Source organism: Anser anser, assembly GCF_964211835.1.
Source record: "Anser anser genome assembly, chromosome: 1".
In the NCBI taxonomy this organism is placed as follows: Eukaryota; Metazoa; Chordata; class Aves; order Anseriformes; family Anatidae; genus Anser; species Anser anser.
The window spans coordinates 175,914,226-176,052,698 of NC_139720.1; the positions used below are offsets into that span (position 1 = coordinate 175,914,226).

The 138,473-nt window shown below is 38.9% G+C and overlaps 1 long non-coding RNA gene across 6 annotated transcripts; it reads right to left on the reverse strand.

Annotated features, from left to right (window-relative positions):
- Window positions 1-62,342: 62,342 nt before the first annotated feature.
- LOC310894175 lies at window positions 62,343-120,050 on the reverse strand. 6 transcript variants are annotated; one of them, XR_014579644.1, is made up of 8 exons: window positions 118,987-120,050; window positions 101,545-101,686; window positions 97,420-97,542; window positions 93,717-93,825; window positions 91,291-91,357; window positions 76,720-76,782; window positions 72,059-72,189; window positions 62,343-65,161 (listed from the first exon to the last, which is right to left on the reverse strand). It is a non-coding gene; the product is annotated as an uncharacterized lncRNA (long non-coding RNA). The 6 variants fall into 6 exon arrangements; XR_014579645.1 differs by having other exon boundaries at window positions 62,343-63,430; window positions 65,094-65,161; window positions 91,291-93,825; XR_014579641.1 differs by lacking the exon at window positions 97,420-97,542.
- Between the last annotated feature and the right edge of the window lie 18,423 nt (window positions 120,051-138,473).

Genomic DNA, 138,473 nt, shown 5'->3' on the forward strand with positions numbered 1-138,473 from the left:
AAACACTAATGACTGTTCAAAAAGCAGTCTTGTTGAGTTCTTGGTTAGGCACTCATTATTGGTAACATTACAGTAACAACACAGTGCTTCATTGCTTTCTAGTAGTATATTTAATGTCAGTTTATGAATCCTATGTCATCATAGCATTACTTACATTTAAACAGAATTTAACAATGCAATAGATTGCATTGGAAAGCTTGAAAAAGGTTATGCACACAACACTGAGTTAAGACTTGCATATTAATTAGATAGCTTTTTTTTAGAGCTATCTTTTTTTAACATTTCTCAACTTCCTGTTCTCCTTTTAGAACTTTTAATTACTTTTTTTTTCTTTTTGTGAAGGCAGAAGCTACCACAGAGATTCAAATACTTTATAATTTTAGACACTCTCATGTCTTTTCCAGGCAATCTCAAGCCATTTGCATTTTATTCCCATGACTCACACAGAGGTTTCTGCAGCATAAAATATAAAAACTGTAAAAGCTATTGGTGAAATAGTAGCCTTTTCCAGTATTATACTGCATAAATGTGGGCGTTTCTCCCAAATCACTAAGATCATCCCTCATTACTGTTTTCAGCTATCCAAGACTGATGTCCACATATTCAGATGGGTCTCTTTTTAAGACCACTTAATTTCCCCAAAAATTCTTTTGAAGCAGATTTCCAGTCAGGACATCGATTTACTCACTTAGATCCTTTAACTATTGAATGTAGCAAAACAAGTATTTGGGTTTAGAACACTCACCCAGAATCAAGCTGAAATTGCTAAAGCTACATTTCCTGCCATAAGGAGGCAATTCCTGCCATTTGCTCTCTTAAAATGTGTGACGGATTGACCTTGGCTGGACACCAGGTGCCCACCAAGCCACTCTCTCACTCCCCCTTCCCAAGCAAGTTTCCAAATTCTTTTAGATCTTTTGGCTTCTCTATCAAGTGTGATCCCTTCAATACAGAGAAAAAAGTACAATCTCAGATGGCAATAGATTTTATCCCCTACACTCAAGACTTGGATTCTAAGGGATAATCTAAAAATACACCACTGATTCACCGAGTTCAGTCTCCATTCTACAACTGTTAGCCAATATTGGCAAGAATGAATTTTAGTAATATCAGGCTCCACAAAACTTTAGGCAGCCAGAAATTTAGAATACTTGAGTACTTTAAGTGTGGTAGAATCAGATACTTCATCCCTCTGAAATGATTAAACAAAATTATTTTGGTTATCATCAGAGTATTCATTTATCAGTATATATCATCATTTCAAAACTACTGATTTCAAAAATATCATACAATAGTGGTATATTACTTATATTATTTTCTATTAACTCACATTGATGGTACCTGAATATTTTGCCAACACAGTACAATTTATCCTGGCAAAAGAACAACTTCTATCGCAACAAATATCCTAAGTCTACAATATAAGCACAATCCAAATATATATATATATAAATACATCTATATATATGAACTGAACTTAGGGAAGTATATGGAATTAACACTGGCTTAAGATCATGAATTGTGGATCTCATTCTACAGAAAGTGGATGCCTATTTGTATCTTCCTGATTTTCTTTGCAATGCACTTATAACATTTTGCTATCTCATCAGAAATAAGCAACTTGTATCTAAAAATATTCTGACACCTCCCTACCTCATGCCAATAGACAATAATGGGAAATTGAATCTCAGTTCAGCTTATTTAGTGTCTTAAATACATTTGTTGTCTTTTCATGCTTTTTCAGCCCCTAGACACAGGTAACCACAGTTACTCCTGCACTGTGGGTTTCCCCATTCCTGGGTAGAAATTTCCATCCTGGCTATATCACTGTGTTCTGACTCTGGCATGGGAAGACTGGAAGTCAGAGTGATCTCTAGCAGTTTTCCTGATCTGGAAGAATAAGTATACTATGGAATACACTGAACAGTCTAATTCCAGCCATTGGTACAAGTCAAGTGTCAATTATATGCAGAACACACAGTGCTACTACATCTGATTACTATAATCATAACATTAGAGTGCTAGGAGAGGGTTCCCTCTTGAATGAAACAGTTGGATGAAGATTCAGCTGTGATTGAAGTTGAGTCTAATCAGGTCAGCAATATTTCTACCATCTATATTCAGGTTGGCAGCATCTCTGCTGCTACCTGACAAAAGGCTCTGACCTATCTTGATGGAAAATGATCTGGGCTCATTTATTTATCATCACTCATCCAGGGAGTGCCAATGGCATTTAAGAAACACTGACACCTTCAGTGATTCGGTATTTTCAACTGAGACGGAGTACTTCAGCCCACCTGACCTGACCTGCAGTAACTACTGCATTCTCATATAATTAATAATCAACTTTGGTGCTTCCAAATGGTTCATGTAAGTAGGCTAGGAATTTCAGCAAGAAAAAAAAAAACAAAAGAAGAAAAAAAAAAAGAAAAGAAAAAATGAAGGCCATATAATAGGAGTCAATAAAGCCATGAGTGGTGCAGAGAGGATAAATAGGGATTCATTGTTCATTCTTACTTTGGATTAAATGACTGCAGTTATCAAACAAAGCTAGATGTGACACTCAAGAAAAAGTGGTTTTCACGCAATATGTAAGTAAGCTGTGGAACATCCTGCCACAAGACTCTGCAAAAGCTAAATGGGTTTGTAAATTCAAGTGGAGACTACGTAAATCCGTGTATGATTTTTTTTTTTTCCCAGCAGTTATTAACTGCATACACATCAATATTTCTTGTTCAGAGATTCATTGTCCTGCAAGTTTCTAAAGACTGGAAGAGTGTGATGAGAAATTTTAAGCACATTTGTTACTTTCCCATAAACTTTCCCAGATGCGCACTTCTGGTTAATATTATTAAGGCAATGTGGAATCTTAAGGTGTGACCTTCTACAATTATTCTTATACCTTCATTATATCTTCTTCATCTTGAAAGCACTCCATGTCCATGACAAGAAATATTTGGGTTCTGCATTAATGTAAGAGAGCTAGTGGATGAATCTGAGCAGTAACTATACCCTGTTATCTGTCCTTTTCTAATGTCACTCCCTGGATTTGGGCTCGTTTCCTTTGTAACTAATCTCTGGGCAAGGGCAATATGAAGGAGTCAGAGTTAGGGAATGAAATTTGTTAACTGTCTACAAGATAAATATGCTGCAGCCCTGAGCAGTGTAGACAAAAGCCAGCTGGACTCTTCAGCTTTAGGGCCACGGATTTGATTTCTAGCCCTTACTATGTAGAAATATATTCAGAGTCTCTTGTGACTAATGCCCTCAAGACCAGATTTCTATACCTTTTCTGTAGTAAACACACAGAAACACCATGAAAGCTCATAATCTCTAATATGTACAACCCTTCATATCAAAGCATGCTTAAAATGTCTGAACCTCCCATGAAAACTTCTGTAAACAGCCTGCAGGCTAACTACAGAACACACTATGCTATGTTTTCTCCAGAAACTGCTCCTCTGTGTTGGTATCTAAAAGCAACAGCAGATTACTTCAGTGTTCTGGCAGATCTGAACTCTCCTACAAGAAAATGCTTTTCAAATAGGCCAGCTCAAGACTGGGAAATGACTTTGGTAAAGAACTGACAGTTATGAATGTTGGCACCGTCTACTTTTGGAGAAGAAGTCACTTTTTTTTTTCTGCCTTTCATACCCATTTCTCTATTCCTCACATCTGCCAGGTTGAAGTACTGCACTACGCACATTTCTTCCTTAAAGGGATAGACAAGAATAAACACAGAACTAACATTACTCACAATGCTTATTCCAGCACTGAGAGGCTGGAGGGTATGACTACAGTATAAGAATCCATACATCATGGAGCAGAATTTTACAAAAAAAAAAAAAAAAGGAGGGAGGTGTAAACAGAATAAGTGGCCTTCAAAGGTCCTAGTGAAAGTTTCTATAAGAACAAGAAATAAAACCTAAATCTTCCAGTTCGGTGCCTTTATCATAAGATCCTCTTTTCTCTATTACAAAAAGAATGTCATCTCTGGTTAGCACTGCATGCTATATTCCCAGCTGTACCATATTCTCAGGACAGTAGCTATCAACTTTCTCAAAGCAACTTAAGACCCCTTTATTACAGCAATAAGCCAGTCTTTCATAGACATAAAGCTGAATCAAGATCTTGATCCTCTATTTAATAGCTCCATAGAGCAAATTTACGAATGTTACCATTTCAAGACCCTCTTTTGTTTGTATCATTTTTATTATAGCCCTGTCCCTAAGATTTAAAGTGTTCTGCACCACTGGCAAAAACTGATGCTACATTTACTCCACATGCATATGTTTAACCTTGTACATGAAGATTTTTTAAGTGGAATTTTCCAAATATCAGAAGTGCATGTGCAAGTACAATCTAGCTGTTAAAGCCAAAGTTTGAAATAAAGAGTTCTGTGTTCCAGCTCTGCCCTTAATCTCCAGTTTTTCAAGTAGGAATAATTCTTTGCCACCTCTAGAGTTACAAAGACAAATACAATTTGTAAAGTAGATGGAGATCTGCACAGGGAAGTCACTAAGTAGGTTGAAAATGTTATCTCCTCCATGCCTCCAAAATAGGCATCTCCTATTAGTTCAAGCTAGGATTTCTTCACACAAGGAACTTATTTTATGCTGAGCTTTGGTACTCTAGCCAAAATGGAGTAAATGTTCCACACTCATTTCTATGTATAAATTACTCCAGTGAAACATATTGCTACATAAGGCTTCTCTCCCCACAATATTCTGGACAGGTATTTTGAGGTCCTCATATTGAGGTTCAGATATCAAGTCTAGATGACTACATCTAAGCTAGACACCCTAGTTTTTGCTTTCTAGTCAATGGAAATGAATGGGCACTTTCAGGACACAATGCATATGATCCTTTTAATCACATTAAGTCAGGGTGAGATCAGTCAGTCATAATGACTGCTTTCCTATGAAAGAAATATAGATAAACTATTCAGATAGTGACATTTGCATTGGCAATGTCCATATATTTCTCAGATTAATTCTACCTACCACTGTATATATTTAATGGACCACAGTCCTCCAGTAGTATGTTGAATGCTCTGGTTTCCATTATTCTTCACTTCCTGTGCCATTGTACATCCTCTTCTGTTCTTTCTGATTTAGATATTCATTTTTATTTTCCAGTAGAGAGGTTGATGCTTGTGACAAAATATTTCCCATCTTACCGTGGGTTAGTGTGTCAGTTTGGACAAGAATCTTTGGTGGTAATACCAATAGTTACCTGATAACAATTGGAACTTGAGAAGTGATATAGGTCAACCGCTTGTGAAGTTGTGTCCATGGATCAGGCTGTAAGTCAGCCACAGCAGTAAATGAAGCTTTAGCACTCCTAGTACTGGATGAAACATTCCACCACTACAGTCATTGATTTGATGTCACCTCTTTCTCTTCAAAGCCCTTGAACCCAGAACTACGGCCTCATTTCAAAACTTTTTATAACTTCATTGCTACGAGAAAAAGACTGATGGACATAGAACATCAAGAAGACAAATACCATTTTTCTGGAGATCTATGCAGATCTCATTTCAGAACTGCAGGCCAGCATGAAACTTCCTCTGTCCATTTATAAAACTGGCCATCATTCACCACTATGAACTTCACTGTAACCATCATATCCAAACTATCAAATCTCCCATGCAATAACTAACATCCTATCCAGTCCTGACTGCCTGTCTAGATTTTAAAGTCTGCAGTTTCTCAGAGGCTGTGGAAAATTTTGCATGTATTTTTGATTCCCAAATTGCACAGGACAATAGACAGAAACAGATGCATATTTCTAATGCATATCTTCTAATTTCATTCAAGAGTTGGCTCACATTGTTAATTTCACCAGTGTTATTCAAAGTTTATCATGAAAGGATGCAGGATGTCAACTGACACCTCTTTAATTTTAAAAGTATGTTTGTTTCCAGACATTACTGGTTTTAGTCCTGTTGAAATTCCCTTGTAATTTTGGATAATCCAGTTTATCCTCTGCTCACTTGACCTACAAAGCTTTTAATTAGACACTTGGTTATGACTAATTTCCTCCAACATCAGGTCTGTATACCATTAATTACCTAACTTTCCTCTACAGGCAATAAGGAATGACATCCCACAGTAAAATATATATATAGATGGGATAAATTGCCCTCTGCAATATTAATTTTAGTTAAACTTCATGAATTTCCACTTGGATTACAGAAGGAAAATTTTTATCTCTTGCCTAAACTAACATCAAATGATAGGAAAAGGTGCATTTGGGAGACGGAGGGGAAGCTGCTGCTGTCTCATGCTGAATTTTATTTTCTTTCTGCAATGGCTGTACACAACATACTCCAAAATACCCCGGGTCAGAGAGAAAGATCTTCCTTGAAAACTTGGGGAGGCACAGCAGAAGAAATTCTTTAAATGCAATGAGGAATCAAGAAAACCTCTCTCCATTCAAATGGCAGATGCCAAAGGCACTGACTCAGGGATGCCCAGTGTTCCTATCCTGAGGAACAGTTATTTTAATGATTTTAAACTTACCTTTTTTGCAACTGACTGTGAGATTTCCTTGCACATTATTGTATTGTATATTTCATTAAAATTCCACATGATAGCTCATGAACAATTTCATGGATATTCATAAGAAATGTCACAAATAGTTATACGTCAACAAACTGCTTTCATGTTTAAGAACCAAGATAACTTGCATGACTGGAATGTTGCAATGAAGAGATAAAACGTTTTCAGTAATGACAGACCAGGAAAATAAGGAGGTGGAGTAACCTGGGGTTATTGGTGGACATGAGCCTGCAATGTGCTCTTTCTGCAAAGAGGGCTAACAGTATCCTGGGGTTCTTCCCCTCTGCTCAGCGTTGGTGAGGCCACACCTGAACTACTGTGTCCAGCTCTGAGCTCTGCAGTACAAGCCAGACATGGACTTAATGGAAACATTAAAACAAAGGGCCACCAGGGTTATGAGACTGGAGCATCTCTCCTATGAGGAATGGCTGAGAGATTTGGACTGTTCAGCCTGGAGAAAAGAAGGCTCAAGAGGATCTTATCAAAGTTTTTAAATATCTGGAGGGAGGGTGCAAAGAGGATCCAGGCTCTTTTCAGTGGTGTCCAGTTCCAGGACAAGAGGCAATGGGCACACACTGGGACACAAGAGGTTCCTTCTGAATATCAGGAAGCACTTCCGTACTGTGTGGGTGACTGAGCACTTGCACAGGTGGTGCAAAGAGGCACAACCATTCTTGGTTCTCCATCATTGGAGATATTCAAAAGGTGTCTGGACATGGTCCAGGGCAAGTGGCTCTAGGTGGTCCTGCTTGAGAAGGGGAATTGGAGCAGGTGACCTCCAGTGGTCCCTTCCAACCTCAACCATTCTGTCATTCTATAATTCTGTGAACAGTTCTTATGGTATGTTCTATGAATTAATATTTTCCTTCATGTGATATTTTACCACAGTTGCAGCTCAGTGTGTTGTTTTCTTTATACATTGCTACATTTATGCATTTATACATCTCATTAAAATACTGTAAACCTCACATGGCAATTTCAGAGAGATTTCTCCTGAGTTTTTCATGAAATATATCATGAGCACTGCTATGATATTTCATGAACTTTATTATGCTAGAGGACAAAATATATCATAAAAGATTTCATAAATGTTTCCAGAAAACTAACTGAGTATTTAAGGAAATTATTATGATATTTCAAAGATAGTTATATTAACTACTTATAGACTATTTTACAACAAGCTTTTTAATTATTATTATGCAACTTTAAAAATAAAATTAAAATTAAAATTAAGCTCCAAAGCACAAATATTGGAATGTCATCAAGTATTTCAGGTGGCAGTTTGATACAGAAAGGGTTAATTCATCCAGAACATTCAGAGCCACACACATTGTCAGGAGATGAAAATGTGTATCTGTTTGGAAATTCAACTTCTATCAAGGCATGGAATTACCTAGAGAGGATTCTTAGAAGAATTTTTGCTTTGCTTGCTTCCCTTTCCAGCTCCATTACTGCTTGGTGCAACATGTGAATCCTTTGCCTTCTGGCATGTTAGTAAGCTGATGGCTACTCATTTCTGCCCATGTCTTCCATGACCATATCATAACTATATGCTACCAGATTCACTGCTATGTGCTTTTCAGGCCACTTTCTAGTAACACCTTAGAAAGAATGCGTATCTTGACTGTGAAGTTACTTTTCACTGTCTCATGTAAGGTATGTCTGTGTGACATTGTGACATGTCTGTGGAATGCAACATATAAAATTTACCAGGTTGGCTGAGTTAATATTCAGCGGTAGATAAGAAGAAGACTGCTACTATTACTTTCAGGTGAAGTAGTCTCCAACAGATGTTTCCACTACTCCTCAGCACTTTTATAATGTTTTAAGCTCTATTGAATTAGCTTTTTTTTTGTCTTTTGAACCTACAGGAACTACATTCCAGAGCTACTCACTCAGGTCCTTTATCTTTGAGTAGCACACAGGTTAAGATTAGGGTCCTATAGGAGATGACAAAAGTAACATTTATCTCGGTAAAATATGTCACACTAAGTTTGGGTATATTGTTTTCAGCTTCTCCCAGTATTAGAATACTGTATAAACTGTAAGATATTTTCTATCTTACTTATGCCACATTTTAGAACCATGATGGAGTGAGGTGTTTTTTTTTTTGTTGTTGTTGTTCTTTTTTTTTTCTTTTTTTTTTTTGTACTATTCAGTAATGTTTGAAAAATGAATGCAAGTTCTGTGTCCTGCTGTTTGAGAGAACCTGGAGGAATACAGCTGATTGGCAGATGAGAAGTGTTTTTTTGACTGCCAAGAGGAAAATGGGGTCACTTCCAAGCTACCAAAGGAACATGGCTGAGATGATGGTTTTGGCAACTGTGGTGGTGGTGTGGAGATCAGGTTAGAAATCATGTGTGCACCTCTGCAGAAACTTCTTGTGCTGGAAGACATCGCTTATGCAAGTTCACACACAAATACACACACAGAGACTGAAATGAGCCCACTCAGACCAGAAGGATACTCAGTGATGCTGTTTACCCACAGAACACCTCAGAAGGTGTGATAAATTAGCGGGTGTTTGTTCATCGTCTTTAAAAGGAATACAGAGAATCTGCTGAGAAGATAAGGTTTTGCAATTTACGACCTTGTTAAGGGGGAAGACTAAGCAAGTAGATAGTGGGGAGGGGGTGTTGGATATACATCCTAGGTAAAACAAAGACTCTGTGAAATACTGTTTGCCGCTTCACTACCCTCCCCCTTGAACACGAGCACAACGCATGATCATTGAAAGAAAAACAACGACCCCCAACAACGAACTGCGCAGCTTCAGAAGGTCCAACAAGTCCTGACAAGCCGAAACTTGGATGCTATAAAACGGCGACACTGAAAAGGGAAAGTTGCGTGCTGTGGTGGAGCGGAGACTCCCCAGCCGCCCAGCGCTGTTTTGCTTGTACCTGCTTACTTAATTAATAAATTATCTTCGACCAGAAAATTGCGTGGTCTCGCTTATAACAGAAGGGACCTAGTTCAAATGCCTGCTCCATGCAGGATCAGATATATGATCAGGCCTGGTTTCTAAGCTCCTTATCTAGTCAGACCTTGATAAAACATCTAAGGATAAAGTGTGAACAATCTGTCAGGTATTCTCTGTCCCCACGGTGAAAAATGTTTTCCTTATATCCAGCCTAAACCTTCCACTTTATGCCCACTGTCTCTCAACTTCCCAACATTCACCACTATGAAGAGCCTTGATCCATCTTCTTGATACACTCCTTGTAGGCACTGGGGGACAGCTATTAGGACCCTCCCAAAACCTTTTTTCCAGGCTGAAAAAGACCAGTTTCTTCAGTCAATTCTCACAGGGCACATGATCCAACATGTACAGAAACTTTAACTACATATTTGGAATCGGGTTAAAAAAAAATAAAAATCTAGAAAAAAAAAAAGAGTACAGCCAAAACAGTGCACTAGTTCTGCTTCATGTCTATTTACATAGAAGAGGAGGCTCAGAGGCAACCGTATCGCTCTCTATAGGTACCTTAAAGGAGGCTGTAGAGAGGTGGGGATTGGTCTATTCTCCCATGTGCCCGGTGATAGGACGAGGGGGAATGGGCTAAAGTTGCACCAAGGGAGGTTTAGGTTGGATATTAGGAAGAACGTCTTACTGAAAGGGTTGTTAGGCATTGGAATGGACTGCCAATGGAAGTGGTTCAGTCACCGTCCCTGGATGTCTTTAAAAGACATTTACATTTAGAGCTTAGTGATATGGTTTAGTGGAGGACTTGTTAGTGTTAGGTCAGAGGTTGGACTACGTGATCTTGGAGGTCTCTTCCAACCTAGATGATTCTGTGATTCTGTGATTCTGTGATATCCTGCAGAATATGCAAAGTAAAATAAATAGATTTTTGCAATCAGTATTCAGAACATGAGGGGTTAAAATGTTCTTCACCATTTACTTCTCTGCCTTATTATCTTTGTGAATCTTCATGTATATGCAAGTTTAAGCTGGAAATACTCTCAAATGAGTTTATCTACTGCTGAAATGCTATGCTTTGTACCAGATAAAAATGCCAGATAAAATGTTAGGCAATAAATGCTACGGTAAAATATTGTTGAATACATATTTTATACACCTTTGATACACAGCTATGAAATGTCTTAGAAATTCTATGAAGTCTAAAATTTCAGTCATAGCACTAACTAAACTGGAGAAAATTAATTTGGATGGTGTTTGTTTTTACAGTAATAAATCCAATTATGTTAATACTTCATTGCAACTTGGACATATCGTAAGAGAGAAGGTGTTGCAAAGATAGCAAGAAGGGAAGGTATGAGAAATGATAATGAGAAAGAAATGTTATGGAAGGAGTTAAAGCTTGCTAGAGGAAGGGACCATAAAATTCCCGGAACAAATATGTGTTCGAATCGATCCCTTTGCTCTCATCATTGTTTCAAGCATACAGTTCGAGGGAAAAAAAAAAAAAAAAAAAACAACCTCCTAATACTGCACAAAATGGCAACATCCAACCATCATTTCTCCTAAAATAAGCAATGATTGTTTCTTCTAACACTGACCACATTTTCTGAAAAATATTTCTGAATACCATTGCAATTGACCATAATATGTCATTGTAAGATGTACATCTGCTAAGGCAAACCTGCTTCAGTGCTGCAAACTGAATGGCTGTATCACTACCTTCTAAATTGCTTTAGATTCCTGTCAGATTGTTCAGCTCACAAATAAGATTTCTTGTCAGAATTTCCCTCGGGGTACAAGAAAGAACTAAACTGTTGCACCTCTAGCAGCAAATAAACCAGAAATTTCTTGTGATGGCAGCTATCCTGGTGTGCTATGCATTCATACACCTAAAACCCTTTTACCTCCCCAAAACACATATTTGTGTCCCAGTTCAACAGCTGGGAACATTCCTTGGCCATTGCTTTCCCCCAGACCATTCCTGGTCATTATCTTCCAGGGTGATCTTTGCATTGAAATTTTCACTCAGAACATACACAGTAACCATATGGTCCATTGTATGTCTGTACTCATATCAGTGGCAGGCATAAGTTCACTTGCACAGACATAGCTAATGCCTTCCTGAGGTCCCCTATGACTTTGTTTTCTCCTACTTTTAAGAGAGCCTTAGTTAGGTCTGAGGTTTATGTTCATTCTTATTTTCCATAGTAAAAGAGGATCTCTTTGTCCACAATAAAAGAGGACCTTGAAAGAAGTCTCCCAAGGAAAAAAGAAAAAAAAAAAAAAACTTTACTAGTCCTCTTTAATATGGACAGGCAACACAAATGGCAGAAGTTTGGATATCATACTTTATTTTTTTGCCACTTCTAGATCTTTAAGGTTTTTCTTCTTTTTCTCAAGTGATGTCCTCCTCATTTCATTCATAATAAAACTTCTTACCCCAATGAGCAAAGCATTCCAGTGGGCTATAAACAATTCTCACAGAAGTTTATACAGAGGCACAAGAACGTGTAGCATATTTTAATATTGTTAGGGTGCAAAGTGATGCCATTAACACCAAGAACATACAAACACATGCTCCAAATCTGGCTGTCATACAGTATTTAAAAAAATAAAGTAGTACACAGTCTATATGAACCTGAAAAATAAAGAATACACATGGAAATGAGCCATTGACTCCTGCAAGATGCAAACAAGCAGGTGATAGTTGGAGGGTTGCCAAGCCTGGGCATGATAGGAGAACATCTGCACAAGTATTAGTCAATCCTAACACTCTACGGAGTAAATTTGATATTGAAGAGTTCAGGCTACACATTATCTTGCTCTAACAATTGCATGATATGTACACAGATTTTTTTCAAAGTGAATGAATTAGGCTCACTAAGAATTGAACCACTCTGGAAGCATGATTAGACAAGCATTTATTAAATGGTGTGGCAGTATAATTCAGTCAGCTGTACCTGTTTATCATCACCTATCTGAACAAACCATTAAGTAACATGCAGGAGAGTGAACTACAGTTTGGTGTCATTTACACTGAAATCATCTGACATGTTTCCTGGAAAAAGAGACTGATAATACAAAATTATTACAGCTGTGAGCTGACTGAAGAAGCTTAAAATGAACCAACACTACAGTAATGCAGGAGCAACTTTTGTTAGCTCTTATTCCTAGTCATTGCACTTGACGCCAAATCCCCTGCTTTTGCAGTTCTTCACAGCTGTTACCTGCTAGCAATTTAAAGGTTTATCACAACACCACAGTGCTGGAGACCCATGCTCTGTGGACTCTTTAACCTGCTGTATTAAGTTGTCAACAATAACTTTATGACGTTGAGGTTTGTCAAGTGGACTAGTGTTGTTTTATATCAAGAATTTAAATTTAATAGTATTATTTGTTACCTTTCTTCTTGCCAAAAAAAAATAAAAAAGATTTGTGTGACTGCAGTGATAACATGAAAAATAGCACTATTATGAAAAACTGTTTTCCCAGTTCATGATTTTGCACTCCTAAAACTCCAGCTTAATTTTTTTTCTTTTTTTGCAAATCCTCTCCTTTTCAAGTTCATTTTTTCCTACCTCCAACCCCAATTGATGACCTCTCCATTACCAAAATAATGATAAATATGGAAATAAATATGGAAAATCAAACTTTCAACATTTTACACTTTATATTTTAATGGTCTTCCGTATTGATTCAATCAGGCGATTATAGTCCCTACATATGACTGTAAAGTCTAGGAAAACAATCTACTTTCTCAAATCCTCCCTTTTATTAATTGTTCAAAATGTCATGAATGTTGAAGTTAATCAGGCAGAACAAAAACTCTAGGCACTGTGCAGGGGTAAGAAAGAAGGCAAGAGCAAAGCTTTTCCTGATAGAGAATATGATACTTCCAGCGTAACTTGACCTTTCCCATATTACCAGTGCCTGTGAAGATGAGCAAAGCATGAAGTTCACTAGTAGTATACATTGCATGTTAATGCAGTGGAGGGTTTCATGGACAGAGACACTGCTGCTGAGATATGGCAGACAGATTAAACTTAGAAACTGGGAAGACATTTAATTAAGATTTACAAAGACAGATACTGTAAGCTGAATATAAGATCATTGTCAGAAACATTGTAAAATGTCTGTAATAATTTGAATTGCATAATAACTTGCCTTACCATTATTTAAAGCATTGAGAATTTCACAGATTTGGTCACAGAACATAAACTAGCAATATTTTCTGCTGCTCTCAGCTAGGAATGTTTACAAGTTCCAGAAACACCGGATCCAAAGACCTGTAGGAGACTTGACACTACTTTAGTTAGGCTTTTGATTCAAGATATTAAGGACCAACTATTAGAGCACTGAGATACAAATGACATCAGTGCACTTTACGTGCCAAAAAGTTTTATATTACACTTGTTCATGAAAATCAAAAGCTATAATCTGAAGCAAGGCTCAGCAAAACTCTTTTCATCATCTCCACGTTATTAGCCTAAGAAAGGAAATTTTTCTATGTCAGTCAATTTTAAATAAACTTTTCAGTCGCTTATAAATAAACTCATTTCACACACATGAACCCAATATTAATTGTTGAACACATGATCTCCGAGAATTTTTATATCCATTCATAGTAATCAGATGCAAAATTAGAAGTATATTGATGCACCAAGTTTCTTTCACTTACTTTTTTTTTCCTAATTTATACCAATTCTGTTTGAATCATGCTCCAGTTTCTCCTACTTCACAATCATAAATCATTTCCTACATGTCAACATGGCACTGTGATAGCCATATAGTTATTGTTATATACCACAGTCTCTCCTTGGGTGGAGGCAATTACGTCTGTCAAGACTGAACAAAATCCAATAAACTGAAGAAAGGCAATGGTAAGTTATGTGACATCATACCTTTATAGCCTGCTATAAGAGAGAGATCTTGGGAATAATTCTTTTATGCACACACAAGAAAAATCACATTTATAACCAGAAGGCTTTCATTAACATAGCCACAAGTATCACGTCACAGTTCCTCTATCACAGGATAAGTAAAAAGAGTGTCCAGCATTTTTCCCTATAGCCCTACTACTTCTCTGAAGCTCCAGTTCTTCTCCAGTTCTAATGCTCTCTTAAAGAGAATAATTCTAATGACAAGCAAAGGTTGATCACCACGTGGTGCAAGACAGCAGTTCCCTTCTAGAATTATATTGAATTTCTTGTCATCTTGTGGATTTTGTGGCACATTAACCAGAGATCATGTTTTTGATAAATTGAGGTTATGCTTTATTGACCGGTGCACTGGACTAGTGCCAACACTGTGCACTGACCTGTTGACATATTCACTCCTTTGTAACTGAGTTTGCAGAAATGAGAAGCTGAAATGTCCTTGTTCTGCTGTGACTGACTTACATGTGACTGCCAAGACATGAAAAGCCTGCTGGCAGAATTTCTTCCTTGCATATGTTTTGCCACTTTATTTCAACTTAAAAACATTAATATATGTTGTCCTAACACTAAAATGCCCACTTTTCAACATTAAAATGTGCATTAAAGAGTAAGTTTTGACCTAATTAACATACAAATATAGATATTTAAAAAAAAAAAATAGAACAGATATTGCTATATCAGCATTTCTTGAAGTTTTCCCTGATAAATGGTAAATAAAAATAGTGGTGATTTGTTTTGTTTTGTTGGTTTTTTTTGTTTTGTTTTGTTTATAATTATGTGTATTCTCTTTTCTGTTTCCAGTGTTCATTACAGAACTAGAATTAGAGATGTTTTCGGTTGGTTTCCCTAATTCCTTCTGTTGCCCAGTGATATGTATCAATCCAACAGTTTTCTGCTTCTGAAAATCAAGTAAATTGCTTACGTCTAAGTAGCCAAAAATGAAAAATTTAAGTGAGAAATAGGTAACGCTAAAAACTGAACAGAGCTGTGTGGAATGTGTCCTCAAAATCTTACATGCAGCTTTCATACTGCTAGTCTCAAAATAATTACACTTCCCAGAAAAAATATTTCTCTGGTTTAGAAGTACCAATTCAAATTTAAAGAGGCTTAGTCTATTTTTTTTTTCCCTCTGCTTTCAGTGCTGGGTGCTCTGAACTCTGTTACTATTCTCTGAGTTTGCACTTCTGGAGCAGTCTGGTGTTTCTTTCAGAAGGGGTGATATATAGCTTGTAGTAATGTCACTAGCTGATGCAATAGTCCTGAACATCAGTCTCTGTCAAGAAAATCCAGAGTATCTCAGAGCACTGTGTTCCCAATACCAAAGCAATTTTAATTAAAGGAATAAAAAAATAAATATATATTTTTAAAAAAGCTTAAAAGATTATCAGTCATTTATACCAAGAGTCTTACCTATTCAAGCAAAACCTTTTGGAGATGCCTTTTGTAGCTTTAAGTACTTCTGAAATATTTATCACCTCACGATTTTATGACTTCCTGTAGTAAGCAAACTGGGCACAAATAAGAAGCCCTGAATCAAGATGATTATGTTTTCTGATCCTATATAATTCTTCTTGTATATTATATAGCCTAGTAATTTTCAAGAAATGTTTATATTGAAACGTCAGCAAGAATAACCACAAATTCATGAACCGTGAAGCTGATGTATTGAAATAAATCACATTAATTTGGCACTAGATTTGAAAACTGCCAAATAAATCTTCAAAGTGTGATAATAAAAACACAGGAAAAACATGACAACTTACACTATGAATGAGCCTTTTAAACAGAAATAAATGACTCAATCGAAAATAGTAAAAATTTTACAGATGATATTCTTTCTGTGCTGTCAGAAAGATTGAGTTCCAACAGTTATTCTTTTGCTGAAGGAAGAAAAGGAGATGATTCCTACTTGGTCCAGCTAGCTACTAATTTAATGCAAATTTGTTTAAGAGAAAACTTAGTCAAGCCAGTCAGCAGCATACAGTCAGAAGCTAAGTTTTTACTGCTTAATTAGAAAGGTCAAGGCTAAAGGGCACTGGCTTTCTTTACATTATTTAGGACTAGCCCTTTCTAAAGCTGTTTGTTCTTAGAAAACGCTGGTGAGAGAAATCCAGGAACTACACTAAGAGTTAGGCTGTACAAACCATCTTTATTTTTACTTTGCACAGATTTAGCCTTAGTTGTATTATCACAGCTACCCTCAATCAACCTACTTAATTTGAAATTATGCTTTTACTAAAACAAGTATAGGATCTAATTTCCTAGGATTTAGAGCTGCAACTAAATTGTGAATATTTACTAAATTATCCTGTCAGATGGGTATCATTAAATTACTGGTAATCTGTGTGAACATTTTAAACTCCCTGAAAAACAAGGTAATAAGGATCTTTTTAAATTTCAGCTAAAAAGGCACACACCACAAATCAATAGGCAGCATCTGATAACCAGCAGTCAGTTGTATACCCATATATACAGATTTGTTTGAAGTAGGTATCACTAGAACAAAGAATTCATTTTTAAGCAAGGGCTAAAATAATTTTAAATGCCCACATTTAAAGCTATTTGAGTTAAGCTTTTAAAACTTTTCTAATTCAGGCAAAACCGAGACTACATCTGGACCCTGTATACACCTTGTTGTGTTTTTTTCAGAGGTTGAGCTCTTTGCCCATGTGGTTTCTGTGCATTGGGTAAATGAATTCTTTTCATTTTTGCCCAACTGTTCTGTGAGAATGAAGAATGTCTAATCAAATTCAACAAATATTCTGACACCGACTCTAGTATCTAATTCCAAGCCTCTACTTCCAGTTGTCACATATTACTATTTAGGTATCAGTCAGCAACTGGACTGTTAATTTTTTAATTTTTAATTTAATTAATTTGTTATTTCTTTTTAATTTTTTCGCCTCTTGCCCAGGTGATCGGCTCCGGGGCGTACGCGTTCTGCAGCGGAGCGGGGGAGGCTGATGAGGTGTAGGCAGAGCCAGCAGCGCCCCCGCCCCGGCCGTTCAAAAGCAGCCCCTGGGGAGCGCGAGAGACCAGGAGCGCGGCGACCAGGGCGGGCAAACAGGGCGTGGCGCGTCAGAAGGGCGGGGCGCGGCAGTTTGCGAGGCAGTTCACATGGTAGGTCACGCAGGCAGGGCGAGGGAGGGTCCCTCACCGCTCTTTTTCAGCGGTCTTTCCCTTCGGTACTTGTAACCTGCCTGCGAGGAACCTGACCATGGTATCAACCAGGCAGAAAACCATGGCCTCCGCATCTCTTGCGGCCTCTCCAGCCACAGTCACCGATGTGGCTCCTCAGACGGAGGGCTCAGGGAAACACACCGCCGTCCAGGTCTTGGGCTGCAGGGTGTGCCCGAGTCTTCTGTCGGTATCCGACAGCAACAGCGAGGGGTATGCCTGTGGGAGGTGTGCCGAGGTTGAAGAGATGCTCTGCCAGGTAGCGGAGCTTCGGGAAGAGGTGAGCAGGCTCAAGAGCATCAGGGAGTCAGAGAGGGAAATTGACTGGTGGAGGTGTACTCTGCCCTCTCTGAGACAGACTAACGAGCCTGCCACAGCACAAGTGTCTCCTGCTATGCAGAAGACAAAAGTTCCCTCATCCCACCAGGCAGTAGGAGGAGACCCAGGCCAAGGGGGGGGAATGGAGGCAGGTTCCTGTTCAGGGTGGTAGGCGAGCCCTGTCCCTGCCCACCTCACCTTCCCATCTACCCTTATGTAACAGATATGAAGGTCTAGAACACATCAGTCAGAACAACGAAATAGACGAAAGCCCATCCCAGTTGGAGAGGATGGCTAAGGCAAGGCAACCTACCCCCCGCATTGCTATATCAACTGTCAAAAAAGAAAGAAGGGTTATTGTCATGGGGGACTCCCTTTTGAAAGGGACAGAGGGTCCAATATGCCGACCAGACCCAACCCACAGGGGAGTCTGTCGCCTCCCTGGGGCTTGGGTGAGAGACTTCGCTAAGAAAGTCAAGCGCCTGGTACAGCCCACCGACTACTACCCACTACTGGTCTTTCAGGCTGGTAATGACGAGGTAGCAACGAGAAGTCCGAGAGCGATCAAAAGGGACTTTAGGGCTTTGGGGCAACTACTTAAAGGATCAGGGGCACAGGTTGTGTTTGCCTCTGTCCTTCCAATAGGGGGGATCGCTGCTGACAAACAGACTCATCACATTAACACGTGGCTTCGGGACTGGTGCAACCGGCAGAATTTCGGGTTTTTCAATCACGGGAAGGTCTACATGACACCGGGCCTGCTGGCACCAGATGGGATGCGCCTCTCTCAGAGAGGGGTAAGGATTTTTGCTCAGGAGTTGGCAGGGCTGATACATAGGGCTTTAAACTAGAGTTGAAGCGGGAAGGGGATAAAACCAGGCACGCCGGTGATGAGCTAAGGGATGGCGTGCTAGAATCAGAGGGACTGTGTGTTAGTGAGGTCCTTCAGTCAGCTCCACAAGGTGCTGTGTGTAGGGAAGCGCATTTGAAGCGCTTCTACACAAACGCACGCAGTATGAGGAATAAAGTGGACGAACTAGAAGTCTTGGCCCAGTCCCACAGCTACGACATCATCGGCATAAGTGAAACCTGGTGGGATGAGTCCTGTGGCTGGTGTGTTGCAATAGATGGTTACAGGCTCTTCAGGAGGGACAGGCAGGGTAGGCAAGGAGGCGGGGTGGCAATGTATGTGAAGGATGGGCTGGACTGCGTGGAACTTCAATTTTGGGATGGCAAATTTGAGAGCCTCTGGGTAAGGATTAAGGGACGAACAAATAAAGGGGATGTCGTTGTGGGAGTCTATTACAGACCACCTGGCCAGGACGACAACACCGTTGAATTACTCTTTGCAGAACTAAGAGATGCCTCAAGATCAACTCCCCTAGTCCTAATGGGGGATTTCAACTTACCAGACGTCAACTGGGATCACCACATGGCTGACACGAGCAAGTCCAGGCAGTTCATAAAGCACCTAGATGATAACTTCTTGGTGCAGGTGCTAAGGGAGCCAACTAGGAAAGGTGCCCTCCTTGATCTGTTGCTGGAGAACAGAGAGGGTCTTGTGGGAGACGTGGCAATTGGCGGCCGTCTCGGTCATAGTGACCATTAAGTGGTTGAGTTTAGAATTTATGGTGACAGGAGGAAAACTGTCACCAAAACTCCAGCCCTGGTTATGGGGAAAGCAGACTTCAGGCTGCTCAGGGAACTAGTCAGCAAGGTCCCCTGGGAAACTGCTTTTGAAGGCATAGGCATCCATCAGTGCTGGTCAATCTTTAAGCACTGCCTCCTATAAGCACAAGATCAGGCGATTCCAAAATATCGGAAGGCAGGCAGGTGGGGCAGAAGGCCAGCCTGGCTGACCAGAGAACTTCCACTGGAGCTTAGGCGAAAAAAGAAAGTGTACGGCTACTGGAAGGAGGGTCAGGCGATGAGGAAGGAATACAGGGATGCTGTTCGTGTTTATAGGGAGAAAATTTGCGGGGCCAAAGCCCAGCTAGAGTTGAAGCTGGCCATGTCTGTGGGAGACAATAAAAAAGTTTTTTTAGATATGTGAACAGAAAAAGGAGAACCAAAGAAAACATAGGTCTGCTACTAGATGGGGAGGGTCTCCTCACAGACAATGACATAGGCAAAGAAGAGACGTTTAATGCCTTCTTCACCTCTGCCTTCAATGCTGATGATGGGCTTCGGGACCCAGGGTACCCTGAGCTGGAGGACCATGACAGTGGGAATGACAAACTCCCTACCGACCCTGAACGTGTGCGGGATTTGCTGCTCCAATTGGATCCATACAAGTCCATGGGTCCTGATGGGATCCATCCCAGGGTGCTTAAAGAGCTGGCTGATGTCATCTAGGGACCTCTCTCCATTATTTTTCAACAGTCTCGGGAATCTGGAGAGGTCCCATTGGCCTGGAAGCTGGCAAATGTTGTGCCAATTTTCAAGAAGGGTAAGAAAGAAGACCCTAGCAATTACAGGCCTGTCAGTCTCATGTCAGTGCCTGGTAAATTATGGACAGGATCATCCTTGAAGTTATTGAGGCGCACCTGGAGGACAATGCAGTCATTGGTCCCAGCCAACATGAGTTCATGAGGGGTAGGTCCTGCCTAACAAATTTGATTTCCTTTTATGATAAGATCACCCATCTAGTCGATCAAGGGAAACCAGCTGATGTGATCTTTTTGGACTTCAGCAAGGCTTTTGACACGGTTTCCCATAGGATCCTACTGGACAAAATGTCCATACAACTTAACAAAACCATCATACGATGGGTGAGCAATTGGCTGACGGGCAGGGCTCAAAGGGTTGTGGTAAATGGGGCCACATCTGGCTGGCGGACGGTCACTAGTGGGGTCCCTCAAGGCTCCATTTTAGGGCCAGTCCTCTTCAATGTTTTTATAAATGATTTGGATGTAGGACTAGAAGGTGTTCTGAGCAAATTTGCTGACGACACCAAACTTGGAGGAGTTGTGGACTCAGATGAGGGTGGAAAGGCCTTGCAGAGAGATCTGGACAGACTGGAGAACTGGGCGATCACCAACCACATGAAGTTCAACAAAGACAAGTGCCGGGTCCTGCACCTGGGAAGGGGCAACCCTGGCTATACGTACAGACTGGGCGATGAGATGTTGGAGAGCAGCCCCGCAGAGAGGGATCTGGGGGTTGTGGTTGACAGCAAGTTGAATATGAGCCAGAAGTGTGCCCTGGTAGCCAGGAGGGCCAGCCGTATCCTGGGATGCATCAAGCACGGCATTGCTAGTCGGTCAAGGGAAGTGATTGTCCCGCTCTACTCTGCACTGGTGCGGCCTCGCCTCGAGTACTGTGTGCAGTTCTGGGCACCACAGTACAAAAAAGACATTAAACTATTGGACAGTGTCCAGAGGAGGGCGACGAAGATGGTGAAGGGCCTAGAGGGGAAGACGTATGAGGAGCGGCTGAGGTCACTTGGCCTGTTCAGCCTGGAGAAGAGGAAGCTGAGGGGGGACCTCATCGCAGTCTACAACTTCCTCACGAAGGGGAGTGGAGAGGCAGGTGACCTATTCTCTGTTATCACCAGTGACAGGACCCGCGGGAACGGTGTGAAGCTGAGGCGGGGGAAGTTTAGGCTGGACATCAGGAAGAGGTTCTTTACCGAAAGGGTGGTTGCACACAGGAACAGTCTCCCCAGTGAAGTAGTCACTGCACCAAGCCTGTCTGAATTTAAGAAGAGATTGGACTGTGTACTTAGTCACATGGTCTAAACTTTTGGGCAGACCTGTGCAGTGCCAGGAGTTGGACTTGATGATCCTTATGGGTACCTTCCAGCTCGGGATATTCTATGATTCTATGATTCTATGATTTACGTGATCCAAAAAGACACTTTTTAAATACCAAGAGTGGTATTTATCCTACCAAGTGAATATCATTATCTAAACCTGTCAGCTGGGATCCTTTCACAGGAAATGAAGACAAATGAGCACCTTTATGGTATAGTTTATCTAACTTAAGGCATCTGTATTAGGATAAGATTCTATATCACTTCAGCTTTTGCTTAGGAATCCAAAGTTCTACGCAAGTCCAATATGCTACCAACTTGGATAAGCTGATCATCACAGCAACTATCTTACAAATAAGAAAATTTGAGGTTCAGAAGACAGACCTCCCTATATCAACATTTCCTGAACCCAACTTTTTTGGGCAGTCATACCCACCAGTAGACAGCAAGTCACTGAATTCGGCACAAACCACTTCCACCCGTGCCATTGTTATTCAAAAATGCAAAAGGATGGGGTAACAATTCTCATCTTTTATATGAGAGATTTGCAATTGCAACATTATCCTGATCATGTGAGAAAATTAGGTGCTATGTTAGCTTCAACTAAAGAAGCTACTTTACGTATCCAGTGTAACAATAGCTGAAAGTAAAACTCAATCAGCCATTCTCTCAGTGTCTTCTGTTATGATGCAGGCACTGGGGCCAACTATTTATGAAAGGTTTGTGATGCAGGCTCAAGAAAGGCCAAATTTCTGCATTTGAGCACCCTCCATGACAGTGAACTTTTCACCTCCACTACTACGGCCACTTGTCCATTTTAAAGTAGAGCCACAGCATAAAATATGCAGAGTGAGAAAGTGAGGGACATCTTCCAGTCTCCTACTGCCCAGGCAAACATATTGACTACTGTTTTAATGATGAATATTTTCAGCCCACATGATTAAAATGTAAAAGGGGTTTTAACTAACTCTTTATTCTCAAAAGGATGACCAAAAAAAATTATCTGGTTAATCCTAATATCAGATGTGTATTTATATCAGCATTGCAGGAAAAACTTCAATTTTCAAAGAACATGAGTATCACAGACACATACCACTGTCCAGCATTTCAGCTTGTCCAGGCAAATATACCTCATTTCTTGCCTTGTGCTCAGAGTCTGGCCATGACTGATATATGGCAGGATTTAGGCAAGGAAATAGGCTTCTGGAGAAGTATGTCTCCATTGAGAAAATGAGTAATCCAAGTGAATAGTAATAACCATTACTAATGTATTATACTACAGCTTCCAAAATACCTTGGTCAGGGTTAAGGCCTGGTGGGTTACACCCAAAGCACAAAGGCAGAGTCTCTGCTCCAAGGAGAATGAGAATAGTGTTCAAAATAAAACTGAGCTGACACGCTAATAATGCTAAGTATAGAGTGAAAAATGTTTACTGGCTAAGAAATATATGGAACTTGTTATCAAATGAAATCTAATGAAAATATAATTGATCGGTAAGAATCTGCAGGAGAGTCTGTCTCTTCTGAGAGCCACCAGATCAGATATCTCAAAGACAGTTATTAATTCCATATCTTTACCTCTTACAAGGTGATTGCATAGGCTGGCGATTAATGTGAAAATTGGAGGAAGGCTGATTTACTGCTTAACCAATCCTCTTTTACCCCTCAGTTTGGTTGCACACCAGACCAGGAATCGTTATCATAAAATTGATTGTGGAAAAGAGAATAATATGTGTTAGCAGCTCTCTGTGGTTGACGACTAGGTCAAGACAAAGAAGAGAAATGGGAAGGGCTGGGAAAAAATACAGAAAAAAATTATCTGTCCCTGAAGTGCTCTGCAGCCTACTTATATCTGTATTCCTGGAGTACAGAGGCTCTTTAATTTCAGAAATATTCAAAATGAATATTCTTAAAGTGTACTTTGCAAGGAGCATGTAAAATACAAGCCAAACAGTTTGTTTTGTTCATTGCTTTTGTTAACACTGACTCTCACAGGATTCCAGAGGTTAATAAATGCATTATTATGCAAGGATTAAAAGCTAATGGTAAATAAAGTCTTGGTAAAATAGGTTTAGGAAGTAATAGCATTAAAAATCAACGATTCCTTGGAAAGAGACTAATGAAACAACTAAAATTATTCTACTATTACAAGATTTCTTATTTTAAACAATTAGGATGGAATAAGCAAATTAGGTTATTAACACAGAGGCCCACCAATCTCTGTATGTATAAGATTTTTCTATAGATACAGTGGTAGGCAATAGAATCACTTTGATATGGAGTAATACAATTGAATAAATTATTAAAATCTTCATATGGCATCCTACAACTCTCACTCTCATGTTCAAATAAGGACAGATGAAGCTAATTTTTAGAGCCTGTTGATGTGAAAACTGTAAATTGTGGATCTAAATACAGTAATAAATTTAGTTTAAAAAAAAAAAAAAGATTTCATATAGCAAAACTATATAAATGTTGACTCCTGTATTGTTTCATATCCTTGCCAGAAGAACTTCAAGTACTGTAAAAGGGTACCTCTTTGCTCTCTTCAGTGGACGAAGAGCTTTATTACCTTTATGAGACTTTTGACTATACTACAACAGAAGAGATTCTGACCAATTACTGATTTGTGAATTTTTTGTTATTATCATTGCTACAAGAAACTGGAGTGACAGCAAGTGAAATAAACTTGTCAGCTGAATGTGGATGACTTCAGTAATGAATTCAGGAATCTGAGAATAATGGAATAGAACAGGTGCAAAACAGGAGAAAAAGTAAAATAAATAAATAAATAAAATATATTCATTGTTGCAGAAATTGACAAAGAGCCAATAAAGGAAAAACAGTATTGGATTTACTTAAAATGGTTGAGGATAGAAAATCAGGGCCTTCAATGACAATCCACAGACTTGAGTTGATAACAGACACTGTGAAAGAAAAAGATATAGGGAAACTAAGAATACAGAGCTGATAAATGCAACTGGTAAAGCTTAAAAAAGATTTGTATCATGATATCATGGAATGAAGTTTTTACAGTGTTTTTGCAAGATGTTTCATTTTTTAGAGTCAGGAAAATAAAGTCACTATCTCTTGTTTTTTTCCCCTTGAAAGAAAGATCAATGATATGTCTTCTCAAAGAGAATGGGTAATTCTCCATTTTCAGTCTCTAGATATGTTTGCCAAGATAGAAATGGAAATATGACTGTTACATACCTTATATAATGTCTTTTTTCTTTTTCTCATTTTTAATACATTTTATGATGTATTAAAACATATAAAGACCAGTACTTCATTTAGGAAAAAATAAAAAAATAAAAATCAATGTGATTCCAAGTCTTTCACTATGTAATTGAAAAGCTTGGACAGAAAAAGCAGAATCTCAATGATGGAATATGGCTCACTTGTGTAACCAATCCAACCATGCTCCACAACTACTTTCTTTTTTGTGCATGTCTAGAAGACATATCTTGAAGCCATAACTTTACTTTCATTCACCAAAATTCAAGACAGAAAATTATATTTAATAAACATGAAGATTGAAATTTTTCTAAGTAAGCTGAAATGTACAAAGTTCATCAGATTAAGCAATCTCTCAAGTCTTTACAGTGTTCCTAACTACGGAAATATCAAAAACCTTTTAAATGTTATTTATTTTCTTTACTCCCAGACACCTTCATTCTCTTGCTGTAAACAGTGACCCCCTCAAAAATTAAAAAATAAAAAATAAATTAACTTTTTTTTTTGTCTCATATAGAGGCTGAGGTTTCAAAGTTAGGAGCTCAAGTAGCTTGACTTTTTTTTACAAATGGAAAAACAGACAATTACAAGAAATTTTTACAAGAAATTTTTCATTACACTGAGATCTTGAGGTGCGAGCAGGTGGATGACCTGGTCCGCCTGGTGGCAGAACTCAAAGAGGAGGTGGACAGGTTGAGGGCTATTAGGGAGTGTGAGTGGGAGATAGACTGGTGGAGTGACTCCCTGCAGGGCCTGAAGGAGAGGTACCGGGGTGAGACACCCCAAATGGGGATGGACCCCTGCCCTGTCGGGCAGAGGGAGGCGACCTAGGAGTTGAGGAGGGATGGAGACAGGTCCCTGCTCGACCTTGCAGGCAACGCCCCCCCCCCCCACCAGCCCCACCTTCCCAAGTGCCCTTACACAACAGATTTGAGGCCCTGGAGTTTGAGAGACCGGTGGGTGAGGACGAGGTAGAAAGTCTACCCAGGAGGATGCCTAGGGCGAGGAAGCCGACTCCACGCCTCAAGACTGCCTCCACCAAGAAAGACAGAAGGGTGATCGTAGTAGGTGACTCCCTTCTCAGGGGAACAGAGGGCCCTATTTGTCGACCTGACCCTACCCATAGGGAAGTCTGCTGCCTCCCTGGGGCCAGGGTCAGGGATGTTGCCAGGAAGCTTCCCAACCTGGTTCGCCCCTCTGACTACTGCCCTCTTTTGATAGTCCAGGCTGGCAGTGATGATACTGAAGAGAGAAGCCTGAAGGCTATCAAACGGGACTTTAGGGGAATGGGACGGTTAGTGGATGGAGCGGGAGTACAGGTGGTGTTTTCGTCTATCCCTGCAGTGGCAGGGAGAGGTACCGAGAGGACATGGAAAGCCCACCTGATTAACACGTGGCTCAGAAGATGGTGCCAACACAGAAATTTTGTTTCTTTTGACCATGGGGTGCTTTACTCGGCACCCGGCCTGGTGACCGCAGATGGGTCCCTATCTCTAAGGGGAAAACGGATCCTAGCCCAGGAGCTGGCAGGGCTCGTTGAGAGGGCTTCAGACTAGGAAAGAAGGGGGATGGGGCTGAAATTAGGCTTGTTGGAGCTGTAACAGGGAACAATGGCAAAGCCGGGGAAGAAGGCAATGGCCCAACTGAAGTGCATCTACACTAATGCACGCAGCATGGGTAACAAACAAGAGGAACTGGAAGCCATCGTGCAGCAGGCAGGCTATGACTTGGTTGCCATCACGGAAACATGGTGGGACCACTCTCATGACTGGAGTGCTGCAATGTCTGGCTATAGGCTCTTCAGAAGGGACAGGCAGCACAGAAGGGGTGGTGATGTGGCTCTCTATATTAGAGAGTGTTTTGATGTTGAGGAACTTGAGGCTGGGAATGATAAGGTTGAGTCCCTATGGGTTAGGATCAGAGGGAAGGCCAACAAGGCAAGCATCCTGGTGGGGGTCTGTTATAGACCACCGAACCAGGATGAGGGAACTGATGAGGAGTTCTACAGGCAGCTGGCAGAAGCCGCAAAATCGTCACCCCTTGTTCTCATGGGGGACTTCAACTTCCCAGACATATCCTGGAAGCACAACACAGCCCAGAGAAAGCAGTCGAAGAGGTTTCTGGGGAGCGTGGAAGATAGCTTCCTGACGCAGCTGGTTAGAGAGCCTACCAGGGGAGGTGCCCTGCTAGACCTTCTGTTCACAAACAGTGACGGACTGGTGGGAGATGTGGTGGTCGAGAGCTGTCTTGGGCAGAGTGACCACAAAATGGTTCAGTTCTCTATTCTTGGCAAAGTCAGGAAGGGGACCAGTAAAACCACTGTCTTGGACTTCCGGAGGGCTGACTTTGAGCTGTTCAGGACACTGGTTGACAGAGTCCTTTGGGAGGAGGTTCTGAAGGGCAAAGGAGTCCAGGAAGGCTGGGCACTCTTCAAGAAGGAAATCTTAATGGCTCAGGAGCAGTCTGTCCCCACGTGCCCAAAGACGAGCCGACGCGGAACTAGACCGGCCTGGCTGAGCAGAGAGTTGTGGCTCGAGCTTAGGAGAAAAAGGAGGGTTTATAATCTTTGTAAAAGAGGGCGGGCTACTCAAGAGGTCTTTAAGGATGTTGCGAGGCTGTGCAGGGACAAAATGAGAAAGGCCAAAGCTCATCTGGAGCTCAATCTGGCTGCTGCCGTTAAAGATAACAAAAAACGTTTTTACAAATACATGAACACAAAAAGGAGGACTAAGGAGAATCTCCATCCTTTACTGGATGCATGGGGAAACTTAGTTACAAAAGATGAGGAAAAGGCTGAGGTGCTCAATGCCTTCTTTGCCTCAGTCTTTAGCAGCAAGACCGGTTGTTCTCTGGATACCCAGTACCCTGAGCTGGTGGAAGGGGATGGGGAACTGGATGTAGCCCTCGCTATCCATGAGGAAATGGTTGGCGACCTGCTACAGCACTTGGATGTACACAAGTCGATGGGGCCAGATGGGATCCACCCGAGGGTACTGAGCGAACTGGCGGAGGAGCTGGCCAAGCCGCTTTCCATCATTTATCGGCAGTCAGCTATCAGGGGAGGTCCCAGTTGACTGGAGGCTAGCAAACGTGACGCCCATCTACAAGAAGGGGTAGGAGGGTAGACCCGGGGAACTATAGGCCTGTTAGTTTGACCTCAGTGCCAGGGAAGCTCATGGAGCAGATTATCTTGAATATCATCACGCGGCACTTGCAGGGCAACCAGGCGATCAGGCCCAGTCAGCATGGGTTTATGAAAGGTAGGTCCTGCTTGATGAACCTGATCTCCTTCTGTGAGCAAGTGACGCGCTCGGTGGATGAGGGAAAGGCTGTGGATGTGGTCTACCTTGACTTCAGTAAGGCTTTTGACACCATTTCCCACAGCATTCTCCTCAAGAAACTGGCTGCTCGTGGCTTGGACTGGCGTACACTTTGTTGGGTTAAAAACTGGCTGGATGGCCGGGCCCAGAGAGTAGTGGTGAATGGAGCCAAATCCAGTTGGAGGCCAGTCACTAGTGGAGTCCCCCAGGGCTCAGTGCTGAGGCCAGTCCTCTTTAGTATCTTTATCGATGACCTGGATGAGGGGATCGAGTGCACCCTCAGTAAGTTTGCAGATGACACCAAGTTAGGTGCATGTGTCGATCTGCTTGAGGGAAGGAAGGCTCTGCAGGAGAATCTGGATAGGCTGGACCGATGGGCTGAGGTCAACTGCATGAAGTTCAACAAGGCCAAGTGCCGGGTCCTGCATCTGGGGCACAACAACCCCAAGCAGAGCTACAGGCTGGGAGATGAGTGGTTGGAAAGCTGCCTGGCCGAGAAGGACCTGGGAATACTGGTTGATAGGCAGCTGAATATGAGCCAGCAGTGTGCTCAGGTGGCCAAGAAGGCCAACAGCATCCTGGCCTGTATAAGAAGCAGTCTGGCCAGCAGGTCTAGGGAAGTGATTGTCCCCCTGTACTTGGCTCTGGTGAGGCCACACCTCGAGTACTGTGTTCAGTTTTGGGCCCCTCGCTACAAGAAGGACATCGAGGTGCTCGAGAGAGTCCAGAGAAGGGCAACAAAGCTGGTGAGGGGTCTGGAGAACAAGTCTTATGAGGAGCGGCTGAGGGAGCTGGGCTTGTTTAGCCTGGAGAAGAGGAGGCTCAGAGGAGACCTCATCGCTCTCTATAGGTACCTTAAAGGAGGCTGTAGAGAGGTGGGGGTTGGTCTGTTCTCCCACGTGCCTGGTGACAGGACGAGGGGGAATGGGCTAAAGTTGCGCCAGGGGAGGTTTAGGTTGGATGTTTGGAAGAACTTCTTTACTGAAAGGGTTGTTAGGCATTGGAATGGGCTGCCCAGGGACGTGGTTGAGTCGCCATCCCTGGAGGTCTTTAAAAGACGTTTAGATGTAGCCCTTAGTGATATGGTTTAGTGTAGGTCTTGTTAGTGTTAGGACAGAGGTTGGACTAGATGATCTTGGAGGTCTCTTCCAACCTAGATGATTCTGTGATTCTGTGATTCTGTGAGATCTGACTCCTCATTCTTCTATGCTTGTTTTTGAGATACAGGAAGACAATGTTTAATTATATGCAGCATACCACAAATAAGTGTCTAAAATTGGATAGAATGAATCCGGACATGGGCAATCTCAATAGGACATAAAATTAGATCTTACAAAAAATATTGTTTTAGAAAAGCTATCATCTAATTAAAAATGAAGGACTTTGTTGTAGATATATTGTACACGTGTATGTATTGAATAATTAAAATGACAGAAATTCATAATCAGAGAGAACTTATCACTTGAAAATTAGTATCTACAGACTAAGCATTTTATATTTTAATATAAAATATCAACACGAATTTGACTTTTTAAAAACAAAACAAACAAAAAGAAAAATTACCCATTTCAGGTAAAAAAAAATGGTTTGACAATTTTCTGAGTTACAATATTTTCCTGTTTTTATTCCAGGTAGTGTACAAATCTGGGCAGACTGACTATTCGGTAAGAATGGCTCTAATACATTCTTCATTGTCTCTGCTGAACTATTTTTTATTTATTTTCAGAGATAAAGCAATTTCCTGTGCTGTAAAACATAAATAATGTTATTAAAATGAATGTTATACCTTAATGTATGCAATGGCTTAACATGCACTTTGTTTAGTATTTGACATGTTACAGAAGACCGATTGTCTGAGAACAATTGGTGTGAAGGGTCTGGAACACAAGTCTTATGAGAAGCAGCTGAGGGAACTGGGGTTGTTTAGTCTGAAGAAGAGGAGGCTTAGGGAAGACCTTATTGCTCTCTACAACTACCTGAAAGAAAGTTGTGGGGAGCTGTGGGTTGACCTCTTCTCGCAGTTAACCAGTGATATGACTAGAGGGAATGGCCTCAAGTTGTGCCAGGGGAGATTTAGGTTGGAAATTAGGAGACCTTTCTTCTCAGAAAGAGTAGTCAGACATTGGAACAGGATGCCCAGGATGGTGGTAGAGTCACTATCCCTGGGGGTATTTAAGGAAAGGTTGGATGTGGTGTTTAGGGACATGGTTTAGTGGGTGATATTGGTGGTAGGGGGATGGTTGGACCAGATGATCTTGAAGGTCTTTTCCAACCTTAATGATTATATGATTCTATGAAAAGTAGAAAAACTTTGAATATCTTGGGGGAAAAACAAACAAACAAAACAAAACAAAACACAGAGCAAAGTACATTCCTGGTTTCTTTTCTCTGTGGCTCTATCCTATCTATTTCTCCTTTGTAAAAATATAACTGTTGTAACAGTAGCAGATGTGAAAGCCATAAGGATATTGTTGTTTTAGGAAGAGACTGAAAAGCAGGAACCAAGTGGTTATCTGACACACTGATAAATGTGGAGGGAGCTGGGAGGCCCAGAACTACCTTGCTAGCCAGGAAGTGAAGTAAAGAGCTTGTAAATAGCTTGTCATCAGTCAAGCAGCTAAGTACTATATGAACGGCGTGGTTTGCTACCTGAAGGAGGTAAATAAGAGCATATAAAATTGAAACAACATTAAAAAAATGAAAACAAACATAGACATAACTGTGTTCAGAGTTTGTTGCCATTTTGCCAACTGGACTAAACCAAAAATTCGCCTGAAAATAACTCCTTCAAAAGCAACTGTATAATACTATGTCAGTTGCTTTCCATTATTGACTCAGATCACTAGGGATAGGTTATGCTAGGATGAACATAATGTGGGAGTCAAAATGTTCCACCACTGAACACCTAGTAGCAATGCAGAATCCCACAAATGTTCCTGATCGATGTTAGATTCACAGTCTCAAGATGTAATAGAAGACTGTGTCTAGACTGCAAAGGATACTAATTTGGACATCTGTTTCTGCACTATGAAAAATAGCGATCATATGTTTGGGTTTCTGGAATCTTCTATAGATCTGGTGCAACATCACTAAACTGCAATAGCTACAGAAACTGGCTCTGCAGACTTTTCTTCGCTATACAACTGCTGATGACCCAAAAACAGTGTATTTGAAATTGTGCGTGCTCAGTATCATCATACTTAGGACCATGGAGAAATAGAAAGGAAAGTGTATCTTAACTATCTAGTACTGAATTATTGATGCTTTATTATGTCAAACAGACTGAAAAATCACGCATCAGCTTTCTTTAAATGCAAAAGATACAAATCACACTAAACCATCAAGTAAGCAAAAATCTTTGCAATACAGGAATGGATTGTTATATGCATGAATAACAAACATTCTAGCCTATCAGAAGTCTTATTGTACATATTGTTTTTATTCAAATTTATGCACAAAAAGTGCATGTAAGACATTTACACCCCGAGGATGGCATTTTAAAATACCATTTTTAGTAAAACTGAAACATATAATCTCTGAGTCTGTCTTTTTAAGTTTATTTTAAGGAAACCAATTTTCATATTTTATGCTTAAAATTAGAATTCTGCATTTAGACATGATTATTTGGGTACTTATGTGTACACTTAGGCCCACTGGTTTGACAGCTAAGAGCTAGTTTATTCCAAGCACAGCCAAATCATGCTACTTGAATCAGAACCACGAAAAGGTGATTTCTAGTTTAAAACTGACAAAGAGCACAGCAGAAGAATATAAAGGAATGTAATGCATTTTTCTTTAAAAATACACATCATTTTATCATATTTTGTAATATAGTATACTGTCCCACGATTTTTACTAAAGTGCATTTTTTCATTTACCTTGTTTGTTTTGATTTCAGAGTGCTCTTAGGCAACTTTGTAGGTTATCCTACTGGGAAATTTATTTGGGAAAAGAATTTTAAAAGATTTAAGAGAATTAATCTAAAACCTCAGTTATACTAGTAGCATAAGCACTCATTTTTTTCTCTTATGCCTCAGACAATCATACAAATTATAGTAGTTTTCTTTTGTTTAAAAAAAAAAAGGAAAAGAAAAAGGAAAAGGAAAAGAAAAAGAAAAAGAGAAAAAGAGAAAAAGAAAAGAAAAAGAAGAAAAAGAAAAAGAAAAAGAAAAAGAAAAAGAAAAAGAAAAAGAAAAAGAAAAAGAAAAAGAAAAAGAAAAAGAAAAAGAAAAAGAAAAAGAAAAAGAAAAAGAAAAAGAAAAAGAAAAAGAAAAAGAAAAAGAAAAAGAAAAAGAAAAAGAAAAAGAAAAAGAAAAAGAAAAAGAAAAAGAAAGAAAAAGAAAAAGAAAAAGAAAAAGAAAAAGAAAAAGAAAAAGAAAAAGAAAAAGAAAAAGAAAAAGAAAAAGAAAAAGAAAAAGAAAAAGAAAAAGAAAAAGAAAAAGAAAAAGAAAAAGAAAAAGAAAAAGAAAAAGAAAAAGAAAAAGAAAAAGAAAAAAAGAAAAAGAAAAAGAAAAAGAAAAAGAAAAAGAAAAAGAAAAAGAAAAAGAAAAAGAAAAAGAAAAAGAAAAAGAAAAAGAAAAAGAAAAAGAAAAAAAAGAGAAAAAAAGAAAAAAAGGAAAGTGTGCACTATTGAAAAATATATTCCCTTTTCAACAAGGTACAAGGTTCTCAGGCATATAAGCAGATATAGAGAAAGAAAGTTCAAATACCTGTACTGCAATCTAAAGAAAAATGATTTGGATTACTTTTATCTTATATAAGTTTATCCATTTATAAGTGGATTTTATTTTTTTCTGTAAATTATTACTTAGACTATTCACAATCAATGTAGTGAAAGGTTACCTCAAGAATGATTTATTCCATCATAGCTCTGATGTCTAGAATACACCACTAAAACGCTTTTCAGATGTTTATCCCCCTCTACCAGCTCTAGAGAGTGCCTAGGTGACTAATTTAGTCTTTTAATTTTTAGATAAAGTTATATTAAATAACATATTTTGCCTTGCACTAAAATGAATCACCGAGAGAAAAACAATCGTAAGAGAACTAAAAATGAATTAATTAAAATTAATAACTTAAAAGGCTGTAACTATAACTATATAACTATATAACTATATAACTATAACTATATGAAGTGAAACATTATTACAGGTAACTGTCCAGATACACATGTTAGCTGAAGTAAGATAGATGAAAATAGATGTTAAGGGAAAAAAAAAAAAGGAAAAAAGGCCGGGGGAGGGGGAGAGAGATGAATAAAAGGAAAAACAAACAAACAAAAAAACCATCTTCAGCTTTCTACAGAAAGTTCTGAGACAAATAATTTTTGAGTCTTATATTAATAAAATCAATGGCAGTACTCTTTGCCAGAGTTTGATAAAGTCTTACTTCCCAAAAGAGACTATGTAATGTCTGGCGTGAAATCTCATAAATGCAAATTTCAGGATAGCTTTAGATTTCATTATCTGATATCCTACCAGATCAGATCTCATCTTTCTACCAGCAAACCTCATTCTTTACTCATGCAGATTCCAGTAGTGGAAGCTAAGCCTGAAATGGGAATCCTGAAACGTGAATATAGCTCCTGAGAGACATGCTGTCCTTGAAACAAGAACTCATGATTTATCAGCTGTAGGGACCTGAGGACACTCACAGGCCTTACCTTCTCTTCCCAGCCTCCCCTGTGTCCACGCTTCCACACTGCCCATGGCTAAGAATTACATTTCAGCCCAGCCCATTGCCATCAGTCTCTGCCCCAGCAACCCTGTAGGATTGCCAGTCCCCAGATTTTTCTCTGGCTCTCCCAGACAGACTCCGTGACCTATACTGTAGGCTTTTCTCTTGCCCACTCTCCCTTTTTTCCTAGCTGGAGCACCTGGATGGACCCTGGATGAGGTGCACCACTCACGATGATAAGGACTGTTGTTGCAGCCTCCTATCACCACCTACACTCTGCCTACCACGTTCAGTCCCTGCTGCTTGATTCCCCTTTTGGTGAGGGCACTGCCTGCACTGGGATCACCCTTGGCTCCCAATTCATCTCAACTCATGGAGAAATCCCACTACTGTGGATCCCAGGAAATCAGCAAGAAAGGCAGTAGGACAGGTGAGGTTCTTAAAAAACAAATCCTGTTCCTTTGAGGGACAGAGTTCTACAAATGTAGAAAAAGTTCTACAAATACAATGTGAGAGGCTTATCATAGTTGAAAGAAGTAAACATTTAATCTTCTTCCTTCTTGTGAGAGGAATATTACAGAGAAATCTGGTGTAAAATTCAGTTTTGCAAGCAAAAGCATTTAGAGGCAAGATGCAAAAGTTACATCATTAACTTTGGTGGGATTCCTATGTTGACATAGCCAAAACCATGATGAGTGTACATACTGTGATTTGTCTCATAAAGATCAGTCTGTGCCCAAGACATAGACAAAAGAAAGTAAATTTTGCAGAAATGCAAAGGTATTTCATAAAGACACGCTGAACCACTATTCATTTTACCAATTTATCTGATTTTTATCAATTTTATGATGTCTGATCTTCTGTTTATTGGTGAACATTACCAAAAATAAAAAAGTACTGTCATAATACTGTGACAAAAGCCTTATCATTGAATCCTTTATAGGAACAGAATAACAAAAAGATAAGAAGTAGCCAATATCACAGCATCACAGAACCACACACTATATCCCTTACTTACCAAGAACAGAACATGGCTTGCAGATCATGGACTACAAGGAAAAAGCTATGAAAATAAACACACAAGCACATAATACTCATGTCAGAGGGCTAGAGTAGCCCATACATGACATATATCATGTATTATACTAACCAAAAACAAATAAATGGAAAATATGGAAAGCAAACTAATATACTCAGTGTTAGAAAATGTGAATAAATAAATACTATTACCTGTTCAGTCTCTTCTGTTATTGAAATAGACATACTCCAACTGAAATACTCAGTTCTAACAAAGCTTCAGATTCCACTAAAAATATCTGTTTCATTAAAAAATTTTCAATCACCTTTTGATAGTATAACTGCAGTACTGCCTGCACCTATTCAAAGGTGGAGGAATTGCTTGTATCTTCGGTAATACCATATGGTCATCCAATCTTTCTCACAACCCCAATTTAGTCCTGCATCTTTGCTCTGAGTTCTGATCAAAACAAATACCTTAATCAACACCCTAACTCCTCAGTTCTTTCACTGACCTTTCATTCACCTGAAGCTTGAAGAGGTGACATTTAGAAGTGAAATGTTCCTGTTTCTTGTTTAGATGTTTAAATATCAATACTTAAAAAGAAAATAAGAGATTATTCCTTTTATCTGAACAATATTCCATGTGGCCTGTCTGAGACCTTTAGCATCTGTTTTTACAAGGCATTATCATGTATTTTAAAATTCTGTGCACTGTCCATAGAGAGTGAAGAACTGCTTTGTTGAAATAATAAATTACTTACACTTAATCAATATATCTGATAGCAAGTTAAGGTGAAATCACGGTTTAAATGTTGCATAAAAGTAGGGTTCTGAGAGTAATATGTTATTGTATTCTGTTAAGTATATGCTTTGTCAGGTCTAAATAAATAATTGTAATAACAAATATTCCTGTGTACTGTATTTATTGCTGTATATAGATCTGGTAAGATTTTTTATTTGGTTGTCAGTCTACTACAGTTGGGCATTGGGCTCTTCTTATGTCTTACTTCTTGCTTCAGCTCTTAATAGCTAAATAGAAATTTTGTTACAAATTTTTGTAATATGTTATATAGTGATTTGCCAGCTGATCTTGCTTATACAATTTAACAGACTCCAAGTCCCAGATTTTCCTACAAAATGAACTCTTAAATATTTTTTCATGTAGGCAGCAGTAATTTTACCTCTATAAATTTCTATACCCCATGCTTCCCCTGGTTTGATACTGGGGAGTGTCCTCAGATTTCTTTTCCTGTTTTATTTAAAACAGGAGAGAAGAGGAGATGAAGAAGAGAAGAGGAAGAGAATAATAATAAATAAAAAAAAAAAAAAAGGAAAGAGACAAGAGGGGCAGGGCAGGGCAGGGCAGGGCAGGGCAGGGCAGGGCAGGGCAGGGCAGGGCAGGGCAGGGCAGGGCAGGGCAGGGCAGGGCAGGGCAGGGCAGGGAAGGGAAGGGAAGGGAAGGGAAGGGAAGGGAAGGGAAGGGAAGGGAAGGGAAGGGAAGGGAAGGGAAGGGAAGGGAAGGGAAGGGAAGGGAAGGGAAGGGAAGGGAAGGGAAGGGAAGGGAAGGGAAGGGAAGGGAAGGGAAGGGAAGGGAAGGGAAGGGAAGGGAAGGGAAGGGAAGGGAAGGGAAGGGAAGGGAAGGGAAGGGAAGGGAAGGGAAGGGAAGGGAAGGGAAGGGAAGGGAAGGGAAGGGAAGGGAAGGGACCTTCAAAGATCATTTAGTCCAACTGCTTGACCTCTTCAAGGCTAACCTAAAGTTTAATCATATTAAACCATATTAATGACTAATTAGAGGGCATTATCCAAATGCCTCTTACACACTGACAAGCATGGGGCATCAACCACCTCTCTAGGAAGCCTGTTCCAGTGTCTGACCACCCTCACAGTAAATTTTTTGTTCCTAATGTCAAGTCTGAACTTCCCCTGGCACAGCTTTGTGCTATTCCCCTGTGTCTTTCGGTTACCAGGAAGAAGACTCCTCCCTCTCCAGTTCCCCTCCTCAGGAAGTTGTAGAGAGCAACTCTGTTGCCTCTTAGCCTTCTTTTTTCCAAATGAGACAACCCAAGTGTCTTCAGACTCTTCTTATAAGACCTGCCCTCCAGCCCTTTTAACAACGTTGTTATCCTCCTCTGGACATTTTCATATACCTTAACATCCTTTTTATATTGTGGAGATTGGAACTGCATGCAATATTCAAGGTGAAGCCACACCAATGCTAAATATACTTGGAGAATCACCTCTTTTGAACGGTTAGCTGGGCTGTGTTTAATGCATCCCAAATGCAGTTTGCACTCTTAGCTGCCAGGGCACACGGAAGACTCACATTTTGCCTACTGTTGACCCAGCAGATCCCTTTCTGCTGAGCTGCTCTCTAGCCACTCATCTCCTAGTCTGCACCTGTCTGGCATTATTCAGTCCCAAGAGCAGTACCTGGCATTTTCTCCCTTTGTTGAACTGTATGTCATGGATGATCTTCCATTGCTCCAATCTATCTAGATCCCTCTGCAAAGTATGAGTAAATATGGAGAAATCCCAATGACCTGAGTTCATGCTATTTGTTTCCCATGATCGGTTAAAAATAGTTTTGAAATTAAAAGGTCACTCTAATACTAATAGATTCAAAGTACTTTCACAGGAAAAAAAAAAAAAAAAGGATAAGATGGTCTGCACACATTATGATAGAGAAGTCAATGGGGTAATACTGTTCCTACATTATTGATTGTATTTTCTTAGTGCACCAGGGGTACAATGGAATATTCTTTGCAAATATATAGTGACAGTTAAAAAGATGGCATTGAAAATGGCATAAATATAGCCCCATCTGTTATCACCACAGAATTAAATGTTTCCCCTCTGATAAAACAAGCATCAAAGAGGATTTATTTGTATTAATCTTACACAAAATCTTCTTACATCCAGCTTTAATGGCAGCATATTGTATAGATAGAAAAAAACTAGGTAAACCTCAGAGGAATCACACATCACAACGATCAATAAACGGAATGTGAGAATTTTCTTGTTTTTACATTATGACTCTATATCCTTATCCATAATTATCTGAATGCTTTCCAGACTCTGCCACTGAACTTCATTAAACCCAAACCTACAGTGAGCAGCCCAGCCCTCGTTTTAGCACAATAAAGATGTAAAACTTATTATGTATGCATAAGGCAATCTAAATAAAACATGACTTAAATGTCTGCAATCTCCAAGTTAAATAACCTAATTTACTTGGAAACAATGTGTACTACTGAAATATAAATTATATAAATCCAGAATCAGGAACATAAAAAAAATCATTTGAGTTTATTTGAGAAAATAGTCTCACCCTTAAATCAAAGGAAATTAGACTAAGCTTCACCCTTTGGCTTTTTATATCCAAAATGACTTCGTATTTCTCTCACTCCTTTCCTAACTAAAACTTAGTTCACCATTTATTTTCCTCTATTAAAACTCATCACAAATCAAGTGCATTTTCTGATAACTTTCATATTGCTTCTCATATGTCTTTTATCACCCTACCAGTAGTTCTGTGATTCCGTAATGTATATGGCTTCGTATTTGCTAGCCATCTGAAACCAAGGCTAAGCAGTCCAGGGCAAGTGCTTAATTGGATTCTATATTTTCTTCTGAAAGACCCAATTAAATAACATTCATTAACTGAAAAACATCTTGCAGCAGATCCTCAGTTGACAGGAGGCACACAAATTTGATTTCCCTTTTTCACACCTGATCTTTTAATCTGTTCATTCAGCTAACTTTCAGCGTTACCTTCTTATGTTTTGTAACCTCTTTCCCAGATGATACACTTGATGTTTTCACTGTCATCTATCTCCGACATTTCTTTGCAATACGTTCTTCCTGCCTGTGCCCCGAACTATTTTGACATACCATAACTTGCAACTTGTCCTCCTGATACTACCACTGTCCTCAGGTCCCCTCTGAAATCTGCCATCCTTCTTAGAACACAACAAACAGCAGATGCAGCATCCAAAAAGAGCTGCAGACATAGCAGCCATGCAAAAGGAATAGGAGCTGACAGCATTTGAGTGTAGTCATAACCAAATTATGGACTGAGATGCAGCCATATCCGAAGGTACATCCAGCTTTCCACCCAAGGCATTCATGATCCATGCTATGGCATTGTGCATTCACATCCAAAAGTATGTTAACTCCTGGAGCTAAGGTCAAAAAGTCAAAACTGGTACTTAAGAACTTAAGATTTGCTAGTGATATAAATCATGATAACAGCTATCCTGAATACCAAAATATCTTGCAAAGTTTTATATATATATATATATATATACACAGATATCATAGGATCATAGGTTACTATTTTTAGTATGAAACCTAAATGTTTCATACTAGCACTAAGTGTTTTTTCTTTCTCAGTAGAAAAACAAAAATACTATACAGATTCAATTCAGCATATGCTTCAGTAAAATTTCACAGTAATTTTACACGTTTCAATTATACACAAGGCATGAAATCCCCATTGTGAAAATAAAAAGTTAAAAACATTACATTATGTAAGGACTGACACTGCATATTTAAGCAATAAAATAAAAATGGAATCAGAGCAAAGTATTGTGTTTCTGCCTTCAGAAGTGAAAAGAGGGATTTATCATTGAATTTTGTCACTTTTCATTTGTGTATTAAAAAGTTTTCTTTCCTTTACTGCTTTCTGTCACTAATATATCTCAAGCCCACTGAAGGGGGAAGGGGAAGGGACAAGGGGAGAGAGATTTGTTGGCTTATAGCAAAACCATGCCACCCACACTGACCCTATCATGAGCTTGGTCTAGTGCCGTGAAAGTTGTATCAGCTATGGAAATGATGAACACCAGATATACATGTATATATATAATATATATGTATATATGATATATGTATATATATATACATACATATATCATCCATATATATATACCTTGCCAGGGGATTCTGTCCATAAAACTGGCATAATCTGCTGTAGGGTGATTATCTCAGGGTAGAAACATTCTTTGGTTGCATAGCATGTTGATTGCATGGCAAAGGAGGCATTGTTAGACCATCTCTGAGATATTCACAATATCTATTGATGGTGACCACCTCTGTCATAGTCATTCTATTTTCATTAAATTATATATTTTTTCATAAAAATATGAAATATAAACTGTACATTAGATTAATATTAGCACCAACTTCAAGCCTGGTTGTACCTTAATATAACTGGATAGCTCTGCAGACCATAGACAGGGATGCATCCAGAATACAGAGTCATGCAGAAATAAATAAATAAATGTCTTGGAACAGAGAGAAGAAATTGAAAATCATCAGATTAATGTGTAATAATTTAGAGATACCCTAAATGTTGGGGCATAGAAGATACATAGCTGTTTCTGGAACTGCTACTTTTCAGTTTAGCACTCTAAGGTCCCTCTATAGTCAATGACACTTCCCTACATCTAAGGTGAAGGGAGAGTGCAGTTACTGGGACATGCTGGAGCTCACCTTACCTACATGCCTGATTTTCTTCAATGAGCTGACTGAAAGAGAATATTGCCAGGTCTTGTCCCAAGGTACAGGCAGGGTATGACTGTATTACACATCTCAAGATGACAGCTGGGAAGGGCTTCTCTATCACATCGTTTAGATTCTCTGAAACCTACAGAGGACAACTCAGGCCAAATGCATTAATCATAGAATCATAGAATCATAGAATATACCGAGTTGGAAGGGACCAATAAGGATCATCAAGTCCAACTCTTGCCTCCACACGTCTACCCAAAAATTCAGACCATATGACTAAGAGCACAGTCCAAACGCTTCTTAAACTCCGACAGGCTTGGTGCCATGACTACATCCCTGGGGAGCCTGTTCCAGTGGTAAGTATTAAGTATTCTTTTACAGGAAACTAAGCACTTCCACAGGTAATCCTGATGGCTTTAGGTGACTACCCCTCTTTTTCACGATTAAAATGTGGAGTATGAATAGGGATTTATAAGGAATTTATATGTATGCCTATCTGTCCATGCAGTCATACTTTTTGAAAACATGGTCAAACGGCATCCTCTACATTTTGCATGATAGCCTAGGTTACTGGCTCAAGAACAGTCAAACCTTGGTTCAGGCTCCAAAATTCCATGCTCAAGAGTAGGGCCAAAACCACAAAATCTAGGGAAAAGAAGGCACTCTGTCTTAAAACTGGGCCACTGTGTAACTAATGAAGAAAGCAGTCAAGAAGGAACCCCAGGTGGTGCTGACCTTCATGGGTTAGAGCTGATACCTACTTTTGGTTCTTAATATAAAATCTATACACAAGTTGTGACTTGTTCACACAGTATTTGCTGTTCAGAACTGCAATATTTTTTATATTCAGTTCCTTTTATGAGATAAGCCCTAGGTAGATAGATTTAGGATAAGAAACTAAGTTTTCTACTTGCAAACATTGCTCACTTTTACTTAGAAAAAAATGAAAATGTTTATTTTTAATGCAAAAAGTATTAATTTCTCTTCTCAACCTTTGGAGAGACACATCTTTTTGTTAGCTAAACCATTTTACATTGCTATTTAGTTATATCGCAATTTAAATACAGAGTCTCAACTAAGTGTTTTTTTATCATTTTAGAAAACATCAATGCTATCAGGTGGTTTTACTTTTAAATTAAATGTCGAACTATTTATAGAAACTGTCTGTTAAATTAAAAATATTGAAAACAAACATTCCCTAGAAGCTCTTTTAGCTCTAAATATTTATAACAAAAACATTTCAAAAAAAGCATTTTCCTGAAAATTCCATAACCACTGGGAAGTTTGTAAAAAAAGATTTTTATTTTTTTTTTACAATAAGAACATTCTTAAAATTTTCCATGTCAAACCAAAACAGAAGTTTTCTTTGGGAACAAAGAAGGGTACACAAAAAGAAAAAGGGGAAAGAAGTTTCTTAGAATCATAGAATATCCTGAGCTGGAAGAGGCCTACAAGGGCCATCGAGTCCAACTCCTGGCTCCACAGGACCACCTTATGTCTGGGAGCACTGTCCAAATGCTTCTTGAACTCTGGCAGCTAGGTGCCGTGACCACTGCCCTGGGGAGCCTGTCCCAGTGCCAGACCACCCTCTGGGTGCAGAACCTTTCCCTCACACCCAGCCTGACCCTCCCCTGTCCCAGCTCCATGCCGTTCCCTCGGGTCCTGTCGCTGTCCCCAGAGAGCAGAGCTCAGCGCCTGCCCCTCCGCTCCCCTCGTGAGGGAGCTGCAGGCCGCCATGAGGCCTCCCCTCAGCCTGCTCTGCTCTGGGCTGAACAAACCAAGGGACCTCAGCTGTTCCTCATACTCCTTGTCCTCTAGACCCTTCACCACCTTTTTAGCCCTCCTTTGGACACTCTCTAATAGTTTTATGCCCTTATATTGTTGTGTCGATAACTGCACACAGCACTTGAGGTGAGGCTACACCAACTCAGAGTAGAGCAGGACAATCCCTTCCCTCGGTTGACTAACCAGGCCGTGCCTGATGCACCCCAGTATACCACTGGCCCTCGTATCTGTTTTCTGTAGTTTTAGAAAACTGTGCAATATATATTGCTCCTCTCTGAGAACCTGTTAAAATAATGTCATTGTCTGGCCCTATAGTAATAAAATCCTCATTAAAATTTTCTTCTTAAGTGAATAGCTTGAAAGGCAGCAGTTAACAGTTGCTTCACTATAACTCAGACTTAAAAGTTCTTCTCGGATACTGAGCTCAAAATTAGTATGTATTCAAATATTTAATTCTACTACCCAGTGAAATAAATTGCACAGACTTTTTCAACAAAAGAGCAGATGCAGAAACATATTCTAGAAACTGCAATTGGATCTACAGGTGGCAAGTGTAGATTTATTGTCAAGGAGGGTATATTCTTCCTAAAAATCTGCATGCTGTTCCGTTAGCTAAGATTGCATGGGAATTGCTTTTAATTAGGCACAATACTTCTACCAAAACAAACAGCTATAAATAAATTTAGCACTATTCTACAAACAACCTGCATATAACTAGTTCTTTTTGTTTGTTTGTTTTTACTTTGAATAAAGATGGTAAATAATCTAGGTGTAACGGGTGAAACTAGGCATGATAATTAAAATAAATTTTCTCTTGATCACATCCATCCATCCAGGGGAGAATGCATGCTGCATTTCAGTAATGCAAGCATTTAAATACACTCTTTATGGCAAATCTGTATTTTAAGGCCTGTAATCAAGGCACGGACGACAGCCATTTGATACCACCACTAAAGAGAAAAGACCCCAGCAGCTGTGAGACTTGCTGAAAATCTCTATATGAGTGTGTCAGAAAAGACTTAGGCACAGGCTGGGCACATGCCTGTAGCCTGTAGGCATCCATGCGGCTTAACTCGTCGCTCTTGTACTCTTACAGTTTTGATCCCCACCACCTAGCTCTTTCCCAGACAATATCAGGCAGAGTTCCAGGACAGTAAAAGACAAAGACAGCTATATTAGAAGTTTTAGGTGTAGCCACCTTGCTTTGGTGTGGCTTTTGATGTGCAGATGCCATGCTTTGCCATGCTATTTGCATTTGGCTGCAGAGCTAGCAAAAGAGACTGGCCTCATTTATTTGCTAGTACAGGCATAGCGGAGTCTATGTTTCTCTCTTCCCCCAGCCTTCCAGCAAACTTAGGAATCTGCTTTTCTGCTGCAGACTATTTTGCTTGTCTAAGAAGATTTGCCTGGTATCTTTTTCTACCACATCATCCATGGGTGAGTGGTTTTCAATCACTGTTAGGCAGAAATTTTATTTCTGAACACAGATATGCTATGTACAGCCACCTAACCACAAGTTTCAGCAACATTAAAGTATTAGTAGCCTAGGACCTGCAAAAAAAAGTCTGCATCCTTCTGCTGAGATGACCATCAGAGCATGCTTGCCACCAGGGAGATTAAGCTGTTACAACGTGATTCATGGCTTCTGCTCTCCCCTCTGCCTCCTTATTTACTCCTAGTTCTTTATGTCAATTCTCCCTCTTTTTCACCTCTTCTTCCCACTGCAGCATCTCATCCTGAAGCAGATTCAACTTTCAGGGTTGCTTCAGGCAAGCACTCACAAGAAGAAATGGAATTGCTAGATTTCTCCCATATCTGCATCAGAAGAGAAGAGGCAGAAGGACTTCATCTGGACATCTTATACCTCCCAGGTGAGTATTTTGAATATATCAGAAAACTTTAATGAGGAACAGAAATGTCATTTTTTGTCCATATAATTTTGTTCATCCTCAAAGTGAAAAAACAAACAAACAAACAAAAACATGCACAGCTGAATATTAATTATACACCCTTATTTTTTTAAGAATAATACCTCAGATGGTGCTTGCACTTGGAAGCTCCCCAGAGCTTATTGTACTACCTATTTGCAAAACTTAAACTAATTTGGGTCTGCAATGAGAAATATGATAACAGCAGAAAGCAGCATTAAGTCTTCTTAACAGCTGTCTTCAGAACGAATATATGAGGTGCAGGAGATGAGTTATTTAAAAGTGCCTGCAAACCATAAATATAATTCTTTATGAATCATGTTTAGAATTCTTCAGATTTCATTAGTTGCAAGTATTATTCTTAGGCACCCATTTTCTTTTTGTGTATAAGGCATTGTGGCTAAAAACAGAGCTAATATCTGTAAACATATAAATTTTAACTTTAAGAATTCTTTCTCTCTCTAAACTTAGTGATAGCTATAACAAGAGCTGACAAGAACCTGATTAAGAACCTATGCTTTTCTTTATCCTCAGTAGTTATATTCCCCTGTGTCGAGTAAAGGATGGAGGTTCTCCTTGGCCCTCCTCTTACCGTTAAATTTGTAAAAATATTTAAAAACCTTTGTAAAAAAGTTAAATATTTGTAAAAACATTTTTTATTATCCTTACCCATAGTGGCCAGGTTGAGCTCATGCTGGGCTTTAGCCTTCCTGATTTTTTCTCAGCATATGCTGGAAAGTTCCTTGTGCTCTCCCCAAGCTGCCTGTCCCTTCTTCCATAGATATAAACTCTCTTTTTCTCCTGGACACTCAGCAAAAGTTCCCTGTTCAGCCATGCTTGTCTTCTTCCCTGCTAGTTCATCTTATGGCACATGGAGACAGCCTGCTCCTGCGCCTTTAAGACTTCCTTCTTTAGGAGTGTCCAGCCTTCCTGGACCCCTCTGCCTTTCAGGACTGACTCCCAAGGGACCCTCCCTACCAATGTCCTGAACAATTCAAAGTCTGCTCTCCAGAAATCCAAGGCAGCAGTTTTACTGATGCCCCTCCTGACTTCACCAAGAATAGAAAACTCTACCATGTCGTGGTCACTCTGCCAAAGACAACTCCCTGCTACCACATCTTCCACCAGTCCTTCTCTGCTTGTGAACAGCAGGTCTAGTGGGGCACCCTCTCTGGTAGGCTCACTAACCAGCTGAGTCAGGAAGCTGTCTTCCATGCACTCCAGGAACCTCCTAGACTGCTTCCTCAGGACTGTATTGTATTTCCAGCATATGTCCGGGAAGTTAAAGTCCCCCATGAAAACAAGCACTGATGATTGCGCGACTTCTGCCAGCTGCTTGTAGGATGCCTCATCTGCCTCTGCATCCTAGTTTGGAGGTCTATAACAGACCCCCACCAGGATGCCTGCCTTGTTGTCCAACCCCCTGATCCTTATCCACAGGGACTCTACCTTATCACTCCCAACCCCGAGCTCAACAACATCAAAACACTCTCTCATATGGAGAGCCATGCCACCACCCCTCCTTTGTTGTCTGTCCCTTCCGAAGAGCTTGTAGCCATCCATTGCAGCACTCCAGTCGTGGGAGTGGTCCCACCACATTTCAGTGATGGCAACTAGGTCATAGTTTGCCTGACACACAATGGTTTCCAGCTCCTCCTGTTTGTTGCGCATGCTGTATGCTTTGGTGTAGATGCACTTCAGTTGTGTCATTGCCCTCACCCCCAACCCTGACATTGCTGCCCCAGGCTCATCTCCATAGAGTCTCATTTCAGCTCCATCTCCCTTCGTACCTAGTTTAAAGCCCTCTCGATGAGCCCTGCCAGCTCCTGGGCTAGGATCCATTTCCCCCTTTGAGACAGATGGGACTCATCTGCAGCCATCAGGCCAGGTGCCAAGTAAACCTCCCCATGGTCAAAAAAAAGCAAAATTCCTGTGACAACACTAGCCTCTCGGGCATGTATTGATCAGTTGGGCCTTCCAGGTCCGCTCAGTATCACTCCCTGCCACTGAAGTGATAGAGGAAAACACCACCTGTGCTCCCACTCCATCCAGTAACAACCCCAAGCCCATGAAGACCGTTTTGATAGCCTTCAGGCTTCTCTCTGCAATTTCATCACTGCCAGCCTGAATTATCACTAACGGATAACAATCACACAGGTGAACCAGGCCAGGAAGTTCCCTTGTAATGTCCCTGACCCAGGCCCCAGGTAGGCAGCAGACTTCCCTCCAGGTAGGGTCTGGCCAGCATATGGGGACCTCTGTTCCCCTCAGAAGGGAGTTGCCTATGACTATTACCCTTCTTTCCTTCTTGGTGGAGGAAGTATTGAGGCATGGAGTCGACTTCCTTGCCCTAGACAACCTCCTGGGTGGACCATCTCCCACACCCTCATCACCCTGTCCCTCAAGCTCCAGAGCCTCAAATCTATTGTGTAAGGGCACCTGGGGAGGCAAGACAGATAGGCAGGGGGCTCACCTGCAATGCCGAGCAGGGACCTGTTTCCATTCTTCTCCAACTCTCAGGTCCCATCCCTCAGCCGACAGCAAAAGGGCAAGGGGTCCATCACTATTTGGGGTGTATCACCCCAGTGCCTTTCTCTCAGGCATGGTAGCGAGTTACTCCACCGGTCTAACTCCTGCTCACACTCCCCGATAGTCCTTAATCTCTCCACCTCCTCCTTGAGATCTGCCACCAGGCTGATCAGATCCTCCACCTGCTCGCACCTCATGGAGGTGGTATCTCTGCCACCTTCCATTGACATCAACAGGATCAGGCACTCCCTGCAGCCGGAGACCTGTAGAGCCGCATTTTGGGACAGGCAGTTGGTCTGGGTTGCCACAGTCTTTTTGGCAAGAGCTTTCTGCCTGGTGAAGACCATAGCTGGATTTGCTGTCTGGGAGGCAGAAGATAGGTGAGCTGGTCTCCTGGGCAGGGAGGGATACTCCGTCCTCCCTGCACGCACTGCTGTGCAAACTGCCACGCCACACCTGGCTGATGCCCCACATCCTGGTTGCCACACCACGCCCTGGTCACTCAGGCTCCCCAGGGGCTGCCTTTGTGCAGCAAGGGGGCTTCTGGCCCCGCCCAAGCCTTGTGAGCTCCCCTCGTGAGGGCTGCTGGGTCCTGGCAGCTCCCTCCGCTGCCTCGAGTGGCCTCAGTGAAGGGAAACCCCTGCACTACTCCGCTGCAGAACACATGTGCCCCATCACCATTTCAATGGACCACAGTCAGTCAATTTCTGACTGTAAATGCAAGTCAGAGAACTATATCGACAGACAAATGGACAGAAATCAGCAAGGCATGGGTGTGGAATTGGTAGGAGCATTGGACTAAATTGGACTTGCTGAGGCGATCGGCTCTGGGGCAGACGCGTTCTGCAGCGGAGCGGGGGATCGAGACAGGCAGGGTTTTTTTTTCCGGCATCGAGGCCACTCGAAGCAGCCGAGGGAGCCGCAAGGACCCGGCAGCCCTCGCGAGGGAGGCTGATGAGGCGTACGCAGAACCAGCAGCGCCCCCTCCCCGGCTGTTCAAAAGCAGCCCCTGGGGAGCGCGAGAGACCAGGAGCGCGGCGAACAGGGCGGGCAAACAGGGCGTGGCGGATCAGAAGGGAGTGGTGCGGCAGTTAGCGCGGCAGTTCACATGGTAGGTCACGCAGGCAGGGCGAGGGAGGGTCCCTCACCGCTCTTTTTCAGCGGTCTTTCCCTTCGGTACTTGTAACCTGCCTGCGAGGAACCTGACCATGGTATCAACCAGGCAGAAAACCATGGCCTTCGCATCTCTTCGCATCTCTTGTGGCCTCTCCAGCCACAGTCACCGATGTGGCTACTCAGACGGAGGGCTCAGGGAAACACACAGCCATCCAGGTCTTGGGCTGCAGGGTGTGCCCGAGTCTTCTGTCGGTATCCAACAGCAGCAGCGAGGGGTATGCCTGTGGGAGGTGTGCCGAGGTTGAAGAGATGCTCAAACAGGTAGCAGAGCTTCAGGAGGAGGTGAGCAGGCTCAAGAGCATCAGGGAGTCAGAGAGGGAAATTGACTGGTGGAGGTGTACTCTGCCCTCTCTGAGACAGACTCAGGAGCCTGCCGCAGCACAGGTGCCTTCTGCTACACAGAAGACAAAAGTCCCCTCATCCCACCAGGCAGTAAGAGGGGACCTAGGCCACAGGGGGGAATGGAGGCAGGTTCCTGTTCAGGGTGGTAGGTGAGCCCCGTCCCTGCCCACCTCACCTTCCCATCTACCCTTATGTAACAGGTACGAGGCTCTAGAACACCATAGTCAGAACAACGAAGTAGACGAAAGCCCATCCCAGTTGGAGAGGGTGCCTAAGGCAAGGCAACCTACCCCCCACATTGCTACATCATCTGTCAAGAAAGACAGAAGGGTGATTGTCATGGGGGACTCCCTTTTGAAAGGGAGACTTTGTGCTAGTGAGGGACTGTGTGCTAGTGAGGTCCTTCAGTCGGCTCCACAAGGTGCTGTGTGTAGGGAAGCGCATTTGAAGCGCTTCTACACAAACGCACACAGTATGAGGAATAAAGTGGACGAACTAGAAGTCTTGGCCCAGTCCCACAGCTACGACATCATCGGCATAAGCGAAACCTGGTGGGATGAGTCCTGTGGCTGGTGTGTGGCAATAGATGGTTACAGGTTCTTCAGGAGGGACAGGCAGGGTAGGTAAGGTGGCGGGGTGGCAGTATATGAAGCATGGGCTGGACTGCATGGAACTTCAAGTTGGGGATGGCAAATTTGAGAGCCTCTGGGTAAGGATTAAGGGACGAACAAATAAAGGGGATGTCGTTGTGGTAGTCTATTACAGACCACCTGGCCAGGACGACAACACCGTTGAATTACTCTGTGCGGAACTAAGAGATGCCTCAAGATCAACTCCCCTAGTCCTAATGGGGGATTTCAACTTGCCAGACGTCAACTGGGATCACCACACGGCTGACACGAGCAAGTCCAGGCAGTTCATAAAGCACCTAGATGATAACTTCTTGGTGCAGGTGCTAAGGGAGCCAAGTAGGAACGATGCCCTCCTTGATCTGTTGCTGGAGAACAGAGAGGGTCTTGTGGGAGACGTGGCAATTGGCGGCCGTCTCGGTCATGGTGACCATTAAGTGGTTGAGTTTAGAATTTATGGTGACAGGAGGAAAACTGTCACCAAAACTCCAGCCCTGGTTATGGGGAAAGCAGACTTCAGGCTGCTCAGGGAACTGGTCAGCAAGGTCCCCTGGGAAGCTGCTTTTGAAGGCATAGGCATCCATCAGTGCTGGTCAATCTTTAAGCACTGCCTCCTATAAGCACAAGATCAGGCGATTCCAAAATATCGGAAGGCAGGCAGGTGGGGCAGAAGGCCGGCCTGGCTGACCAGGGATCTTCTACTGGAGCTTAGGCAGAAAAAGAAAGTGTACGGCTACTGGAAGGAGGGTCAGGCGATGAGGAAGGAATACAGGGATGTTGTTCGTGTTTGTAGGGAGAAAATTTGTGTGGCCAATGCCCAACTAGAGTTGAAGCTGGCCATGTCTGTGAGAGACAATAAAAAAGTTTTTTTAGATATGTGAACAGAAAAAGGAGAACCAAAGAAAACATAGGTCTGCTACTAGATGGGGAGGGTCTCCTCACAGACAATGACATAGGCAAAGCAGAGACGTTTAACACCTTCTTCACCTCTGTCTTCAATGCTGATGATGGGCTTCGGGACCCAGGGTACCCTGAGCTGGAGGACCATGATGGTGGGAATGACAAACTCCCTACCGACCCTGAATGTGTGCGGGATTTGCTGCTCCACCTGGATCCATACAAGTCCATGGGTCCTGATGGGATCCATCCCAGGGTGCTTAAAGAGCTGGCTGATATCATCTAGGGACCTCTCTCAATTATTTTTCAACGATCTTGGGAATCTGGAGAGGTCCCATTGGCCTGGAAGCTGGCAAATGTTGTGCCAATTTTCAAGAAGGGTAAGAAAGAAGACCCTAGCAATTACAGGCCTGTCAGTCTCATGTCAGTGCCTGGTAAAATTATGGACAGGATCATCCTTGAAGTTATTGAGGCGCACCTGGAGGACAATGCAGTCATTGGTCCCAGCCAACATGGGTTCATGAAGGGTAGGTCCTGCCTAACAAATTTGATTTCCTTTTATGATAAGATCACCCATCTAGTTGATCAAGGGAAACCAGCCGATGTGATCTTTTTGGATTTCAGCAAGGCTTTTGACACGGTTTCCCATAGGATCCTACTGGACAAAATGTCCAGCATACAACTTAACAAAACCATCATACGATGGGTGAGCAATTGGCTGACGGGCAGGGCTCAAAGGGTTGTGGTTAATGGAGCCACATCTGGCTGGCGGACGGTCACTAGTGGGGTCCCTCAAGGCTCCATTTTAGGGCCAGTACTCTTCAATGTTTTTATAAATGATTTGGATGTAGGACTAGAAGGTGTTCTAAGCAAATTTGCTGACGACACCAAACTTGGAGGATCTGTGGACTCGGATGAGGGTGGAAAGGCCTTGCAGAGAGATCTGGACAGATTGGAGAGCTGGGCGATCACCAACCACATGAAGTTTAACAAAGGCAAGTGCCGGGTCCTGCACCTGGGAAGGGGCAACCCTGGCTATACGTACAGACTGGGCGATGAGATGTTGGAGAGCAGCCCCGCAGAGAGGGATCTGGGGGTTGTGGTTGACAGGAAGTTGAATATGAGCCAGCAGTGTGCCCTGGCAGCCAGGAGGGCCAACTGCATCCTGAGATGCATCAAGCACGGCATTGCTAGTCGGTCAAGGGAAGTGATTGTCCCCCTCTACTTTGCGTTGGTGCGGCCTCAGCTCGAGTACTGTGTGCAATTCTGGGCACCACAGTACAAAAAAGACATTAAACTATTGGACAGTGTCCAGAGGAGGGCGACGAAGATGGTGAAGGGCCTAGAGGGGAAGACGTATGAGGAGCGGCTGAGGTCACTTGGCCTGTTCAGCCTGGAGAAGAGGAGGCTGAGGGGGGACCTCATCGCAGTCTACAACTTCCTCACGAAGGGGAGTGGAGAGGCAGGTGACCTATTCTCTGTTATCACCAGTGACAGGACCCGCGGGAACGGTGTTAAGCTGAGGCGGGGGAAGTTTAGGCTGGACATCAGGAAGAGGTTCTTCACCGAGAGGGTGGTTGCACACTGGAACAGTCTCCCCAGTGAAGTAGTCACTGCACCAAGCCTGTTTGAATTTAAGAAGCGATTGGACTGTGCACTTAGTCACATGGTCTAAACTTTTGGGCAGACCTGTGCGGTGCCAGGAGTTGGACTTGATGATCCTTATGGGTCCCTTCCAACTCAGGATATTCTATGATTCTATGAAATGTTGACCAAATTAAAAACAGGCAAGTAGCATAGACAGTGAAAGGGTTCTAAGTGGATTTCTGTATATTGTCTCCAAAAGCACACAAGAAGGAAAGATAATGGCCTATTGGTGTCTCCATCAATTTCAAATTAATTATACAAACGCTGCATTCAGCATTATTATACTCATCAGGAGTATATGCACCTTTGAGGGTGCATAAAAGACTACTCAGGGCTAATTATTATCACATACCTTGATTGACTTAATATATATATAAAATTTCCTTCTTCTTCAGATGTTAAGCTACTTCTCATGAAAATTAAACATAAGTTCAAGAGTTTAATGTCAAAAATCTTCAAAAGTGTTCCATTGTCATGATGATTATATCTCCTCCAAGTAAGCTGAAAATACAAGCAGTACTCCATCCCCGCTCTACCTCCTCCTCCCCCCCTCCCCCCAAAAAAGTTTTGTTTTGTTTTGTTTTTTTTTTATCTTGGGTATAACAAGGATCAATATAACTGAAGAAGGAAGCCAAGATTTTCAGTGGAAATGATATGAGGTGAACTCAGAAAGAAAACTGTCAAGGCTCAACTAAATACAAATCAGGTTCCTTATAACATGCTACTGCCTCCTAAGACTGTCCAGTAAAGAGGTCTTTCTTATGATCATCCTTTAGCATTTTATTTTGTTAACAAGCCCTTACATTTTTTCAAATGATGAAAACATCAAACCAACATTTCTCTGGCTACTTCCTGCTTGGCTATTGCAAAATTCACAGAATATATTTTTTCTCACATAATACTATTATTCTGCTGACATATATGATATTCGAAAGCTATATACTCAGACAAGTTCTTCCTAGAAGCCTGACGAAACTTTCAAAAAAAAATAATTTCTTCCTATAAAACTACATGTATATCACAGGCTTTCTGCAATTTTCTTTTTCTAAACATTTTTGTTACTAGAGATATTTGCATGATAACAGGAGCTTTGTTTCAGAGATTTCATGTGTTCATTCCTCACTTTAAGCCATAATCTTCTAGGTATAACAGCATAATCTTCTCTGCTGAAATGAGGAGTGATATCATAAACATTGTTTCATGAAGGAATAAACTTCAAACATAGATAGTCTTAAAAGCCATTTTGATGTCCATAAAAAATGGAAGCTCATAAAATACAAAATTCACTATTAAAAATCCATTGAAATTTTTCCTTTCTTTTTTAAAATATTTATATGAAGTCAAAACAATATTGTTCATATTGAACTCTGGTTACAGCCAGAGAATTAAGGTGTGTAATACCTTATAGGCTCTGGTTTCTAATTGTTCAACACAAAATAATATTGTTCATAGGCCTAATCTTTTTTATCACCCATTCATTTGTGAATAATATGTTTTCTACATCAAAAGTATATATGAGTACCTCTACATTTTATCATCTTTCAAAATGCCACTTAAAAGAAATTCTTAATCAAGCTATGAAATCTGTATCTCAGACTGTTTTTCTTGTTTGTTATGGTCACAGTATCATAACATATATGTTGTGCCTAGTCCAAACTAGCTTGGTTTCCATAGAAGATTAAATTCCTCCCTGGTTCAAAAATGTTTCCAGAACAAAATTTTAAAGATTAGCATCAACCATCTATAAACATAAGAATTTAGCCATTTCACATTATGAATCATGTTAAAATTTGCCCAAATTAAGGAAGAGTGCTTGGCAGCAGACATGTGAGGGAATAGAAGAGGTGCAATATAATTTCTCTATTTCTCTGCAGGTAGTCTTGCAAAAGTAGTTTTGACTACCGCATTTGTTCAGGCAGATGTCAGAACATTCAACAGAAGCTTAAACAAATTGATAATGTTAAATGCAAGCACAATCACTGGCTCCATATAGAGAAATCAGGACCTTGGGATTTTGCTTATGAAGTTAATTGAATTGGGGATTAAATAATATTTACGTCCTTGTGGAAAGGTGATCTGCAAGTGCAAATCCTATTATTTGAGAAAAGAAGTGTTTACAGCTCAACTCCCCAAATTTATACACTTGCTCAAAACAGGGGCCTTTTACCTCCAACCACATTGACTGCTGTGAAGTATGACCAACTTCTTTTTGAACTGATAGCCAGAAGTGGGAAGCTGCCACTGATACAACCCATGGTGATGTTTTAGAGAAAGGCTTTGGAAAATTAAATAAATAGAACATTATCACAACCGCTTCAGATTGTCTGACACCATCTCTTCAAGTTTCTCTTTCTTCCTTCCTTTTCTACATAGGTTTGTCAAATGTTTTCTACACACTAACCTCTTTTCATTCTGCCCATTAATTTAGAAAATATCTTATGTAATGATACCTTGATTTTAGATTTGCACTTTTATTATCATGCGGAATTTACATCAATATTTCTAAGGCATTAAAATCTACAGGTTATGGTTATAGGTACTGACCTTCTCATCATCTATAACACACACAGCACTTCAGTAACTAAACTGAACTCTTGCAAAGTCTCTGAAGACTAATACACATTTTCTCTTTCTCAGGATTTATTTGTTTACACTATTTTAAATTGCTAGAGATCATAAAGATAAGCTTTCATCCTCCATACCATCATGACCTTTCTGAATGAGGACTGCCATAAAAGAAAACACTGCAGCATTTCAAATCTTTATGATAGTGTCTGGCTGACTGTTCTTTCAACAGCTTGCTGGTTTTCTAATGTTCCCTCTTTCTGTTTTATTTCTTAAAACCCTTTTATTTTCACATCCGTATCATCTGCCAAGAACATATACTCTCTCTTAGTACAATATGACTCCTTACAAAGACCGAATAAAATTAAATAGATTAAATGGTAGGATTTATCAAAATTATGTCTTGAAATAAATATATGGATATGTATATAGTCACTTCCTTTTGTAACAGGCAGGGGAACACCAAATGTCTTGCCAAATGTTACCGTCCAAGGGATGGACATGTTCAACCACTTGAGAACAGGATATGAAATATTTTCTTTACAGCAAAGAAGTTCAAGATGGACTACGATCCTTATCTGATATTCTCATCTGATAGTTTCAGTCAATGATGGGACACTTGTTACCAGGCTTGTTAAACTGAATCCACAGTTTGCAAAAGAAATGTAGCTATGATTTTGAGATTTGGTACTACACCTACACAAACTCTTTGGGAGATGAGTGGTTGGAAAGCTGCCTGGTGGAGAAGGACCTGGGAGTACTGGTTGATAGGCAGCTGAATATGAGCCAGCAGTGTGCTCAGGTGGCCAAGAAGGCCAACAGCATCCTGGCCTGTATAAGAAGCAGTCTGGCCAGCAGGTCTAGGGAAGTGATTGTCCCCCTGTACTTGGCTCTGGTGAGGCCACACCTCGAGTACTGTGTTCAGTTTTGGGCCCCTCGCTACAAGAAGGACATGGAGGTGCTCGAGAGAGTAAAGAGAAGGGCAACAAAGCTGGTGAGGGGTCTGGAGAACAAGTCTTACGAGGAGCGGCTGAGGGAGCTGGGGTTGTTTAGCCTGGAGAAGAGGAGGCTCAGGGGAGACCTCATTGCTCTCTATAGGTACCTTAAAGGAGGCTGTAGAGAGGTGGGGGTTGGTGCCTCCAACGTGCCTCCCATGTGCCTGGTGACAGGACGAGGGGGAATGGGCTAAAGTTGTGCCAGGGGAGGTTTAGGTTGGATGTTTGGAAGAACTTCTTTACTGAAAGGGTTGTTAGGCATTGGAATGGACTGCCCAGGGAGGTGGTTGAGTCACCATCCCTGGAGGTCTTTAAAAGATGTTTAGATGTAGTCCTTAGTGATATGGTTTAGTGTAGGACTTGTTAGTGTTAGGACAGAGGTTGGACTAGATGATCTTGGAGGTCTCTTCCAACCTAGACGATTCTGTGATTCTGTGAAACCTAGGCTATTTGAAGAAAATTATTACCATGATAATAAACAATCCAATAAGAAACAATCCATCTTAACAATGTTTAAGGATATAAGTAAAGCCAGGTTTGTAGGAAGAAATAACCTCTTCTATGAGACCAACAAACACAATTAGAGAAAACAGATACACAAGCTCTTCCTCAGGTCCTGAAAATTTACATGCTTGAAAGCATGCCTGGTTTTTCCACTTACATCAGCTGCTCTATTAAAGGATATTATATTTCCCAAAACAAAATGAAACACTGGGTAAAGATTGATCACATCTCAAAGCAGGTCATTATTTAGTTATGGAAGTGTTGTATGCATTTATAATTTTTTTATATATAAGCACATTTTTCAACCAGCTTTCTGAACTGTAATCGTGCAATGACTTATGCCTCTGTTCAATATTCAACTCAGAAGTAATGTCAACAATAGCAAGAGTAAGGCAAATAAATGTTTTTACATTGGAAATGCTATGACTGCCTTTATGTAAGAATCTTCTGATTCTTTTCCTCTCAGATCTGTGAGAAGGTTCCTTATCAGAATTGCATTATGATTTTAAACTATATACTAAAAAGACACCCTGATTTCCTTTGGAGTTATTAAGCGTTACTTTAAAAAATAATTAAATAAATAAATCAATATAAAGAGAAAGATAATATTTTCAAACAAACAAACAAAAAAAAAAAAGAGAGAAAAGAAGAGAGAGAGAGACAAAGAGAGAGAAAGTGAGAGAGAGAGTATAATGATCCCTCAACCAGGTAGGAGGTACAATTGTATTGGGTGAAAGAAATAGGTATGCAAATTGCATATGCATAATTAGATGCCATTTACTCTGAATGTCTGACCTCCAAATTTCAAACACAGTCTATTTAATTAAGGGATGATATTATTGTATCCCTCATTAGTTGTTCACTCTTAAAAGGACTGTGTAGTGCCTCATCATAATACAGATCATTAAACCTTTGCCTTCATTATGTTTCTGTGTCCTACATTCCTTCCTTTCATATTTTTTATCCTACTTTTCTCTTCTGAGGAAATTCAGTTATGTCTGAGAGACATTTTGACTTTTTTGTTGGTGGTGGTGGTGGTGGTGCTTTTTTTTATCCATACTAAAAAATTTTGAAATTTCTTATGCATATCCTGAACAATTTGATGAAATGTGGAAGAGATACATTATTGACATTTTTGGTAAAAATAAGTCTCATCCCTGAATGAAAATGTTTCTTCTTTACTTCTTTTCTAGACAACTCGACAAAAAAATGTTGTTTAGACATTCTGGTCTGAGAGCTACAGAACAAGAAAATAATTTCTCCATACTATTCTAAAAGACAAGTAACAGGACTATGGGTTTCAAAATGTACCGATAGCTTTGTGGATTTCATGACCTCCCTGCCAGTGACAGGAAAGTATGCTTTTATTATGGAGGCATACTCTTTTTCAGGGGCTCCAGTGTCTCAAACAGATTTTGTGACCAAACTACAATCTGATTGAGATAAATAGTGACAGAGAAAATGCAGGTTGATGTTTTGATTAAGTGATTTGAAACAAAACGTTTTGCATCACTTCACAAGTCATATTTTTCAGGCTGACATCAAATTGACTGAAACTTTTTTGTAGCAACTTTCTCAGTGGAAAGTAGCAATTTTCTTACCACTTGTGTATGTTTATAAGCAGAAAGTTTTCCATCAAAACAAATTCCTGACTACCTACAGCAATGAAATTATTAATTAGATAATGAAACAACATGCTGGCAACAGCAACGAGTTCACAAAAAAATCATTTCTGTTATTGGTGAAGAATCCTTGGATGCCTAACATTTCCACCACATTTTCCTTCCCACTGCTGAATCATAACCTAAGAAAGGAATTGACTCAACGAGAGCCAGAGCAAGCAAAAAGGGCTCATATTTACAACAACACACATCACATTTAGTTGGTCCAAGTAAGTCTTACATAAGATAAAGAAAATGATCCTGGCACTGTAAAATATTAATAATGAAAACATTTAATTTCATTCAAGTTACTCATTAAGTGACAAGTACTCAAAGTAGTATTTTAGAGGCTTTTGCTTTTGTTGTTATTGTTGTATTCTGTTTGATGAGCGGGTTAATACAAGTCATTACCTCTTTAATATATAAAAATGCAAGAAAACCCACTTGGAAATTTAATAAGCAAAAGACACAATTTTGGGAAAAAAATCATTTTGGTTTACATATTACTTTATCCATTTTCAATGTAGTACAAAATTACCTTTCCATCCTTATGAACTCCAATTTTGGCCAAACTTAAAAACTCTTGAAAACTATTTCTTTGTAGTCACTTTTGGGAAATCCCAAATTCTTACACCTATACGTGCTCATACATAAGTAAAATGATATCATGAAAGTACACCACCTGTTTTATTTAGAGGATTGTGGGTTTGCTATTTTTTAAACTTTATGTGGAACAGATACTAAACTACAAGGCAAAATTCTACTTTCCACATACCCAGACAACACCAACATTGTCAGTGTACATAAGCTCACAAGAAAAGTCCATACTTCTTTAATTTATTAGAAAATCTGTAGTGTGCTTGATCTATAGGACTAAGATCAGCGTGCCTTGATTTCCTATTTATAGGAAGACATATCAGAGAGAATTCATTATAGAAACATTGTGAAGAAGTCAAGAGCCAGTATTAGAGTTTTCATTAAGCAAGGGAAGCATAGTAGGACACAGTTTCAATAATTCCACAGTTGAATGAGTAGCTGAAGAGCTTGTCCTAATAATAATAATAATAATTATTATTATTATTAATTAATAATAAAATAGCAAACATCCAGACATCAAAAAGTGTTCATGAATTGTGAAGTATAGGCTGAATAATGTTATACCTTTCCTTTGAAAAGTGTATTGTCATGGGTCTAATTAAACATCTGTAGTTCATGTTGGATTACTCTAAGCTATTTTTATTCTATGATTTCCAGTGGAGATTCACATTAGCAAAAATAACAATTCATTACTTAAAGTGGAAAGCTGAACTATAGGACAGTAGGACTATAGTGTTCTACTATTCTGTATGCACCCACCTAAATATTTTGAACTTTTATTTAACAGTACATGTTTGTGCTCCTCAGTGTCCATAACATCAACAGCTGAAGAAAGCCTGATCAAAGAATCATAGAATGTCTTGGGTTAGAAGGGACATTAAAGATAGTCTAACTCCACCCCCCATGCCGTGCAACCCACTAGATCACGTTGGCCAAGGATCCATCCAGCCTGGCCTTGAACACCTCCAGGGGTGGGGCATCCACAAATTCTCTGGGCAACCTGTTGCAGTGCCTCACTACCCTTACATTGAAGATTTTCCTCTTAATGTCTAATCTAAATCTATCCTCTTTTAGTTTAAGACCATTCTCCCTTGTCCTATTATTATCTACCCAAGTAAAGAGACCTTCTCCATCCTTTTTGTAAGTATTGAAAGGCTGCAATGAGGTCTCCCCAAAGCCTTCTCTTCTCCAGGCTGAACATCCCCAGTTCTCTTAGCCTTTCTTCACAGGAGAATGATGGACCTACAAAATGATGGATCTACAAATTATCCTATTATGAAAGCTACAGAAGAAGGCAGACACTATCCATCATGCCCCAGAGCTTTGAAGAGCTGACATTATTTGACACTGAGATTATGACACTACAAGGGGATATTATCAAACATTTGGAGGAATGCGATTTACTGCAGCCCTAACAGTATTCCCACCCACAACTCATTTACACTTCTTAACTCCATCTGATGACATCTCTGATCATAAGTCATGAGTGAGGCAAATAGAAGCTCTGGAGACATTGAACTTGTTGAGATTAGAGAGACTATAAACATCTGTGATGTACAAATACTGAGTAATATTGCATTTTTGACTGATTGTGAAAATTTGTTCATTTACAGCCAAGTTTCTTATACATTTCTTTCTGCTCAAGATTTATGTCCTTATTTGCATGTTGATATGCTTTGAATCAGAGCAGTACACACTAAGCAGATCTGGAATTATAGTCCCTTTAAAATGAAACTATGAACTGCATTGTACACCTGCTTCTATAATCTATAAAGACAATGCTGCTGACTATGCTCAGAATAATATTGAAAGTATTTGTACATTAAATATTCTTTGAACATGACAATGTGATTAATATGACGGGTTTCTTTCTAATCTCATTCTTCCCTTCTCAGTAAGAATCATAAATTGTAGACTTGACCCTTCAATGGGTTACGTACATGTCATGATTTTGGCTAGGATAGAGTTAATTTTCCTCCTAGCAGCTGGTATGGTGCTGTGTTTTGGATTTAGGATGAGAATTACGTTGATAACACCCTGATGTTTTAGTTGTTGCAGAGCAGTGCTTATACAGAGCCAAGGACTCTTCAGCTCCTCATGCTGCCCTGCCAGCAAGGAGGGTGTGGATGCACCAGAAGCTGGAAGGGGACACAACCAGAACAGCTGACCCAAACTGGATAAAGAGATATTCCATACCATGTGGCATCATGATCAACAATTACTGTGGGGTGGCTGGCTGTGTGGGGGAGACCGCTGTGTCAGCGGGTAGTGAGCAATTGCATTGTGCATCACTTGTTTTGTACATTCTTCTTCTTCTTCTTTTATTTATTATTATTATTATTATTATTATTATTGTTATTATTATTTCTCTTCCAATTAAACGATCTTTATCTCAATGCAAGAGCTTTTTTTTTTTTTTCTCCTAATTTTCACCCCCATCCCACTTGGGGGGGGGGGGGGGAGGATGAAGGAGCAAACAATTGTGTGGTGCTGAGAGCTGCCTGCCTGCCCAATTAAACCACAATAGTACACCTTATTTGAATACTGAAAACACTCTGCCAAAGCCAGATTTAAGAGGCCAGATATCACTTCATGAAGAGAAATGACATAAATTCAGCTGAATAAGAAAGGTCTTGACAAGTATATGTGTCTTGTGGGAGAATACTAGATACATGGCAAGGACAAGAAAATGGGATGTTAGGAAAGCGTTTTTGGTTTTCCTTTGTAGAATAAATTCTGAAGGAATATCAAGAGTGTTTGATTTCTGCTTTTGAAAAGCAAGAAGCATGGTGTGGAGGGGAGGGTGTATTATCTCTTGGCTAACTGTAAAAATGCCTTCCAAAATAAATTGATTGTTTCAAATTCCTATCTGATAAATATACTCAAATTACTTTCTAGCTTAAACTTTTCAATGCTAATTTATTCCCCTCTCTCCTTTCACAGATCAATTGCATGTCTCATTTTTCTCTTATTTAATTAGATTTGGGCTTCTCAGCCTGCACAGAAGAAAAAGCAAGATAGCTAAACTGGTCTGCCAGAACAGAAGGGGCATTCAGTACAGCTGTGTCAGAGTCTGGAGTTTCACTCCTTGTCAGATGTTCTTTCTGTGTACTTGTACAGACTGAGAGATTGTTTTCTAAATGTTAAATTATCTCTAGTTGAAGACAAAGCTGACTGGCAAAGGTCAGTAGGCTGAGGGTAGGCAAGAGGTTGGGAGGGGACATAGCCAGTACAGGGGAGCCCAAAATGACCAAAGGGATGTTCCATACCATATAACATCATGCTCAGCAATAAAAGCTGAAGGAAAAGAGGAAGGAGCACGGGAGGGGATGCAAATTCATGGCTAAGGTATTTGTCTTCCAAATAAACCACTATGCACACTAAGGACCTGGTTCCCAGGAAGTGGCTGGACACCTGCTGATGGGAAGTAGAGAATAAAAAGGCTGCCTGCTGATGGGAAGTAGAGAATATTTTTTTTCCTTTGCTTAGCTTCCATGCATGGCCTTTGCTTTTCTTTTTATTCCAACCTACAAGCTTGTCCATCTTACTTACTCCCTCTGTCCAGTTGAGGAGGAAAAGTAGAGACTGACTGGGTGAGGGGTCTGGAAGCCAGCCGAGGTCATCTTACCACAATACCATAGGAACAAGATTTATCCAATGGATAAATCTTTCCAGACAGTGAAAGATATTCTACACAAAGATTAGACAAAATCTGTGTAATACTTAATCTTTAGTCACTTTTGACCATATATATATATACATATATATATTGTTTATATATCTTGTTTATATATATATATCTTGTTTATATATATAAACAAGATAGTTTCTTTGACACTGTAATGGAAAAGAAGCCTGTTTCAGAAGATAGAAAGAGAATGAGAATTGACAGGTCTTTTACAAAGAAACTGTCGTGGTTTTACTTGGGTGGGCGGCCAAGCTCCACCACAACCGCTCTCTCACTCCCCCTCCTCAAAGAGGAACGGGGAGAAAATATGATGAAAAGGGCTCAAGGGTTGAGATAAGGATGAGGAGATTGCACAGTAATTATCATGACGGGCAAAACACATTCAGCATAGGGAGACAGTAAGATTTATTACTTATTACTAACAAACTAGAGAAGTGAGAAACAGAGGAAAGAAACCAAAAGCACCTTCCCCCCCATCCACCCTCTTCCACCTCCTCCCCCCGAGCGGCACAGGGGAACGGGGGAACGGGGGTTATGGTCAGTCTATAGCGCTTCTTCTCTGCCGCTCCTTCTCGGTCACTCTCATCTCCTGTGCTGTGGGGTCCTTCCCATGGGATGCAGTCCTTGCTGAACTGATCCGGCGTGGGCTGCCCACAGGCAGCAGCTCTTCAAGAACTGCTCCAGATATGGGTCCGTACCACGGGGTCCATCCCTCAGGAGCAAACTGCTCCAACCTGGATCCCCCACGGGCAGCAGCTCCTGCCAGGTCACCTGCTCCTGCGTGGTCTCCTCTCCACGGGCTACAGGTCTGGCCCGGAATCTGCTCCGGCAGGGGTCTTCCACAGGCCGCAGTCTCCGTCACTGCAGATCCACCTGCTCCACCGGGGTCTCCTCCACGGGCTGCAGCGTGGAACCCTGCTCTACCGTGGTACTCCATGGGCCGCAGGGGGACAGCCTGCTTCACCATGGTCCTCACCACAGGCCGCAGGGGACTTCTGCTCCGGCGCCTGGAGCACCTCTCCGCCTCCTTCTTCACTGACCTTGGCGCCTGCAAGGCTGTTCCTCACTCCTCTCACTCTCCCAGCTGCTGTGTGTTGCAGCGTGTTTTTTTTTCTTTTTTTTTTTCCCTGTCTTAAATCTGCTCTCACAGAGGTACAAAACAACATCGCCTATTGTCTCAGCTCTGGTCAGCAGTGGGGCCCTTACCAAACATGGGGCAGCTTCTAGATTCTTCTCACAGAAGCCACCCCTATGGCCCCCTGCTACCAAAACCTTGCCACGTAAACCCACTACACTCCACCCCTCGCCTCTGTGAAAAGCATATTTAAGAATAATCACAATATTCTCTCACTTTACTGTCATCACAATCTTCATAAACTTGACCTACATCAAAAAAAGAAAAAGAATTCCCTGGACTTATCTTCAGAGAGATTAAACATTTCTGAGCTTCTGGGATATGAAAAGTCACCCAGAAAGCAGAGTCTCAAGAGGCATTTACTATTCACTTTGAAACAACACACCCACTAAAACAGAGCCAATAGCAGCTTAGATAAATCAACAGGTAAGCACTCTTTCCCATACTGCTAGGAAAACGATTCTACCACTGGATATGAAAGGTCCGTAAGAGTTCTCAGATTTTGGTTTTCGTTTCTGCCAACGAGATCTGCAATGGCATAAACTTGGTCCATAAGCCTAGGAAATAACTGCCTCTAAGTTTTCTGATGAATGCTTTCATCATGTTACATGTACACAAAGCTTCAATTTCAGCCTCAGAAAGAGAAGTGCTGCTCTTTTAGGTGCTTGGAGCCATCAAGAAGGTAGATTAGGTACACCACACAAAAATAATTTTTGAAGGCATCACCAGCTAAGGACAGATGTTAATCACTAGAAAAGCCTATAGCCTAGTTGAAGGCTAAACAAGATAGCCTAAAGAAGAAGCAATGCCAATAAGTCAAAAATTATCTGATGGCCTTACAAAAGGCCTTACCTTTCATGCTTCCATCCTTAATACATCTTTCCAAGTATGATAGTAGTGGCAAGACTTCTGTAAACTGCAAGAGAGTAAGCCCAACAGTCACTGTGTTTAATTTTCTTTATCTGCAGGGCTAAGATGCTCTTGTCCTGCCTTAGCACTATTGGAACAGTTGGACAGAAATCAGTACCACTAGGCACATAAACCTTGGATTGCTTCTGGAGATGTTTCCATTAAGTTTTCCATCCGGTATGCTAGAAGGGTCACCCCTATAAATATATTGACATATTGAGCCATATAATTAATTCACTGCAGAACACTGTTATTTGTCAAAGACCCTATTGAGAAAGCTGCTTCAGGCTGTACAACTTTCAAAACAATGACTTTCGTACATTTTCTGCAAATATATGTATTTTTTGCTGCTAGTGATTCATACATACATCAAATAAAATGTCTAAAAGGCTTTTCTGTTGACATTGCCAACTTGATTAATCAAGTCTTGCTGATTTTTAGTCCTTCAAGTTTTGCCTTGAAAATATTCATCAAGTTTAATCTTTCAGTTATGGATGCTTGCTTTCGAAATGTCACAGCAACAGCAACTTCACACTCTCAACAGCCAGCACTTTAGAACACACTACAACTTTTATTTTGAAACCAGCAAAAATCATAAACTTTATGTATGTCATATTTCTTCTTCACTTTTCTGCTTTTTGAAAGTTCCATTAGGAACTTTATCCCATGATCCAGAAGGAAATAGAGTTAGTAAAGCATTGCCATATCTAGCAACAGTTTCACAGGCTTTATACTGAGGTTGCGGTTTCTTAGGACTGAGGCTTGTCTAACTTGTTTTGATCTATCTGCTGCTTTGTTTTAGTTTGTTTAGCTGTGGCAGACTTTTTCCTAATGAACAGGTGGCTAAACTTAATTTGTTTTGCTTTTGTCAATGTATCTATGGTACAGCCATCATTTTATATAGACAGTAAGAACAACTAGTTATTCTGTACAAAATGACATATTTGTGATACTAGCATAATGATGCAGTGCAAAGGAATATGGGCCTGATATGGCAGCAAGGGTCTTGAACTGGGGACACAAGATAGGCAGTAGAGGGATTACAGGCATGGGGTGACAAGAAAATGAGCACAAACTGGCACCAGAAGACTAGAAACAATTCAGCAATGGTCATTTGAAGAAGCACAGGCATGGAGCTAAGCAAAAACAGTTTTAGGAGTAACAAAAAGAAGAAAAACAGATATCTAACTTAAGCAAATCAAATAAACAAACAAACAATAACAAAAAAAATATGTAGAAATTTCAGATATAATGTGACCTTGCACACCAAGGAAGAAAAAGCAAAGTGTAGTGATTGTTAGGAAATAGATAAAAATATCCCGAATGGATCCTAGAGTAGGGAAGAAGAAATCGTTGTCATGATCATACTCCCAACAAAGGTTTTGGGATGCTGACAGCACATCAGAATAAAATCATTCATCTTAGGATCCAGAAGAACATTGGTAAGGTAACCATAACACCATTTTTGTGGGTTTATTGCACTCACAAAACCACCTGTGAATTGCTGGCTCCATGTCTGAGCACTCAGTATGAGACAGACATGGACCAAAAGACAGGACAGTCCAGCAAAGGGACTGGAAAATCTCATATGAGGAAAGGTTGAGAGAGCTGGGACTGTTCTATCTGGGGATAAGAAGACTCAAGGTGGTATTTTTGATATGTATAATTACCTGACAGTGGGATAGCCAGGCCCTTCTCAGTGGTGTCCACTTACATGACAGGAGGCAATAGGCACAAACTGAAATATAGAAAATTGTACTTAAGCATGAGAAAAATGAGGGAGGGGAAACACCATAACAGAGAAGCACCAATCCTGAAGATATTCAAAACTTAACTGAACATGGCCCTCAGCAACCTGCTGTAGTTCACACCTCCTTTGAGCAGGGTGATTGGACTAGATGATCTTCAGAGACGTTTCCTATAATTCAGTGTGGATCTATGATGCAGTATGTATAAAAGTGTTAACTTTATTGTTATAGTTTTTCCTTCAATATTACTCTCTTTTCTTTTTACTTTTTTTTTTTTAAGAATTACATCTGAACTTATAATAATTTATTGTTGAAACTGTTAAGATTTCAAATACACTAACAATAAATTGACGGCTTTGCATATGATTTGTGTTTCTTTTCTCTCTGTAGAGAGAAAAAAAATACTCAAAAAGTACTGCAAATTGATACCAAACTGCATACATAGTGTGGTAATCAGTGTCAAGGCAACGTATTCATACACAATTTCCATTGGATAGTTCATTTTGTCAGGTACGGTATGTATCACTGCTTCACTTCAATAGAATGATTAAATCTTCTTTAAAAAGTGTTACATTTTATTTTGTTGAAGGTCAGCCCAGTCACATGGACAGTTACAGCTCTAACACAATTTGACAAGCTGGTAAAGATGTTTCAGGAAGCTGGATGCCCTTACTCAAAACCAAGAGCAATCATGGTGATTCTCAGGTTACAGCAATAACTGAAGCATGCTTTGTAAGGTTTCTGTTGTACATGCGTAAGCTTCCAGAGTGCTTGTGGGTTTTTTTTGGTTTTGGGGGATTTGTTTTGTTCGGTTTTATTTTTTGGTTGGCTGGTTGTTTTGTTTTGTTTTGTTTTGTTTTGTTGGTGGTGGTGGTTGGTTGGTTTGTTGTTGTTGTTGTTGTTGTTGATTTTGTTTAATGGTTATGAAACATGTTATTTTCCGATTTATATTTCACTGGTTTTGTTTTGTTGCTGACTTTCTCTACTAGCAGTAATACTACCCTAGTTTGGAAAAAAAGGAAAAAAAAAGAAAACAGAAAAAAAAAAGTAAAAAAAAAAAAAGTAGATTATTATGAAGTACTTCTGAGTTGCTCTGATTATGGCCTTTGGCCAAAAGGGTGGATGACACTGAAAGATCCCATAAAATCCTGAGTAAAAGAGTAAACACAGGAGAAAATGAGAATTTGTTAGTCCTACAGAAAGAACTGAGAGACCTCACTGAATGAAAAAAAAATAAAGCAAACATTTCTGAAGCTTCAGAAAGAGAAGCAATTTTGATTTAAACTTTTGCATTCTATGGAATATAAGTCAAAAGTGTCCATCAGATTTCTTACTCAGATTTATTGAGAAAACTAGTGGGTTTTGTAGCACCACAGATATCAGTGGATGGCAATTACAGCTGAAAATCTCATGATAATCTTAAATATGAAGAGCTCTCAAAGATAAGTTCTGGTCAATGGGTGATCTAGCATCAGCCTCAAAGTGATCATCACATAAATAAGAGAGAACATCAATGAGGACAAAGGAAGAGCTGAAAATACTTATATATACTAGAAATAAGCAGTTTGGAATTGTTCCACTACTAAGCTCAACTGAACTGATCGTAATTGGCAGTTTATAATTCAAAGAGTAATGCCACCATTTAGTCAGCCTTTGATTGTGTTGATGACTCCACAAATAGATACGTCTGTAAACAAGGAACATAAAAGTCAGGGAATTACTGATTAGTCTCAGAGCTTTTTCTAATACTTCATGCATGTATTTTGATTACAGTTCACTGTTTCTATTCAGCAGCAAAACTGATATGTTGTTTTTTTATTCTCTGTGTACATAGAAATGAACAAAACACATACAAAGAAAGGCATGTAGAGGAAATGTAGTGCTGTGTAATCTAAACTATGACGCTGAACCTAAACTATGGTGCATCAGTCAGCAATAAAATATCAAAAATCTGTCTGCCAAAGGAGGAATTGCAACATTTTGCTGGGTTAAGTGGGCCAAGACCCATCTCTTTTTAAATGCAATGACACAAATATAAAATGTGCTGCTTATACTATCATTGAAATAATATCAGCTGCAGTGGAAAATACAGGTATAACATTTGAGACAGAGAAACTAATCTGGTTGTACAATGTTGGAGTGTTGTCGATAAAACTTCTGCAAATAAAATCAACAGTAATGCAGAAGCAATTTCTGACTCTGTCAGTCAGTTTCACCCTGGGTAAAGCCAACCAATGTTCAGAATACTTGTTGTGGTTTCTGTCAAAGAAAAGCATTGGGACTCTGAATTAATTCTTGTGTTTAATGAAATATTACATGACTACTGCTACTAGCAGTAACAGGCAAAGACATCAGCTTTGGTTTCTTTCACCATATCCTTTTTGTCAAATTTCATCAAAAGAAGCACAATGTCATTGTTCCCCTTTCCTTCTGTTACAGCTATCATGCTGGTTCTCCATGATGAGGGTCATACTAAGATCAATCAATATCTGTAACTGCTGCTCCTAAGCAGAAATGGTATATCACATCACCTGTCTTTCTGGTAATTTAAGTGCATCCTTCTTGTGACATTTATACAAGAGATTAAAATATAAGGTAAGAAGAAAAGACTCTTATTAACCTGCAACTTCTACTGGCTTCTCACCATGGGAATTATCCCTAATTCAACTGTCTCACATACAATATAGCAAGTGTAATTAAGCTGTAAGGAAACCAAGAGTCAACAAATATGACAAATGGTGGATCACTTACTGAACAGGGAGTATCCTTAGAGCTGGCCAACTGGGAAGAAATCCAGAGCAGTATCTCTATTCCCCAATTTCTCTGATTTAAACACCTGAATTAAACAACTCCATCCATTTAGAATAACTACTGTTTACATATGCAAATGTCCAGGACTATTCTCTGGCATCTAACTTACTTACACAGAACAGCTCAAATAAAACTATTAAATTTCTACACACTCCAAAATAATGTGGCCTCTGTAAACCACCTATTTCAAATGACTCCTAGTTGTTTGAATGGTGATAACTGGCACATTCAACAGTATAAGCAATAGAGATTGAAACGTACAGGAACATTACCTGGCATTTCTTCACTGATACAGTTAATTATAGTAAGTACTATTGAACTACTTCCGGGAGATAGATACCTAACTGTGTTCATTGACCGTAACACAACAGCCCAAGGCTTAGAGCAGGAGTGTTGGGTCCTAGACTGCATAAAGTTTTGTTGCTATTTCAGAAGAGATAGTTTTCCCTCTTTCTATTGTTTGTAGTTTATAATGCCAGAAAGTTTAAAAATTCTGAGGCTGGGAGAACTTAGCACTAGCCTGCACATTTCACATTCATAAAAAGTCATGAACCCATATATTCCAGGTGTCTAGCTCATATAAATAACACATAAACCCATCAGTTTTGACCCTCTTAAGAGATGTGCAGGGAATAACATCAATTATAAGAAAGATTCCTTGTTTTGCACTTTTATTTGAAGAATCTCAGATCTGTTTAAAGCCAGTGAAAATTGGTTATTGAAACTGAAAAGTTGGTTTCAAATTTCTATTATGATGTAATGACACTGCACTGTAATGCTTGGTGTGTTACAGCTTCTAGGTGTGCACAGTGTGAACCAGAGACTTTCAGATATCTGGGGTGAGTAAATTTGAAATGGATATTTGTACCAGTTCATCTTAAATGCTTGCTCCCCAAGTGCTTTCTGAACGTAAGAACCATTAGGAGACTAATTGCTTTTTCCTCCCTCTCCTAATACCTCCTGTAGATTTATTGAACTCAGTATGTCAAAAAATAGTCCAACTAAAAGACAGTGAAAATGTGAATCTACTAAGAAGAGATTTATACTACCTGATAACAACAAAAATAACAAAACATAGATCCAGGAACTGCCCAGAACTTACACCTATAGAAGTTCTTCCATGGCTAATGTGCCTGATACTTTTCATGTAATGCACTAACTCTTTTTCATCTTGCACCAGAGGTGTCAGCGTTCTCAAAAAGTTGGTAGATCCTTAAAGCCCTGTTTTACCAGCCTACGCTGAAAGCTCATGCCATTGTATTTCCTCAGATGATTAAATGCTGGGTTTGGGGTGTCTGAGAACTGTTTATAACTTTAGAGGTATTAAACTAAATTCTTCCCCATGTCAAGTGAGTACAGCAATCACCGAACTCATGAATAAAAGGAGGAGGGACACCTCTCCGACAGACATTGTTTGAACGTGCCTTTGTACAAGCTTTAAAAGGGGTTCAGAGTGGTAAGTCCTATCAGGAGACCAGCTCCTCTGGCAGTCTCAGAAAATGTGCTTAGTTTCTTGGAAATGTGTCAAATGACTTCAATCACAACCATTTCCTCTCTGCTTTCTAGTGGCTAGTTATGATGAGTGAACTTGGGTGAAGCAAGTTTCAAATACTTGCGCATCTAATTCCTGAGAACTTTTCAGGCAAGGGTGCAGCATAGGTAAAAATTAGGCTTTGCTGTCGTAAATTCTTCTGGGGATCTTAACTTTCATGTCCTAATCCTGCCTGCAGCTACCACTTTCATTACATCATTCAACGGACTCTCTGGATGTCAGCAGAACTTGCCCTCAGACAGCCTGGCAAATCATGACTTCGGAGAGAAGTTCCATCCTATGCCTCTTCTCAGGTTTGCAGTAACAAGTTCATAAAAAGTGTTCTCAGAAAAGAAAAAAAAAAAAAAGGAAAAAAAAAAAAGATTCTTATTTGATTCTTATTAAGTGATGCTTATTACAGACTACAAACAAAAATGAAAATACTGAATCATTTTTAAAAGACCAGAGACATGATCTCTTTCAGTTTGGGAGCACACTTGAACTAAGCATTTTCAATGAGCAAATTGCAAATTTCTGATTCAGTATTGACTGACATAGGCAGATTTTGTCGCACTTTCCAATATTTCAGTCACAACTGAGCTTTACTGAATTTTCTTCTGTATTCAAAATGTTACTGAAAGCCTGTATGAATACAAAAAAAGCACAGCCATTCTCTATCAGATGGCTACTAACACTGTGACAGATATGTTAAACACAGATAATTTCTTCTAACCCAAGAGATAGAATGGTTTTTTTGTATATATATTTGTAGCTACAACGATTACCATGTATAAGAAAGAGGATACAAGGGAATCACAGATTTCTTCCCTTTGGGAACATTTATGATTCATATTACAATAAAAAGGAGTTCCTTTTGCACATGTACAGAAAAAGGCCACTTAGTATGCAAATTCAGTCTGTCCAGCATTAACTTATCTCTGCTACTCAAAAACACTTCAGCTGAAGCCCCCCAGGTACATACTGTGGGAGTGTAGATGTATGACTTTCCTATCACTCATATAAAAATAAGTAATTAATTAAAATGGGAGTGATCATGAACAAGAAACATCAAGTCTATGAACAAATTATTATCCATGTAAACGGCCTTAATATAGCCTTATTTATGCAGAAAGACTTCCTAATTACCATAGCAAATTGAGATTTCTGAGCTGGCACAAACATTCAAAATAAAACAGGATGAATATCAAATTAACATTTAATTGCAGCTGCCAGTTACCGTCCATCATTCCCAAGTCTCTGGACACATAAGCATCCCTTTTTTCTTGCCCAAGCATAAAAGTTCCAAACTTTTACAAAAGACATTTTTTAAGAATGCAAAGGAAGTCATGCTTAGGTTGAAAGGAAAACTTTCTTTGTTCTGCTAATTCACAATTCAGGGACTTCCCTGCTATTTGGTCTTGTCTTGTCTTTGGAGTTTTAAGATTTTTAAGTCCTTTTCCACAGGATTGTTATGTTCTTTCACTAAGAATTTCAAACTAGATTTTAACCTTTTGTATTTATTTGTATAATATGATGTATTTGTCAACACTAATTCAAACAACTTTATATTATAATATTTCATTTTGCTGAAATGAAATGTTATTTTTTTTATGTTATGTTATTTTGTAGTCATTCTATTTCAGAATTCAGAACTCAGAAATAAAAAAAATCAAACTCAATCATTTAAAAATTACCACTTCAAAAGCCCAGAATTCAGGTCTCCAAGGAGAAAGACTTAAAGCCCCAAGACTTAAAAAGTCAAAAATTTGCTTTCTTTATAATTATCCTTAAGATATCAGTATGGTTATACTTTAGAATTTTCTCTGCAACTATAAGGAATACCAAAAATTCCACAAATTCAGTTTAAACTGAAATCATTTAAACTCCAAAAATTAGGACTTGGTAATAAACCAAACATTATGAAACAATACCTGAAGCAACTCGGGCCATTTCAAAAAATATTAAATTTCATTTCCTTTATTAATCAGCAATTCGTTATTTTAACTCATAGCAAATATTTTATAAATTATTCTTCTAAATTAGTTTTGATTTAATGCATATAAAATATAACAATATGTAAATTGTTTTGATTTAATTAATTATTTGTTATAATTAATAGCATCAGTGGCTGAGATAAAATTCTTGAGTCTAGCAGTTAAAAGGAACTCATGAGACAAAAGCAGAATTTACATATTTATTCCTGGCAGTATCTTGTATGGTTAATATTAATGTTTCCCACGTGAACAAAGTCTTATTTCTTATAGATATCTAGATACAGCTGAGCTGCTGAACATTTATCACAGGCCTGTACTTTAGAAGGATTCAAAAACTGCATTTTTCCTCCAGCCTGGTAATGCAGATCAGGTACCCCTGCACCCTCTGGACACAGTGGCCATCACTTCATTTAAAGAAGTGCTAGGAATATGTATGCTGCCTAGAGGACCTTCAACCCCGCTCTCTTTGAGAAGATCTAAATCCATAGCTCTGTTCCACCGAAAGGAAAGCTCAGGCTGTTCTAAGTTAGGGTATCTTCAAAACTTCCTACCTTTTTTCCACGCATAGCTGTTGGTTGATTCCTAGGGGTTCTGCCCAAAATGACCTCATGTTCCCCATATGGTAGATAAAAGCCCATCTATCTCAGGTGTCTGCTTTCCATAGTAGCTACAAACTGATACCCTGGAAAAAGTAACAACATGAAACATGAAAACATGAAATAATACCTTCAAATTCTTTCCCAGCACCAACTTTTTTTTTTTTACATTACAAAAGAAATGGATCTAGACCTCTTAAAAAAAAAAAAAAAAAAAGAACAGTGAGCCCCTCTTTCCTATTCCAATATGTACATTTCCATGCTGCAATGCAATGCAAAATGATTGAATAATGGAAGCAAGCAGCAATTATTCCTCTCATTAAGTGAGTAGTTTCAAGTACATTAATAATTACTCATCCATTTCATATTGTACCTACAGAAGGTAAATTATGAGAAAGGTAAATTACTAGAATGCTTCCTCTATAATCAAGATTAATATTACTTGTTGACAGTGCTTATTACTATCAAAACTACCTTCATTGAACAACTACAACACTAGTGACAAATTATATTTATACTGCTATTGATCACATTTATTATTAACCATGAAAACAGTAATTTTATTACTCTTAATCACAACTATTGCTATGCATTTACATGGTGCTTTGCAAACACATGCTTAAATATATTGGACAAGATTTTTGCTTCCCATAAATCCAGTAATATTCAACATAATCTGTCCACTGTCTACTGCAAAGAACTCACTTTCAGATTAAGCTAGACAAAGAATAAACACAGAATGATAATTCGGGAAAAAACTGATCAGAGGATTTAGTTGAGAAAACTGAAATGTCAGGAGAAGTCCTGAAAAAAATGTGAGATTTAGTAGTATTCAAAAAAAAAAAAAGGGGGGGTTTAGGTATGCTTAAGGGTATGTTTAATTATCTTTTTTTTTTTTTTTAGCACTGTATGTAGAAATGAAGAATCAAAAATAATAAATGATAGTATTAGATCACTTTACACTGCCAGGAGAAAGACCATCATTGCCAAGATTTTTTTTATCTGTATAAATATAATTCAAGAAAAACAATAGCTTTAAGTGTCTCCAGAACAGTAAAGTGTCTCAAACAGTAAAAAAAAAAAAAAGAGTAGGTCAGAGGAAAAAAAAAAAAAAACTGTAATTGACATCTATATAGCATATTAACGCTGGAGAAAAAAAAAAAAAGGCCTAGAAAGTATGAGCTTGATCCAATCAACGTCTGTGGCACAGATGAAAGCATGGTTGTATCCACAGCTAAATCATGTATGTCAACAACCATTTAATATGTGCTGAATAGCATGAACTAGATTATGGGCCTTGGAAACAAATGGTTAAGCATTTATGCTTTGTGTAAGGAGATACTTGAATGAAGGAAACGGCACATAGAGACACACAAAATCCTGCAAGCGCAATAACCAACTACACACAGTAGAATATTTCAAAAAATATGAACACAAACTTAGAAATTTTAGAAGCCAAACGCTCATTTCAGAAGGTACTCTGAAGGCTCCTTAAGCTATAAGCTTTTATCTATTTCTAAGGTCACACAGCCCTGACACTGTAAAGATCAATAAATTTTGACTGGGTTATAAATTCACAAAGGTTGTGTACTTATGAGCCATAAGTAGTTTTTCTATGAGGAGTCAGCATGAGCCACTGCAACTTCTGAACCAGAAGCTTAATGGAAATAAAAATAAATGTGCTACCAGCCCAAGTTTTTGTGCATTTTTTTTTCCTCTCATTGATATGTATTTATTGTAAAAAACTCTTGAAGGTCTCCAGCTAAGAACTAATTCCATTCCCCCTCTGTCCCTTGTCATAATCACTAGCCTATATCTACACTACTCAACTTTTTCAACTCACTCAGTGATTTTGCCTAAAATGTGATGGTGTCATTTGAATTCATAGAATCATAGAATCATTGAGGTTGGAAAAGACGTCTAAGATCATCTGGTCCAACCTTTATCTTAGCACTGCCAAGTCCACAGGTAACCATGTCACTAAGCACAACATCTACATATTTTTGGAAGACCTCCAGGGATACTGACTCAACTACATCCCAATGACTCAACTACAGTAAGTCGTCATTTACCAAACTAACAACAGATAAACATATATATCTACATCCTCAGGAACAAAAACATAAAAGACACAATCATTCATCCACCTACTAGGATTAAATCACTATAAACAATAAAATATCCCTGTTATCTTTGGAACCACCACCACAATTTTGCTCTAGGTGTTCAGACACTTAAATCTGTATGTATCGCATGCATCTACTTCTAAGGTGTCTAGGCTTCCGTTATAGATGGTGCAGCTTTAGTCAAAAGAGTCAACAGAGCCTAGAGAGATCTCAGACCTCATGCACATCTGTTCAGCTAAGAGCTGCCTCAGCTCCAACTAACTGTATTAATTAGATCTCTCTTGACTATATGGGATCTTATATATACAGCTTACATATAGGTATCTGAACTGCAGAGACTTTATATTAAGGAGTCTGAACCATGAACTGAAACCCACCTTTTGCCTTCTCTATCCAGTTTTTTAAACAAGATCAAACTCTGGTTTGTTGGTGCTCTCTGATGTAAAAATGCTATAGTAGGGAAGCCAATCTACATTGAAGCAACAAAGTAGAATAGGATTCGCCCCATAAATTTAAACATAAACAATTTAGATATTAACAAATGAGCTATTCACCCTAAGCTCTCTTGGTAGCGTTACAGCACCATTCAGTTGATCTGTTTTAGACATCCACTTTACGACAAGAAGAACTGTGTCCTGGAAGTATTTATTTCTCTACATTAACAGTAAGAGAGTTTAGGATACCTAGCTCAAATCTGGACACCTATAACAGCAGTCTGTCAATTACAAACATGAAATGGCAGAGCTGTGCTGTAAACATTTGCTCTGTTCTCTGAGAAGCAATGAAGTTTTAAAAGCAAGGCTACCTGTGTCTTCTTTTTCAAAACCTACAGATGAGTTAATTGTAGCTTCATTGTCTGATTCACAGTGGAAATTAGCTAATGTGCAGCCCTCTGAGAATTTAAAATGAGATCAAGTCTTTATTTTCCTACTACTGCTTAAGCACAGACCAAACGGAACAGAACTATGAAATATCAAGTATGGCATGGTTAGACATGCTTTGTGTCTTCGGTGATGGCTTTCAGCCATAACCCTTTAGTTCAGTAGCCAAACACTTTGAAGCTAAAACCTATTTTTTAAAGTACTGCAACACAAATATAACTATGGAAAGACAATACTCTCCTGGACAAAAAGTTAGAAAAAAGAGTAAGAAAGATACACCAAACTCCCAGTCAACAAGCCTTACAAAGGCAATTCAACGCCATGAAGTTGCTGAGGAGCCTTACAGAAGCTTACTATAAAGTGCCCTTTTGTGAGAGTTGTTACCTTGACTGCTGTCAGCTCTGGGCATTATATAACTACATGTGCTAGTCCTGGGGAAAAAAAAAAAAAAATCACAAGCAAAGCAATATTGCTTCCAAATCTCATAACTACTTTATTTCAGGCAATTGTAGAGAAAAAAGAAAAATGTCTCCTTGAACACTACAGTGCAGATTAAAACACAAGTGTCAGGTAAGCACAGTTTCATCAGGGAAAGACCAGAAAGATATCTTCTGGAAGTCTGGTCATGTACTTGCCTAGAAGAGGGAAAACTGTTGGACACTGACTTCTGCTGTGCCAATCTTACATCAAAGGAAAACTTCACAGCATCCTGACTCTGTTCCTGGGCCAATCCCCAGAAGTGGATCATAGTGAAGCCTGGAGGCAATTCTTGCAACAAGTTGAAAATTATCCCAACAGGCTGCCACCAGCCGAGTACTGCCAGCATGTACAGCATTCTTGTTACTTTTTCTTCTCCATCTTCAGTATGCACCTAATACTGAGTACTGTAGAAAGGAATAGGTTTGTTTAGCAGTGTCTGGGTTGCAGACAGAGCTTTTGTGGTCATGGAAAATGGAGAAAGCATGACAGAAAAACTGCCAAAATTCAAGACATATGGTGGACAGTTATTGCATTAAATAAACATTTAATGTTCTTATTCAAAAGATGCAACAAAATATCTCCCGGTATGCATGTGAATAAATTTTACTTTTATTTCTTTGATATGTCTTTGTCTTTTATGTCTCTGATTCTTGTCACAGGAAAAGCATGTCTGACATATTGTTTTAAAAGACTTAGTGCCTTGTGCAATGTAGTCAAAGAAATCAGCAGGCTAGGAATCTATGGGAATAAAATGTGAAGATCCATGAATAAGTCTTATTTTTTGACCCACAGTTTGAGCCTCCACTTTAACTGTTGAGGAGAGTTATGTGCTGTTTAACATGACAACTAGATTCCAAGGACCTGAAACAATATAAATGGCTATAGACTAAAAAAAAAAATAATGTATGAAAATTTGAAGGAAAAAGAATCCTTTATATGTCACTCTAGGTTCTCAAATAAAGACATACTCCATACATATTATCTCCTCTACCAGTGCTCATTGATTGACCTTTTTCTTTTCTTAACAAAAAATAAAAAAAAATGAAAAAAAAAAAAAAGAAATCTGAAAGACTATTAGGTTACCATTTTACAGATACATGTTCTTCTCAGCAAATGCCATCATACTTACCAAGTTACAGTCTTGTTCTTGATTAATTCACTCTTTTACTGTGACCAAATTATTTGCTTCATTCTGGAATAAAAATAAATAACTGTTTTTGCAAGAACAGCAAAACAATCACAAATGGTTAATAAACCATTTTTACCAAATAAAAAAAAAATTAAAAAAGTAAATATATTTTGACTTAAAATTGGAAATATTTTTACATAATTATCATATCATATGCATTAATAGCAGAATGTTTCTAGGTCTGATATTTTAATAATAAATTTCCCAATTACTTCAAAGAGAAATTCATCTTCTTTCTATTTTACGTAAGCTAACGAATCAGATACATGATCCCTTTTATATCTCCATTTTAATCTGTATTTAGGTATGCCATTAGTGTCAGAAAAATATAGCTCAAAGTGAGCGTAGCTCTCAAGCCAAAAGCATGTAACATTTCATATAAATGTCACAGGGCTGTCCACTCATTTTCAGATGATTAAAGTAGAAAGAGGATTGGCTAATAAAGAGCTTCTTTTTTAATATCTCGAGATAATAGTCATGGTTTGAAGTCACAAAGTGGAACATCAACTGCTTTTGTCTGTACAAATCACTTTGACTCATATAAGGTTTTGTTTGAGTCAAATTATGCACAAAAAAATTCTTGTCATAGCTGGAAAAATCTTGTTCAACCTCCTGGAGCACTTTTTCTCTTTAGTATTTATCACCTTGGTTGGTATGGAGTAGTAATTCTCAAGAGTACCTTAAAGTTACCATTTGCTCCACTGACACTTTAGAGAATATAGAAGTATACCGTAAATAGCAGACGAAATTCTATGTTGATAAATGCAAAATGTTGCCCATGGGGAAAAAAACAATCTTAAAATGCATGTAGACTGATGGATTCTGAAATAGTTATTACCACTGAGGAAAAAATCTTTGAGCTATAATGGACAATCTAAGAAAATGATCAGCAGCTGTCAAACAGGCAAGCAAAATGCTAAAAATATATTGGAAAAGGAACAGATAACAAAACAGGGAACATAATTATTTCAGTGTTTAATTCTATGGTGCATCTGGATCTTGCATACCATGTGTAGGTCTAGTTCTCACATCTCAGAACAGACTACAATAACCCTAGAAAATGTATGAAGAAAGGCAGTAAACTTCTTCAGAGATGTGTGGTGGGTTGACCCCAGCCAGCACATAAGCACCCACCCCATCACTCCTTATGCTCCCCACAGTGGGATGAGGGAGAGAATCAGAAGGGTGAAAGTTCCACACATAGGTTGAGATAGAGATAATTTAAGCAAAGCTACATGCACACAAAAAGCAAAATAGGGAATTCATTCACTGCTTCCCGTCAGCAGGCAGACGTTTAGCCACTTCCTGGAAAGTAAGACCTCATCACATGTAACAGTTACTTCAGAAGACAAATGTTATCCCCACTTCCTCCTCCTTTCTCCCAGTTTTTATTGCTGAGCATGACATCATATGGTATGGACTATTTCTTTTGTCAGTTGGGGTAAGCTGTCCAGGCTGCACCCCCCACAACTTCTTGTCTACCCCCAGCCTACTTGCTGCAGGGGCCGAGAAGGAAAAAAAAAAAAAAAAAAAAAAAAAAGAACTAATTGCTATGCAAACTCTGCTCAAAAATAGCCGAAATACTGGTGTGTTATCAACACTGGTTTAGACACAGATCCAGAACATAGTACTGTATATATAGTACTATATAGTACTGCTCTGAAGACAAATAACTCCATTCCAGCCAGATCCAATCAAGTAAAAAAAGGCTTCTGTATAAGAAACGACTAAATAAACCAGACATTTTCAACCTGGAAGATCGAATACTAAGAGGGATAGAGTGAAGGCCTGTGAATTTATGAGAAGTAAGAGAAAAGGTGAATGAAGTGTCATTGTCTACTGTCACAACACAAGCTTTAGGAGCATCAAGTTTAATGATCAAGTAGATGACTCAAAACAAGTAAAGGAGGAATTGTTTCACACAATACTGGAATTTGTAGCTACCAGTTGTGAATCCCAGAGTTTGCATTTATTCACAGAAGAATTATAAAGAATCATGAACGATAAAAAAATCCAACAGTAGTTAGTAAATGTAAAGGTATTTTGGTCAGATACTTATTTCCCTATACTTGCAGATCTGTGAAGGTAAAGGAAATATACCTGGGAAGAAGAATTCCCACATACTCTCCAAATTTATGTATTGTCACCTAGGTATCTACTTTTGATATTTTTGTATACAGGACTCTCCTCACTTTTGAAGATCAGATACCTTAGTTTTCTTTAGAAACAGTAAAGAAGGATAGTTTTAAAAGTAGTGAGGTATTCATTTTAATGACCTTTTAAAACATGACACTGTTTTCTTTCTCACCTATTTAGCCCATTACTCTTTAAGCTGAGTCACAAACAACAGCAAACACATTCATGCCATTCTCATGTCTCAATCCGTTTCCTCTCCTTTCCTTTCTCTATGGAAATATCAGCTTGCTATCATTTTTATTTTCACATAGTTACATAGTTACCTAGAGCTAATAGGAATAACACTTTTGCAAAGCCTAGATGAGAATGGGCACATGAGCTCCCTTTATAGCAGTATGACATCGATGCAGTGGACTGCAAATAACATTGAAAAGTTCAAAGTGAATGACCTGAAAAACATCTTAAATTTATTTCCGATCTGGTGGCTTCAGTACTTACGTGTAACAGGGGTAAGCCAAACAATAAAGGTCTTTGTCCCACAGAAGTCAGTCCTAATTAATTCATGAGAGTCCCATGACCTGTGGTATCCAGGATTTCTGTGATTTCTGACCTTAAAATATATGAAGCTCATGGTCTTCTTTTCTTTTTTTAATTAAATTGATGTGATTGTTTTGTCCCACATTCTGTTTCACCATAATAGCTACATTCCCTAAATACAGCTAACTGATTTTAAAACTGCCTGAAGTCAATCTGTACTGACCTTGTTATTGATGGTAATGACTGAACCCTGGTTACTAGAACAAGTTTGGGTATTGGCTTATATCAGTTTCATATAATGCAATCTCTTCAATAAAATACTCTTTCTTCCATACAGTTTCCTACTACTACTGAGTTCTCTGCTTGGAATCCATGACTGAATTAACAAGTGCACTGTGCAGATAATTGGCAGAGCTCTATTTCTGAAGTAGAACAAGAAGAAAACCAATTTGACGATATATTTGCACCTAGTCCAACCCTCTTTCTGCCCAAGCTAAGAATGTTGCTATTGATTTTAATAAAACAAGTAGACCATCTGACTGCTAGTGATGGTTTGACAGATCTTAAAATGACTACTGACTAGAATTCTAGTTCATTGGTCCAAACATAGTCTTGAGAAATAATGACCAAAAAAGATTGCATGTATGTTATTTAAAATAATAATAATAATAAAACTAAAAAAAAAAAAATACAATAGCCAAAACCAAACTAGATTGGGGCTACCAATCCAGTTCCATGCAAAGGAACATTTATATCCCATAAAACAATCTTCCAAAGCGTTCGTCTTCTACTAGTCTCATCAGACAGACAAGAACTAAGCAATTAATTCATCTGTCTCCCATCTCTAGATCAGGAATAGAATACACGCTAAATGAAACCTGGACAATCATAGCTGTTGCTTTACCCTTGGTGTAGGAAAATGTTTGTTTCATATTGATGTCAAGGCACAGTTTTCCAAAACCATTAAGCATATTTTTGAGAAAGTCCACACCTAATGTTTTAAGGAGAAACAGTCACAATACAAATAAAATGTTGTTTAATTTACAATTCTTTTTCTAGACCTTTGTGTATATAAATGTTTCATTTGCAGTAATGTGTTACCTAGACCAATACAAATAAGATCTCACAGAACTTATTCACTTCAGCTAATAATTTCTGATTAATATTACTGTTTTGGCATATAGATCCATAAAATTAAAGACCAAAAAGGATCTGTTAGGTTATCTAAACTGTCTGCATATGACTGGTGATTAAATTGCAGACAGTCCTTTCCATAAATGAACAAAAAGCTCACATGTGACTACTGAATGTCTTCTTAAGAAGTCTTAATCTGAAGCTACAAAAAGGTGAAAAATCCACTAGTTGCTTTGGTAGAATATCAATCCACTCCTTCGTTCATCAACTTATGATTAATAATTTATATCTTACTTACAATCTGAGTTTGTTTGGCTTCATCTCCTATAAAAGGTCTTTTTGCTTGTATCTTTTTCACTTGTTTACAAAGTCTTTCATATCACTCTACTTCCCTCTCTGGGTATTTATGCATTATAATCACACCGTTTTCTCACCCTCTGTTTTAAAAAGCTAAATAGGCTAATTTTCTGAAGTGTTCCACTAATTGTATTATTTTTGGCTCTCCAACTACTTCACACTTTTTTTGTACTCTCCAGAATTACTCTGTATCTTTTTGAAAATCTGTGCATTAAAATGATCTCACTATTCTAATTAAGGTCTCAGTAGGTGCACTTATATACTGCATTATACAAAAGAGGGCCAAGGAATGAGCTTGAACACCAGTCATCTACCCTGACTGTTAATTCCTTCCCTGGATATGCTTTGGAATGCTCCAACCTGCCCCTTCAGGACAAAGCTGCTGTAGAGAAGGCCTTAAATAGCATGGATGTGAATTAGTCAGTCCACCTTGACCCCAGGGCACTGATATCATCACTAGCTCTCTTTTATTTATCTGCTCAGACAGAGGAATTAAAGCCACAGACAGAAGTAAAAATCTCTAATTCATAGCATTTCAGGATTATTGGCTTTTCTCTCCACAGCTTCATAATGGGAGCTCAAACTCAGTTTTTTATTTATTATGATCACTAGAAGACCTTTTCAAAAGGTTACATTAGAAACCTTTTCAAAGTGCAGTCCACAGATTTTAGCTAAACTCTTCATTTGTCATTTTGAAAGGGCTACATTTGTATCTGGCTGCACAGAGATACATGTTGTTGGAGAGGCCACAGATAAGAGCTCAAACTACCTGTCAAATTTCTGTGTTCCGTGCATTATTTTCTACTCCAGCAGTTTGCATGATTCTGCAAAATTTATCAGCAGGGCTTTTATATTTCCTTTCAAATTATTGACGGACATCTTGAAAACACTAGTCCTACCATTAACATCAATGAAATGTAATTAAAACTGTTCTTTTCAACGATCTTTTCCTCACTGATAAGAGCTTTCCTAAAACACAGAATCAACATAGAGTGTATTTTGGTCATTCTGGATAATGATGCTCATTTAATCAGCATGTCAATAATATGAAGTTAATAGTTTTGCACAACTCTAACTACATTCTGTCTACGTAGCTACAAATTTCAATCAAATATATATATCTGTTGGAGCATGAAATTAAAGGACCTAATTTCTCACATGGGCTAGCATTAACAGCTATTTCCCTTCTTTAATGTCTTAGCAATTGTTTCAGCAATTACATATTTTATCTAGTAACTGTCTTGTGAAGGTATTTAAGATGAAAATAGAGCTCATACTCTTTCTCCTTCCTTTGTACATGACAATCCTGACCATTGAATGATTGCTATGCTCTCTATTGTAGGGCCATTATCCTTCGTATCAAGGCATAGCTTCAATATGATGGGTGGAGAGCATGTATAGACTTTATCCTGACAGGTGAAAGGGGTTGACTTTATCCCCTCAGGTGCTACAGAGAAATGAATCAGTTTCTCATTCCTGGTATGTATGCTCACTATAGCTATTTCTTAGAGCAGTAAAATATTACTGTTCTTGCCACCAAAATGGTTGGTTTTATTTTTAAGAGATTTTTTTAAGAGCTTTGTACCATCATTATCAACCTGTTGCTATGCAGAGGACAGTTACTTTCCTGCATTGTTATCAAGATGTGCAGCAAGTGGCATATGGGGCTTGTACCTGGGCTTGGCATTTAGTGGCTATCAGGATAGCTCTCCCAAAAGGATGATTTCAGGCTACCCACTGTTCAGAGTGCTGGCTATGTGGATTTCCTTCTCAAGTGCCCCAAAGTTTGTGCACATGGATCCATATTGTTATGGGATGTGGGGCTCTGTAGGATCATGTCAATAAAACTTAGGCATGCCAGAGGTACACTTGAAAGTTTACAGCCTTGTATTGGCTCTTCCATGGTGAGCCTTAGCAGTTCTGCCCTATTAAAACTGGATGTGCAGAACTAAAGCTATATTTGGATTAGGAGCAATTTAGTCCCAGTGTTATCATCCTAACAACCATTTCTTAAGCAGTGTCTCCACTAACATCATATCTTCCAGCTCTTTCAAGTAAAATTAGCTAATTCAGCAAAAGCTCATTTTTGGCAGTACTACTGTTCATGTAATGGAAGCTTCTGCTATCAATCAAAAATTGTGTTCTTGATGACAATCACTATATTGGCAGAAGCTTTTGTAGCAGACATGGAATAAATTGCTTACACTGTGAAGTGCTTTGACAACCACAAACAGTTTGGGCCTAAATGTCTATAACACTATTGAAATGAGACTTGGACTTGAAAGGCATTTAAACATTTTTGAAGTTCTTACCTGGCACTTCATGTCAGGATAAACAAAGAAAAACTGAGGACATTACATTTTAATTTTAATAGTGAGCTGGAATACTCCAATTGATTTTTCTTGATTGATTTTCAGCCTCAGTTCAACAGGCAGTCCTATGTGGATGAAAGAGCCAGGGTTTCATTTATCTACTGCCTGCAGCGCTTGATGCTGATTAAGCTGATGATTTACAACTTTGCAAAGTGTAAGTAAAATACTCAAAACATTTAATGTGTATACCTGCCTTAACCATCATAAATAACAGCACCAAGTGGTGAGCAATAAAGAATCAGACCCCAAGTGTCACACGCTTTCTTTCTGAACAACAGAATTAGCATGCTGACCCTTGAATGTTCTCCCAAATTTAGGAAATATTCTGTTCATTCTTATCACTCCAAAGCTCTCTGGAGTTAAGCGTTGTCAGTCCCACAGAAGTTTATGATTTTACATAACACAGAAATTACTGACTGCTTTTGCCTCAAGGATGTTCTTCTAACCTCTATTTTTATTACCATTTGTTCCTAGTTATTTAATGGACCTAGCATGTGTTACACAGAGAGGAATAGACCTTGAAGACAACACTTGCTTTACTGATTCTGCAAAAGTAAAGGAGGAAAGAACATGATGTATCACATAGGCCCAACAGACCATATAAATAGAAGATCACATCAAACCAGCATGTTCTCTCTACTATTGGAAAAAGCTATATGCAAGCAGCTGGGAGACATTAAAGAATAAACACTTTATTAGTGTATAGTGCTAAGTGTACATTCCATGGCCTTAACACTTTATGATGTGATCAAACAAAATGTCACAAGCAAAGCAGAGATGAGCTACTTTGGTATTTGGCCAAAAGACCTCCAAAGAACCCATCGCTACTGCGGGAAGCGCTATTAGCAATTTATGGGATGCCATTTTTCTCTGAGCAAGCATTGAAGTGTTATAAAAGGGGTGACTGCTTGCAAATTGTTGTCAGTATGTGAAGCAAAATTTGGTTACTGAGAACTTGTTCAGTGCAAGAGTCTTATCTTAGCACCAACTTTGTGAATTATTTTTACTTATGTAAATTTGCATGACTTTTCAGGCAAGCTTCAGTTCACATCAGTTTCATATCAATTCTCATCAAACTTGATGTGCAACAGGACAGAATGAATCAAAATCAGGCAAAACTAAGAATGGCAATGCAGTGGAATCACTTTTAACAAGTAATAGAATAAAGAAGATTACAATCCGAAAATAAAAATAATTTTAAAAAAAGATTATATAAGGGGAAAAATGAGTCAATAGGTAGATTATACTGATTTTGTATTGTAATATTTCTGATTAATATGAGCTATTTTCATAATAACATTTTGATCACCCAAAAATTGCTGGGGGGGGGGGGTAGAGAATTGAAAAATTTTAAAATGACAGTCTATTGTGGTTTTTTTTCCAAATTATATTTTTAAACATATTAATTTGATGGTTCCAGTCTCTTGCACAGTTACCCAATAAACAAAGTGTCCCTCCAGTATGTGCAAGATCAAGGTTCAGAATTTTCCATTTGGCCCACTGTTCAGACCAATACTTTTATTCCTGCCTTTTGGAACATTCTGCAAAGGGTCATGTTCAGTTTCTCCCATGTACAAAAAGAAATTGTATCAATAGCAACTACATGTAGCATGGATCATGAAAATTAATATAATGCTCAACCTATTAGGTAAATGTCTACTTTACAGGGTCACTTGGTGTGAGATTTCATGTAGCAGCTTGCCACAGAAGTAAATAGGGAGCTTCTAGAAAGCAATTCACCTCATCATAAAGTAGGAAAAATATGCAGGTTATCCTTATAGATTTAACTGTATGATGAAAATACAGAATACAGTTCACCAACATTTCATTGTGTAAATATATATGTCAACGTATGTATCTTAAGTCTCATAGTATCTTAAGATACCAGTTATGTCAAAGGAGACTATAGCCAATACAGAAAATGGAACCTATAGAGCGGTTCAGAGATAATTAAAGTAGACAAATTGTTTTATTTTGCCATGTTTTAAAATAACATCCCCAGAATAATAAAATAGGTATAAAAGAGACCATCTTATTCTACCTGGAATCTGTTAAGATCTACATTTTCTTTAAAAGAAAAAAAAAAAGAGGAAAAAAAAAAAAACTTTTGCTTCCAATCAGATTAATTCTTTGATTTGAAAACTAAAAATAAACTACTCATCAATCACTGTGCTTGACAGTCTTTCATCTAAATACAAGATTATCATGTTCTTTGTACCAATTCACTTAAAAGATTGTTGTATTTTGGTTTCAAGATCTACAGCTTTGTACCTATTTGCAAAGGTAGTTTGGATGAAATTCTTATTCTGTACTTCATTACTAATTACTATGGATCCACTTTTCGTACTAAAATCAAAAGAATACAGATGTATATAAACCTGATTTTGTAATGAGGTGGTTTTTTTTGCTTAAACTTTCTTCTACAGATTGTAAGCAATGAAACTAATTTGATGAAGGGCTTTATATGCTTTGTGAAAGTAAGTGACAGCTTGCTAAGGCACTTTGTTGGAAGCTACACTTGAATTACGATTATTTTTTACATTCATTGACATATTAACAAAAAAGATGATAAAGTGCTGAGATGAAAGACTAACATAATTCCATGTCATCTATCCAACTACCTGGGGGATAAATCATGGTTTCTCATTATATGGTATATTTCTTTATGACTATTAAATGAAATAAACAGTCAGTTTAAAAGCAACTTTATAGAAAAAACTCAGAGATGATGAGCAGCAAGTTGATCTTGGTGAGCACATTTCACCTTATGTTACTCATGGTTCTGGTAAAGACACAAATAGCTGAGTCTGATGATATGTTTTGATGTCAGTGCTATCAAAAAGAATCCTTTAACACACTTTGATTATATGGTAGCCAAGCAGTCTATTGACAGTCTTATGTAACCACCTCATTTGTTCAGAACATATTCGCAAACCAAAGCAATTCATATAAAGACCTTTCCTCCTTGTTCCATCTTGTTTACTCTCATTTAGTCACAGTTTTCTTCTGCACAAATTGCATTTTTCCTGTCTTTAGGATGCCTGACTCTTTTTATTAACACTCAGTAAACATCTCAGTTCTTTTATTCAGTTTCTTCTTACAGATATCACTTTTGACATCATGTCACTGAGTCCACTCAGTGTTCTGTTCCCTGCACCTTTTAATTAAAATCCTTTCTACTGGTACGCCACAAAATTCAGTTCTCTTCCATACCATTTTTTTTGTTTTTTTTTTTTTTTTTGTTTGTTTGTTTTTGTTATCTCAGCGTAAGCTGTTATACTAGGGCATAGCTTTTTGTATCATATGATGACACAATAATTTGGTCTTCTTTCTATGACTTGTTGACAAATCTTATTTCCATTTTATCATAGATAAAAGCAAATAAGTTGGCCCTACTGATATGAAAACAAAATCATTACAGGCTAGCAATTAATTTGCCCTGAAGAATTATTTGGTTTCGAACTTCTGTTTTTTCTTAAAGAAAAAAAAAAAAGAGAGGGAAAGGGAAAGGGAAAGGGAAAGGGAAAGGGAAAGGGAAAGGGAAAGGGAAAGGGAAAGGGAAAGGGAAAGGGAAAGGGAAAGGGAAAGGGAAAGGGAAAGGGAAAGGGAAAGGGAAAGGGAAAGGGAAAGGGAAAGGGAAAATAACATTTCAATTTCAAATGCTCATTTAAAACTGAAAGATTCATTTCCTCTTGTTTCTTAATCAGAATACTGGGCACATGTGTGTGGTTTTATTTGCTTCATTGCCACTGTTTATCTCAGATGTTTGATTCTTTGTTGCAACAGGATGCTGCATTGGCTTGGCTGATTCTTTTGTCTTCCATATTGATTAATAAGTGCTTTTGAGTTTGTCTTTCTAATTCAATCACTCAAAAACAGCAGCTTTTGCAAAGGCAAGCAAATGAGTTGACTAGGAAATTTTAATACTATGGTACAAAACCCCTGTTACAAAAATACCTAACTACCAACGTGTAAAGTTTCTCTTCTGAACTTAGAGATTCAAAATTACAAGTCCCTGATCAAGATACATTCAGAGAACATGCTTGTGGTCTCACTGAGAACAATACTTGACTAGGAATCCCAGGATTTGAGAACTGCTTCCATTTTGGGTGCCACTTGGTGGCTACTACTTTGATTCAAAGTAGAACTCCTCTTGGAAATGGACCCAGCCCAGGGCAGAGATGCAGCAATCTACTTGCATACTTCCAATAATATTAATTAAAGGGCAAAAATGAGCAAATAATTTCATACTATATACTATTGCTCTGCATGGGGAATCTCATAGCAGGTGAGATGGTATAGGTGCACCCCACCCCACGCATCAAACTCTCAGATGCTGTCTTCTGTTCTTGGGGTCAGCTATCACCTTCTTTTCTCTCTGATTACCCTATTTCAGGATCTTCTGTTCTATTCTAGAACAATGTCCTCTATTCACAACCATAAAGAAATACTGTTATAAGCTTTGTTTTTTATATGTACACCACCCTACCACATCTGCACCTTACACACTTTGTAAAACCATTCAATTTCTGTTGCTTAAAACAAGTATTATGCCTGTATTAGTATGATATTTCAATGACTTAGTAAAAATCATTTATTTTTTTTTTTTTTTTACAAAAAAAGGAAGAGTGCTGGGCCAGAATATGTGACCCACCAGCGGGCTGGCAGCTCTCCTTACAACACTCACCAGGCTCTGCGAGCATTGGCCTGAATTTGTGCTTAGGATCCCATAGGAAGCAGAAGAATGAAAATTTATGCCCAGAGATTCAGCCTCTCTTTTTCCTCTAGACTGTGGGACCAAAGCACAATGACCTGTGCTGTTGCCTCCTGTTGCTGTGTCTCTTGATTCTACTATAGGACCAACCCCTTCCCCTAGAGGGAAGCTGCAGAGATGGTCTTGAATGCCCCTGTGCCACTTCCCATGGACACAGAATCACCAGATGTGGGAGGTAGAAAGGCCATTTCCAAATCATAGTGAGAAGGAATATTGAAGTTAAGCCTTTTGTCAGCACAACAAGTCTGGGAGCAAGGTACACATTACACCCTCTTCATTTCATAGCAAGACCATGACAGCTTGCTGTTACCTCATACCATGCTTCTGCACTCACTGCACCAACAGACTTCCTGTATGAAAATCAGCACTGCCTTGATATCATGTGTCAATCTGCAAGCCACTGAACTGAGGGTACTTTATTCCAGTGTGATTCAAGTAAAATGAGGCAGGACATACAGTAAATGGAGAACAGTGCCTACACTGCCATGGCATTAAGAAAACATCCCCATAAAATAATTGTTATGTCAAAAAAAGTCTTTTCATCCATGTCCTTTTGAGGACAGCAACCCTGTGACAATAATGTTTGGCATTAATCAACATAGAATGATGACTAGTTTCCCCCAGAATGGATGTATACTGATGTAGTTGCTGGAGCTGAGAGCAGTCTTTGAAAAGCTTTAGAATACCATAATGCATTCAGTTTTTCAAATACTTCTGCACCATGTATTTTCCCTTTCATAACTAGTTACCCTCAAGAACTGCCACATGATAATTCTGCATCTAGAAAATTCAGAGCTTTCTTGGGTTTAAATGAAATCTCAGTGATGACATTTCATTTGACAATTTACAGAGAACTATCCAGCCGAATTCAGTTTATTATTTATTGTCTATACCAGTGATTTTAATAGTGGTTTGGAAAATGTGTTACAAAGAAGGAGGAAGCAAAAAATATGCTTATTTGTATAGGAATTATGTATCAACCTCACAGGCATCACCATTGCATCATTAACTAACTCCTTGTGAAAATAGCTGGGTTTTTTAACCATTTAGAAAACATGAGACGAATCACACTCTGGCAGTTTATCCTCTTCCTTTGGAGGCAGAGGATCAAAGAATAATGATCCTCCTATCTAGCTTCTAAGCAGACAAAAGTGGCTGGAGTGAGCACACCCTTAGCAAACTTTCTCTAGATTCAAAAAATCAAAACTAGTGTAATTACTTCGTATTGTATTTTGTTCACTTCTCTCTAAAAAACATTGGCTACATGTCTTTAATATTACAAGTGTTATTACAATATTACAGAAGAATTCATTATCTGTTAACTATTTTCTAAAACTGCTTGTGGGAGAATTTATCTCACATGACATTTGCAGTCTAAGCCAAAGAGTCTAGTATAAGTGATCATTTAGACAATGGGGAAAAAAATGAGAGATCTTCATCTTTGAAATGGACACTTACTTGCCCATATACTATACGAAGAACCTTATGTAGATGAGTCTTACCTTGTGTAGATAAGACTTATAAATGAATCTAAACCTCAGTGATCATATCATGGCTGTACCTTTGTCATCTGTATCTACAGGACATAGGTACTCACCAAGTATATTTATTTTCTGTTCATTTAAGTGAACTATTTCTGACAAATATATATTCCATTGCTGGAAAGTTGCAAAGAGATTTGTTTTTTCTCTCTGATGAGTTTTTTAAACTTTTCATACCATTAAATTCATTTAAAATGAAAACGTTTAAAAAAAATAAAGCCACCTGTACTAAAATTTGCTGTCAGTTGCTGCCTGTTTTTCAAAGTATTGGTTTAGATTTTGCATGGGAGAGAGAGCTAAGTATTTCTTCTGCTGAATATAATTGAATAGAAATCATAGCTATAACTACACGTCTGCTCCAAAGTCTCTTTAACACAAAGGAGACAATCTCATTTAGGATTCATTTTTAAGCATTTCTCAAAAGTCTGCCTTTAAGTAATGATGGACTCCTTCAGTGATAATTGAGGCTAAATTTGCAAATATGACTTCTGTATCTTTATACAAATGTGCTTAAGTACATCTTACTTTCAAATAACTTTAATTTGCAAGTGTCAGTTTCCACTTGAAATTTGGTATCTGGCCATTTGTATGTAGTTGTTCATGCAGCTGAGAGCTTCCAGCAAGAGATGGTTATTTCTGCAGCTTTCTGTGTGTAACAATGTGATATCACAGTAGTGACCCTTACAATTTCTCTGATATTTTAAAAGATTCTTACACAGAGTGTTGCAGAACTACAGCCTTAACCAAGATCCCTCATGCCTCTAGAGACCTCTGTGGTATGATAAATCACATCATTTCTGTTAGTATGCTGCTACTTTGTTTTGTTGCTTCTGTGTTGGGACAACCAATTAAAACCTACTGATAGGTTTAACACCCCATGCAAAAAGACATACAGAAAAAAAGCAGAACTACCATCTCCACATATCAGCTGCTGTAAAGCACTATTTGCCTGTTTATCACACCCTTTTTGACATAAACCAAAAAAAAAAAAAAAAACTTTGCAGAAGCTTTACTTTTTTTCATTCAGTGATTTTTCCCCTATCCCATCACATTCATGACCCATCAGTCAAGACTTCCAGCAGTTTCAGAAGGCATATAGTAATGTAGATGAAAAAGCTGCTGCAATGACAGATAAAATTAATGTCAAGAAACTTGCACGCATTAAAAAAAAAAAAAGCATTCATTCATCTTTCTATTTTTTTATTCATTCCATATAGACAGCTATCTTCCATTTTTGATCTTGAAGTTTAGAAGATTAAAAATAACGAGGGAAAATGCCGTTATCTTTCTGCCTCTGAACTTCATTATTTAAGATAATGGAACTATGTCTTCCACAGAGGTTACTATCTGTAGTTCTGTTCTTGTTATCTGCACTTGCTGCATTGTAATGCATGAGGTTTTCCAGAAAACATTTAATTGCCTTATTTAATGTGCACTAGCCTGCCAGTCCAAAAAGCCAAGGAAAATATTTGATGATTACTGAAGTTATTTACATCAATTATTCTGATCTTTACATCACCAAAATATTTATATCCTAAAACCAGCATATCCTGCTTAACTCAAAGTCTCACTGCAGTCAGACTGTCACACCTCAAGAGCCAGCATAGGTTTCCACAGAAGTGTAATAAAGAATCGGAACGGAAGGAAAAGGTTTACTCACCTGAAACACTGTGCCATGCTATGCGGCACCGAATCACCCAGTGACAACTTTTAAAACATGGAACAGTCTTGAGGAATAGTTCAAAATATTAGTTAGTTGAAAGTAGTTGATAAAATAGTTCCTGGATGGCTAAGTTTGATAATAAAACTAAGTTCATAGCACCCTTAAAACAAAAATTTCTGTAAGAACTAAAATAACGAAGCTTGGTTACTGTGTATGACTGCAGAAGATATCAAAAGAAACAAATATTTTAGGATTGAAATTTTAAAAGTGTATTATTTTAAGATACCTATGTCAAACTGTAATGAATCAATCAGCAGATTCACACAATAGGCATGCATGCCTACCACACAACTGAAGTATAAGCTTTATTTCTTAGAAAATTTAGACAAAACAAACAAACAAACAAACAAAACAGTAGCATCTTCCAGTGAAATTATTGTAATCTCTTTATGCAACACATTGTTCCTGATTAAATGGGTGGTATATAATGCAGAGAGGAGAATGAAAGAGAAATGTGGAACTTTGCTGGTGACTGGCAATTCAAAAGATTCAAGAAAATTCAATGGAGAAAGGAAAAAAAAATCTAAAAGGGGAATGACTACAGACTGGTTACCTGTGGATGTTATCAGCACAAATGGTGCTTATCCATAACAAAAAACTTGCATTGCTCACACTGCACATATACAGTTTTGGCAAAGTGCTTTATATATCAATTATTCTTTGAAGAGAATAATTTTGAAATATTACTATTCAATAATATAGCAGCCAATATGGCTAAAAATATAGAAAACAGATTTAATAAACCATCAGTTGAACAAATATATATATGACAGAGCTCAACTACTTCCAACAAATGTATCTATTTAAAAAAAGAAAATAAAATTTTCTTTCATTCTTCTTTTCCTAGAAACATTGATTAGATTTTGTAACAGTATTTTAATATCAAGTGAACACTCCTGGGATATGTGAGCAATAGTCAAAGGAATCCCATAATGGAGGGCATTTATTTTACCGCGTCACAGTGAATTGCAATTTGGCCATCAACATATTAAATTTGAACATTCATGTACATACTGAGAATTACATACTTGCAATAAAAGAATTTTTCACCTACTACCTGGAAACTAATTTATATTTCAAAAGACAGGTGGCTCACTCAAAAAAAGAAAATATTATTGCCCCCTAGATCAGAAAAATGCATATGCTGATATATCTTTTCTTTATTTTTTTTTCACAAATTGAATATATCTTAGAAATGTAACTTTTCTGCCAGGCACTTACTGACAGAACACAGTTTTTCCATTTTTTTTTAAAGCTAAAAAAATAAAGATAAGTGAATAAAAATATTTACATAAATATATTTTATAATTAGGGGAAAAAAATCAACAGTATAACATCTTGGAAAATGCACATATTCTCTGAAAAGCAAAATACCTTTCAGGATATCCATCTAGTTTATACACAGGGAATATAATAAGCTCTTTTTCTTTAGCTGTATGTAACTGCTCAAGTAGTGAGCTGTTACTGAAACTTAAGCTCAGCAGAGCCCAAGTGGCAGACAGTGTGTTAATGATTTTTAATACAACTTACTCTGACTTCATGCTATTGGGTTAAGAGGTCCCAGTAGGGTCTGCCCAATTTGATCATGTGTTTTCACTCCCTGTTCTTCATGCTGACCAGGTTGATTAACTCATCCCACATTCTTACTATATCAGATGTGACTTGGACTAGCCATGAAGTTCCTCACTATCTCGGCTTGCTGTGAGATCCTGCTCACTGTGTTCTGTGCTAGTCCTTCCCACTGTCAGTTTCCCCACTAGCTGTGTGCATTGCTCAGGCATGCTAAACCAAATGACATGCACATCTTCACATCATTTTGTTTCTTAGGAGTGGTATAGCTGTGAAGGGGGAGCACAACCAGCCTAAGTAAATCTTTCAAAAAAACTCACTGAACTTCTTGCATTCTCACATATGTACTACAAAGCTGTGCCATCGGATTAAGGTATCTGTTTCTCTCATTTTACACGGAGAACAGTAGGCTTCTCTGCATTTCACCATCTTCATAGAATCACAGAATGCTTTGGGTTGGAAGGGACCTTAAAGATCATCTAGTTCCAACCCCCCTGCCATGGGCAGGGACACCTCCCACTGGACCAGGTTGTTCAAATCCCCATCCAACCTGGCCTTGAACACTTCCAGGGATGGGACATCCACAACTTTTCTGGGCAGCCTGTGCCAGTGCCTCACCACCCTTTAAGTAAAGAATTTCTTCTTAATATCTGCCCTTTTTTGGGTAGATCTTAATCTCACATTTTCTCCAACTTTTTAATTGGCTTTAACAGAATCACCTTCAGATGTTTCAAAGCCCATAAATCAACCTGTTCCAGTGTGCCTGTTGGACTATTCTGGATGAGTTTCCTTACCAGAGTTTGAAAACCCTTACAAGCTTCCATGTCAGTGAAACTCATGCAGAAACCAATCTTCTTCCTCAGACTTCAAGCTGCCAGGTTTACCCAGGCTCATTCTTGAACTCTGTGGGGAAAAAAATGCAGATAGTCTTTTTAAAACTGGTACTTTCTATGGAAATTAACAGGTATCAGAAGGTCTTCGGGTGATTTCAGTTTTATCAGTTAGCTGGAGACATGTGAGTACAGTCCAGATTCACAGCTAGAGATGAATTTCACTATGGAAATGCATATGGAAACATAGTTATGATGAAAGTTACTCCGAATTTTGATTTATATCAACTGAAACAAGGAATATGTTCACAAGTTGTGTACCGAATGATAAACTTCTGTCAGGTAGCTGTTTTTATCTCACTGCCATCTTAAGAATAATCATGTGAATTAAAAGGCAAGGCAATTTAGTTTTAGAAAAAAAAATGAAAGATATATAAATCAATATACAAAATGCACAAAAATGTGAATCAATTTCTTGCATGAAAGACATGTCACCAGACGAGTAACCAAGCAATGAAACCATGAAACCACTGTTGCAAAATGATGGCTAGAGCAGGAAAATGAACTTCTTCACAGTGTCATGCCACCTGGACGGCACAGCAGAAAATACTCTTTTCATCTTACACTGAGTCCAGACACTCCATAAACACACTTGATGTTATTTTTCTTTTGGTTTATGCTCATTTTTCCTCATGACTATTTTTTTTTATTATTATTATTTTTCTCATCTCCTCCCTCTCAGAACAGCTGTAAAAAAAATTAAAAAAAAATACTGCTGATACCTTCATGAATGAGGATATCATCGAATATTCTTGCTGCACAGGAATTTGTACTGAGGGGATAAAATCAATAACAGGAAAAAAAAAAAAAAGTGGACTCATGGTGTGAAGCGTGCATTTAGGGCATAGTAATAGAAGCTAAATGGGTACCCTGCAGCATCCACTTTGATTCCCAGAACAAACTTAGGCATTTTTGCCTGTTTCAGTAGAAATGATTATCAATAAGGCAAGTCCTCTAAGCTGAAGAAACAGCTACATGCTCTGCTGCTGTGTTTTGAGGATGCCTGCAAAATGGTGGGAAAACATTCTCTGAACTCTCTTGTGAGCTCACAGTATTTCACAGAGACCTTGCCTCTAAATGTTGTCTGCTTTGAAAAGCATGCCATGCCTTCAATGTCTAGCATACTTGCTCTCATTTTGGGTTGTGCTCTATGCTATTTTTCTGGGCAAAGGAAGGATGTGTTGCCTAAATGAGTAGAAGGTAGGTCCTGAAGTTTTAATTTCTTTTCAGTACACAAATGTAGTTAAATTAGTTATTAAAAAACTACAGTTTACAATATTAAGCCAGTTGCCCAACAGAAATATGCTTGGCTACTTTTCAACTCTGCAAGAAAACCTTGCAGCAATGACTATGCAGCTGGATGAATACTCAAGCTGACATGGTGAAGCTTTTGAAAAAACTTAGCCACAGCTTTCGGAGTACTATCCCAAAATGGATGAGACAAATACTTGGCTGCACATTAGGTCTGCATCTTTCACCATTCCCCCCCTGTCAAAGGACAAGCAGACAAACCTCTCTGCTGACAGTCAGCTTAAGTGTTTTCACCAACCTTTGGCAAACTGCTTAATGAGCTGGACAGAGGAACACCTAGGCTGGTTTTGGAACAAACAACACCATTGGAATGCTGTTTATTTTTTACTTAGCAATAACACCAAGTGCTATGCACAATTGTAGGTGCAAAAATATCTGCAACAAAAAATTACTTCAGGTTTTCTTACTATCTCAGGTACACAATAAATCTGAATAAATCTGTGACCATACATATAGACAAATACATCTTTCAAATTTTAATAGACTTATTATGATCCTACATCCAATTGGATATAAGGTAGTGTAGATTATCTACAAATTACCTGAGTTTGAAAATGCACCATGTTAGGAATTTGATAACTCATCAGTTCTCCTCTCAAGTGGAAGAATTAGAAACATATACAGAAACACTTCAAACCACCATATTCCCTCTACTTTAGGCCAAGCTTCCATTGTTCACTTTCTTCTTTTTCACTGAACTTCTATTGGAGAATATTTGCACTGAAGTTAGAAAGCTAGTGACTCAGTATTCCTTATCAGCCGATTAAAGAAAGAAGCTTCTCCAAATAGTGATATAAAAGTACTTAAATTGGGGTTCCATTATAAATCCTCTGGATTTATGAGCAGCCAAATAAATAGATAGATAAATAAGATCTGCTTGTACAGAAAATTTACATCCTGCAACAATATTTTATCTTATTTGCTTCATCCAGGATGGGAGGAAAAACAACTACAGAACTGAAAGGAAAAAAAAAAAAACAAGCAGAGAAAGTAAATGTTGAGAACAGATGGCTGGTATTAAAGGTCCAAGTCAGGTCAGGGCTTTTGGCAACACTGTCTCATCAGAGATAATATGTGTTTACATGGCTTAGAGAGAGTTTTAGTATCCTGGGTTCCTCAATGACAGAAATACAATCAGACAATATCCTTTCCTATTTTACAGAAAAACATGCTGATGCATAGCTCTGAGAAACTTATACCCCAAAAATTTCAGTAGACAAGATAGTTCCCTGAGATTCCCATTCTTATCCAAACATAAGCTTTCTCTGATACTAGCTAGAAGCAAGAACCATTACTTTCCAATGAAAATATCTTTGTATCTTCCTGATTGCAAAGAAGCCTATGTGTTTGGAAAGGAGGTGGAATCAGTAATATTCCTCTGTCACACCCTCTGCCTGTGTCACTGGTCTCTTGATCATCACAGCCAGACTACACCTTCTCATCTGAAATAACATTACTCTCTCTCCAAGGAGTTTCACCATCTTCATTGTGCTCATCTGCAGAATAGTTTCTACACAAAAGAGGTAAAAACTTCCTACCAATGCAAGAAAAGCATTATTTTTGTTATGTATGGTGCCATCTCTGACACCCCTGGAACTGAACTGTAGAGAGACTGTGCTGTCACAATGTCTTATACTAGGTAAGAGAAAAAAAAAATGAAAAAAAAAAAATTTAGCCTTGTGACTCCCTATCAGGTATTGAAGGTATTGAACTGATTCAAGTCTATTTAGTGCTAGGCAGCTGAACCATGCTAGGCAGCTGAACTCCACCACAACTGCTCTCTCAGTGTGACATCATATGGTATGGAATATCCCTTTGGTTGGTTTAAGTCAGCTGCCCTGGTGATGTTCCTTCCTTTCTCACTTTTTTGCCCACGCCCTAGGAGGGCTAGAGAGAGTCCTGATGCTGTGCCAGCACTGCTCAGCAGCAGACACAACACTGGTGTGATACCAGTGCTGTTCTAGCTGCAAGTGCAGAGCATAGCACTGTATGGGCTGCTGCAGGGAAAGTTAACATCCCAGCCAGACCCAGTACAACAAGATGTGGAAAAACAGCAAGAAAAGTTTAGGAAAGTTTGAAGTTTTATCACTCAGTATCAAGCTACAGTCTCTCTTCTGATACTGGTTAAAGTGTGCTTAGTTCCCAGATAATCTGTCACTGACACCTGTATATCACGCAGTTCTATCTGCTGAACTAACCAGTTCCTCTCAGTCCTTGAACTGCAAGTCTGAATTTAGAGAATCATCAAGTGTGTCTTACATTCACAAAATAAAGGAAACATAAAATAAACTTGCACCTGAAACTTTTCCATTTATGTTTCTCAGTTGTCTCAGGCTTCAAAGAAAAAATGAAGAAGGTAAGATTGTTCTTTGATAGTGTTTTGCCACGACAGATGATAATATTCAGGAAAGTCTGACTCCTGGGAAGCAAAGAAAAACATAACATTCATAGTTCCTTCAAGAATGTAATTACAGTTCCTTTCTGCTACTGTAAAAAAAAAAAATGCACACCTTCCACTTCAGTACTGCAGATCAGACACAGAAACAAGTATATTATAAAGTGACAGGAGTGGAAAATGTTCTCTTTCTATGCGCATTTGCTTTCATCCTTACTTGTATATTGTCACCGTTACTGAAAACACTAAACTCAGCAGGCAATCACAGCTTGTTTGCCCCAGAGTTTGAAGTTTAAGATAACATTTTTTTTTTCTGAGATTATTTTTTATTATTATTATTATTTAACTTGAGATGTGTTTAACACTTCATCTCCTCCTCTTCTGTTATACACAAGTTAGATACACAAGTTAGATTATCAATGGTTTAAGAGTTACTTCAAACCTCTTAAAAGAAACCTCTATCTGAAGTCCCACAAACAAAAAATGGCATCCCCTTTATATTTTATGCAAAGTTCTCTCCAAGATTGCAGTAACTTTTATGTTATTTTAATGCATTGGGCTCATTGGCTTCTATTGCTAAAAAAAAAAAAAAAAAGCTTTATTGAATCTCATACCCTGAGGCAAGACAAAAAAAGTAGTTAAGACTATGGGATTCAGATGCCGCTGTGCCAGCACAGCTTAGCAGACCAGACACTAGCTGATGAAATGGTCCTTTATGCAAGGAGGATTTCAAGCTGCATGAAACATTTCTTCTTCTGTTACAAAAGCTTATCAGGTTCCAGAGGTTTTAAAAAGTCCACATGGGAAATTCAATTTATATAGAGGCACTTTCATCAATTATGTCAAAAAAGGCTCCAAAAGAGTGAAAACGTACCCAAGTGAACAATATCCTACACAAAACAATGAAGGAAACTAAGTATCTGTGGAGCTGCTGGGGCAGATCTGAAGGTCAGGACTCCTCTGCTGTTGTGGGTATTTACACTATTTACACAATATGCTTACAGATGCAGTCATCCATGCATGATTTTTGAATTAACAGCAAAGAAAGCTGGGAGCTAATCAAATGCTAGGTGTTTGGAACAGAGTGATAAAAGCTCATCATTACATTCAAAATCCAGATCACAGTTAACCTATCATAGGCCATACTGGAATCACAGAAAGTAAAATTTGCAAACATTTTATTCTGGTCTCATCATCAGACTGACAGTACCAAAGAGACTGACTGAGTCCTACTGTTGAAAGCCAGAAAACAACTATTGTGAAACCGTAGACAACAAAAGGGAACTTGGATTATAGCAATGACGTTAACACCACCAAAACAAACTAAATCCAATGCAGTAATTTTCTATTAATTGATTAACTGTTAAAATAAATAGGTATTTTTGAACTATTGCTAAAGAGAATGAAACTAATTGTGAGAGGATTTCATGCCACAATAATAATTGCAAATAGAGAGAAGATACAGTATTTTATCTTATGTGGAGACCAGAAGAGAATATTGATAGATGCTTAAATCATCTCCAAGATGATCAATATATATTATGAGAGATGCATAGTTCATCATTCCTCTTGACTAACAGGAGTAATAAAATACTCGATAGATAGGTGTAAACCCTGAAATACTACTCTTCTAGGGTATAAATATGCCTCCTGTAAAAGAACAGGTCCCCATTTTACCAAATGGATTATCAGAAGTCAATTCATTCATGGCAGTAAGTCCATTTTAAGTAAATGATGTATGTCATCTGGGCAGAGGAAGCTACTAGGCCTCATTTAAAATGGGCAATTGAGCCCTTATGGGCCACCAAAAGAGAGTCTACATTTCCAATGACTGCCTGCACTTAATTTACTCAGTTAATTAGTAAAAACTTGAACTGAACACCAATCTCGTGTATAAGATGGTACACTGGAATGACACCTATCTTACATCTCCTGTAGTTGTTCCCTTCCTTCCACGAATCTATTGCACTCATCAGATATATCCTTATTTCCAAAGGCTTACAAATGCACATGAACATTTACAAGTATAAAGCAAGGGTCTGGGCAAACAAAGGTATTGCAGGATAAATATGCAACATTTTATTTATTAAAACTTCATTATGAAGTCTGAAAAACTCCCCTTCAAACTGTTAACTTCCATTCAGGAAGGGAAGAGGAGATGCTTCATAATTTAAAAAAAAAAAAAATCTGGGCTGTTGACTGAAAGTATGCACTGAGCAGTGCTAGCCAGGGCAGCAAGCAATCTGCCCTGAACTGACTCAAGCAGCACCTACTGCCAACACCCATAAAAAAGAGATCCTACTGTGTTTGTTATTTAATCAGCAGCCATGCACCTTGTGTTGACTGTATAACACTGCTCAACAAATGAATGTTAGCTTTGCCCTGAAGAAAGCAATACAGTGGGACATAAAATTAATAATAAATGTCAGTACATATGAGTAATAAATAGATTTTAATGTTTTCAGCTCCTTAGAGGGAAAAAAAAAATCAATTTCCATGTAAAAGTTGAAAACACCCCAACATTTTCAGCTACAAACAAAAAGCAGTCGTAACTCTTTCACCTAAAATGGCTTATAATCCTTTCATAGACTTTTTTTTTCTGAATTCTTATAACTTTAGTGTAGCACAGAACAGCCTCATGATCAGATGATCTATAAATAAATTCGTGAATAAGTAATGCATAATACTTTACTTTTTTAGTGTACTGCCCAAACACAAAAGATGACGGTGTGCGGTTGAGGTCGATTTGAAGAAAAAAGCTGGAGAAATAGAGCCTACTTATACTTGGTAAAGAAATGCCTTGGCAGATGGAAGTGTGCCCTGACAGACTTCCAGAAGGCTCCCATCCCTCTGCATTATCTTTTGTTTGCACTGCAATTTAGATCTGTTCTGCTCTAGCTTCGGTATACACAACAAACCTATCTTCGTCTCTGAATTCCTCAGATCAGGAACTATGTCCCACAGGGCATCTTATCTACCAAATTCATACAACATAGCTTCTGAATCAGTGTAATTAAGCAAAGGTATCTGTTGACTGTGACCACTGGCATTAAGGGAATAGAAAATAGATGTAAGGCAACAGAGACCTACAAGGGAAACAGAACAGAAAAGATAAGGCAGCAAGTAAAATCCACCTCCCAGAAACTGAAAGAGGGAGACACCAGGCCCCGGAGGCCGAAGTGTTCAGTTTTGAAGTTAGAAAGCCAAAGCCAAAGAGAACTTCTCAGAGATGTTGCCTAGGGAAATCTGTGTAAATCAGGTGTTGAATCTATTCCACAAAGAGCTTTGATAATTGAAGAAAAAGTTTTAAAGCTTTTATTGTTTTCCTCACTGAGTTGCTGCCAATAGTTAGCAATAAATAGTTAGCAATAAAAGCTTCCCAGAACCATTTCTGTCCAATTTCTGTTAAGTTTCATGTTACAGCAGGACTTAGTGCAAAAATTAACTATTCTTTTCCACCTCTACTCTTTCATAATTATAAACAAGGATGAAAAAATCACTAGGAAAATACATGTATATACATGCACATTTGATGGATGTGTTACTCTGAGGCTCCTGATTATCTGTCCAAGAACATGGATAGATTATCATCCACTTCAACAGCTAAAAACTGCACCAGGGGCTGAGACAAAGACCTTGTAGGAAGAAAAAAGATGAAATGCTAGCCCAGAAGAACATTTTAGAAAACAAAATAACAATCCTCATACATAATGTAAAAACTTGTCAATTACAATGTCAAAATATTTGTCCTTCAAAACAATTTTGAAGAGCTATTGTTTCATAAACTCTTTGCAGAACAATGTGGAGTGACTTAGCAAGCATGGCAGCACCATCCCCAACTTTTACTTTACCAGCTGCTTACAACACACTTGCAAGGATCTGATCTGATTCTCCCCCTTTGATTACAGAATTGAAACATGTCATTTAAAGTGCTTTTGTTTTCTCTGGTGAAATTTGCTCAGGAGGAAAGATTAAATTTTTGGTTTAGCAACCTTTTCATTGTAACTTGTTTTACAGAACACTTACCTTTTTTTCCAAAAAACTAACTGATGGAGTCCTTCTTCATCTCCTCTTCTTTCCTCTTCTTTCTTTTACTTCAGTCTAAAAATAGCTAAATAATTTTTCCATACAACTATGACACTCAAAGATAGGTTCAGGAAAACAGCACCTACAATAGAAGGAATGATTTGTAATTCTCACATGTTCAAGCATATTGTATCCAACAGGCTGAACTGGTGGCAAAGGGGGAGACTGTATATTTATAGTAACAGAGCTGTCCATCACATATTAGATTAAAAGTGATTATTACTCATCCATTAAAGTCAGTATATAACCTGTTCAATCCTTGCCCCTAGATATCTAAATACATCAGAATCCTTTCCTGGTAAGACAACAATGAGCACAGTGATAGTTACAAACCTGATGAGTAATGTAAATTTAATCAAAACCTTCCCCTCAGCTATCAAAGTAGTAGGAAACAGCAGAACAAGTTACATGCTTCATCAGTGAAGGATAGTGACCAACACCTGTTCTTCGATGAAACATCATCATAAGATTAGAAAAAATCAGCACATAGAGCTAGCAGCATATACAGTAAAAACTTTACAGTACTTTTTTGTTGTTTTGTTTTTAATGAAAAGTTCATCAAAAATATGGATAGTTGAGTATGGAAACAACAAATGTTTTCTCATAGTAGCTGATCCCTTGAATTTGTGGCTACACCAAAGAATGGATTTAACCTGACACTATCCTCATTTTGTGTGTGTTGAAAGCAAAATGCAAAGTCAGTGTCCATAAATTGTGTTTTTAATACAGTTCTAAATGGATATTTCCATGGCTTATTGCTATTTAGTTCTTTATCTATGGTCTGGAAGAAACAATCCAACACTAATTTCAAAAAAGGGGCACAAAAATGTGTTGCAGTGACAAGAAATGAAAAACATTCTAGTAACTGTTTTTTTGAAATTGTGATAAAATAGGTAAGATTCAAATGGAGAGGTAAGATTTTATTAGGAATGGCAAAATAGGCCACAAGGTGAAAAATTTCTACACTAAAGCATCTCTATTTGTCTAGGTGCATGAGTTGATCTAACAAAACAAAAAAACACTACATATCCATGCAAACCTTTACCTCCCTACAAAATAATCTCAAACAATCTTGTTTGTGTGACCTGTATTTTAATAATGCTTTTATAAACTTGATTTTACTCCAGAGGGCACGTACCTTACAAATTCCTTTGCTAAATACAGAACATAGATTTAATGTGTCCTTTTCCAAAGCACTTAAATCTTAATTGTAAAGTCATAGATTCAGATACATCCTACTTCTTCTGGTAGACCTCCTCTATCTTGAAGAACCACTTGTAGAAATCTTGACTCCTACAATACCTATCTTCCTCAGTCCTTCCCTCAAATAAATCCAGGAATTTTGCTTAAAAAAGGCTTTTAAATACATAACAGATGTGCCAGTAAGATCAAATGACGCTACTGAAAAAAAGACTCAAAATAGTCTTTGTGAACTTCATCAGTATTATCACTGATTTTTTCCTGCTTTTGGAAAAAATCACTGAACTGTGAGGACTTGCTTATTGCTGCACATTTCTCCTTCATACTGTGGAAGCACTGTGTTGACTATGAAAATTAATTTTTTTTCACTCTGAAAGGCATAGTTTATATAGATCTTTGACAATGATAAATTACCTAGACTGTATCACCTAAATGAGCTCTTCATAAAAACATTTTTAGGTATTCACTATAAAATGAAAACACAAAAAGTTTCTGACAGTCTCAATTTTTAAGAGAAATAAATATATATATATATTCCAGATAATACTACAGCTCAGCTACATATTTTGATCAAGCAATTTCTTCTTTAGATAGTCACTCATGACATAGCACTTAAAAGAAAGAAGAAAAAAATTAACTACCCTTTCTGCTTATCCGAAACACATTAGCTTTACTAAGATGTCAAATTAATCATTCTAAGAATTTTAGGGAATATTTTTCTTCTGAAATTAGTATTGTTGGGTCTGTGGAAAATTGGTACAAATTTTTATAAAATAAACAATGCTCAAACGGTACTTGACTTGTGCATCTGCTGCCTCATTATGAAGTACACTGTAGATTACAGAATCAAGTAATCCAGATTGACAAGTCTACATACTCTCCCTCAGTTGCACACTTTGATCTCTGCAATAGCTGGCAGATACACAAGTTACAAACAGATGAAAAAAAAAAAATCTGCAAAATCCTCTAGGACAAGGATACTTCAGCGCACAACGAACTCTAACTCAAAGCCAAAACTTTCAAGTTAAAAATGCCGCTCTTTTTCTGACTCAGTTAAGTTTTTCCACTGATTCTATCCAGTTTGAGACAGATGTTCCTTCCATCTAGTGCTGAATGCAGTATACTTCTGCAGATCCCTCCAAATGGGAAGAAAACTTTAAATGGGATCCTCAGCCAAACACAATGCTAGACTTTTAGCTCAGAGATGATCCCATTCACCCTTTACACAAGATAACTCTATGTGCTTCTATTTTAGTACTACACTCCCCCTATAGTGTTTTAGTTCTTTAAGAGTTAATGAGCATGAGCCCAGAAAAAAAAGGCCATTAATGTATTTATTTAGGTCAGATACATTTTAATAACTATCTTTTCTCTCTCTGTTTTAGTTTTTTGTGTGTTTTTTTTTTTTTCCATTTCCAAGGGAATTTTATAAACACCTCGTCTGAATACTGGATGGGGAAAAAAAAAATCCTAACATGCTGAAAATCTCTAGAGTGAGGGACAGGGTTGCTTGCTTGTTCTTCTGCCTACTGAACTCAAAATGCTCAAAATGTAATACACAAATTTCTGTGCAAGTGGATCTTCAAATATTAGTCCACGGGCAATACTCTGTTCCATGTTGATTGCACTTGATTGTTTTTACATGCTTTAGGCCAAAAATACAACTTTCTTCCCTACTAAGCATTGTGTAGCTCTAAGCAGATGTTGCTTTAACCCTGTTTTTAACATAGGAACTAACAGAAATTTCCCAGAGTTCCTGTTTTTTGCCTTATGGATAACTTAAATGACTGCAATATAAATCTCCATATAAGCTCCCTGAACTTAGTTATTCATTATTGCTTTTTTTTTTTTTTTTTAAGGACACCTTTTTTCTCCTCCCTAATTCCCTCTACTACATACACAGTAACACTCCAACTGCTAATAAACCCCAGCTGACTACACATCAGGCTGAGTCTGAAAGAAGATAGCTGCTTTTCTAGCACCTTTTAACAAACTCAAATCCTATCACGCTATTATATAGCTCATTAACCAACATTTCTCACTTTTCAACTACATAAATTTGGCATCATTAAAATCTGGCATTACCAAGTGTGAGCACTATTCTGAAAATTGCAGTGTCTCCAGTGACTGAAGATACTTATATGGCAGAATAGGAATAACATATTTGTGTACATCCTGCCAACCATACTTTCAGAGCCTCTATTTTCATAACTTTTTTTTTCTTTTATTCCATCTCAGTAACTCCAAGAGAGAGATTTAATAAAATAATAATACAATTGGGGTTTAATAATAATAATAATACAATTGGGGTTTAATAATAATACAGTTGGGGTTTAATAAAGAGAACGTGCAGTTCAGAGATATATATAAATGATGTATTTGCACCTTAAACAAGATTTACAACCCATCTAATCTATTTTTGTTGATAGACTCCAAACAAGTATAAAGGAAGGTTTCCAGAGAAGAAAGAGCTAGTCCTAATAGTCAATCTAATTTTGTCTGGAAGAGGTGAACACTGTGATATGTGGAGTTATAAGTATTGACAACACTCGACATTGTCAGCATAAGAGTGCTGACAGTGGTGCATGTGAGGATCTACTGATGTGAAGAAAGCAGAGAGACACTGACTTCATTTATGAAACGTCTAAAATGACCAAAATATATATATATCTTGAGTGTGTGTTATTTTTTACTATTTAAAAACTAAAAATGGGAAGTCACATCATGCATACGACTTGCTGATTTGTTTTACACAGTTTCTAAGCTTGCTCAAAAGTTAAAGCTGCATGCACAAAAAAAATAAAATAAAAAATAAAATCACAGTATCTGTAGGTAAGTTTGTAAGTTTTAGTGTGAGCCCTTAAATCAAGTTAATGGAATGAATCAATATATTGACCTCTTTTAATAGAATCTAATCTACAATGTCATATGAAAATCAGACAGAGTCATGAGATAACACAAATGACTGCCAGGAAAGTGGTATAACCTGAAAAGATAACATACTAGATACCCTATAGTAACATATGCAATGTTATGGTTTAAACTGAGTTAAAGCCATCCGTCATCTGCTCTCCCAGCCACAAAATCCAACAACCCATAAAGTGAGAAAAAAAGAAGTGTTTAATGGTCCAGAACCCCTTACTGATAGACTCAGCAAGCTACAGCACAATTCACCCATAAGAAATGCAGAACATTTTGAAATGGGCTGTTAATTAAAAGCAAAGCACCTGAAGATATGTGCATTCAATGTCACTAGCACTTACTGCTAAGAAAGCTCTGAAGAGATGTTACTCGGCTGAAAATGTGGGAACTGAGATATTTGTGTAGAGATAAAAATAAGTCTTTGGTAAAACCACAGTGTGAGAGACAACACAACTTTTCTATAAAAAAAAAAAAAAAAGGAAAAAAAGAAAACTGCAGTAGCCAAAGATAAATGGAAAGAGAAGAAAAATGAAGATGTTGAGAAGGGTATCTTCCACACTAGGCAAAGAAACTGAGTGACTTGATAAAGGGTTGATCTAATGAATTCATGGATTCCATGTATATATGGAAACATTGTTCAGATAAGGTTTGAATGTTCTATTTAAAACTCCTTCCTAAGGAGTACCTCTAAAATGTAAACTTTTCACATTTAAACTTCATCTGGTTGATGTCTCCATATGCATCATCTCTTACTCCCGTAATTTCTCTCTTTCATTGAGAGTAGTGTATACATATACCTGCCCTGACTGATCTTTGGTTTTGCAAAGAAGCCAAAAAGCCACAGTCCAAACAGCTTAACCACAGAGTACAGTCTAGCAAGTAGTAAAAAAGGAAGACTTACTACAGATAGTAAACTCAGAGAAGGTAAAAAGCAAACAATGAAATGAGGGATACAATATCCCAAGAAAACTGAAGAAGGTACATGAAGCCTACTGATAAGCAAGCTATAACATTTCCATTAATATGTTGACTAACCTGATAAAAGTCCCTGCAAACCTGTGCATATCTTTTTTCTCTACCTTACTAAATTTAGTAAGCCTCCTTTTGTACATAAAGCTATCCTACAGAAAACAAATTGCTGCTAACTTCCTTTAGCATGTTGTACTTTTCAAGGTTGCATGACCATGTTTATGTAGCCTTGTCACCATTTTTCATGTGAATTACAGAGTTCTTTTCACTCTCCACCCTATGCTATTTACAGGTTGGATTTCCCAACCGATCAGGTTATTTTTGGAGTGAATGGGGAAAGGAAATCCATGCGCTCAAATGGACAATCTGTCCGATGAGGGAAATAAATCAAAAAGACTCAAGGCCAATATCAATAAACTTATGTAAACCAAAAAAAAAAGTATTAGAGCTTGATAGGTACCTCCCAGGTTAGCTATACATTCATTTTCATTACATGCTGAGAAACTCAGGAGAAACTCACCAAGCACAACCCGACAGATGATAGCTCATCACAGAATACTAAGAGAAGGGGGGAAAAAAAACTATTCTGATGTCACAGGAAGAAACTGCTAGCACATTACATGCTTCTGGCCATTTTTCCAATGAGATCTAACTTTATTCAATATCCCAGTGAAATTATCTATGGTACATATAATTATTTCTTTAATGACCAGATTTCAGACTGATTTCCAGAAGCAGGACATTGCTACATCCATTCTTGCTGTTAATAAGCTAGCTAGAGAGTAATCAACTCATTCCCATCTTCATCTAGGCTTCACAGGACACTTCTTATTTTGATGCCAATGAAATTAGTCAAAAAATTATTTTCAAAAACAGGGATACCACAACCAGCATTTGATTACCACCCCAAATGTGTTTTCTTTTATATGCTACTAGTTATTTCATAGGTCTGTAGGGGAAATGAAACTGGTTCAAAATAAAAGAGCATATTTTAATTTTCAAAATCATCATTATAACTTGGAAATAAATAATATTCAAAAACAGTTCACAAATATAAGGTGCATTTTGGTTACGGTCATTACTCACTTATTTCACAACAATCAAGTGCTACAAAACAGTGTTTGGGCATTGATACACTATTTTCATCTGTACTTCTCCTTCAGAAGACAATTCACCAAACTATCTAACTTGCACTTGGGTAGTCAATATAACACGTTCCGTACCACAAAACCAATCAGCACTCTAGGCTTGGTTTCATACATTAATATAGTGATGATATAGCACTTATCTCATTGAGAATTGAAGACTTTTTACTGTTGTTTAGTCACTATGCTTCAAAGAACACTGTATTCTTAATTTCAAGTCTTGTGAGTACTGCATAATTACCTCTACTGTAAACCAAAAAACGTAAGACAGTGGCTGGCAGGTCAGGCAAATCCACACATGAGGAGCACAGTGGAGAATGTAATTTTGAATAATCACACAGATCTAGTGCAAAGTGGGGAAAAAATCCCCATGCAAATGAACATATAACCCAAAGAAAAGAAACATTTGTACACAGAAGCTCTTCAGACAGAGATAGCAACTGAAGCCAGCTCTCCTATTTCTGGAATGAGTGAGGCAATCACTAGGCTGCTAGGTGACTTTTCTTTCCAAAACAATGTTGACATGATTGGTTTTGGCAAGGAACAAAATTTGTGTTAAGCATCCTCAAAACGTGACACTTAGGTTTGGCTCTTTGGGGAACATAACAGGAATATCTAGTTTCTGGATCTAAGGTAGGAACTATAAAACAAGATGCTATAAATAGAGTATGATAACACAAAACAAACTCTGAAATAATAATTAAAAATATATATATCTTTTAATGATTTCAAATACATTTAATGTGAAGCAGTACCTGACAACATAGTGGAAGAGAGATAGAAATGGTGATTCTCTGGAAAACAATTTTACATCTGTTCTCCTTGGTTCTAACAGCTTGCTTTAGTCACCACTCCTTTTCTGGATATACCCTATCATCAATGCAGAAAAAAATAGCAAAAAGTAGCAAGCAATGCTTTGTTTGCTAGGAACAGAGTTTTAAGTATATTCATCATCTATCTTTGGATTATGTCTTTCTTTTTTCTATTCCATCCTTTAATAAGAATGTCTACAGCTCATATAAATCAACAGCATGAGTACCATCTCATTTAGGTAAAAATACACTGTGACTTTCACTAGCATCTGATAGCACCATTATTAATGACTGCTGCATCATAAATCCAATTAAAGACAGCAGCAGTCACAATGACCGTGACCTCCATAAAACTGATTTCACTGAACTAAATGAGTTAAAAACACACACAAATAATTGAAATTTAACATCAAGTTATCAAGTAATGAAATCCTTTTCTGAGAATGAGCTCTTTCTTTTGTCCTTATTGCACTATACCTAGAAACTAAGCTTTAAGAATGGGTAAATAGACTGGCTTTTCCTGGAAGGCTAGAAATAGCAATAGCAGATGTTGTAATCACCTTTATGCTCTAGAACGGTCTGTTATTATTCCGTCTCTGTTCCTTCCAGGTTCCCAGGGCACAATTGACAGTCATGCACGTCATCTCATTTCACAGAGAAAAGGTTGCCTATCAATAAGACCTAATGAGATATTATGAGAACTTAATACAGACAAAAGGCTGCTACAAGTGAGATACGTATTACTACTGGGTCAAGCTCAGCAGAAAAACATTATGGAGTTCCATGGTGAGGGGAAGACTGGACTTAGAGGGCCCAGAAACAAATGGACGACAGGAGGTGAGGAATTGAAAAATTAAAATGAGCCAAGCAGAACAGTGAAAATGCAGGTTCAAAACAAGGTATCAAGCTAGATCAGCACTCAGCAATGAACTCACTTACATCCAGCTCTGCAGTGACCTACAGCAAACACCTCGGTGCATGAGTGGGAGATACAGGGAAAAGTTCCCAAAGCACAACTGCCGTACTAGCTTCATCCTCTTGTACTGACTGACAACCACCTTCACCAGCACAAAGAAGATGGAGAGATCTTAGGACTTCTCTGGAGCTCACAGAAGACCATACCGATGCAAAAACAACTGCATCCCCCATAAAAGCTTACAGAGAAACTGGAAAGCTGCATTTATCAGGAGTATCACTGCAGTGTCAGTGCCTTTTTGTTTGTTTTTAACCAACAGTATTCATCACTACCACAAGCCTATACAGGGTCAGATGATTAGATTTTAGAGCATCAGATTTGGACTTCCTGCCTCCCGGCCTTTGCTTAATAGCAGTAGGTACTGGGGCAGGATATGGGTGGCAAGAAAAGCAGTGTAAATGCTACTAAATGACAGAAAGCCAGGGCCTGTTCGCTGGTCACAAACCTATATGCCACAAGGAAACTCACATGCCTTTTGCTCAGGGCTGGCCCATCTCTTCACCTTCCCAAAAGCAGAGCTCATCTAGACAGAGGTAGCCAAGGCAGGCCACAGCAGAGTGAGGGAATGAGCAGCAGAGACTATCAGGATACAAGTGCTTGAACACATTTCCAGCATCTCTTTTATTACCAATATGGATGTAATTATGTGTGGATTAGCAGCTGCAGAAATAAAATACCTATCCATCCCCTAAGGGGGCTAGACAGGTACAGGGGAGTGAATGTTTTCCATGCTTCAATGTGCCTCACATACATTACAAAAGGACAAAGGATGAAGCTGAAGCAATTCACTTTCAGAACTGCTTGAAGAATCTGTCTTTTCTCCAATGGCTGCTAACTGTACATACAAGAACTTCAACCAACACATCCAATAACAACTGTGGAGGAAGTTTTACGGTGTGGATATCTGTCTCCTGGGAACAGAATTGAACCTACCAAACCAATCTGCATGGACAGCCATGCAGTCTTCAGACAGTAATAAATTAAAGTGACTACTGCCAGCTAAAGTCTTGGTACTCTTATAAAACCCCTGAGCAAAACAGACAGTATATAGATTTTGAGACTGTAAATCAGACATATTTTGTTAACATGGGTTGTTAGCGTAGCAACCACATAACCACCAAGTGATTATATGAAGGTGCTTTATTCAGCGCTGGAAGCCGGGGCAGGTGCCCAAATCTGGCTTCAAGTCCCGTTACTTCCCAGCCGTTATTTATACATACAATATTGCGTCAGGTATACATATTCATTACAGGTTGCAACATCAGCCTCGCTTTTCATTCTAATTAGCTCCCCTCCCCTTTGCACATGCGTGGCGCACTCTGGTGGTCATCCAGGTGGTCGTCCAGATGAAGTAAGGAGTCTTCCTCTCCGCTAAACTCTTTCACCTTTCTCACTCGACGCATGCTCCCTCCGCTCCTTGGTTCTGCTTCAACTCATTTCATCATCTCCAGGCCCTTATCCAAGGTCAGGTTGTACCTATTCCCTCCCAGGGTTCCCCTTCAACGATTCCTTTAAATGTTCAATGTACTCCCTAGGTTTCCAGTATACATAGATTACTTGATAATGTAAGTACATTTAATAATATTTAATTATACCGTATGATCCATCACCTGAGAAACATTAATAGAACATCCATTCGATTCTCCCCAACACTAACATTTCCCCCCTTTGAAAATACTTCACTCATACCAAGAGCAAGTATTTTCATTACTATTAAAACATAATTATATACATCCTGTTTACCGGTAACATGCATATTCGGGTTCGGTTCAGGAGACTCATAAGGTTTTCCATACATGATTTCATAGGGACTTACTGACATCCCACTTCTTGGCTTTATTCTAATTCTTAGCAAAGCTATCGGTAAGGCCTGTGGCCACTGTATCTTAGCCTCCTGACAGATTTTGCTTAATTGTCCTTTTAAAGTTTGGTTCATCCTCTCTACTTGACCACTAGATTGAGGCCTCCATGGGGTATGTAAGTTCCAGGTAATTCCTAGTAACCTACTAACCTCTTTAACCACATTGGCAATGAAATGTGGTCCCCTGTCTGAAGAAATACCCAATGGTACACCAAATCTAGGGACTATTTCCCGTAGTAACCATTTTACCGTTTCTTTAGCTTGGTTGGTTCGACAGGGAAGGGCCTCTGGCCATCCTGAAAAAGTATCAACCCCTACCAATAGGTATTTATAACCTCTTGCTTTAGGCAGTTCCACGAAATCTATTTGCCAGTAATCTCCAGGCTCTATTCCAGCTCTAGTTCTCCCCATCTCAGCATGTTTCCTTGCTACCGGGTTATTCTTTAAGCAAAGCTCACATTTTGACATTACTGACTTTGCCATTGTTAACATGTGTACCGAGATGACACCTCGTTTCAAATAGGTCACCATTGCTTCTGCACCCCAGTGACATTCATTATGTTATATTTGTAAGATTTCTTGCATTACTATAGGAGGCACTATAAGTTGTCCTGTCGCAGTCACATACCATCCGTCAGGATTCTTCTGGGCCTTCATCAAATTTGCAAGTCTTTCGTCTTCTGCTGAATACTTTGGGTCTTTAGGTAATTTAAAACAAGAGAGGCCTACCTTCGATGGAATTAGAGCCATTGCTTTCCATACTTCACGCGCAACCTTCCGGGCCGTCAAATCCGCCAATCTGTTACCTTCTGCAATCTCTGACATCCCTCCTTGATGAGCTTTACAATGCATTATGGCCACCTGTTGGGGTTTCTGTACAGCTGTTATTAATTTCAATATTTCTTCCTGATATTTTATATTAGTCCCTTGTGAGGATAGCATTCCCCTTTCTTTCCATAATGCCCCATGTACGTGGACTACCCCGAATGCATATTTTGAATCTGTCCAAATATTCACATTCTTACCCTCGCTTAGTTCCAGGGCCCACGTCAGGGCGACTATTTCTGCTCGTTGGGCTGAAGTCCCCGGAGGTAGGGAATTTGCCTCAATCACTACCTTTGATGTAGTTACCGTGTATCCTGCATAACGAGTCCCATTTTCCACAAAGCTGCTTCCATCCGTGAAAAGTTCCCAATCCGGTCTCTCCAGAGGCTGATCTTTTAAGTCTGTTCTGCTGGCATAGGTATGTTCGATGATCTCCACGCAATCATGACTGAGGTCTCCTTCCTCCGCAGTTGTTCCTAGAAACACTGCTGGGTTCAATAGGTTAGTAGTTCTTAAGATTCATTCGGCTGGGCGATAGCCAATGGCCCCCCTTTTGCCTGTATTAAAAGGACTGTGGCTGCCACGGCCCTTAAACACGAGGGCCATCCGGCGCTTACCGCATCCAATTGTTTAGAAAAATACCCCACAGGTCTTTTCCAGCTCCCAAGTCGCTGGGTCAGTACTCCTAATGCCAATCGTTGTCTCTCATGCACAAACAGCTGAAAGTCCTTTGATAAGTCCGGCAAGCCCAAGGCAGGCGCCTTCATCAGGGCTTCTTTTAATTTCTTAAAGGCCTCTTGTTGTGGCTTTCCCCAGGTAAATGTACAGGCCTTTTGGGTTTCATAGAGGGGCTTTGCTATGAGTCCATAGTCCATTACCCACAGTCTACACCACCCGGCCATACCTAAGAAAGCCCGTAGTTCGTGCAGATTTCGCGGCTCGGGGATTTCACAAATAGCTTGTATTCGGTTAACTCCCAATTTTCTTTGTCCTTGAGAAATTTCACATCCCAAATAAATTACTGTTGTGCACGCGATTTGTGCCTTTTGTTTAGAAACCTTGTACCCATTTAGTCCCAATTGATTCAAAATATCAATAGTTACCTGAATACATTCTGACTCTCCTTCGGTAGCTATTAATATATCGTCCGCATATTGTAGCAGCAAGTATCGGTCCTTTGGTACCTGAATCTGTTCTTGGTTAATCCAGTCTTCTATTTCTTTAGCTAGTTGACTGCCGAAGAGGGTCGGGCTATTCTTGAATCCTTGAGGCAACCTTGTCCAGGTTAGTTGCATCTTTCGTCCGTTCCGTGGATTTTCCCATTCAAAAGCAAAAAGCTTTCTACTTTCCTTGTCAATGGGTATGCAGAAGAAGGCATCTTTTAAATCAATTACAGTAAACCACTTATATTTTTCTTTTACAGATGTTAACAATGTATAAGGATTAGCCACCACTGGGTGAATATCTTTTGTTATTTCGTTTATTGCCCTAAGGTCCTGCACTAGCCTGTATTCCCCATTAGGTTTCTTTACTGGGAAAATTGGGGTATTATATTCAGATTTGCATTCCTCCAGAATGTGGTAGCTAAGAAATTTATCTATAATCTTTACTATTCCTAGCCTAGCTTCTAGCTTCAATGGGTACTGTTTAATCCGTACCGGTCGGGCCCCTTCCTTAAGTTCAATTTTTACTGGCTGGGCTACTTTTGATTTTCCAGGCACGTCCGTTTCCCAGATTGCAGGCATTACTGCATTTTCTACCTCTTTTGGGATATGAGGAACAGCCTTCTCTTTAATCATTAATATTTGTCCCACTTTTGATTCCGGGATTCTCATAATCAATTCTCCATCTTCAAACATTATAGTTTAGTTAGCAAATCCCGTCCCAAAAGAGGAATAGGGCATTCTGGTACATATAAAAATTCATGCGTAATTTCTTTACCTCCAAACTGTAAATCAAGGGGTTGTAAGAACGGCCGTATTTCCTCCTTCCCGGTGGCACCTACAATAGTAGTTTTCCTTTCCCTTATCTTACCACTTAATCTATTGAGTACTGAATATGTGGCCCCTGTATCAATTAAAAATTTTACTTCCTTATTTCCTATTTGAATTTTTTTACCAAGGGCTCTTTAGTTTCTTTCAATCTCTCTAAAAAGGCGGAAGGTGATTCCGCTTTTTCTTGCCTGACATTATACAATTTTGACCAATTTATGGTCCGGGGCATGGCATTCTGTACCCCGATTTGTACCCAATCTTGATATCTCTTCAGCCTCCTTATTCCATCCCCTGTGTTATAATCCCATTGGGGATCCTCAGTGGGGAAGTTTTGATCTAGATTTCCAAGCACTAATCCATTTCATATATCTTCTCGGGCTCTCTCTCTGGCTGCCCGCAATACCATGTCTTTTCTGTCGAGTCCATCAAAGTATCCAGGATCACCTGGAGATCATCCCAATCGGGATTTTGGGTTTTAATTATCATTTTCATTATCCTAGCTACTTTATCTGGGTTTTCCCTGTAGGTGCCGGCTGCTTGCTTCCATATCATTAAATCCCCAGCTGAAAAAGGCACCTTGACATATACCGGTCCTTCTGTCCCCACTCCTTGCCTGAGGGGAGCGATTATTTTCCCTCCCTGTTCATTTATAGTTTCTCCTGCCCTTCGCTGTTGCCGGGTCCTATGTGACACGGGGAGACTAAAATCGGGGATTCTCCATCACTACTGCTATCTTCCTTTTCTCTTTTCCCTCCCTGTCCTGGCTCTTCCGGCGGAGCCGACGGCGCAACTTCCAGATCAATATTTCCATTATTATATTATTATATTATATTATTATATTATTATATAGATTATTATATTATTATATTATATTATTTCCCATAATACTTATTATTCTCTATTGCCTGATGCTGTATACAGCGTCCCTCCTTAGTACATGCACAACAACGTTCCTCAGTTGAAACTTCAAGCACCATTATTCCACAAGCATGCTGCCATTCAGGCTTTCGGCGCAAATAAAAGAATAATTCCACATACGGCAGTTCATCATATTCTCCTTCCCACTTACAAAATAGCATTAATTGTAAAATTGTATTATATTGCAATGTCCCATTCTCAGGCCAAGTTTCTTGGTCCTCTAGTTTATACTGTGGCCACCAAATGTTACAATAATCAATCAGCTTTCCTTTCCGCATTTCTTGACCAAAACCTCCCTCTTTCCAGTGTGCTAGCAAACACCCCAGCGGGGATGTCCGCGGGATAGGTACATCTTTTCCCAGAATTTCTTTAATCTTTTTCATTTTGAGCTTATAATACGGACCCAAAAGCTGCCGGAGCAGCAATACACTCTCCCGGAAGCTGCCGGAGCAGCAACACACTCTCCCGAAAGCTGCCGGAGCAACAACACACTCTCCCGAAAGCTGCTGGAGCAACAACACACTCTCCCGAAAGCTGCCGGAGCAACAACACACTCTCCCGAAAGCTGCAGCAACACACTCTCCCGAAAGCTGCAGCAACACACTCTCCCGAAAGCTGCCGGAGCAACAACACACTCTCCCGAAAGCTGCTGGAGCAACAACACACTCTCCCGAAAGCTGCAGCAACACACTCTCCCGAAAGCTGCAGCAACACACTCTCCCGAAAGCTGCCGGAGCAGCAACACACTCTCCCGAAAGCTGCCGGAGCAGCAACAGCACACTTTCCAGAAGCTGCCGGAGCAGCAGTGTGCTTTCCCAAAAGCTGCCGGAGCAGCAGCGTGCTTTCGCAAAAGCTGCCGGAGCAGCAGCAGCACGCTTTCTACATACCAATAATACCTGGTGCTGACCCTTCAGCACAAACCAATACAGTTACCAATGCCGAACCTGCAGAGCTTTCGCTCTGTCTAACGGACGGCGCCTAGGCTTACCCCGGGAGCTCCCTGCCCAACCGAGCGTGGCTTTCGCCGCGTCTGACCGGCAGGCTTTCCCAACCAAATCGGTACCGAATACCCAAAGTTGAAAGCACCTTTGCTTACCACTCCAGTGGTACGTCGTGAGCAGCGGAGGTCAGTCGTGGTCGACTGCTCCCCGAGAATCCCTCGGTGCCGGCTGGAGCGAAACCGAGACACGATCCGCCTCAGCAGTGCCCACGCTGTCCCATCTGGGTCGCCAAAATGTTAGCGTAGCAACCACATAACCACCAAGTGATTATATGAAGGTGCTTTATTCAGCGCTGGAAGCCGGGGCAGGTGCCCAAATCTGGCTTCAAGTCCCGTTACTTCCCAGCCGTTATTTATACATACAATATTGCGTCAGGTATACATATTCATTACAGGTTGCAACATCAGCCTCGCTTTTCATTCTAATTAGCTCCCCTCCCCTTTGCACATGCGTGGCGCACTCTGGTGGTCGTCCAGGTGGTCGTCCAGATGAAGTAAGGAGTCTTCCTCTCCGCTAAACTCTTTCACCTTTCTCACTCGACGCATGCTCCCTCCGCTCCTTGGTTCTGCTTCAACTCATTTCATCATCTCCAGGCCCTTATCCAAGGTCAGGTTGTACCTATTCCCTCCCAGGGTTCCCCTTCAACGATTCCTTTAAATGTTCAATGTACTCCCTAGGTTTCCAGTATACATAGATTACTTGATAATGTAAGTACATTTAATAATATTTAATTATACCGTATGATCCATCACCTGAGAAACATTAATAGAACATCCATTCGATTCTCCCCAACACTAACAGGGTCATGGCATTTTGTATCTTATGTTGTGATGGAGACAGATAAGACAGCAGTCTTTAAAAGGTGTTTGGGAGTGGGGAACGTCAATCAGTACATTAAAAATTAGCTGAGCACAACACATTATTCTTAATATGCATTCACAACACACTGCAATGATTGAGAATGTTACAAATACTGCATATAAACTACTGCTAATGTGTCTCACAGACACATACCAGGGAACACATTCAGTCATGTTTTGAGTTTCAATTGACAGATTGATGGATGCCAATTGACAATAAACTGTAGTGGAATTCTTGACATTGCTGTTTTCTATTATGGAGTAGAGATGCATATTCACAGCAGGACACATTTCCATATGAATGAGCAGTCATAGGAAGTGGTGCATTACGATGTTTCAGTAATGCTGACTGCGTAGAAAATTAAGGATGATGAAGACAGTGTGACAGTTTTCTCTATCATTTCATAAAATGTTGCAAGGAGTAGTTAAAAGAAAAATACTGATATGAACTAATAAACTTAAATGTTTGATTTACATAATCAATTTGTATCTGGAAAATCAATGGGATGGAAGCAGAAAAGTCAAACGTGTATTTATACTTCAGATCTTAAAAGTGGTTCATTTTAAATTGCAAAGAAGTCACTCTGAGGCCCTACAGCTCCTCCTACTGAAGCTTAATGACAAAATAAAAGTTTCATTAGGAATTTGAATAGAAACAAGATAGTCCCTTGAAATTATTTTCCTTTGTTATAAGATATGTATATACACTCATACATATGTATGAATATATATGTATGCATGCATCTATGCATACCTGCACAAAATGTCCTGAGAGTATGTTTACAACACAAACTTAACTATGGCTTGCATTAGTGTGGACACCAAAACATAAGATGAAAGTCAGAAATGTTAGATTAAAAGTAACATCAACAGGCAGCATGACAGTAAAAAGTACTAAAATATGCCTGTAAGAATTGTTACTCTCTATACATATTTTATATGTCACATAGATCTTTTTTTTTCTTTTCTAGATAACACATTATCATATTTGTCAACAAATTCTCAGAAACAAATGCCACAGGAATGAAACAAAGAAGTATCGCACGAATTATAATTTTAGAGGCAAAATAGATTCAGGCAAGCACAGAACATGCAGTTCTCAATAACACTCCATGTAGGAATATAATAAAGACAGAGAAATTGAAGGCTTTTTGATCTGTAAGAAAATGAACCCCTAACAAAGTAAAAGACAGGTAAAACTAAATATATAACAAATTGCTTTAATAGATATTTCAGTAGAGTGTAAATCTGGATTACTACATAAAAATGGTTTGAAATTTGAATTAAAATGTCATTGTATTACCAATTAGATGATATCACCATAGTGTAAATCAATCAAAACAAATCACAGATTTCTTGTTATTTGCCACATTTAATTAAAAATCATTCTCAGATCCATACTTGTACAATTTCCTAGACCTCCTGTGGCCACCAGTAACAGTCTACAGCTACAATAGCAAATCAGTTCATACAACAATGCATACTAATGAAGCAACTGATGCAGCATTCACCACCAGCACAGGAGAAATGACAAAAATGTTGTTGCCTTAATCATGCAGATCACTTGGAATTGTAACAGGGTGCTGTTTTTTTCTGTGCTATTAGTATATACTTTAGTGTTCAGCTACATGATGTCACATCAACATGTTAATTCCTCGATGCAAGTTGCTTGCACAACCATTATAATTATTTTCTTTTTCCTCCTTTCTTGTCTTTACAGAGCACAGTTCAGCATAATCTAAACCTGTGTCACATATGGGAGAATTACAGGTGTTGTTTTGAAGAAATAAGATACCTTGAATCATCCCCTTCTACCCACCCCCCAACAGCAGCACATTCTCACTCAGTCACTGGATATAAAGGAGTTTAAAGAGATGGAACTGCAGTTAGTAGTTTTACCTTGCTATGCAGCTGAACTCCACCACAACCGCTCTCTCACTTCCCCTCCTCAAAGAAAAAATGGGAGAAAACATGATGCAAAGGGGCTCAAGGGCTGAGATAAGGACAGGGAGATCACTCACCTGTTATCGTCACAGACAAAACAGAGTCAGCATAGGGAGATTAATGTAATTTATTACCTATCACTAGCAGACTAGAACAGTGAGAAACTAAAAACAACCTAAATACACCTTCCCTCCATCCACCCTTTTCTACCTCCTCCCTCCTAGCGGAACAGGGGAACAAGGAATGGGGGCTGTGGTCAGTCCCTGATGCTTCGTCTCCACCGCTCCTTCTCGGTCACTCTCTGCCCCTGCTCCACGTGGGGTCCCCCCCACGGGATGCCGTCCTTCCCGAACTGAGCCTGCGGGGGCTGCCCACAGGCAGCAGCCCTTCAAGAACTGCTCCCACACGGCTCCGTACCACGGGGTCCATCCGTCAGGAGCAAACTGCTCCAGCACGGGTCCCCCACGGGCGGCAGCTCCCCCCAGACCCCCTGCTCCTGCGTGGGCTCCTCTCCACGGGCTGCAGCTCCGGCCCGGGGCCTGCTCCTGCGGGGGCTCTCCATGGGCCGCAGCCTCCTCCAGGCCACATCCACCTGCTCCACCGGGGGCTCCTCCACGGGCTGCAGCGTGGAGATCTGCTCCGTGTGGGACCCATGGGCTGCAGGGGGACAGCCTGCTCCACCAGGGGCCTCTCCACAGGCCGCAGGGGAACTGCTGCTGTGTGCCTGGAGCATCTCCTGCCCTCCTGCTGCACTGACCTTGGGGTCTGCAGGGCTGGTTCTCGCTCCTCGCTCTCCCAGCTGCTGTTGCACAGCAGTTTGTTTTTTTTCCCCTTTTCTTAAATCTGTTTTCACAGAGGCCCAACCAATGTTGCGCAACTAAGTTCTAGCAAGTTGTGTGTCCCTTTGGAACCAGCTGAAACTGGCCCTTACATAACACGGGGCAGCTTCTAGATTCTTCTCACAGAGGCCACCCCTGAAGCTGCACTGTTACCAAGCCTTTGCCATGTAAACCCAAGACAGGAACTTAAATTAGTCCAAAACAAAACTTTGAAAAGTACAGTTCTTCCTGTCATTTCTTTGCAAGATGTCTTGTGTTCTAGTTTGTCATTCACATTGGTCAGGCTAATTCTTACCCCTTCCTACAGAGTGCAAAAAAAAAGGGATTAAACCAGCTGGATTATGTGAAGACAAGCACAACAGAAATGTGTCTGAAGTAGCAACTAGAAGTTCAAAGATTCAGAACAAATATGGAGCTTAGGGAAGATAATATTCTAACAGATTCAGTCCTCATGATAGTCATAGTTAACACGTAACAGTCTGGTATGCCTAGAGCTAGGGGTATGCAGAGCAAGGGTGACTAAATTGTGGATCAAACTAGCCCATAAAGCAGTTTATAGTCTCGGTGAATGCTGGTGGCCAACCACTCAGCTCACATCTGTTGACCACCCCAGAGACAAAGCTTATGAATTTCAGTAATTCCCTGACAGATTGCAAATCATCTGTGTTAGAAAATAAGAGTATTTTTTTTTCTGCTTCTACAGATTGTCTGTGAGCTCCTATGTGAAACAAAAGAGCTAATAATAAGGCAAATGATGAGATAGGAACAGATGTGGGCCCAAGCCTTGGCTCACATTCTTGTTGACCCAGAAGGGGACACCTGGTTGAGAAAGACCAGATCTCAGTTTGACTCCCAGTCAAAACCTGAAGTATCAGAGAAAAAAAAAAAAAAAAGAAAAAAAAAAAAAAACATCCCGAACTGTAAAGGGATGTGCAGATGGAGCCCAGCCTGGTGCCTGGGGACCCAGGGTCTCTGCACAGGCTGAGGGATGCAGCTGCTGCTTTCCCCTTTGAAGGTTCAACCATGTATTCAAGAGACACACAGCCAGACACACAACACTGACAAGACCTGTCACGCAGACTGCCAAAGACAAGGCAACAGCACCCACACACAAGGCTCACACACCACACCAACACAGACAGCCCAGTCCCCTCCTCCTCGCGGGCTGGCACAGGCAGCAGCTCCCTGGTGCAGGCACACACAGACCCGTCCAGGCTCACCAGCGCATGCACATTCCTGGGTGCCCCAGGCACCAGCCCAGCCTCTCTGCCAATCCAGCACCCCCGCCTGCATCCCAGCCTCTCTCACCTGCCCCACTGGTCCCCTGCTCTCTGGCTGCTCCTGTGCACACCCAGTTTGGGGCAGACAGACACTGTCCCCAGCAGCCAACACCAGGCACATGAGCTGTGACCCACAGCCCTGCTCCAGCTGCCAGCACAGAGCCCCGCACTCACCTCACTCACCCCCATCCCCCGGCAGGAGGTCTGGGGACACACAGTGCTCCTGTCCCAGGGGCTGGAGGATCAAGATCTCCACCAACTCCAGGAGCTGATGCTAACACCCCACTGGCTACAAAAGCTGCCACCGCAGGCTGGGATGCTCACACTCCAGCCTGACTCCAGCAGCCAGCACCCAGTCCTCTCTCACACACGCAGGTCCCACCAGGAGCTGGCACTGAGCCCTTGTGGCACTGACACTAGGAATAGGGAGCAAGATTACAAAGAGAGAGGGTTAAGAAAAGATTCAATAAGATTTTAAAAGATGGGACAAACTGCAGTGATCAGGTGCAGGGCTTCTAACCCCTTTTATACTCCTGTCTGGCTGCTCCCCTCCTTATTTCTTCCTGTTCTCCCTTCCCTCTAGTCATCACTGCCTCCCTTATCATTTGTTGATCAGGTTTGTGTCCTTGTATGTTCTTGTTAATGGTTTCCTCCTGTTCTTATTATCCTTTTTTTTTTTTCCACTGACAAAAGTCCTTGACCTGATACCCCTAAAAGAGCAGCTACTCTTTCCACACATCCTTAGACAAAACAAGTTCTATGCCCAAAACAAGAGGTATTCTGCAACCCAGAATTTTGATGAATTAGATATAAAGACACAAAGGTTATATCCATACAAGTAAATCAATCATGTCTGTAGCAGTTCTCTAGTACTAAGGCAATATAGCAAGGAACAACCCATAAACTCATTTTTAAATTCCTTGGCCTCAAAAATCCAGTGGTTATATACAAACGGTTTATTGGTAATGGACATTGGCCTATACTAGCTCTCAGATTAGTTCAGACAGTGCTAGTTGGCACAAGGAAAAAACATGCCATCTATACAGTTAAATTGTTAGAACAGTTTCTAATGGGCCCCCAGTTCTTGGGGATGTTGCATGGTATTTCTTAACTTACCGGTGTAAACCTAGCTCATATAGCTCTGCAACAATCAATTTGGATTTAGTAAGACAAGGACAGAGTTAGAAGTCATACAGCTAAACAGACTAGAGCTGTTGTAATACCGTCTTGCTGTCTCTCCACTGAGGCCCATAGATAACCTTCTTGTATTTGTATCATCAAAATTATCAAACTATTTCTGACAAAGAATCACTTTTATAGTTACTCGTTTTTCACAGTCACACCCTCAAATGCATATTCATAAAAAGAGGACAGGATGACAGACACCCATTTGTCTGAAGTTTTTTCAGCTTCTGCTTACATAGTTTCAGCAACAGCTTTAAGAATGGTCAGAACACCAAGTCCAGATTAAGGAAAATATAACAATAGACTGCATGTGTAGAAGTGAAGTGACAAGTCTTGAGCTACTTTCTGAAAATGCTGCTAACACTCAATTAGTGATGAAGGAGCATTGAAATATCCATGGTATCAATGCAGTTATGTTTAACAGATTGCTTTATTTATTAATATTGATGAGCAACACTTGTGAGCACTTGTCTGTTTCTTCAGACACAGAAAATACAAAGTATTGTTATCAATTACTGACATTAAGTACAGCAGGACACTGTACAGCACTGACAGAACATTGTACAGCAATGATAGTACATTGTACAGCAATGAACAGAACATGCAAAGGACTTAGTAGCACAAAGATAATGGTTTGCATAACTTAATAAAGACACTGAAATAGTCTACAGTTTGCTTCTGGTAACTTTTGAGTTGTATTTTTCATCTACTATATTTTGTATATAACAAAATTAGAACAAGGCATTCTTATTATCGTCTGTTTTCCAACTGTGCTTTCTCTTGACAGGAGGCTTTTTTTCAGTGGGACACTCATAGATGAACAGAATAAAGTTTCTAGCCATTTAGGGAAAAGGTATAATTACCCAAGAAATAAGTTGCATATATTTTTTCCTGACAACATCACCAAGCAACTGCAGAATTATTGCCTTCTTGATTTGAGGTATGCACCTCATTTCAAAGTCTTATTCCTCAGTGCCTTTGTTCAGCTCAACCTAATAAAAATATAACAATTTAAAAAAAGCCACCTCTCTGTGACATTGAGGGTTCTTTATGGTTTTCTACCAAATGGGCAGTGATTATAAACGACAGTAAGAAAATTAAAGCTAAAGAGTAAAAATGTGACAATGCATATAGCACATATACCATCAGCAGCATTGCACAGCATAGCTGATATATGGCATGATGTTGAAAGTCAGGACAAAGCTCAACAGTACTTGCCTAAACTTTTTCCCCTACACAGATTAATAGAGAATAATGAAATAAGTCTTTAAGTAGACTTAATATAAACTGAATGGATAGTAAAAACCTTAAATTTCTAAATTGTCATTTGTACTATGATCTCTTTTTCTTTTTCTTTTTTTTTTTGGGGGGGGGGGTTTGGGGAGGGGAATGGGGATTACTACCACCTATAAATTAGACTCTACTGTATTTATTATTAAGAGGATAAAGGAGAGAGTATTGAGATTAGAATATCGAAGTACCACAGCAGTAAACAAGTAGCTGCTTTCAAACAGCTCAGCTTTCAAAGAAATTTTTATCCTACAACTGCAGTAAAAAAGGGCACGTGATGTTTTGCTGGGAGCAGAGAAGAAAGTTATACGATTAAAGTATTTCAAATGTATACTAACAAGACAGATCCCCTTCTATACAGCATAGCAGAACTAGAATCAGGACTTCAGACATAAAATCATAAGTTTATACTAAAAAGCCAAAAAACAACTTTGGCCATGAATGTTCTAGTAGGCTCACATTCCATAACTAGCCACCTGACTCAGATAATTAATGCATTTAATAGTTTCCTACTTATAGTCAATATCCCATGTCCTCCCTTGCACCCACTTTTTAATGCCTAATTTTAGGTAACAGACTTAAATGTTCAAGTTAGTAGATAGTAGTTAGTAGTAGTTAAGTCTAAATTTCCCTTGAGCAGATTACCTTGCTGTGCAGATGAGGAGAGCCCCAGTGCTCCTAGCTTAAGTACCTAATACTAGGTAGCTTAATTCAAGTCAGTCTGGCCTAACACACCTGTACATTGCCTATTTTTGAAAAAAAAAATTAAAAAAAAATAAAAAAAATCCACTTTCAGCTTTCTGCTCATGGAGCCAGTTTTGCACTGGGAAGGAAGTAACAGGCCTTGAATCGCAGTGAAATAACCAGGTCTGTAACAGGGCAAGACCAGCAGCTGGCTCATTTTTCCTTCAGCAGCCCAGGAGAATTCATCAGGCAGCTGATAGACCAAGGCTAGCAAGTTGATGTGAATATATTTGGACAGACAGAGATGATTGAAATTGATTGCTGGCCACCAACGCATGGCAAGTGTTGCATGAACCATCCATGGGGAAGAGGTTCATGCTTGTGTGTGTATGTGTGTGTGTGTTTATACAAAGATTGCAGCAGTAGAATAGAGTTAAAATTGTGCAAAAAGATGATGTGCTAACCTCCTCAAGAGCAACCCAAGGTGTCTGCCAAGAATTAAAGGAGTTACTTTAAAACGGAAATATGAGAATCAATAAACCACCTTCCATAACCTCTTTGTGTGACCCCATAGAGTAGAATTCCTTGCTACAGAGGGCTATTAATGCTAGAAGTTTAGGTAGGTTCAAAAGTGACAGGACAATATATGGAGAAGGGGAAAAATAAATAAATAAATAAATGAACACCAAAGGCTGTAAAATGCAGACACACCTAGCTCCAAAGTCTACCAGTTATAAACAGGAATTTGGAAGAGTTATTCTTGAAAATAACAAATATTAACTTTATTCATATACTCTTCCTTTGACTACTGTTAGATAACAGATATTCGCTCTGACACAGTATAAACATTATGTTCCTTGTCATATTCTTAAATACTCTTATCAGACTGGGGGTTCTTTCTCACTTCCTAGAAAATCTTTTATCACTGTCTTCCTCTAGAATGAAGCCAGTTAAGGACAGTGGGAACACAGGAATGTCTGGAAAAAAGTCTCCCTTCATCAAGGTGCTCCAAAGACAAGAAAAGATGAAGTACTTGTTTTTCATAGACACAAAGGAGATGGAAAGAAGATACTCCACACAGAAAGCAAACAGCTCAGTGGGAAGAGATTTAGTCTCTCTCTCCTACACTGACTTTTATACTTTGAGTATAAATGCAAATCTCTGGATTCGGGACCGGCTACCTAACTTGATCTGATTTTCTGATCTTCATCCTGTCATCTAAAATATTTTAAGTCAACATTCAGACACTCCAAAGAACTACTAAAACATCAAGAGATTCCTGTATCTGTTAACGTTCCGCAACTCATCTAGATATTTGACTGAAAGCATTGTGAAAGAAACAAATGCTTGGTCAGCCCAAAGGTGCACTTCAATAAAATACTTACCTTTAAGCTATGTCGCAGTTCCATTTCTTTCACTCAGACCTAAGTAAATAGTGAAGTGCTTTACTGAATCAGGGTCCAAGTATGGTATTTCTCTGAAATACTGAAACTACATTTCCTGGAATTTTTCTAACAGTCTGGGAAAATGGCTGTGGTAACATGAAAATATTTTGGTATATATAAATTCTGGTACATGTAGTACTCTGTTGAAAATATTTCTGTCTACTCTAGAGCAGTCAGCTAGCTGTCCGCCAGATTAAACTCTGATGGCTGCATAGAGATTACCAGTGAAAGTCATTTTATTTCATTTTATTTTTCTCCTTTATTCATACTAGGCAGCTCTAAAATAATTGAAAGTTGAATTGGATGTAGGTGCCAAGGCATTCCTAGCACAAGAGCTGCAGGGTGGCTTCTGTGAGAAGAGGCTGGGGCTGCCCCATTGCGGACACAGCTGGTTGCAGCCCACTTCAATAGCCCACTTCAATAGCACAGGGTATGGCTGGGCCAAGCAGCCAAGGTGGTGGTGCTCTGGGGAGAACGTGCTTAAGAAATGGCAAGATATTGCATGGCCATGAGGAGTAAGGGAAAAGTGAATGATACAGCCCTGTGAACACCAAGGTCAGAGAAGAAAGAGGGGAGGAGGTGCTCCAGGTGCCAGAGCAGAGAACCCTCTGCAGCCCTTGAAGACCACAGTGGAGCATGTGGTCTCCTGCATTTCCCTGCAGCAGCCCATGGAAGAGCCCATACTAGGGCACAAGAAAAGTGTGAGAAGGAAGGAGTGACAGAGGGGAACTGCTATGGTCTGACCACAGCCCCTCATTCAACCTATGAGATTTTTCATCCTATTTTCATCGGTCCTATTGAAGTACTGAGTGAGCATCTGGGAGGGTAAGTGGCTGATGGCTAAGATTAACTCACCATAAAGTTTTCCTGTATAGCTGTGGTGGTTTTACCCTGTTGGGCAGCTAAACTCTACCACAACAACTCTCTCCCTCCCCCTCCTCAAAGGAAAAATAGGAAAAAATACAATTGAAAAGGACTCAAAGGTTGAGATAAGGACAGGGAGATGACTCAACAATTACCATCATGGGTAAAACAGACTTAACGTAGACAAATGGCACAAACTGAAGCACAGGAGGTTCTGGTTCAATATGAGAGGGCTCTTCTTTGCTGTGAGGGTGACAGAGCACTGGAACAGGTTGCCCAGAGATGTTGTGGAGTCTCCTTCTGCAGAGATATTCAAAACCCGTCTGGATGCCGTCCTGCACAATGTGCTCTAGGTGATCCTGCTTGGCAGAAGGTTTGGACTAGGTGATCTTCAGAGGTCCCTTCCAATCTCGGCCATTCTGTGATTTTGTGAAATTAATATAATTTATTGCCTATCACGAGCAAACTAGAACAGTGAGAAACTAAAAGGAAACTAAAAACAGAGTCATAACCAACATCACTCAATAGCTTGGTTCTGGCCAGCAGCAGGTCCCTTTTGGAGCTGGCTGGATCATGAGGCAGCTTCTGGGCAGTTCTAACAGAGGCCATCCCTGCAGTACCCCGCTAACAAACCATTACCTCATAAATCCAATGCAATAGCAACACTTAACACAAACACAGAACAGAAGATCATAGACATCATAAAAAAAAATACAAAAATGCTGTGTCATACTTTCTGCTGCATTAAACACCAGGAGCCAAATCTAACCTTTCTTAGACAGTAACTCAATAAAACATAAGCATATGCTTTCCTCCTTCTCTATTCAGCAAGCATTCTACTGCACACACATGCTTTAAAGATTCACAATTAAGGAAGATTGGATGAATCAAGGTTCAAACAGACACACTTCTTTGTAAATTAGAGTGCTACTTAAGCTCTGAGCTATAACACAGTCCATTGCTATATCACAGTCTATTTTGTCATGTAATGTAGGCCCCGTGTTTTAAGTCCCGCTTTGGGTTCAGTAACCATGATTGAGCCAGAGCATATCAAAAGGGTTTGGCAAGAAATAATTAAAAAGGAAACAGGGCCAAGATACTAAACTTTTCAAAGCTGCAGGGAAATGACAGTTCCTAGAGAAAGAAGAAAATATATCCCAACAAAGAAATCTAAAACATGAGTGAAACTGAAACTGGAGAGTTGTAAAGATAATTCAGTCTTATGTGTTCAATGAGACAGAAAGCAATAAAGTACTCTAACTATGCTAGACCTAGATATTTCAGTTTAAATTATAACCCTAAATTGGAAACGTTAGTTTCCTTCCAAAGGCAAACAGAATCCCCAAAGCATCTGGCTGTTTTGAATAATACATAAAGAGGAAAAAATTATTTAAACTTCCTTAGAAAAACAAGCAGCTTTTTTGTTAGAATTATAAACTTTACAGGACTATTTCAGAAAAAATAAAAATGTCTTGAGAGACATAAAATATTCTTAAACTAAAGCATATATATTAATTTAAACAATTCATTCTGGTTTTATTCAGTAATAATTGATGCACCATATTTAAGTGAGACTAACTGTACACACCAGTTAGTCAAAGGCTAAAGAGAGCTAAAAGTTGACATGATAGCACTGTTTTTACTTCTAATTGGCTTATTTTAATAAAAGTCTGATATCACAAATATTTATATGTGTGCTTCATTGCTTGTACTGTGAGTAGTCCTATCCACTTCAGTAATAATAATCACAAAGCATAAAACTGAGCATGTCTCCATGTAGGATGGGAGTTCAATACATCTGGGTAAAAGAATTTAACTATTAGCCTCTGGGCGAGAAGAATGTGAAAGGCATCAATCCCAAAAGAGATCTGAAGATTTTAATTGGAAATGAATTATATTACTACGTAATATGACAGGAAAACAAAAATGCACTGCAATTCTTATTAAGGCATCTCATCACAGAAGTAGGAAGAAAATAATCCACTCTGTTTTGGTCAGATAAGGAAAATAATAGCTATATTTAGGGCAAAAATACATATAATTACATTATTGCAAATGAAAAGTTTGAATAATTATTTGGAAAAAAAAAAGAAAAAAGAAAAGAAAAGAAAAAGATATTCTGATAAGGGGAACTATTAAGCTATGGCATAATTACTTGCAGAAAAGCATAGAAAAGCCCAGCAGCACTTAGGAATTTCAAACTCCACTGGATATACTGTTAGAACACATACTCCCAGGACAAGTCTTTGTGGGCTGGAAAACAAGGTAAGTAGCTTCTTTTCTGTATTTACATTTTTTGTTATTCCATGAACTTCCAGCTGTGTAAATAGCACTAGAGACTCTGAGCCAGTTTTGGATGCAGTGGCTTACACAAGATATAGATACACTATGTCTGAGAGTATTCCCTCTCTGCAGGCAAGACACCAAACATGTCTCATGACTGAATCCAACTGTGCTGAATTATGGCATAATTAAATAATTATAATTACTTACATTAACCATAATTTAATATAATTACCTAAATGCTCACTGTAAGTTTGTCTCAAATTAGCAACTTTTTCTCTTATTCAAAGACAGATGTCCTTTGTGGTAACTGTCAGTGCAATTTTACGTTTGTTACAACCTGTCTTCCCATGACAGTTTAACTGAATAACAGGTACCTGCCCCTCAGAGAATTTAGCTCATTAGTTAAAAAATTTGGAATCCAACTGTCATAAATAGACTTGGAATTACAGCTCCTGTGCAACTGTAACAGCACAGAGGACAAAGGTTTGCAGCACATCCTATTATAGAAATGATTTTTGGTTTTTATGACTTTAACAAATTGAACTATTTTGGCCAAAATGTTCTATGTGCCATGATTTCATTTTTATTGTAAAACCCATCAAATACTCAATAACCACTGAGAAAACTTTGTAACAATTTTCCATCCATGTGGAATCACTAACTCCCTCCAGCTAGGAGCTATTGGAGACCAAGACAGCTCCTTCTTGGATAGTTTATGGCATTTGCTTGGACAGATAGCAAAAACAATGAACCTGACCCACTTCTTGTATAAGAGACAACCAGCTTCCCCTCAGTGCAGGAAAAGAAAAAAAAAAACCTGCAGAATCTGGTAGGGCAGAAACTGAGAGCTTAATGAGAGGACCATGACTGCCTGTTTCATAATTTTATTTGGAAAGAAGAGGCTAGAGAAGTAAAACTACAAAAATACAAGGCTGAGGAAAGAAGAAACTATCTCAGTGGAGCTAGATAAGCACACACATGAAGCCAGGAGCACAGCACCATGCTTGCAGAGCTAACCAACTCTAAGCAAGAGGTGAGTTGTTTTGGCCCAGTGCATTTGCCACAAGGAGCCAGCCAAAAGGAAAAATCATGGTACACAACAATGGCATTCAGGAGGTGACTAAGGCAGGACATTTGAGAAAGCTGGGCAGGGCAGCACTGAAAGGACAACAAGATCGGGAGCTCAAAACCCTAATAGGAAATGTTCCCACTTGAACCATTTGGCAAAGGTTTCTCTAACATCCCATTTTTCTTGATTCATATGAGTTTGCTTAATAACCTAGTTCAATTGCTTACATCATCTAACAAGCACTACACAGAGCAGATATCATGTATAGAATAGTTGGATATGAGATTTAGAAGCTCTTTAAAATAATATGAATTCATAAAAACTTTAATGCATTTCTGGCTCACTACACTAAAAAAAAATATACACAGCTAATAGAATCCTCTGTGTTGTGAACACAGCAAGTTTCTTTTACCTCTCCGCAAGGGCCAGATCAACATGCCTGTGAAGCATGAGACAGTGTCTTCAGCAGTCCTTGGATCAACTCCCTGTTCTCCTTATCTGGTAATATCAGTGTCTGGGAGAAAGGGATATATATGTGCACCTTATATAGAAGTCATTTATTTTTTTCTGTTTCACTGAAACATACTCTGCCTTTAGCCCCAAGAGGAGAATGCAGGAAATAAATAAACTGGATTCTGTGATCTAGCATGCAGCTCCCCAATCGCCAAAAAAACCCTCAGTTTCAATAAAGTCATTTCTCCAACTGCAGCACTAATTTGTGAAAGCAAAGTGATCATTGTTATAACATCACATTTAAAGAAGAAGGAGTTTGGCTTGTACTGTTGTTCAAAAAAGGCAGCTTAATAAAGTGAGTTCCCCTATTCTTTACACTTTATGACTTGTGATTCTTCTGCTTGTCAGTTCATTTTCGAGTCTCTTTATTCTATGAAAATAACTGGTGACACAATCATAAGAAAGGAAAGTCTCTAAGGATTACAGAGCAATGTTAGCAGATATATGAATGAACCACCCTCTACAAGCAGGAGGTTTAAAAATGCTTGGCAGTAATGGATCCATCTCCAAAAATATTCTTAAACATGTTGGTTTTTTTGTTGTTGTTTTTGTTTTTTTAAACAAAGTGCTTCACTTGCTTAGACTAGAGTTCTCTTTTAGAAGCTGCTGAACTGCATGGCTGGTATGCATAAAGGTTCTGCAGCTCTGTGACCCCATCTCCAGCCAGTAGTGAGGCTGAACATTCATTCCCAATAAACACAAGTACACTGTATAGTGTACATATATAGATGAATATCTATCCACTCACATAAAGCTAGCCACACAGATAAGCACCGACAAAAATACACAGCACTCACAACAAATATGAACAGCACAAGCAGCCCGATCCCTGATCCTTCTCTCCAGATATCAGGATTTGAAACTGTCAGTAGAATATAGCATACTGTTATGTCCATATACATAGTTATAAATACATATACTTGTGTATGTGTGTGTACAGTATGGATCACTCCAGCAGCTCGACTTTGATACTCAGTCTATCCAGTAGCTAGTCCCAGATACTTTGGTCATCCCTGCTCTTGGCATACAGACTTATGAGCCCCGAGAGTTTCATGGTCCCACTTCAGTTGCTGGTACTAAGCCCTCTTCTCCGCTCAATGGCTAGTCTGGTTTTAAATTCATTGGTATTCACATGCAAACATACAAACACACACACTCAGGATGGAGAGCTCACTCACACAGACAGTAAAAATAGGATTTAATAAAAAGATATGGTAAACTATGGTAATCAAGCACAGGGTTCAGTCATACAACCATATTGACCAGCAACCTGAATACATTTGACCAGGTCCTTTAACCCCTTCTCCTGTTTTCCCATACTAGTTCCTCCCCAGTCCATCCACCTTTCCCTACCTCTGTCTGTCCCCCACATAACATAATATGTCCCACATTTTGACACAGTGCCCTTAAAACATCCCATAATAAGTTTTACACAATTGTCAAAATACTCTTCTGCCTGTATCTCACAATACATCCTATTAGCCCTGTAGGCAGTAACATACAATTAAAGAAGTGAACGACTACATTTCCTAAGCCTTTTCCAGCTCTTATATAGCTGGCATATAATCAATTACATTTTTAAAGAAATCTGAAACTGAGCAGAATGTAGTAAGAAGAAAAAAGAAAGAAAGAAAAAAAAAAGGATTTGCTCATACACAAATCATTATATTCATATTAGCAATTCTTTACTCTGTGGGGTGGATGAGACAGTGGCTGCAAAGCATATATTTATTAAACTATTTAATGCAAAGTGTTAAACAATGAAAGCATTTCCCTACTGAGGGTTAATTACAGACACTTCACCATGCAGCTAAGAGGACTAAATGTTTGCATTAGCCACAGAGAAATTAGCAGAGAAACTGTCTGTACCGGACCATAATCTTCCTACCTTTATGCAAAAGGTGTCTGGAAATTTTGGAATAATCATTAAGCATCCTCTTGTGAACATGATGTTTAACTGCACTAAAGCAGATGCAAAATAGGTTGTTATATCTAAAGCTATTTTTTTACACTGAAATGGTGGAATGGACCGTGTATTTCTTCTTGAAAGAGTATCCAGGTGTTCCCAAACATACCGAATTTGGTTTCCTTCAAAGCACGAGGCATTTCTGAACCTGCAGGTAGTACAGATTACTGCAGTTTGCTTTCATGGAACTCTCTGGTGAAGAGCTCTGCTTTCTGACTTTCCAGTAAACAGCAAGTTTTTCAGTAAACTTGCTGCATTTTGATATAAGACTTTGACTTTAACCTGTAAGACTCTAAGTGATTACCTTCAAATGATGATATGAAAGACTGTTTATAGCTACAGCAGATAGTAACAAAAGGGCTTGATCTGAACCCCTGTTGCTGGTGGCAGGACTTTCTCTGGAAGACAACCTTAGTTTCTTGCAACTTGTTTGCCTTTAATCTCTTCCTTTCCCCAGAGCACAAATTTGTTTAGGTTTTCAGATATGCAGCACACCCAACTACTTTTCAGGCTATTTCTCAAGAGCAGACTGAAATGATTAACTTCACAGCCCCTGCTTTTCTCTCTTCTTAACCCATGAGATTGAATATATTAGATAAATAATAACTAAGCTTCATGTTGCAAAGCAGCCAGGCAGGGGGAGGTTTCATACACATGGCTATCTGAACTGTTCGTGCTGGGTACTCAGAAAAATGAGGCCATTTTGCTTTGAATGGAAAGAGAGAGGTGCACTGTGAGCAGAAATGATCAGTGCTCAAACATTAAAGAAAAAAAAAAAAAAAGGCTGATTTTTCTGAGCATACATCATACTTCATAAAGCTAAAGAGGAAGGAGAGATAAAGCTTCCTTAGTCTGTCATCTGAGCCCCCCTAGGAAATCATCCTTCAAGTCTGTCAAGTGAAATGCATCAAACACATACTAGACTCTTGATCCTGAGGAGCTTACAATTCCAAGAGGCCTTTCAACATCTACTACAGGTACATACAGCAATAATAGAGAATAAGATTTAAAAAATATTATTAGGAGTCAGCATTAAGGAAAATATAGTACAATTTTAAGAATAAATTGTAACATTTTACATACAGTCCTCAAATGTAAGCTTACTGGATTCTGTGTTATTGTATATGTACAGTAATAACTGTAAAAATATCTCAGATTATTTTGATGCGATAAATGTCAAGCCTCAAGTATTTTTCAAGTAATACTGCTTCTCAAATAGCAAATAAATTCATTTCTCTTTTAAATTTGTATAGTTTTAACTTTAAAAGATCTAATTTTATCTCTTTAAAAGATTTACAAAATATTTTTTTCAGAACAACATATTTGGCCATAATATGAAAGAGGAATTACATACATTCTCTAAGTGCATATATATATACACATACATATGTATGTATATATACACACACACACACACACACAAGAGTCTCTCTAGTTCATATCATTCATAATTTCCTCTTTTTTATGGAAAGAATCTATCAAAAACTCCATGAACCTGAATTATGACAGCCTTTTTTTAGAGCAAACAAGTGAACCCTTGACTATTAAAACAATAAATCTCTTAGTGTTTCCTAGTAAAATTTTTAAATGACATTCATCACCACACTGCATGTTTTAATATATTATGGTTTTCTATGAATATGCAATAAACCAATGCTAAATACTGTTTTATCCAAAGATAGCTAACAAAACTCAGCAAGAGTATTCATTGTTTTAATATTCTTTTCTAGATATTGTGGATAGAAAATTACATCCATGGAAGAGCTGTTGTTACACCCATAGATGATAGCTTCCAGCAACATACACCATGGCTCAGTAGATCCAGAATGGAACACACAAGGGAAGAGACAGCTTTTTTTTCAGCTCAGCAAATCTCCCAATGGTTCATTCTACAGATGACTTTGTTAGAGAAAAATCATAAAATTCCCTCCTAGCACTCTCAGTCACTATATTTATTCTTTTTCATTTCTTAAGACATCATGTTCACATAATGCCCGGAAAGCCTTTAAAGACCTTTGATACTTCCAGACTTACAGTTTGAAAATCATTACTTCAGCCATGGTTCTCTCTTTGGCAATCTGCTTTCATAATGTTCTGAAGTACACTGTGTTGCTTGGAGGGTAGGGCACAAAACTGAGTGACAAAATGAATTAGAAATAAAGAGGAAATGTGACTTTGAGGTGGGAGGATGAAGTAAGAAGAACAGACTTATTAGAAGAGCCCTGATTTTTTTTTCCCTCTACATCAGCAAGCTTTCAACAGTAGAAGAGGAAATATTGTCTGTTCAGATGGACTATTGCCTAATACCTAAAGCAATCTGTGGGAGATGCAAATATGATTCCCATAAATGGAGGATGGACTTTCACATTAGCTGTGAATGCTCTCACATCATTACTACCTTCTTCTGTTAATGTTCTGTTATGTTTTAATATGAGAACATAAACAGAAGAAAAGTTCTGTTTTTCTCTGGAAAGTTTGGCAAGTGGTAGGTGCTAGCATAAGAACAAAGTTTAAGACATTTCTGGGCATTTTTGAAATTTAGGGTATAAACAAAGCAACAACAACAACAACAACAAAAATGTTTTGTTTCTGCTGCCATGGCAGTGTTGGCATTAAAATGTAATCAATACAGTTCTGTATGCAATCTTGATATAGCTTCAGAAAGGCATATAATTGGATTATCTATTGAATTGTAACCTGAGAACAACTGCAGCTGTGGCTTCTATCTTACTCAGTAAAGGACAGGTAAAGTATGATGGCATGTTATTGAAAACAGGAAATTTTATTAATATGTATGTTTCATACTTTTCAGTATGACTTGAATCTCCTTGTCTGAAATCTTAATCTTTCCTTTTCAATGTATTAGCAGAGTAGCTTTAACTATATGAACAAAGGAAAATAATTAATGAGAGAGGATGCAGTCTAGGAATAGTCCTCTTTTCCTACTCCTCCATCCCTACCTCCAGAAATGGGATTTTTTCCTTCTATGCATTCTGCTAAGGACTAAAGAGCTCATTAGTTGTCAGATAACAAAAAAAAAAAAAAAAAAAAAAATACCCACAGTCTTTTAGCTTTCACACATAAATAAAAATTAGGAACTATGTTAACACTTCAGGCTGCAACCTGGCTTTTGCAGATTTGTTGGATTAGTAGTACAAAGCAAAACACCTAAATATTACCTGAAGTTTACCCTACAAGCTTGTCAGTCAAATTATTTGTGAAGCCTTCTCAGCTTTCTGGCTGAGTACAATATCCTAAATACAACCCATGAGTTAAATCTTAGATCTTTATTCTGAGTGTTCCTACCCTGCTTTAGGGCTGGGGCAAAACAGAGATCTACTGTCCTTTGGAGGGCAATAGAAACTTCTGTACTATTTCATGGGAACGCTGATTTTAGTAATAATAGTCATATGAGCTAATTACATAGGACTGAACTTTCCCTGAGCACTTTAACTAATGAGTTCTCAATTTAGAGAAAGGCAAAACCAGTGGAACTATTAGTAGTACAAATACTTGAAAAGGCCACATTTGCAGCACTGTCCTCCCCTAACCTCAAGCAGCTGAGACCAGAAAAGAGCCCTTGGTAGTGGTGATGGGGGGAGAACAGTTATAGGGATAATCTTTTTGTACACTGGGACATAACAGCTGAATGGGGAAAAAAATAAAAAAATAAAAATAAAAAAATCCCTCTCTTTGTTGCTTTCTAAAATGCTTCCTTAGTTTTGAGACCTTTATTCTTATGTGGTTGGTTGTTCAGTGCGTTTCACAGGGAAGCCCCGCTACCTCTTTCAGGACTAATGCTGTCTTTTGGTAGTGAAGTGTGGAAGTGTGCATGTAGTCCAAGGCGCTTCCACGTCAGAAAAGGAATGGGGTTGAGGAGGATGAGAAGAAAGAGGATTGTGCCTTTCTCTAGGCTTCATACTATGACTCAGCACACAGCAAGACACTGTCACAGCACCTTATGCTGACAAGTCCCAATATCTCAGTATGTCATAGCCAGAGAACTACCTGGTTAGGCTTAATTTAACTACTACCTCATCCGTAGCCAGCTTGGTTTTGCCATGTTTATTGTGCTATAAAAGCTAGAGCAGTTAATATCCCTATGTACTTTTTATTGCTGGGTTATAGCGGGAGCCTGTAGATGAATAACTATAGATTTTGGAACATCCCAGTAAGTATTGCTGTGAAACAGTCACACCAGCAATTGGGCAAGAAAAGCAGAAAAAGGCTGAAATTCCAGGACGACATTCAAACCCACTCTGTTATTATGTTGTTTACACTGAAGCCCGTGGCTCTGCTGCTGTTAAGGGTCCTGACAGCTTTTTCCATTATTCGTTCTTATTTTAGGGAATTTGTTGGTCAGAGATTCACTCCAGGCAGAGTGTGAATCTTGGGAGACTAAAATTTGGCCAAAGGCAGAGAATATTGCTTACAGCTTATAAATTCACAGCTGGACCAACTCTCTGCTTTAACAATGTCATAAATAAATGGAGGAGTAAGCATGTCTTCCTATAAAATGAAACACTAAGAACCAAAGCCTTTTTTTTTTTCAGTTTTTGTTGTTGGTTTTTTACTGTATCAGAACATATTAAGCATTAAAATGCTGGTGAACAAGATAAATATTCTAGGTAGAGCTTTTCGGTATGGCCACATGCATTGTCGCACGTATCCCCAAATCAGGATTACAGGGTAGGAGCAAGAGTACTTTAACATCTTCACCCATAGATTCAATGTGTATGCCTGCACATACAAATTGGATTCAGTTACATACCTAAAAGTACAATAAAATCACTTCAAAAGAAAAAAAAAATGTTCACAGGTCTTCAAAAGCCGCAACAATCTAGATAAAATGGATGGTCCTAAGCTGTAAACAGAGATCCAAATATCCACAAACTTTGGATACAGTCACACTTCAGTTCACATGCCATCACTGGTATGCATGAAATCAGAAATATCTACAAAGCACCTCTGACAAAAAAAAAAAAAAAGAGGTAAAATTTAAGCATCACCTACGTATACCTGCAGATAATGATTCTCTACATTGTTATAAAAGTAATTCTTATTAAAAGATATGTATTAAACAATCTGGTAAAGATAGCTGTATGTTTTGTTTCATTTTTAATGGTGATAAACATAAATGCTGAAAAAAAATTTAGAGCTTCACTTTTTCAGAGAAACTATTCCAACATTTTCATCACCTGATCGGTATCTAGAAAATAAAAAAATGTTAATTCACATATAAGTTTATTGAGAGAGAGAAAGAGAGAGAGAGAGAGAGAGCAATTTAGGAAAAATGGTTTTAAAAACAGTGCATGTTTCTGAATAGCTTCTTAGGTTCAGAGAAGCATATAACTTAAAAGTCACAGATACTTGGATTTAAATAGGTTTCCAAGATTTCTTTTTTATTTACTCATGTCTCATGGTGCTCTCCTTTTTATTTACTTTCTCATGGTGCCAGCAGGGAAAAGAACATAACACAGGGCTGGGAGTGAGGACACCCATTTCAGTTTCTGAATGTGCTGTTTATTTCCTTTGTGACCCCAGACAAGGTCCTCTGCTATCCTATAAAATGGTGTCATAACAATTTTTTCTGCCTCAAGGTGTAATGAGATGTTCAGAGAAAAGAGGCAGAAAATTCATCACATTAGAAAAGAAAAGGGAAAAAAAAAAAAGTTAAGCATGGCCAAATTCTAACAAGAAAACACTTTTTTTTCCCCACTTATAAATAATAAAATAAATATTTATAATAAAATAATATTTATAATAATATATTATTATATATTATATATATTTATATATAAATATAGAGATGTATATATTATTATATATTATATATAATATATATATTATTATATATTATATATATAAATATATAATATTTATAATAAAATGACATTATCAACTCGGGGGAATACATAGAACCATTCAAGCTCTAGAAAATATATGCTTTTCCCAAGTCTTTAGTTTATAAGCAACACATTAACAACCATTTGCCTGAATGTTTTGATTATAGTCCATTCC